Raw genomic sequence first — 129,819 nt, 5'->3', positions numbered from 1 at the left:
AGTCAGTCTCTGTTTTAGCAGTGGGGGCTTTTTCAATGATTCTTTATGCAGGTTACATCAATTTGAGACAAGTGCCAGTTTTCATGAGTGAGTCCATTAAACCGATTCATTAAGGAATGGAACACATGATAGTTTTCTTAACATTATTATTTTTTTGTTTTTTTTGTTTATTGAACTGTTGTATAAAACTGTCTATATAACACTGGCAACTGAGCTTCCTCTATGATTTCCAGCGGCTTGAGCTTGCTTGTGTGATATTGCATTACATAAATATAAAATAAATGTAAAATATTTTCATATATTTATATAGATTTAAAAAAAAATGTCTTGATATAATTTATAAAAGAATTAAATAAATAAAATGTGTCCATTTCTTGCATATGAATATGATATATTCATGTGGCTTTAGTTCATCAGATGGTAAATGAGCCAAATGCAAATGACCTAATAAACATCCTGCATTTAAAATGATCATGGAGCACATTTCTGTAAAACCATTTTAAAAAAAACAATCATACACCACACTCCATGACCTCACATAAATCATAGCCGATTACATTTCAGTAATTTTGAATTAATGCAATTATGCTTGTTATACTTTAAACAAAAAGCTAGTGAATGCATCTAATATTGTAAATTACCTCAGATTTATTATGCATGGAAGTGCACGAGGAGTCTAGTGTACGCCCAAAGATCTTGAATGTAGTGTGGATTGTGTTTTGTACACTGCACAGTATTTAGGTATTACAGTGCTCACCATCTTCAAAAGAAAATGCACAAAACACTGTCAGGCTGCATAAAAGGCCATGGACTCTCTAATACTGTATTATGAAAGTACTTTCATCTGCGGCACCTTCTGTTCATTCTTCCCCCCTTTTTGTTTTATTCACTTGGCTGCTTTCATATTGTTATGCATCAGAAAACAGATGAAGCATAAGTGTTAGACCACTGATGGTTTTTCTAATGTCGGAAGACCTTTTAGTGCTTTATTTTTAGTTTTCCTTTAAGTCATCTGTGCCCTCAGACGTACATTTATTAATTTTGCACTGAAATCAGCAGGATGTGGAAAATAATGTGCATAGTTTAATTTGTGTGTACAGTATTGGTCTAAATGGTGCAATTACACACTTTTAGTCTCTTATTCAGAATCCTAGACTTATACAATTATGTATTTGGTCAAGAAAACTACAGGAGTATAAGGGATAAAATAGTACACATTAACAAGATGAGAGATTATTGCAGAGCCCTTCTGCCAAGTACATGCTTGAGATTTGCCAAATCAGACAGTAATTAAGAGGGAATTACATCGCTATCAGCCAGGTGTTTCAGAACATATTCCTTGCATTCGTTCTCTATTAACACAAAAATGCAGTCTCAAAAATTTGCATTTGTCTAAAACAACTCTGAGTTTCATAAATGTACCATGAAACACCAATCAAATGTTTGTACATTTACATATTTGAAAATGCACTGTGAAGCACTCAACATAAATGTCTACACTGGTAAATGTTCTGCTACAGGTCAGTCTCCCAGACTCAGCACACTGAATAATTCAATCCAGAAGTGCTAAAAAGTAAAATAAAAAAGTAAAATAAATAATAAAAAATGGCAGCACACAGCATTAGTAGTTGTGTAAAAACAGAGCCACTGTCGCTGATTACTCATGGGCACCAAGCTATTAAATATTTACCTACAATATACTTATCTGGGATTAGATATAATATAATGTCTCTTGGTGCAAGGTAAGAACAAGATTTACAGTATGATAAAGGATGTTTCAGACTCTTTGTCCTGTCTGTCTGTCTGTCTGTCTGTCTGTCTGTCTGTCTGTCTTCTGTCTATCTGTCTGTCATCTGTCTGTCTGTCTGTCTGTCTGTCGTCTATCTATCTGTCTGTCTGTCGTCTGTCCATCTGTCTGTCTGTCGTCTGTCTATCTGTCTGTCTGTCTGTCGTCTGTCTGTCTGTCTGTCGGTCTCTCTGTCTGTCTGTCTGTCTCTCTGTCGTCTGTTGTCTGGCTATCTGTCTGTCTATCTGTCGTCTGTCTGTCTGTCGTCTGTCTGTCTGTCTCCTGTCGTCTGTCTATCTGTCTGTCTGTCTCTCGTTGTCTGTCTGTCTGTCGTCTGTCTGTTGTCTGTCTGTCTGTCGTCTGTCTGTCTGTCTCTCTGTCGTCTGTCTGTCGTCTGTTGTCTGTCTGTCTGTCGTCTGTCTGTCTGTCGTCTGTCTGTCTGTCTGTCTTTCGTCTGTTGTCTGTCTGTTGTCTGTCTGTCGTCTGTTGTCTGTCTGTCTGTCGTCCGTCTGTCTGTCGTCTGTCTGTCGTCTCTCTGTCTGTCTGTCTGTCGTCTCTCTGTCTGTCTGTCTGTCGTCTGTCTGTCGTCTGTCTATCTGTCTGTCTGTCTGTCTATCTATCTATATCTATCTATAAAAGGTTTGCTATAAAATCTCTTAAAAAAAAGGTTTAATGGGGTTCAATATAGAACACTGGGGTTCTTGACTCAATTTGGAACTCTTTATGCCAAAACAGTTCCATAGGAGAAATGTCTTAAATGACTGTATAATACTTTCATGTTCAAGTTTTTGCATTTTTTCCAGTGATAAAGTATGTTTATGAGACGCTTAATTCATAACATTTAATCAAAATAAAAAAATTAATTAAAACAAAATTGATTAAAACTAAATCCATAACATGATCCCGTGATGGGAACCACTAAAAGGTTCTGTATATGAAGCTCCTGACAGAACCCAAAAGGTTCTATAGAATCTTTTCTTCTAAGAGTGTAGAAAAGAGTAATACGAACATCCTTCTAAACATCTCTTTCAACGTTTCAGTAAAAGAAAGAAAACCATGGAGTTTTGAGATGATATGAGGGCGAGTAAATAATGGCACATTTGAAATCTCTTGTGTAATCAGCAAAGCTTCACAAGAAATGAGAAACAGACTCACCAGAATGGCACGTTTATGGATGAATATTCAAAGGGAGTGTGGGCTGAATATTGAGTGCGGGGAGAAATTGATTCAAAGCTAATTACAAGAAAACAGAGGAGGTCCTTGTGTGCTTTTTGTAGAGTCTGGCTAGTTTAAAAGATGAAAAGTAAATTGGCATCTGACAAAAGTGAGGAACAAGCCTCTCAACAGAGATGCTCACCAGCAAAAGGGTATCAATTATGGTCCATCTAAAGTGCTCTCGCTCCCTTCCCCTCTAAGTTTCCCATTTGCCACTATCCTGCATCATGCATCTGGAGCTTGTTCTACACATACTAATACCATGTTTTTCTGTTAGATTGCTAGTGTCAAAATTGTGATTATATAGCTGCCTGCATGAGTTTTATTTTAACTATAGTTTGAACTGCATAAGGAACAGATCTCCAAATCTGCTGAACTATGGACTTAAAGTATATTTTCACAACCCCTCCCCCACTCCCCTCCTGTTAGATTTAACAGAACTGAGTAAAAATTTGGATAATTGGATGAATAACCAGTAATTGCAGTACATTCATGTTCATTTCCACATGGATGGACATGCAATCAAATATGCATGGGCGCAGATTTCCCCTTAATCAGTGCAAGCTGAAACAACTGTTTGCTTGCTTGTCCATGCAGAAATAGAGGGGGAAAAAAGACTAAACCACTGCAATGAATGTTTATTCATTTTCTATTTCAAATCTGCTTAATATGACTCATCATATGAGAAAACAAGAGTAACCAAATGACTTGCTGACACTGAACATAATATACATCATAGGGAACTTCCTCCGCTCTCACATATAATTGTCCTTAAAGATGATGGTGCAAAATGTAAGTGTTTTTCTTGGGTTTCTTTTTTTCATTTTCTTATTATAAAGATGGAAACCATATTTATTTAATCAAATTTTTTTAATGTTCACTATTAAGTAAAATCAGTTGTTATTTTGTTATGTGTACATGGTAACAATAATAACATCATTACAAAGCCAGAGAAAATTACAGTTCCTTTATAACTATGCATATTTTGGGGTATTTTTGTTTAATCTCCAAAGAGTTTAAATGGGATTCAAAGTCATTATTTAAATTTAAGATAATCAGTTTAACAAGAGCTCATTTTTCTTGTCTATACGTAATCGTCCCAGTATAATAATGAACAGTACTATCAGTCGTCGCATTGCAAAGAATTATCTTTAGAATAAAACATTACATCAAATACATGTACATTTTCAAACACTGAAAGGTTCCTCAAAGAACAGCTAAAAAAATAACCAATAAAGAACCTTTATTTTTAAGAGTGTTGTATAGAAATAGTCTCTAAAATTACAACACAAACATATATTTATATTTTATTTTCAAAAGTTAGTTCAAAAGATAGGTTAGGAATTACCCTCCTGCCCATCATACAATAAGTGCACAGCAGTGTAAACACATTTAATTGAAGTGTTTCAGTCCATTCTCATGTCAGCTACATGTTACACTCTGCTAGACAAATTGCATTACTGTCTTTCTTTTTTGTTCCATCCACCAAATTCACTGTCCACTTGAGAGACAGAAGCGACTCTTTGCAAATCCCCATATGCAAATGAGGCCTTCAGTGTGCTTCTGAAGGCATTTAAACTTCCATTTCTGATCAGCCCCATTTTGTGTGCATGAAGCAGCTTTTGTCAGCATGTTCCTTTCCTGCTTCACAAGCTTAAGTCTTGATGAATCTCTTCTCATAGCAATTACACTGTCTCTGCTTGGCAGTCAGTCCCTCAGATTTAAGAAAAGGTCTCCATAATGGCTTCAGGTTAAGACCTGAGATCTGGGAAAAGCAATGAGTGCCCGAGGTCCAGTGGCTAACCCATTTATGCCGACTTATTATCCGTGGCGGCAGGAGGCAGCTCTAATGAGTAGCACACAAGTTACCTGAGAGAAGGAAAGGGTGACCAAAGGCAGGAGGCAATGCTTATCAATCAATCTTATTTGAATGAATCACTCGCAGAGCGGCAGAGGTGATGCATTAAAGCATGCAGTGCCAATGAGCTCTAACCGTGCTTTCTGGAAAATTTGTCACACATGACTATAAATTTCACTGGGTTAAAAATGCATTGTTAAGAAAGAAAACACAGGTAAGTAGGTAAGTGTATAGGCTAAGTCAAGTTTTAGCTAAATATCAATAGCCCTAAATAACACAAAAACCTTTATAAACATTTTAAACAATATAAACATTTATTTTAGTTCCTCTCAATCCACAACAAATCCTTTAACTTTTTCAGTACTCAGAACAGAACAGGAATGAAAAATGTAGGGCCTGTTGACACCAAGAATGATAACTATAAAGATAGCGTCCACACCACTGGATGTAACTTGGAACCAAGGGGGTAAATCTTTCAGAAAACACTGAAGCTTCCCCGGGGGCCGCCATTGATTAGCAGACCATCACCTGTAGTTAGCATTCCATTGACTCCCATTCATTTTGGCGTCACTTTGACTGCGAATAACTTTATATCTGAGGCGTTTAAAGACTTAATTTGTCCATTATTTATTTCTAAAGAAACACGAAAATGTATAAAAGGCTCCATTACCTTGTATCTTACGTTATGGCCCCATAGACGCCATAACGTAAATGGCGTCTATGGGGCGTTTTTTACAGTTTTTACCGTTAAATGGCGTTTTTTACCGTTTTTGTAAAAAAAATAGGCTAACGATTGCGTCATAACCACGCGACTCTCTGTCGCACAGCAGAGAAATTACCGTATGAACAGGAGGAGAAGCTCGCGCGCAATCAGGGGGACGTGGAGGCAAAATGACAAAATAATAAATCAGAATACTTAGCAAAAGTTTCTCCTGCTCCTAGCTCATGGACACCTCCTACTCACACTCTCCGTCTCTGCAAGTTTCGGAAGGGAATGATTCAGATTTCTCTTGGCACAGCTACTAGAAGATAGATGGGTTGCTCACGTCACATCTACGTCGTCAAGCTCAGTTTGACTCTGCGCAGTACGCTCGACCATCAGGAAGTGAGAGCTTCTAATTGACTTCACTTTTCTCTGTTGAATCCAGTGGGGTCGCTGTGTCCATTTCTTTTACTGTCTATGCTTGGAACGCGCAGCTTTGTATGATGTGTTGACGTAATTTCCACTGAAACAGGAAGCTAAGGCGGGACATATTGAATGTCTCCTCCTCCTCCTTTTCAAATAGCCAATAGCGTTTAGTTTACCTCACAGACAGCAAGTCGTACTTGACAGCACCATGGAACCGAATCCGAGCGCTGATGATACGTTGGATTTAAAAGTAGAGTATGAGGTGTGAATAAATTCTAGCCATTTCATTCTTAACCAACGTACAGTTGGAAAATGGAATAAAACTCGAGCGTTTGAGAACCGGAACACACATCTCCAGCCCATATTGCTCCGTGACGTGTCAACGGTCGCTTTGTCCAGGTGGTATTTATAGCATAGGGGGCGGAGCTTTAGATTCTTGAGAGCATTTAATTGGACAGAAGATGTGATGAGAAGCTGAAGTCCGCGGTGATGTCATAAAAACCTGATCCATTTTAGCGGAAGTGAGAGACTGTAAGTTTTGAATGATTATCTCCTAAATGCGAATTTTAGAACAGACCAGCTGATTTATAAGGCTAACATATTCATACTAAAAGCTAAAAAACTTACATTTTGATTTCAGGGGGCCTTTAAAGTCAGATGGATTCTGACTGGCTCAATGTTTTTATCGTTAATCAGCTGGGGAAAAAAATCTTTACTAAAGTGATTCCAATGATATTGTTCCTCTGTCATTATTGTTATAGTTGTGGTGTATTCAGGGGCGTAGTTTGTGGGGGGGTTGGGGGGGAGATAACCCCCCCAATATCTAAATCTATGCATTACAACCCCCCCAATATTTATACCATGATCACAATATCAGGAGGCATACCCAAACTTCAACCCCCCCAATGTTCAAACCAAATCTACGCCCTTGCGTGTATTCATTACAATCTTGAATTATTTTTAAAACTAAATCTTTATTTTTATCTTTACAGTTATCACGCTTGTTGTGAACAGGCCTTATAAGTATAAAGCAGACATAAATCAGATAATGATGGAGAATGTATGGCTATTATACCAGCTTTAACTGGAATTTTCATTTAAATGCTCAAATGGAGCTCAACAACCAGGCATTTATGACACAGCGGTTGTTAAGTAGTATTGAGAGCATTGATGGATACAAAGGTATTGTCCCCTCTTTTTGATCAAGAGCGGGGTAAAGTAAAATGAAATGAAAAAGGTCTGTATTTTTTCATTACTATGCAAATGCATGACTAAGTAGAGTTCAGTGACCTCCATCATTAGTGTTCAAGGTAGAGTTGCTACTGGATGGAGATCTCATTGTCATGCTGCACCAGAAAACAGTGTCTGGTTTACAAACACTGGTGACTCTGGATGAGGTAAGATGTAGACAGCGGGGGTAAATGCTTTAAAATTATTTTCCACAGAGAAAAGAAAGTCCTGAGTAGTATCTCTTCCATTGAAAATGACCAATGCAATATATGAGAAAACAACATTACACTTGAGACTAGGTGCTCTTCTTTTGAAATATTTCCTTTTCCAAAAATGAATAAATGCATGGACATGAAATATTGATTTGAGTTCAATTCATTTTATAAACATACCTGTATTTCATCTTACGGCTTCCGCTAATAAAAAGGATCCACTGCAACATACAAAACAACCAACCTAGCAAAAAGACGAATACTGCAAAAATATTATAGTGATATTGATACTGAAGTCCTCTTATTTTCACTAAAATCAATAAATGAGATGGGGGAATTTCAGGTTCAGTTGTTCACGATTAGGCCGAGAGGACTAACATACAGCTGCTTGTTTTGAAAAAGTAATAGCACACTTGTTTTTTTCTGTCTCCATTCTCAAACTGCTACTTTTTTCTGAAGCCTTTTTTAGCTTTTAAAAAAAATTCTTTTAAAGAAAGTTTTTGATATAAATTTGAATGCTCTAAAGAACTCTAAAATTCAATTGCTTGTAAGATTCTTTATGGTATTTCATATTTCTATATGGTAACCATCTTTTGTAAGTTTGAAAATTTAAGTTAATATTTAGTCTATGCTTGTAAATGTTATTCTTTTTGGCAAAAAAATCCCACTTTTTATGATCAAATTCCTATCTCACAATTTTTTTTGTTTAATATCTTATATTTCTCATCACAGTGTGGAAGTAAAATGGATTGTGAAAGACAATACCTGTTGACTTTAAAGTAGTATTATTTTAGTATAAATTATAGTATAAATTTAGACTTTAAATTTAGTGTTTATGTTTGTTATGTGTATATCTAGTATTTATTATCATATTTGGTATTTTGAACATCAATTTGTACATGTGTTCAGAGGAACATTGGGCCACATTCAGTTTTACCTCACTATAATAGTCAGTATGTCTTTCATGTGTCATGCTTCAAAACTTAGACAGGTGCAGAATATATAGAGTAAAACAGCTGCAAGTCATTTCCTCCCTGGAAACATCCATCATATCGAGACACTCTCAAGCTATCAGAAGCATACTGATTTCCCCCACTTAGATATATATCACACTGTTCCTCCACGCTCTCTGAGTTCAGTTTATAGTAAGCATTGAAAGATTTCCTACTTCTAAAAAATTCTAATTCAAATCATACCAAAACCAAAAATGTATATTATGATTATTTTTAGGCTTTGTGTCACTGTACTCATCTTAAAAATCACTGTTCAAAACTACCATTGTTGTTGCTTCCTAAAAAAATTATATACAACGGCATCGCCAAACAACAATAGCCAGAAGGGATTTTACTCCTTTCTTGTGATGATTTTTTTTTTAATGAAGTGGTGTTGAGTTTGGAAATGTATTGGTGAATGTTTTATGCTGCAAAGAGATGTTGACAACTGTTAACTAATCAGATGTCTTAATGAATGAAAATGTCCATATGAGTGAGTCATTGAATAATTCATTCAACCAATTCAGTCAACACTGATTCATTCAGGAATAAAATTTAACTGCCTTTACAAAAGAATCATTGAATAATTAATTTATCTGATTCTCTCAAAACAGATTGCTCAGAGTGATTCTTCTTTGACACTGTTGATGGCAAAAATAGATGGAAAATTACTGACCATATTGTGTAAAACATCATTTACTCACTACTAACTTCTTGTGTATTTAACTGTTGTACACAAACAATATCACATTTTAATATGATTTTTAAATATGCATTATACGGTTTGAAATCAGTGTGTGGCTACTGTATATTAATAGAATTTACAGTTAAAAGTTACCTAAAAATCTGTTTCTTTACAGAGATAAGCACACAAAAAGCAAAAAATGTTGTCCTCATACATCTGTAGCTCTCTCCGAAATATTATGTTTATTATGTATTTCTTTGACTGGCATTAAAATATCAAGGTGGAAATGATGATATTCTATCCAAAAAAAATAAAAAAATAAATGCCTATACATTTATATTATACATGTCAACATAAAGAAAAGACAGAAGTAAACACCACTCCTTGATGATTTAATTTCCTCTCCCGTCTATAAGCAAAGCTGTTGGTGTGAGCAATGGTATATTTTTCTCTTTTCATCTCCAAAGCCTCACTTATCTCACTTGGGAGGACTGAGGAAAAGGTGCACTACCCAAGTCTCTCACAGAGATAAGTGAGATGGAATACAACGACTGATATGCGAATAAATCAGATGCCTCATGAATATTTATAATGCTGCTTACCTGCTCAATTAATTTACAGATTTAAATGCCATGGAAACATTTTGAATCTCTAGCGGAGTGCATTTGGTTGATAAGGGATGAGTTGCAAAATTTGATTTTGCTTTCTTTCATAATCTAAGATTTGATTACAGCTCTGAAATGGTTTTGAAATTTGTTTATATATTGGACTGAGAATAAACAATACATCTGTGTTGGTTCTGCATTATAAACATCTGCACTTTATGATTTGTTTCCCTGCTATGAATAGATTTTAAACATTCGTAAGGTATATTTAGCTACAAATTTGCATTAGCCTAAAAGCATTTTATTGTTAAAACGTATTAAATATTTTCCTGCATCTCCCGACCCAAATATAACTTTGACGTGTCTATATGATTTCAAATAATCCAGAAAGGAAACAAAGTAAAGTAAAATAATTAAAATAGCAACAGTTTGCTCTTTAGGGTAAACAGCAGTTATTCTGTAAATGTAGGCATGAGCCAATGAAAGCACTTGTTTATTGGACAGATGGCAACATCAAATTGTGCTTATCTTACAACATTAGCATAACCGAAGGACTAAAAATATCATTATTGCTTCCAAGACATTAACATCATTTTTCACACGGATCATTAATAATGCAAACAAAAGATTGCAGAAGAATCTAATTTAGCTCATGGCGTGAGTTTCATTCAAGCCCTCTGCTGAAGTTTTCAGAATTCACCAAATGCACACATATTTATACACGAATCAAATGTCAAATAAGACCTGCCGTACACGGCTGTTGCAAATCCATATTTCTGTAATGTCAGCAGCATGGTAATTTGATTTAGTAAAACGTTTGCGGGGCATCATACAAGCAGCACCAGTATAACATAAAACACGAAGAGCAAATGCCTTTCTGGCTTCAAACCTATATAAAGAAATATATTAAAACAGCTAGCAGATTTTTCAATCTGATTGAAAGTACTTTCCCAACTGGTTTCCATGAGGATTGAAGCATGCCGGCAGCAAGATAAATCTACAAGTGGATTGTACTTGTAGTACACAGAGAGGGCACAGAGAATTTGAGAATGCCGCCAAGGAGAAAAAATCATTTCAAGAAAATTCATTTCACAAACTGGACAGCTTCAGTAGGCTCCCGAGATGACGCTTAAGAGACAACAGGCACGTAATGTAAATGCATCATATATGCAATTAATAGAAATGAAAATGCATGGCAGTTACATATAATGCAACAAAATATTGGGTCCCACTTTATATTAAGTGGCTTTAAGTACTATGCACTTACATTGAAATGTATAATTTGATACAATGGACATATTGTGTACATACATTGTACAGCTGTAATAAATTAATGTAATTACATTTGTAATTACACTGTTGATCCTTCCCGTACACCTTAATCCAGCCTTAAAGCTACCCATACCACCACACCTGTCCCTAGCCTTACCCGTATCACACCTCAATAGCAGCAAAAGTGTTTTACAATACAACATAAACACAATAAGTACACTGTACTTATTTTTCGATGTAAGTACATAGTACTTAATATAAAGTGGGACCAAATATTTTTGTTGATTTGCATTATAAGGCGACGTGGCAATGGTGAATGTTTTACTGCATATTAAGTATTTGCAACTGCCAGCAGTGCTTCATTTCTCTAACAAGACAGTGTTGTTGGGCAGAAGAGGGTCCAGGTAGGTTCAGCATGACACCCTGTGGCAACTCTGCACCAGTGCAGCTTGTGTTCACTAAAATATATTAAAATATAAATTAAAATGACTTTTATTCAACCATTCTCAATTATGCATTGAATAACTATAACTAATTATGTTATGTATATTCTTCCTCATGTTTTTGTTTGAAAAATGTGTCTAATAATTTCAGTAATAAGGTTTTTTAATACACAATGTAATATTAATTGAACATTGATTTAAGTTACAGCAATACACAGAGCCTACAGGAAAAATACACACACGTATAAGGAAAACTTCATTATGTAATATGGATTTTTTTGAAAGATGCCTCAGGATGGGCTTTGAGAAGCTGTTAACATCTCACAACCAGTGTTAAATATGTAATGATGTGCTTTATGGTTTATTTGGATCCACATCAATACATCAGAAGTCAAGGAACTCAATTCGGTATTAGTAAAACAAACAAGACAAAGGATTTGATGCTCATATATTATTTATTCCTTTTAAATATTTTCCTCTTATAATATACATTTCTATCTTAAATAATACAAATGCGCTGTGCTAGATCTATTATTTCAAAGAATGCCCAGTACTTCCATGCTGCACTGAAATATATATATTTGTATAGACACGCTCGCCCACATACACACAAACAGCCATTCATCAAAGGAGCAAAGAGCTTGGAATTCATGGTCAGTTTTGTATACAGAGGAATGAACGTAATCCTCTCCACCTCTCCTCATTTTGGTACACAATATGTTGTATTTGCCATCCAGAACATTCTGCTAGAGAAGTATACATTTCAAAAATACATAATTTTGACAAAAACAGCAACCATCAAGGAGTCTACTCAACCACACTGCCAACCAAAGCAAAAGCTCTGCTGAAATGTTCCACGAAACCGCTATGGCATTAACACGTCTAAACTGGCATATCTGACGCTGGGAGATAACATTAACTAAAAAAAAAAAAAAAAAAAACAGAACGGAAGATCAGGACGAGATTATTTCGCTTCTGCTTTTGTATAGTTTGGTGTATATATATATATATAAATATATATATATATATATATATATATACACAAAGGGCGTATAACTACTAAACGACAGAGGTCATATCTCAACTTCATCACAATGACATAATTACTTCCGATTGATTAACATTCACTTAGATCTCAATAATGTGAAAGGAATGGATTCAAAAATACCTCAACAAATCACATTTGAACTTAAAAAACCTAAGTCAAATAGTCTTTACATAAAAAACAAAACAAAACAACAAACATGTCTCCTCCTCCATCAGAGGTTGACCTTTTTGGGAGTCCCTGTGAGTACAATATCACTTTGTAACTTTTATGTAAAGTCCTCTTGATTTTTTAAAAAAAAGTCCAAAACAGGGAAGTGTAAAGGTCAGCATAGTGCGATCAGACAATCTTATCGATGCTTTTTAGCACAGATAAAAATGTGGTGAAAAACAAGCAGGCCAAAAACGCGAAGAGGCTTGAGGAAAAACAAAACCAATCAACCAGTGTTTCTTCACATAGCAGACTGTTAACTATTTAAAGGCACAAACAGACCATATAAAACAGCTTCCTCATTTCATAATTAGCGATCTTGTAACAAAACTACCATGTAGGACGAGAAGCAAAGGGCACATGTTGAAAGCAGGCCTGTGCACGCGAGATAAAGTTTGTCCATTCACATTTGTAACTGACAGTTTGCGAGTTCTCTCGTATCTTTGTACACGTACAACAAATACACAGTATTTTCCTGCATTGGAGATCAGTAGCAGGTGACATTTTGAACTGAGTCAGACTGCTGACTTGGTGAATGATACATTTTAGTGCAAACTAATGGAGTTGCGAAGGTGGATGTTAAGGAGTGGCGTGATAACCTTTGGTTTGCTGGGAAGGCAGAAAACGGGGAAACTCGGTGTAGGATATAAGGCAAGTCATGATGGGCGACGGGAGGACGAAAGCTCATTACACATTGGTCAGTCAAAAGAACGGTAAGTTAACCAAATGCATTCTGGAATATTTGGTCCGCCACAATAAATCTATGATCCCCCACACCCTGTTATGATGACTAAATGAATGATTGGCCAGTGCGTTGAGGATCAAACCGATTGGTGCCTCCTAAAACACGGAGCTTGTGTTCAATTTATCTAAAAATAAATATTTTGAACCTTCCATCTACAGATAATTAGTTCAATAAGGGTGCGTTTACTACCAAAAAGAGAATATTAGAGTTCTATTACATATTTCAAGGTCATTGTTAATGTACCTGCATTAATTTTTTGTTCTTTTTACACTCATTCAGCAAATATAAAAGATAACTGCAAAAATAAATACTCGAATTCATGGAGTGAAAAAATCACATTTTGGCGATCGGTACCTTTCAACTCAAGGTAAGTTGTGCTCAGAATGCCGTTATATAAAGTCACAAGGGATAATAGTTGAAACTTAGTTTTTTTTAAGGAGTGCTACGCCGAGAGCATTTATCCTAAAGGAAAAAAAGTGGGAAACAATAACAACTCCCTAAAGACTTGTGGCCGTCCAGTTGATAGGACTTTGATTGTGTCATAACGTTTTGGATTCTGGTTTCAGTGTATGGCTCCATCCAGACCTACTGCAGGTTTTTCAGCAGACGGCCGTAGCGGTAGTCGTAAACGTGGCGGCAGACGAACACCAGGTCAGGATCGATGTCGTTGGGCACGCAACGATGAGCTGGAATTACATAGTCGGAGGGAGGGACCAGGGGGCTACGTCTGGGTAAGCCCTCCTCATGACACTTCACCAAGGCACAAAATCTGAAACATTAAAGATCAGATTTGTACAAAGGATAGGAGGTGATGATACATTTGACACTTGGAATAAATAAATATGATCGCTTACCTACAGTACTGTGCTAATGTCAACACATAGCACTTATCCTCAATACATGCCACACTATTTTCATCCTGATGCCGAGACGCGAAAATCTCATTCTGGAAAAATTCACACAGCTTTAATATTTTATATTTAACTTAAGGGAATCCATGCTGTAAGTGTACTAAATAAATATTGCAACAAATACAATGTGAAATGAAAATGCAGATACATATTGAATCAAATACATGGAAGTTGGAAGATACAGGCATGTTAAAATATCATTCCTTTCATGAATTATAGTAGATATACAGTGTTCATAACATGTTTGAGAGTGCTGGGAGTCATTTGTTTGTCCAGTGTCCCTATTCCAGTGGTTTACTGAACACAGGAAACTTGTGCTGCCCACTTCCTATATGAAACTCATAATCAAAGGAAGTCAAATGTTGACATTGCAAGTCCCCGGAGGACCACATGGCTGTGCCATGAGCAATTCTAGACTCACCTCACAGTGCATGCTGGGAATGCGACCCCCCTGAGTGTGTTCTGGGCGGTAGTACCAAAACAAGCTCATCATCAGCTCCCCTAAAAGTAGGATTCAAGTATAGTGAGCTCTTCTGTGACTTTCATTGATGTATTAGAGAAAACAGCGTTTAGAGGAAGCCTTACCTGACTCAGGGTCTTCCCAGAAGGCGGAGACTTTGGCCACATAAGGCAAGGACTTCTTCCTGGGACCTGAGCGCAGTAGCACGGCGTCTCTGACCCTGATCACCTCTCCATCTCTCTGCACTCCTTCATAGCATCTGCGCAGGGATGTTGATTCCTCACCCTTCAATCAAATGAAAAATATAGAGTTCCACATTTTATCTCATTATACACTTTTGTATCACGTTAGACATGTACTACAAAAGCTACACATTTTAAAAACTCCAATAAGGGGTCAACTTGAAGCCAGCTGAATTATTTAAAGCTTTACTTGATATAGATTAATCATGTAGTGGGTGGGTTGTCTGAACGACTAGTCTGAAAATGCATTTCAGAAATTGCACTAATTTTAACTTGACACACTGTCTTTCAAATGCAACATGTGGGGAGCTATAAAAAAACAGCATGAATTACGAAGCAATTATAACAGATGTTAAAAGACATCTAAATGCATGACTGCAGAAGCGAAAGGAGATCAATTAAAAAAAGGACCCTTTAAATAGGTCAGCTAAAGCACAGCATGTTAACATGCTAATTGAGAGCACCACCGCTAAAAATATAAAAACTAATACATGGATTGGTAACACTTTAGTTTAGGATCCAATTCTCACTATTAACTAGTTGCTTATTACCATGCATATTACTAGGATATTGGCTGTTTATTAGTACCTATAAAGCACATGTTAATGCCGTATTCTGCATGACCATATTCTACATCCCTTAATCCACCTGACCCAATACCTAAACTTAACAACTACCTTTCTAACTTTTAATAAGCAGTAATTAGGAGTTTAGTGAGGCAAAAGTCGTAGTTAACAGTTAGTTAATAGTGAGAACTGGACCCTAAACTAAAGTGTGACCTATGGATTTAATGCTGAAATATATCTACACTACCATTGAAGTTTTGCGCTGTACATGGTAGGCCAATCACAACAGACTGAGCTGTCTGGCCAATCAGAGCAGAGTATATCGCGGAATGGAGGGATTTAGAGAGATTGATTCATTTGACGAGTCGTTTGAGAGTCATTGAAAATGTGATGATGTGCAAATGTATATTATGAGAAAATTAAACAGTTTTTTTTTTTTTACCTTTGATGCATGTAAACATGTTGTAGGAGACTCCACAACAACATTAGGAAACTTTAAAATAGCATAATAGGGGCCCTTTAACAAAAAACTTTCTACATCGAAATCTATATCGAAATTTTGCACAAATACTGATGAGGAAAAATATACAGTATCTACCATCATTACATAGTAGAGTCTTTCATGAAAAAAAATGACTTGTTTTTAGTACTCTATTTAGGGTAAAACTAGTATCCAAATTCTAACAGATCTTACGTAGTCCCTGCCCCTTTTCAGTCCCCCACCCCCTGTGCTCTTTGTGTTCTGTCTACCGGTTTATACTTCCACAGCATGAAGATAAGATCTTACAGATTTATGAATGAACCACTTGCTTTAAAATCTTCCCGGTCTACTGAGATTTGTTATGACATCCGCATTCAACATTACAATGGTCATGATAACTTTCGTTAACTCTACAATATGTAAATCTGCATGCTTGTTTCTGGCGCATAAGGTCTACAGAGCAGCCCAAAGACCAAGTTAAGGCGTGAGCGTGACTCTGCAGTGTGGAGAACTAAATAGTTCTTCTGCTGAATCCTGAAGTAATGTGTGTAAACATTTCATAAACTAATTTTCTTAAAGTTATTTATAAGTTCTTAAAAACACTAAAAAGGAGAAGAAAACAGCAGCATGAAAATACTTGTTTAAAAGCACCTCATTGGAATTTAATAATCATGACCTTTCCAATGAACGCAATACAATGTTTACTACAGACATTTTGCAACAGCTGTTCAAAAGAAATTTGCCTGGGGCATTATTTTGTAATTTACCAGGAAAAATAATAATAATAATATAATAAATGCAATATCTTTCAATGAATCGCTACTTTAAAGGATGAATAAATTATATTCTTACTTACCCTCATGTTGTTCCAAACCCATTCGACTTTGGTTTAACATCGGAACACAAATGAAGATCATTTTGATGAAATCAGAGTGTTTTCTGTTCCTCCTTCGACAGCTATGCAACTGACACTTTGATGCTTCAAAAAGTTCATAAAGAGATCGTAAAACTAATCCATATGAATCCATACTAATCCATATGAGCTGTTCAGTCCAAATTTTCTGAAGAGACACGATTGCTTTTTAAGATGAACAGATTGAATTTAGTCTTTTATTAACATATAAACATTGATCAGTGAACATAAACTCAATCGAACCTGCTTGATGCGTGAGAACAAACCTCTCGCTGAAGCGCACACGTACTGCGTAACACGAGAATGAACCTCATTGGTTCTTGCGGAAGCTCAAATGTGCTGCAAAACACGAGAATGAACCTCATTGGCTCTCACACATCAAGCAAACATGCTTGAGTTAACATTTACCATATCTGATGTGTGAGTTGATGAATGTGAATAAAAGCCTAAATTCAATCTGTTCATCATATAAAGTAATATCTCTTCAGAAAATTTTGGACTTGCACTAAATCATTCATTTGGACTTAGTTTTACGATCTCTTTATGAACTTTTTGAAGCGACAAAGTGGTAGTTGCTAGCTGTCAATGGAGGGACAGAAATAACTCAGATTTGATTAAAAAGATCTTAATTTGTGTTCCGAAGATGAACGAAAGTCGGTTTGGAACGACACAAGGCTGAGTAATTAATGAAAGAATTTTCATTTTTGGGTGAACTATCCCGTCTTGCTCCGGGCACCTCCTAAATGTCTTTTTAGGAAACTTTCAATACGCCAGTGTGTGTTGACACCATCCCCGGACAGGGTAACTTGAGTACATACCACGATGAATACTTCCTTTTCTGTTGCCACACCAACAGGCATCCAGCCGTTTGTTGCCCGGCGACGACTGATCTTAGGCTGCTTGGCAGAGCCGCTGCCATGGCCTGCTACCAGCTGGCCATCCTTAACATGGGGGCAAACAGGAGAGTCCTGCACCCCAGAACGAGAGCCACTGGGCGGCTTGGCCCTCTGAGGGCATTCCCGTCCCACTCTAATCTGCACCTGGGGTCGACTGGCATCGGGAAGAGGCGTCTGCAGGTGGGGCACTGACTGGGTGGATGGAGGCACACTGGAGATGGGGCAGATGGACAGAGGCAGGGCAGAAGGCATCGTGATGGATGAGCTGTGGTCATCCAGAGGGTAAGAGTAGTCTTCTACAGAGCGGAGAAAGCAAAAATCATTGGTTCATAAAATGCTCAACATGCATTTATGATCATAAACACCATATTGCATGTAATACAACACAACAGACTAATGCAGTCATAAATGAGTCAGTGTGCCAGATGCTGCGTGGTCAGATGCAAAGCTAAGAGCTGTAACCACAATTATATACAACCTTGAGGGGATTGGATTTTATGACAGGAACTACATATCAATTTAGAAATGTGGAAACAGTGAAGCACTTGATTATTAATTCATAATTGAACTCAAACAAAACAATGACGGTGCATTATCATTTCAATAACATCCAATTGCTGTGATCCAAGGGTGTCGTAAAGGTTGTGTGGGCAGTAAAAAATAAATAAATAAATAAAAAAATCAGAGTGGATGAGCCAATCTTGGGAAACCTGTCAATTGCCTATGTGGTTCCCATAGTGATGAGGAAATGTGAGGTGTGAGCAAGTACATGTGATGCATTCTTCTGGTAATGCATAAAGAGGACAAGAAATGTGCATTTTTAGGGTTCATCTTGACCCAAGAAATTAAATTATGTCATGATTTGTTCCAAAGCTGTACTGTATCCTGATTTTTATCCATGGAGCAAAAGGTGATTTTATTCTTCACATCTTGATCTTTCGTTTTCTCATACAAAGATAAGTTCACTGTGACCAGAGACTCAAGTTACAAAATATAGGCTAAAACAAAGATACAGTATGTTTCATATACTAATAATTCCTAATGATTTGGTTTTGTATTGAAAAGAACAACCAGAAATTAAAAGTGCATAGTTGGGAACTGTCAAATTAAAAGGAAAAAAACAATGAGTGCAATTTGAAATTTTATACTTCAAAAATTGACCTTTAAAAGTTTTAACAAAGAACACTTAAATTTACTTATTAAACATATTAAAAACATTGACATACTGATTAAACTAAACTTGTCCCTCACTCCTTTGCTGCCATGGTCTTAAACTATCTAATATTCTTTAAAATATTATTTTATAGAGTTATTTTCTAAATTAAATCATAAGTCTTCCATTTTTAAATTAAATTGGAAATCCTGTGAGACTGCTGAGTTTCATTTTCAGTCATTTAAATGCAGTTTAGTCTATCTGCATGGTCAAATCAGGGTTAGAGGTCAGAGAGTGAAGGCATGAAGACTTGTCTGAAATTAATTCTCTCTTCTCTCTTGATTTTCTGTTTTACTGGCCACTTCACCATTGCAATGAGAGAAGAGGAATGACTCTTTAATAGCTGATTAACAAGTTGGTGGTTTTAAACTGCAGCAGGGCAGACTCCTCTCATGCAAAAGATCAGGTCTATCAGTATTACCCTACTCATCCCCTGAGGTTTGACATCAATGAATAGTAAATGCAGACATTTTATTACAATCTAGACTCCAAATCTAATAGAACCAACAAGCGTAAATTGAACACCAAATCTGACCAAATCAAACAGCCAAGTGCACACAATGACATGCCGTTGGAGTGGTAATCACACTCAGTCTACACAAAAAAAAAAGATAACAATACTTAAGATAACCCAGTTCACAGCGCTTGGTCTCTGCGGATCGAGTCTGGGTAAGCGTGTAAGGAAAAACACAATCATTGTACATTCACTCAAGCATGAAAGTGTTGCGTTATTGGAGGAAAACTTCACTTCCCCCTGCAGTATACAGACAGTTTTAATAAATTTACACTCAGTTTTAGCTCGCACAGTATTGAACGGTTCAATACAGCACTTTGTGCATGTGAGATTTTTTGAAAGTGTGTAATTTTTTAAAGTGCAAAGCTTTACAATTTCCACATGCATTTAATAGCAAACCAAATATACCAACTTCAAATTAATACTAAAATGCCTCTGCTTTGCTTGTTTGTCTTGTCACGGTGAAAGTCATTCTGTACCTAAAGAGAAACCCACAGAGAGTCAGATTACTGTCTCATTAATGGAGATTACAGTGAGTGAAAAATTACATCGTATAACGGAGCCGTGTGGTTAAAAACCAACAAGGGAGCATCTCTGCGGAGGTCTCTGCCTGTACCGAGGTTCACATGCGTCTGCAAGACCACAGCTGCCACCTCACAATGAACAGACAGTTCAAGTCTCCTGCCAACAAAAATAACCAGCACCCCTTCCCCACCTGTGGCAATTACTCACATGCAAACCAACAGCGAACAGACTGCAGGGAACATGCAGCCACAATGACGTGGCTGGGGAAGGGAATTTCATTTCTTTTGTCTCCTATTCAAGCAGTTACTTTTTTCCCCGCAACCTTGACAGGGTTTCTCTTGACATCTTTTAATGTCACTGTATTTCTTGTGTACACCTTTAGATCAATCACTTTGAGACTGTGTGAGCTCATTCATAAAGATGTCTACTGCTGAGACTGGGTCAAGGCTGAGGATACAAACATGGCATAGAATGATGAATGTGGAAATCCTTCCATCCATTTAAGAGATACATTTTCTCTAAAAATCAGTCATTTGTTAATTTACATAATGATATTTTCTAAAACAAAAAAGAAGCCATCTCTCACATTATAGGGGAAAGTGAGGCAAGATGTGTCATTGTCACTCTTTTTATGTATACCTTATGGATTATACGGTACATAAGGCTTAATATAAGTCAAATTATATTTTCATTATCTTATTCATCCAGTCAATTTTCTCCTCCAAACAATGTGCAAATTAAAAGTATATATCCTATGTGTCTGTGTGTGTGTGTGTGTGTGTGTGTGTGTGTGTGTGTGTGTGTGTGTGTGTGTGTGTGTGTGTGTGTGTGTGAACTGTGAAATAACTTTTCTATTTTAATATATTTTAAAATCTAATTCATTCCTGTGATGGCAGTCCAGTCTTCAGAGTCACATAATGATGATTTGGTGCTAAAACATTTCTTATTATTAGAGATGGTCCCAATACGAAATTTCTCTGCTGATACTGATAGCCGATTATTCAGAATGATATTGATATTAATTATATTCCATGATATTCAACTGGTATTTATTTTCATATTTAATAATTACACAAATAAAAACTGAAATGTATGCAACTCTGTTGCACATACGTTTTTTTATAGATAACAAACGAACTGCTAGCGCTGATTGGGCGATTACATGAGACTTAATTCATTTCGGTTACATCATTTTTTTTTTGTGTGTGTTATAACTTGTATTAAAGTGGAAGAGATGACTCGTGCTCCACGCTGCTGCTTGAACGGAGGCGCTACAGCGGTTTGTCACGTCACATTTAAGAGTGCCTAAACTTTATTTATTGTTTGAATTTTGTGATAAAATGGACGGAATTTGAAAGCTGAGACTTAAAACAAAGCACAAAGCTCTTTGCAATTATTGGATGGGAGGTGCTACAAATAATGTTTGATGTAGGGAAAAAACGCAGATCTGGCAACCCTGGCTTGAACTACGGGTGATTCATAGGGTCAAATAGAGGCTGCTTTTTATTTTTTTTACTGTTAATGTATTGTCACATTAACTTGCCTGAAATTTAACAAAAGAGAGACTTTTTTCACACACAGTATGAGTTGCAGTCTGAACATGTTTTTCCACCCCCCTTTTGATTGGCAAGATAGAATTGGACTGGATCATCTTCTGTTTTTAAACAATTGGCTGATGGCCGATAGTAAAAATAATTGCTTTTATCGGCTGATACCAATTATTGGCCTATACATCGGTGCATCTCTACTCATTATTATCAATGTTGAAAACAGTTGTACTGCTTAATATTTTTTTGGAAACTGTTTTACAATTTACATTTTTCATTAATCTTAAAGTTCAAAAGAATAGTATTTATTTAAAATGGATAAATTTTTTTGTGACATAATTCTCTACTGTCATTTTTTATGATTCTCACGTACAGAGAATCATTCAGAAGCGCAAAAGTGTATTGTCAGCACTGTTGTGATTTATCAATAAAATAGCTTAGAAACTGAAATGTTCTAGCATATATTTCTTAGTAAAAAGAACACACAGTTGAACCATTATTCGAGAGACGCTGCCAGGTAGAATTCATTTATACGCAATTGCTCTCTCCCTAATGCATTCACATAAATGTTATATTTACTGTGCTACTTTATTTGTATCTGATTTAGAACAAGCAGAAATCTGTGAGGAGTATAACGACCCAAAGACAAATTAACTGATAATTAACTGATAAAAATAAGCTGTTATGTAGGAGCAATAGCCTTGTGGGCAGCGCTGTATCATATGCCATAGCTGTGCACAAGGCAACCCGCGTTCGAGTCTCAGCTCGAGGTTCAGGCTTATTCGTTCATTAATGACGTCATCAGCGACTAGTCAACGTCGACCCGACTTTAATCACAGAAATGTTGACTTTAAAAAACCTATCTGTTGCATTGTCTGTTTGACGCGCATTTGTGCATATTTGCTTTATGAAGTACTTAAACTTTAACAGCGTCTTGCAAGCTTGCAGTTCTTTACTAAATGCAGCCCAACTTAAACATAAAATGTGGCACAGTTTACCAACTCTCACTCTCTCTTCCATACTTCAATCACAAAAACAGCAGGCAATCTGTTTCAAGTTCAAATGCTCAAACATCCTTGTAAAGTTAAAGTGAGAGACATTTTTATCTTTCATTCCATTACCCATCCTACCTTTTTCCATTTTGTGCATGCAGCTGGAGCATCCTGCGTTGTACGAGCAGCCCCTGCTAGCGATGGGTTGCGTGGGTCTGTAGGCATAGCTGTTGAGCCTGCAGGCTTCTCCGTAGCAGGTGCCCACAGAGTTACAGTATGCCGGATGAGGGATCCCTGTGGTATGGGAAACTGAAGAGGGTAGCAATTTTGGTCTCTGGACCCCACTAGTACACATCGTCAGCTGGGGTACTGACGAGGGCGTGTGGCTTCCTGGATTTGAGCTTACGGGATGCGCCGGAGTCCCGTGATGGGCAATGTGGACATAGTACCCAGGATAACATGGATAGGAATGGGCACCGATGGGCATTGCTGGATGCGTCAGGGTGTGAGGAGAAGGAAGAAATCCCTTCAGAGAATGTTCATCGGTTTCCGGGAAGGTTTTCTGGCCGAGGAACAAGGCTAGTCTATGGCAGTACTCCACTGATCTCTCCTGGGAACAGCAGTAATATGATTTCACATCAGTCTCTGTTTTCTCTTCCTTCACAGGCTTCAGGGGAAAGCCGAGCATGGATCTGCACTGATATCCGGGGCTAATAAAGCCATGGCTTCCTGTGCTCCCGTCCCACAATGCTTCTGTGTGGAGGGCTTGCTTCTCACAAAGGCTGCAGCATTGCTGCGCTACTTTTAACTTGGACTGACAGGCCAAGTTGTGCTGCTGTTTACGCGATTTAGACTGTAGCTGTTTCCCTCGCACCCCTCCACTGCTCGGCTTGCCATCTGTTTTACCTCTGCGCTTCACTCCAGAGGACGTGCTGGTCAGCTTGAGCAGGGCGGCCGCATTTAAACCAGCCAGGCGCTTGGGAGCAGGACTGTTTAGAGTCTGGAGATCAATAGCGTCAGCTTCCGCCTTCGCTTTTTTGGGGTTTCGACATTGTTCGGTCTCTCCGATACATGTGCGTTTTCTGTTATCTTGGGCTTTTCTGGAACAATCATTATCTTTCGCTGTGTCTTTAGAAAGAGAAGTGTCTCCTTTTGTCTGTTGCTGCTTCTTTGAGAGTTTTGATGTCTTTTGGGGGTCCTCTCTGTCCAACAGCAGACTGTTAACGGCCTCTGCATTCAGAGAGGCCAGCCGTCTCTGGCGAGGTTCGGGGATGAATTCTGTGTATAAGGCAGATTTATCTGGTTTCACTTTGCTTTTTGGTTCAGGCGCTGACCGGCAAATCTTACAGGCTTTCTTGCGACACTTGCAGATTTTCGCCTTCCCCTGCATTTCCTTCACCTTGGCCTTCATGCTGTTCCTACAAGTTTCGCTCTCGTCCAAGCGCGTCAGTACGACACAGCAGTTAAGCGCGCTCACTTCACCCAATCCATGTCGTCCCCTGAGGGGGTACAGCTTCCGGTCTCTCTCGGTGGTCTTCCCTTTTATTTCCTTACCTTTTCTTCTTTGGGTAGAGCATGTTTTAGCCTTCTTTTCTGGCCAAGTTCTGTCCATAGTTGTCTTACAGCTCACCTGGTCCGCAGATTCACTCTTATATCCACATAAAGAGTTCCTCTGCCGTGCATGGGTCATCACACTCTGTCATGCAAAACCTATAAAAATAAATATACAGCATTTTTTAATTATTAATTTCAAAGCTGTAACTGCTATGATTAAATATATAATGTGTACAGGAACCATTAAGAATTTCATAACCTTTACTAATTAATATTAATGCAACCGAACCGACTATGTAAACTAAAGCTGAAAAATCAGCACAAATGTGGCCTTATGTGCCACCTTAATCAGGTTTCTGGTTTGGCAAGAGTTTAAAGAATTTTAATTGGTAAGGGACAAACATTGTTACTAAACTGAGCAGGTGCAATAAACAATTTTTAGCATATGTTGTTTTGGCCTTTTGTAACAAACATCTTTCTACATGAATTCACACAATGCATAAATAACATTCTTTTAATATTTTATTTTAGCAGGCTAGTAACACTTCTGATATTTTGACTTTGAGATTTTACATAATTACTTTAGCATATAATGGCGTCACAGGCTCAAGAACTGATTACATTCGACTCTAATAGACCTGACACACTGCCATAATTAGCCTATGTCCGTTATTTTAATGAATGAATGATGATGTAGTTGCTAAAACATACAGACAGACAGCAAAACATTATGACATTGTGTGTTATGATTGATGTGATAGTACCACAATGTCTGAAACCTAGGTCAGCTATTCCTATTTACATCATTTGAAGGGACATTTAAATTGCATCATTTAAAGGGACATTTATCCCAAAATGAACATTCTGTCATCATTCATTCACCCTTGTTTTGTTTCAAAAGTCATTTAGCTTTTTTTTCTTCAAATAACAAAAACATGTTTAAGATGCCCTTTTCCATGTAAGCTCAATGACTGGACCTTTCAATAGCTTTAAAACAACCTGATGGTGAGTAAATAATGACAGGATGTTCCTTTAAGAGATACAGAAACACCTGATCTGTAAAAATTGCATAGTCAGGGACAGGGTGCTTCTAATAGTATCTAAAGTGCCCATTAAACTGTTGCTCTCCGAATAAAAACTATTTGATTTGCAATTTTGTGGTACACAAGGTTGAATACTTGTAACCTCAAATGTCAGATATTAAATTAATGCAAGAAATATTTCTGATGACATTCTGGAGATTTAACATGTCCAACATGTTTCCCCGAGACCTATTGATTAACTGAAAGGCAAGTCAGGGGTCAAACACACAAAGAGACATATGACAGTAATTGGGCTCGATGTGAAACTTAACACTAACTGACACAAAACACTAACTGCTTTGACCTATTGACAAGTTCCTCTTTCTTTAAAAGGAACAGAAGTCCTTGAGGCTTTCCAGCTGACTCTGAAGTTAGACCAAGCTATTATTAGCCAAAGACATCTTTTAATTGTTTGATGCATCGCTTTAGTTTTAAACATGATTTTGAGTTTTATGTTCTGTATTATTAGTATCACTGTGCTCCACCATGAAAGACAGAAGAGCTTTGAAAAGTATGAATGCTACAGGCTTGCTTGGATTGTGTGAATAGATCCATTTATTCATGTGCTCAGTTATTAAGTTTGACAGCTGCTGTATTTGAATCTCCATCTGTCAAATAAAAGAGGTCATCATAAACATCAGTCATCCTCAGACGCATGCAGTGCTCTCCTTTACAATGCACAGAGAAACTTCAGCATCCACGAAAGAAACATTTTTGTGTTTCACATTTCCAAAACCCAACTGTAAAATATGGACACAAAAAGGCAACTGTAGCATTCTCTCATTTCAGCAACAATCCTCTTCACTCCCACTGCTCTACCATTTAAAATCATCCACCCATGTGCCAGATAAAGAGGGGAATCATTCTGTAATACTTCCAACCACAAAAGTGACTAAATATTTAAACAAACAGGTTATCCTAAAAGTAAAATAACCAAACATACACATTTACAGTAAAGATCAATAATTATCTTTATGATATTATTTATAATTACAGTTATTAAAATATTCATAAGGTTTATTAAGTTTTGTTGTTGTTGTTGTTAACACTGCAAAAATGCATTAAAAATATTTTTGGTGATGGATTATATATATATATATATATATATATATATATATATATATATATATATATATATATATATATATACACACACATATAAAACATACAATCTCTAATTTACCAACAATCAGCATTAACCCAGAAGAAAATCTATAGGTTGAAAGCATATTAGCCTACTGCTCTTCTCTTGCTTTATAAAGTCATTTAAAGATTACCGCAATTAAATCCTACAGTGTGTGTTCACAAATGTGAAAAGCTTTAAATACAATTTCTAAGTGCCACTAAAAACTAAATTAACAGTCTGTAATTCTGGGAATGTCACAAGTTATTGATCTGAAGGGAAGTGTGGCTCATAAAATAATAGACTAAGTGCTGGCCATGTCCAATTGAGTGACAAAACACAAACTCCAGTGGAAGGTAGCTGGAGGATGAATTGTTGGCACGATATTGTGGAAAATTAGAGGTTCCCTTTCTAGTTTAAGGAGGGGTGAAGGGAAATGGACTGCTGCCCATAATTTACCACCATTCCGGGTGTTTTTCTTTTTTTCGGGTTGAGGTATCAACCCGACTTTCTGGCAAATATCCGGATAGCCTGGCGTTTCGGGCGTAAAACGTAAACGTTAAATAGAAAATGTATCCAGTCTGCGCTTTGATAGGTGGGTTAATGCGGGTTAACGTGATATCTGACGTGTAGAGACGAAAGAAGTTGTTCTTTCCTTCGTGTGATTTGAAATTCACCCCTCACTCACTGTACACAAATAGATGTTATTCTTTTTTCCTCCTACACTGCAGATACAGAATGGAAAGGTGTGGATTGGGGGCAAAACTGAAAAAAAGAGGAAACAGAGTGAAATGTACAGCGCGATTAAAGTAATCCGGGATAAAGGCGGCAAGCGCGTGCTGGAGGTGTATGATGATGAGAGGAGCTCGCGCGGCTCATAGGGCGTATCACACACACATACATACACACACACACACACACTAAAAAACAGCGCTGTTCGCCTCACATCCTACGGTTTCTGCCACCGCATACCTCCCAACTGCGAAACCGAACCAGCACGGTCAACTCGAAACCGAGCAATTAATGTCAGTGCTGAAAATGACACTAAACGGCCAACCGTGAGAATCAAACGCCGAAGCGGGTAGCGCTCGGTAGGTCCCTGCCGAAATTTCCGAGCTTCGCGATGGTATCCAGAGCACGATAAAAGAACAGTTTTCGCAAGTCTAACTAAAAAGCGTCTCTCGAACCGAATTCATACAGCAATGATTACGAATCATGTCATATTTCAAGCTATTTCCCCACTAGAGGAGAGAGCGAGCGCGAGAGAAAAGCGCATAACCAAGATAAAACAGATTAGTAATCCTTCATTTACCTCGTCATCCACTCACTCCGCTGTATTCCCGATCAAATAATCACATTCCGCGAGCAACGAGGCTCCTGTTGTTGGGCTATTACAACAATATCGATGTTCAACAGTGAAATGAAACGAGGGGAGCACACACAGCTGACAAGACACGTTTAATCGGTGACCTACTTCCGAAGTAGCGTGCTGCTCGAGATAATATTCATGCGCTGCATTCGTGAGAGCCGCTGCTGCGCTGGGACGAGGTCTCGTTGGCATCACTCAGGTAGTTGAGTGATGAAAAATGCAAAAATGACAGGCATCGGCTGAGATTTAGACCCCATCACTCCGTAAAACTCACTGTTGGTCAGTGCTTGGTCTCACGCAGCGAGCAAGTCCCTTGGATCAACAGCTATTACATAATGGACAGCCTTGGACTATCTCATCATCAGCAATACTCAGAAACTAGATAATGGAATAATTGCCAAAGGGAAAAAAGTTTGCATGGGGTTATCAGAGCTGTCTAGGCACGACTTCTAGTTTTAAAAGATTATAGGCTAATTACTCACATGTGGTGACTAAATGCTTTTACTCCTACTTCCAGGAACAAGCTCTACTTCCATATTCAAATCTCATTCAAACTGGTTGGTTTTTGACCTTTTGACCATTACAGAATGTTTGTTAAGCTTAGGTCGTCGCCTCTTTAATGTGAGATGCATGTGAAAACAAGTACTCAGGCTAATATAAACAAATTACACTGTAAAAGACATCGCCTACAATCACTAATCCTATTTTATGGTTTAGAACACAATTTCAGCTGAATAATGATTTAGGGTCATTCCCTGTCAAATCAACCGGAGGTTGAACCATCGAGGGCCTTTAAAATGAAGATATTAAAAGGAAAGTTTGTTAAGAAGCAGAACAGAAGGATATTGAGATACCTTTAATTCTTCTTGAGTTACAGGCATTCAAATTTGAGGCAAAAAAACCCCACAAGTGCTTTTTCCAATTTTTTTACTGTCACTGTTGGCATATAACGCAACCAAGATTGCTAAAGTCAACAGATTTTCCTAATAGACCTACCAATCTCTATGAAAAAATAAAATAATGATGCTGCCATCTTTCTACAGTCATTTTTACCCCCCTGTAATTTGGCTCCAAATCTCAAATTTTGACCTCCCTCAAAACAGTGGATTACTCAGTAAATACATCCATGACATTTCATATTTTGGCTTTCATCACTATTTATGTCTGTCTTTCTACAGATGAACAAAATATTCCTTGATTTGACAAGGAATGCCCCTTAGTGTCCCAATATCCTACAGAGAAATGTTACTTAAACTCTCACACTCACTGATGTTTGTTTAAAGAATGCACCTAAATGCCTTTCATATGCATATGAGATTTATGGATTTCACTGTGAGAAAAAAAGTGTCGCTATGCATTTAGTTTGTATACTACACTTCCACATAATTACTAAAACAAGTTCACAAATAATGTTTTGTTATTAAACCAAGATATTATTGAATAGTGTGTTAGACATTAATACAAATCTAAATCCAAATCTCCAACATACACTCTAAGAAAAGTCCATGCACAGAACTTCCTTGTATTGTTTTTTCACAGGTGTTTTACCTGTATTTTAAATTACTGTATTAAACTGTTTTATGGTCAAAGGAAATGTCCGTAAACTTGATGAAAAAAGTACTGGTAATCTTCTGCCAAGACATTATCTGTTTTTCTAGAGATTTTTTTCTTATGGTGTACTTTTTCTTAGTTGTTCCTGTTTTACGAGTTCACACTTACATACAATTAGAGGGGGTAAAGTTTAATGCGTATTTGGAGTGCTGTCCGGGGGAGGGCTCCGAGCTTGAAGTTCGGCCCGAACCCAGAGTACCCAGAGTACTAGAAGTGTGGAGAAGGGTTGGTGGAGGGATGCTGAATGTATATATACCTCTTACCATTGATTGCTGAGTGCTCTCCACTTGTGTTAATTATCTGAACGTGCTCCTCCCGAACTTTGTTAATAAAACAAAATATAAAATGAATTCGCAAAAATGTACAAATAAATTGAGTCATGGTCTTAATGCCTTAAAGTCAATGTTTTGTGTATAAATGTTTTGAAACAAGTGTATAATATCTGGATGTGGTTGTTGCTAAAGAAATACTAATACAAAAGATTTGGTGTACATTTGCTTTCTCTTGAAAGTAGACAGTATCCAATCAGAGACTCAATAGAAGGATGAAGGAAAATGGGGCAGTTGAGTGTGAAGACCGCACTGTAAATTAATGGGGAAGTAGCTGAAGTTTTACAGCTTCAGTCTGAACAAAACACTATTTTTCTAAGATAACCAACACAGAAGGATGATATTTACACTAAGCTTTAAGTTACATAAACAACACTTAATGATTTACGCTTGAAAACTTCACAAAAGTGCTGACTGTAATGAATATGACGTCTGAAAGAAATGGTTGTAGATAAATATCCACTGAGTATTAAGAATACACGTGTATGAAGCTACATGCAAAGTTGATATGCTTTAGAGCTCTTTGAGCAATCCATAATGATAATCATGTATAGATACAATCTCTACAGGAGGACAAAAGCTTCAAGGTCCTACAAAGGCTAATCTGAGAGAAACGCTGCAAAAAAATACTCAAAAGCTTCATTTTGTACATATAAATTGATGCGTTTAATACTATTCAGAAATGTGTTTAATTTGGGGAAAATGAATGGAATTTGCATACTTAGACTAATAAGCTCAACAGATCAAATAGATAAGCACTATACAAATCTTCACAAAACTTGCTCGAGGCCAGATCTTAACACACACAATGAAACATTAACTAGGATCTTATGCTCAAAGATTCTTCCTCTGAGGCTGCAATGTCTCAGATATGATAGGGTTTCAAATAGAGATGTTAAATGAACGGTCCCTAAAATGTCTGGTTATCCTGTTGATTATGCAGTTTTAATCAGGGAGCTTTTAAAACACACTGCATGTGGCAGGATGGCAAACACAGCCGAAGCTATGGCATAAATCTTAGAAATAAAAAGTGGGAGGAAATATTAGACCCTTCTTAGACCAAGCCCATTAGTATCTTGAGTGGAAAAAGCTTTAGAAAGCGAAACAGTGATTTTCTGCTTTATGCTAAAAGCAATTGTCTGTGTCATATCAAATTTCTGTCCGTCATTTAAAACAGAAAACAACTGAACAGAGGTAACAATCAACACGCAAGCAAAGCTCATTTTACACTGACACAAGCTCATAGCATAAACCTCAAAGTAAAGATGTTTCTCCAGCAGATCAGGCTTCAGCTTGGCCTTCTAATGAACGTGATTATCCTACGCTACTTGAAAAGCGTTTTCATGTTGATTTAACGAGAGAGAAAAAACAATTTCAAATAGGCTATTTAACTCACATAATTCAGCCTCATTTAACAGACGCTCACTGCCTTTGTAGATCAGATGGTAAAGCAAAGGACTACGATTAAAGCTTGGTCGTCCATATGTCATTGATGCCAACAAGAGGAAATTACTCTTTTAAATTTCCCTATGAAGATCAATAAAGTTCTGCATATTAGTATAGAAATTGGTAAACAAAATTCAAGCACAAAAAAGTAAACTAAAACATTAGTTTGTTTTAGTATCCTTCTATATGCAGAGGTGTAAAGTTCTGAGTATTTTGGGGTTTTACTTGAGTACTATTGTACCTTTTGCCCCTGTAAATCCAAATGCATTCATTATTAACCCTGTTTTTCAAATTTACATGATAGGAGTTACACATCAGCTGTTATGAGAGATACAAAAATACTCGAAAGAACCTCTAAAAATGAAGCTCTATCAGCTCAGGTGGCCATGAGCACACTGGTACCATGGGTTCATTTGCACACTGGCATTTGAAAAGAGGATGAAAAGGCGTTAATGTTAACCCACTGCGTCATCACACCAAGAGTGCAGAGGCACAGTCTGATACTGACACTAACACATTGTCCAAGAGTTCACTGTCCACTGAGCGACCTTCTGCCAGTTTAGCTACTCAGAGTTTACTCCATTTCAGAGCACTAAAGTGAAGCTTTCGGAGAAATTGCTTCCTAAATTTGCCTCAGCTGCTCCTCTCTGTCAACTTCCACATTAATGCAAGATTTTTAAGCATTCATTCACAGAAGAAATTGAACTGTCATGAACTTCCAGATGTACATATACAGCAGCACTCATTCCAGGACAAAAGTGGCAGAAGACATTTATTTGCATGTTAGTGATTTTATGAAAGATTTATAGGCCTATTTGACTTTTTATGCATGCAGGCCTTACTAAATAAAAAAAACTTATTTTAAAAGACATGCACAATAAAGTGAAATCATTGGTATCCAGGTTATCTAGACATTGACAAAAAGCCAAAACCAGTTGTGCTTCTAACAGCAATTATTGTAGAGAAAAAGCCACTTTTAGATTAATTGATTAAACGAAACAAAATGACCATTATCACTGTTCATTACTGCAGATTTAAAAATTATATTTACTCAACAAACCAATAAAACAACGGAGCAACACACATGGGACAGAACACATAGGTTAAGTTTTGAAATACTTGAGCTTTTCCTTTTCTTTAATGCCATCTGTGCAACAGTTCTACAGTCGAAGAACTTGAAAGATATTCAAGACACACTGCCACATTTATCTTTTACAAATATCTTAATGATCTTGATAACATTACAGCTAGTGGTCTTTAATGACATCTGTGTATGAAAATCAAAGGCAAACTGAACAAAAGGAACATAAAGGGTTTCACAGGACGATGATCTGATGTAAAGTCCAATATTATCTAATAAAATATAATTCTAAAATCAATATATAATCACACTCAAATGAGAAAAGCTGAAGGGTTCTAATAAAAAGATGGCATCTAGCTCTCCAATTACCCCTCTACTGATGTGAAAAATATGCAAGCTTTAATATCAGTGGCTCTAAAAATGTGGCTCTCTAAATGAACAGCATGCATTGTATAAACCAGATTTGCTAATTTTCGGTCCCACTGACTCATGACAAAAAACAAAAACGTTGTAATTTTTACAGAAAAATAAACTGTAAAAAAAAACAAAAAAACATGTTAATAGGTTAACTGTAAGTTACCGTACCATATATTATGAAAAAAAACGTAAATTGGTTAACATTATATATAATTTTACTGTAAAATACTGTAAAATATATGGTGGACTTTTATTGTATTTTTCGATAGGTTCCGAGTGCCTGACAACTGTGAGGGGGGTGAATTTTTTTCTAACTCGTTAGTTTAGATCATATTTAGATATAAAATGTATGACAAATAAGGGCGCGATTGACAGCTTGATTGACAGCTGACAACGAGCATAGGCTGCGCCGAGTGGAATTCCTGAAATTTGACGTCTCGGCCATGATCTGACACAACAAATCATACCTGTAAGTTATCCTTTCTGAACATTTGTATTGAAATATGGCGCCGCCCATACCCCCCATAAACGGCCTCAAAACCGTTCTTCAGAAGTCTATGGGTGACGTCACAGACGCTTTGTCCATATTTTTTACAGTCTATGGTTACACCTTGATGGCATTTTGTTGATCCTGTGCACTATTTCTGTTTGAGTATTGGCCATGTTTTATGGACAGGCAACTTACGATGATTCCTAATGTGGTTTTCTATTGTACCACCTGTATTATTATGGTTGTACATATTAAGGTAAAAGACAAATTTTGATAATCAAGTATATTCGTATATTAACATTATATAATGAAATGTGGTTAGAATTGGTACCAATATGCCATTCCGCAATGGTGATTTCTGCAACCACAGCTGCTGTTTTTTTTTTAACTGTATGTTTAACAGGATTTTTTTTTTACACTTTTTTTTTTTTGCACTTCTTAAAATCTAGTGAGATATTACATATCTCAAAAAATGATTGTTATCATTAAATCAATTTACTTAGCTAAAATGAACAATGTTTAGTTTCCACTACATAAGATATTACTCTTAAAGGGGTCATACATGCACTTTTACAAGTTGATTGTACTGAAATGTTGGTTGGCAGTGCCTGTACACAACCATCATAAAATGATAAAAATCCATCCAGTGTTTTTTTTTTTATCTTCTTATATGTTTTCCCTTCTCTCAAATCAAGCCGTTCGACCGTGTGACGTCACATGGTCGGACGCCCCTCCCACGATTATTGATTGACAGCAGCGTTTCAACACAGACCCGTCAATCATAGTCCGCGCGTCATTGTTGATACGCTGGAGCACTGTCTATGAGCAGAATGGCGTCTAAGCGATTGTGGTGTTCTGTTCTTGGGTGTAATTAGGAACACAGCAGTCATTTTGATGTTCTTAAATCTGAACCGCTGAAGACGCAGTGGCTGAGTTTTGTTTTCGAAGGGAATATTCCCCACGATCAACATCAATGCTTTCATGTTTGCGTGAATCATTTCACACACCAGACTGCTTTACAAACGAGGGTCAATATAAAGCTGGTTTTGCTAAGAAGCTGCTCCTGAAAAATTTTCTTCGGTACCAACTATTCGTGTTCCTCCTGCACCTCCAGAAGAAGAAGTGAGTGTAACGTTTTATTAACCTTTATATTAATCTTTATATTAATCTTTGCAAATCGCTTGCACGCTTCACGATGAATGCGTCTAAGGTTTACACTCAGGGTACATTACGGCATGTTTTCTATGTACGACGTTCTCAATATAATTCATAATCCCACGTTTATAATGAACAACGCGTTATGGTTATTGTGTTAGGGTGTACGCACAGAACAGAGGGGTGGGGGTGAGCAAAGCTCATTATCATTTAAAGACACATGCACTTAAACGGCGTGCTGAAAACAGAGCTGTTTTTGACCAGGTAAAATGAGTGTTTTCTCACAATACTAATGAGAATTTTTAATTAAAGTATATTACAAACTTTTCATTTATACCCTAAAGAATCATATTAGCTTGTACAAAAATGGCATTATATGACCCCTTTAAGATCACAGTTATTGTTAAAGTCGGCATGAAACGAAAGTTACGATAGTCTTTTCTTCCCTATTGTGATGTACTGTATATCCAAGTGAAACAGTATCTCGAACAAGAAAACATTTAGAGTGGGACTTGATTTTTTTCCATGGGGAATTGATTGGATGGTTGTGGTTTGCTATTGCTGTGATGTCATATGAGTGACAGGTTGTCCCACCCTTACGCCAGTAAACACGTCATCAGAGAAGAGATGTCGTTGCAAGAGGGAGGGGGAGTTATTTTGATCAAAGATTATGAGGGAACTTGATAAAAAAAAAGATAAAAAAAAGAAAAGGTGTGCACAGACAAATAATTTATAATCAATATTGCAATATTCCATAAAAAATTTGATGTCAATTTTGATTTCATGGTGACTTTAAGGGAAACCCATTTCTCTACACGTTTCATGTTTTCAAGTGTAACAACGTGGTTTTGCTTAGCTATACACTATTGCCATGAAAAGAGCATAAAAGATCTTTCAATAAATCTTAAGAAACCATAAAGAGACTTTGGATGTACACAGCATGTTAATTTGTTTGCTCGTGTAAGTTCAGACTCTCAGATGACAGTTTGTTGCCACTGAACTGACAGAACACAGGAAGTCAAAGTCTTGTTAGTTGTTAAAGTGTCTGTCTTCAAAAGCATGAAAGACACAGGGCAAAGTGCCCAGGAAAGCGCAAGGGATGGTTTTTTTTTTCCTTCTCAGAATACACTCCTATGACAAATCTTGTTAAAATTACAGTGAAGAATCAACACCGTTAGATGCTTTCTGAGAGAGAGAAAAAAAAATTAACAATAGTTTGACTGGATTTCCAGCTGTGTAACAACCAGCACAAACAACAATAGAGGCTCAATCTTGTGTTCTCGCACGCTGGGTGTTGCCATCTGTGATTTTGGAGACCATGTGCTCTACAAGCTTCAGGGGAAGCCTGAGGTCTGGCTTGGAAGATTTTAGCATGGCTCATGAACAGGCTTTATCATCCTTTTAACATAAACATTTTAGCAGTGATAATAGACCAGAGCTTCAACCCCTTCACGTCTACCACAGCTGCAAACCCTCAAACAGCTGAATCTGGTTTCAGTGGCCACTTTTACCCCCAGTTCTCTCCTCGAACAGACCAGTAAATTTCACAGCTGTGGCTCTGGCACAGGACCAGGTCGTGTCTGATGGGTTTAAGATTAGCCACATGAAACGACTCTTCCCCGTCAAGCATATGTGAGCTGGAAATCTATGGGACACATGTCCTGAAGGTAATGAAGAACATTCCACAGTGTCTTCATTCAAATAGAAATACTGTAATCAAAGTACTTTTGATGCAGTCTGAAGAATGTCTTGCCTTTGGGGATTTCATCATGGGATGAGAAGAAGGGACATTTGAGCCTTTGTAAGTCTGTAACTGACATAACTGCAATCTCACCCTAAATTATCCAAATAAATACGATACATTTGTTTCATATAGTGTCACTAGTGAGATACTGCGTCTCTATAGGTTTCCATGAACAGCGTTCAGTACATTGCCCTCAAGGGAAAACAACAATTAGTCATCAATGATTAGTCAGCTGACATTTTGTACACATTTTAGTACTGTTCAAAGAACTGTTTGTAAATTAACTCTTAAATTTGCACGAGGAGGAAGATGATTCAAACATTTGAAACAAAGCATGAAGAGTTGGTTTATCTGGTCTGATTAGATTTTTTTTCAGTGGAAAAATAAACTTTCCAATCAGTTAAACAGGTTTAACAGTTTTTGGAAACGGAAGGAAGACTATCAACAAGTCTTGACTTTCTCATGGTCAAACTGTGCAACATTCAAGATACATTGTAGGTAGTGATGCACTGATACTAATTCTGGCTGATATGATTGGGCAATAATTATCTAATGTTATGGCGAGAACTAATAAATGGACCAGTTCAGCAGTTGTTTTTCTAAATAGATTTTTTTAAACTACAATTTAAAGGGGTCGTGACAAGGATTTTGTTTTTTATTGTTTTAATGTTCCTTGAGGTTCACTTATAATGTTAATAAAGTTTTTTTTGTGCAAAAAACATGCTAAGAGTCTATGATTGGATCATTATTGCAGTGATTATTATATTTGTAGCATGTTATATGTTTGGCAAGAGTTCTTCTAACCCTAATTGATGGAGTGTGTAACTTTTAATTTCTTAAAAAATTTACAAAGACGTATCAGTCATATTCCAGGATGACAATGTCCAGATTCATCAGGCTCAGATTGTGTAAGAATGGTTGGGAGGAGCATGAAAAATTATTTTGACACATGCACTATAAAGCACAATTTACTTTTACATGGTGTTTGAACATTAATGTGTGTCGGCAGTGTGTATACACAACCACCCTACAATGGTAGAATCTTTTTTTTAAATCCCCATAAATCATAAGCAGTGTCTCAAAATAAGCCGTTTGCAGTTTCTATGCAATATGACATCGCATTGTACAAGCCACGCCCACGACTGCTGACAGACTTAGCATAGACCAGCCCTGAGTGAGCTGTACACAGTCCACCATGTGAATCTCCTCATCAGAACATTTGCATTCAAGAAATGTATTCTTATTAAAGCCATTAAAGTTATTTAATCAAGAGCAGTGATTGATTAGCCCCTTTCGCACCAGGAAGTTCTAACTAGCCACCAGGGTGGTTCCCCGAAAACTAATGTTGCCCTAGGGCCATTTTCCTGGTTGCATTCGCACCGCCAGAAGGAACTCTGAAGTGACGTAAGCCAAGCTTGTTGTTGTGACTTATTTTTACGGTGCTGAGAAAACCAGAGCCTGAGCACACAGCACTCACATTCTCCCTCTCCTTCATTAGTTTACGATCTGTTTAACAGTCCTGTCTAATACGTTATTAGATCTGTTATACAAAGAAAGTAGACAGTATATGAAAAAGTATTAGCGTTTGCCGTGAGGTTGATGTCCAATGTCGATAGCTGAGCAGAAATACATAATCATGTTTCGTTTGGTCCCCTCAAAGTTGGGTTGGATTTTCTCTTTAGCGTAAAGGTTGAGAGGTCCATCTATCACTGTTTTCCATGTTCGTAGAGTTAGATAGTGGAGTAAATATAGGCTGTAAACTGTGTGTGTACACAGCTTTTTTTAAATGGCAGGGGCTGGTGTTTAGCGTGCGTTCGGCCAATCAGCATACACTTACGTCACTGATAGTTCCTATAGTGCTGGTTTAGACCCTACTCTGAAGTAGGGGCTAATTTACTTTTTTTAAAGGTTTTTTACATAACCTTGTGTGTATTTGACAGTTTAAGCACAATAAGACGTGAAAGATAACTTAATTTATTTCTCATGGGATGCCCCATCTGACATCCAGCTCTCGGAGTGTTTGCTTCGGAAGTGTGTGCTCAGAAAACCATAAATCAGAAGTTTAGACTGATATGACTTTAAAACGCATGCAGATAATAAACTTTCATGATGATGAAGAACTGCAACGTCACATGAGCGTGACAGCCATAGAGATGATAATCAAAACCAAAAAGTTAACATTTTTCGGCAGAGTATCCGAGGCACGAGCGGGCAGGGAACAGCAGCTCATTTGCATTTAAAGATACATGCACGAAAACAGCATGTTTTTCCCTTCCACTCAAAAATGGACATTTACAACATGGTATAATAAATGATCTGTGGGGTATTCTGAGCTGAAATTTCACAGACACATTCTGGGGACATCTGAGACTTATATTACATCTTATAAAAAGGGGCATAATAGGTCCCCTTTATATTCATTTGAAAGTCTTTGGGATGTGCTGAAGTAGACTTTACAGTAGACTCTTGCAATACAAGATCTTGACCTAAACTTGATGCACCTCTTGATGGAAATAAATGTTGTGATGTTTCGTGATGTACTGAAAGTTCTAATCACACCGGTGTGATCGTATGCTTCTAAGGGTTAAATAAACGCTTTGTTTATAATGAGGAAGGCGCTTTAATATGAAACTTGCAGGATGTTTAAATGGTACAAAGACCTCTTATATGTCAAAAGATCAACGCAAGTTTGATTTCTCATGTCATGATGACCCCTTTAAGATCAACCATTTTAAATGCTACATTTACAATTTACACTTCACAACATTATAACAGTGTTATTAAATGTTATACATAACATTTAGCAGTGTTATTAAATTATTCGTTTTTTAATAAAGTTTAGCTTTAGGTGAGCATTAAATGACGGCAAAGGTAATCTAAATGTAAAAATAGGGGAAATGTGCCTGTACAATCATACAATATCTAAATTATAATAATTACATTTCTAATATCATTTAATAACTGATATGGCACCATAGAGTGCATCCCTAATAGATGGACAATGGAACTTGCTTCTACACATATGCCAAAGAAAATGGACCTGTGTATCACACGAATTTGGAGGCTTGGTTCTAATTCTGTATGTGACTTTGTCCCCGAGTCCCACTAGAAGATGTTTATATTACCAGCAGCAAAATGATTTTATTAAATCAATAAAGGCTATTTCTTTATATCTTGTTTGTATCAGCAAAATAATCAATGCTTTAAAGATAAACTAGTGTACACTCTGTATCTCCACTTGTAAAGCATATCAATACAGTGAAGCCGTTGTGTAATCATTACAACTTTGTCTTTTTAAATCCAATTCTCCATGTCAAATTTTTAGATTTGATGTGCAACGAGATGAGATGAGGCGGCCCTGTTATTCTCCATGTTGTACAAATTTGGTAAAAGGGGTTATGGACCATTAATCTAAAAGTCAATTTGCTGCACATAGGCTGCCGTCTGTAATGGGATATCACTGATGATCTGTTCAGTGAAAAATCCTAATCATGCATACGTATATTTGATGGATTTCTTTTTCCCAAGAGGTGATAATTCATGTTAAGCATGAGTCGAATTGATTCAGTGAGAGACTGATCTGTACTAAGTGCACTTGACACTGAAAATAGGATGAGTGAAAAAGGAAACTATCAAAATTGTTTGACATTTAATCATGATATATCTGTACCTATCAGTACTGTCGATGTTTGATACATATATTTAGATTTGATTTAGATTAATTTAATGCCTACAAATGAATCTTTAAATCACTAATAATTTCACATACTGTCAAACGTAATCTTTAGCAAACTAACATGAATATCCATTGTTCCATACTGTACATTATAATGTTTTGATGCCTAAATTCACTCGTAGAATTTAAAGGCACAATATGTACGATTTTTGGATTACTATATCTAAGAACCACAAGAACAATGTTATATATTTTTTGACTTGTGTACTTACATTATCCCAAATATTTCCAAGAATGTTTAAATACAGAGAAATAAGCAATTTTAACCAGGAGACAGACCATGTCCGTGCGTCGCCTATCAATGACATCATACCTGCGTTACCCTCGATTTCCAGGTTTTATTTTTTGGAAACCATGGAAACGCCAAAGACGCTTTAATATATTATGTGTATGGATACTGTTTGGATACATTAATTGACAGAAAACGAATCATTCTTATGTAGCTCAACACAGTTAGTTTTATTGTTAAATCTCTTTTTTTTTTTTTTTTTTTTTACAACGAGTACAATGTTTTACCATGCCTAATATCGATCTAGCTCACTGCAGTGTGCAACAAGTGTCTCATAGTAGCCGCATAGTAGCATTGTAACATAACTTTCAACACACTGAAATGTATCTAATATGATAAAACAACGCTGCGTTACTCCACATACCCATGACCGGAAGAAGCATAAGCGGCCGTATGCGGCATTATAAAAGCTTGTCTTTCATTAGCAATCGCGCCTGCGCCTCGTTCCACTCCAGCGGCTTTCTGCCCCAGCCTGCTTCACACTACAATAATGTCAATAAAACTCTAATACATTAGCTCATCCATGAATATGATTTCTGCCCGAGTCCCGTCGGATTCTTTTCCACCGGCTGTAGAGGTGAAGACAACAACTCCTATGATCCCGCGAAATCAAGGCATCATCAAGCTATGCCTTTGTTTTGAATAAGCGACCCCTACCAGCGAAAATTACATATTGTGCCTTTAAAATGATTGATCTATAATTCAATCTACTGTATTGAATTTTATTATCTGCCATTTATCAGTATAATCATTAGCCAGAATTTCAATATCAGTGCATCCCTAATAATTATTTATTAAATGACCAAAGTAAACATTACATTTTATATAAATTTTCCATATGTATAAAACTGACCTGTAACCACCGAAAAAAAAGGTGTATGATTTACTTTGAAAAAAGTCAAAAAGAATTTCGCTCAGAAATTGCTAAAGATTGAAAGACTGTAATGGTAAAACTTACTCCAATAATCTGTTTTATTTACAACTATGAAAAATCAAGTTCCCAACACATTAAAATACTCTAAAAATGCTAGCACTAAAACACCTGCAGTTATTTCAACTTTTTGAGGATTTTAAGGCCTCTCATTGCTATATACCAATCCTAATATTTACAAGTAAGGTGTACACTACATACACCCTGAACCCCTAAACAGGGAATAAAACTCTTTTCAATTTTTTATCCATACTGCTTTTTCTTTCCCTTAAGTTTCAGCTTCAAGCTTTCAACTAAGTAATACCATAATTACTGTCACTTTATATTCAGCAGACCCGAGCGCTACTTATATCCTCTTCTGATAATAGCATTTAGACCATAGGTTATATTTTACCTTGTCGGTTTAGTCAAAACATTTCACCTTTAGCTGACTGTTTTGGAGCACATTGCCTTGTTGTAAGTGTATTTTCAACTTACAGAACATTTTTACTTTTTATGAAGGTATTTAGGTCAAACAAAACCAATGAAACGTAAAAACAAAACAATCATCACAGAATAATTTTGCACTTAAAAAGGGCAGCCTAAAGGAATGTGAATTAAGCCACATTGAACAGCAGACTACATAACCCAACATCATTCAAAAATCCTATAATTGGATCATAAAATAGGACAACAGAACATACACTTGCTCATCAAACATAGCAAGGAGGTTCTGGATAATAATGGCATAAAACTGGAAAGCAAGCTGACCATGCCAACTAACTAACTGAAAAAAAAAGAGAGAGAAATATATTACAAAGAAAAAAGCTTCATCAGTTTCAGTCGTGACCTAAAATGTATTTTCCATACCAGCTTGTTTGTCATGCCTTTTGTGTGTTAACATAAATTAAACCTGTGGTTCATATTCAATGTGTTAGTGACAGCATATCAAAATAAAATACCAAAATTGACAATAATTCCTTTTCAAACGATTGCATATAAAGTCTGGGTGTTATGTACGTAACTTAATTTGAAAAAGCTAATGACAATTGACATGTCAAATTAAATTTTAGGTAAACATTTTTTCAATAAATAAGCATAACCAAAGTGTCTTACAATTCTCTTTTGATGAAAACAAAAATGTAGATAGCACTTGAAAGACAGCAAACTACAATGTCATCTCTGGTCAGGTAAGTAAACAGCAGTATCTCTCTTTATCGACAGAAACAAAAGTTTCAACTAGTATTGTTGTCACATCCCAGCACAGCAATATGGTGACACGATCATACAATAATGTCATGGAAGATAAATATTCCATTAAAGCAGATTTTACATGCACCATTATCTTGTAGTAGGCTACACTTAAAATGTTATTCAAATAAGTAAATTTTTATATAAATCAATCACTCAAAACATCAGAGGGTTAGTTCACCCAAATAATTGTATTCTGTCATTAATTACTCACCCTCGTGTCGTACCAAACCCGTAAGACTTTCATTCATCTTCGGAACACAAATTAAGATCTTTTTGATGAAATCTGAGAGATTTCTGTTCCTCCTTTGACAGCTACGCAACTGACACTTTGACGCTTTAAAAAGTTCATAAAGAGACCGTAAAAAAAATCCATATGAATTGAGTGGTTTAGTCCAAATTTTCTGAAGAGACATGATTGCTTTATATGATGAACAGATTTAATTTAGGCTTTTATTCACATATAAACATTGATCAGCGAACATTAACAGAAGCTCAACTCAGAAGAACAAACCTCTTGCTGAAGCTCAAATATGCTGCATAACACGAGAATGAACCTCACTGGTTCTTGCGGAAGCTCAAACGTGCTGCGTAACACGAGAATGAACCTCACTGGTTCTTGCGGAAGCTCAAACGTGCTGCGTAACACGAGAATGAACCTCACTGGTTCTTGCGGAAGCTCAAACGTGCTGCGTAACACGAGAATGAACCTCACTGGTTCTTGCGGAAGCTCAAACGTGCTGCGTAACACGAGAATGAACCTCACTGGTTCTTGCGGAAGCTCAAACATGCTGCGTAACACGAGAATGAACCTCACTGGTTCTTGCGGAAGCTCAAACGTGCTGCGTAACACGAGAATGAACCTCACTGGTTCTTGCGGAAGCTCAAACGTGCTGCGTAACACGAGAATGAACCTCACTGGTTCTTGCGGAAGCTCAAACGTGCTGCGTAACACGAGAATGAACCTCACTGGTTCTTGCGGAAGCTCAAACGTGCTGCGTAACACGAGAATGAACCTCACTGGTTCTTGCGGAAGCTCAAACGTGCTGCGTAACACGAGAATGAACCTCACTGGTTCTTGCGGAAGCTCAAACGTGCTGCGTAACACGAGAATGAACCTCACTGGTTCTTGCGGAAGCTCAAACGTGCTGCGTAACACGAGAATGAACCTCACTGGTTCTTGCGGAAGCTCAAACGTGCTGCGTAACATGAGAATGAACATCACTGATTCTTGCACTGCAAGCAATTGATTGAGCTTCTGTTTACCATACCTGATGTGTGCGTTGATGAATGTTTATATGTGACTAAAAGCATAAATGTAATCTGTTCGTCACATAAAGCGATCGTGTCTCTTCAGAAAATGTGGACTAAATCGCTCGACTAGTTTTACGATCTCTTTATGAACTTTTTGAAGCGTCAAATTGGTAGTTGTGTAGCTGTCAATGGAGAGTAGGCTACAGAAAGCTCTTAGATTTCATCAAAAAGATCTTCATTTGTGTTCCGAAGAAGAACTAAAGTCTTAAGGGTTTGGAACAACATCAGGGTGAGTAATTAATGATAGAATTTTCATTTTTGGGTGAACTAACCCTTTAAATGTGCTATTCTTCATCCCTAATACAACAAATGTAGCCTGTTCATAATCATAATATACAAGTAACTAAAACTCTACTTGTATAAAGTCTAAATTCGTGTAAATATAAAAAGGCCAAATTGCTTTTTGGTGGGAGACATTCAAAAATGAATTTGCCTAATTAAGGCCTTTAAAGAATCAATAAAATGCAGTAGCCTACAAGAAGCAAATGAGTCAATGGACAAGTTTCAATGTCAGTCAGTACAATAACAAAATGTTCTAAACTTATTATTATTATTTTATCGGGCCATTGACTTTTATACTCGAATAAAAGTCAAGACAATGACAACAGAGCAAAAATGTCAGTTTCAAGTTGATGTTCCAGTGTTTTCGACAGGGAACAACCATAGGGAACAGCCAGTGCAAAGACTAACCCGTGATTACGTTACTAACAAACAAAAGATTAGACAAACAACTCATCACCTACACCATAGTCTTTGCCTTTACTCACTGCGAGCGACAATCTAGGACGCTCCCTTTATAATCTAGCAAGCGCGAGAGTTTTCGGACAAATTATTTGATTATATTGAGAGCATTCTAGTTTTGACGCGTCGCGTAGGAATGTTATGTAGATGGACATGTAACATGCCTGTCATTATGAATAACGAAACTAAATGATGGATTAGACTTCTCTCCACAAAGCACTCTTAATTACTTCAGAGTGACGGGCTTATAAGAAATTGAATATAGGAGGACAGCACGCCAAAAAAATGATCGACTTGTGCCTACAAACTTCCCATATTCTTACAAACGTAGAGATTATCTTACCTTTAGTGCTGTCGTGGATTTAAATGACATACTTTATTGGTTACACACGGCTGGTCCGCTTTTGTTTCTCTCTTGGTCTTGTTCTCTTGAATACATGGGAAGCTCATAGTACTGTCATCCTGAGGAGAACACCTGGAATAGAGCAGACTCATGCAGAACTGACACAAACACTTTTGCCATGGAGTTTACGTAACACCACCATCCGCTGTTAATGGCCGTGTCCCAAACCATAGTTATCTGCCTGCCTAGACTCCATTTTTAGGCATCACAGTCAACTGAACTGACACACAACACGCCTCTGAGTCTCTAAACATGCTGCACGCACCTATAATGCTCAAAAATAGTGGGTGAGGAATGCGCCTATGTCCATTATGCTGTATAGGTAGGCAGCTCACTAGGTTTTGTGACACAGCCAGTGTGTTGACGTATGGCATGCTGGGACAACATGGAGTTTCTTAAAGGGCTATTGGCACATGTGAAACCCAAGTAAATGTGAAGTGAAATCTGCAAGTAAATGATGCTACTTTTCTGAGACCATTTTAAAAGTGACTTTATAATCATTTTAGTAGATTCATGAAGTCAGTTCCCCTCAAGTTGTAGTTTATCACATTGACTACAACACATGGACTATTTTACATCTGTCAGAATAGCTACTTTACTTTCAAACAACAATTCCAGTATTGACATTTTTGTAACTGCTTTTTGATATAAAGGAACCAACTTGTTTCTTTAAGCAATCGAGGAATGTTGTCACAAAATATCAATGCATGTTCAATGAACTGCATCTACAAAACTTCACAACTAATCTATGATCTGATGATCATTTAATTAACTCTAACAATCAAGTATACAGCTTATTAACTTTACACTGAAGTGGGCAATATACTGAATAGATTATATGAAAAAATATATATTTAGTTCAAAGAAAATAAATCATTCTATTTGCAATTAAGAGTCATTGTTCAGTAATTTTCCACAACACCTGCTCAAAGAATCAACCAGATGGTTAACATATAGGCTATTTAAATATTACTATTTGTGTAAATGTTCTTAATTCTTTTCCATTTCAACCATTAAAGAAATGTACTGATAGTAGAAATAGTGAACAGCTCTATGAGTCACCTTTTCCCATTTCAAGTAGAAAATAACACTGCAAATTACATTGTTGTTTTTGTTAACTAAAACTATTAAAAATGGTTTACGTTACATGAAATAAAATAAAATATTAATTTTTGATGAACAAACAACATGATTGAAAATGTTTCCTTGGCAACTAACTGAAATAAAATAAAACTAAATTAAAGCCAAACAAAAACTACTAAAACTGAAACTAAAATTAAAAAGAAAAATATCAAAAAGCTTAAAATATTAATAAATGATATAAATCCTACTAAAATAACTCTGGTAAATTAAGACGGTTATAAAAAATAACAATAAAATCTGAAATAACACCACAAATACAAAGAGTATGCAATGCTTTTTATACAACAGAAATTCAAAAGATATAGATGGAAAGAGGATTATGTTTATTCTAAACAATCATTATACAACCAGTAAGTTTACTTCAAAAACATCAAGTGATTATTCAGTAAGGCAGAATTCTGAAAACCCAAAGGTTTGATGGGTCGGTACAATAAAAAAGTGCAACTTCTTTTGAATCTCAAGATGATACAAATGAAGTGGGAAATGCAAAATGAAAATACAAAAAGAATGGGAAAAAAATGTTTGAATTACACCAACTTCAATAAATATACTCTATAAAGAAATCTTTATTGTATTCACATAAGAAAACTATGATATGCAAACCAGCTTACACAGACTGACCAAAAAACAAGTCTATTACATGTACCATGTGCTACAGAAACACCCGAGTCACATGACAAAGTCTACTGCGACCAAATAATTGTTTTGGTGGTTTACCTCAAGTGTTTTTTGCCTTGCAGTTAACTGTGCAACTAGTTAGTTAAGATGAATTCATAGTCTGTCCTTACAAAATGACTTGGAGTCTGAGAGGTACATCTCTTCCTACTGCTTGTGTTCTTGTATGCGAGACCTCTTGATGTATTGTTACAGAACATCATATAAACAGCTTTAGACATCCAAAAGTCATATGGTAGTTTTGTAACACTGCTCTTGAAACCGATTAGCAAGTACGCTTCACATGAATGGAAGTGTTAAAATGATGATGCCAGATGACTGTTTTGTGTTAAATAAAAGCAACACGGTTCATGTACAGTAGGATCAGATTGAACATGCTCTTATTTGAACATGGCATTGAAGGCTCTGCCAATGATCATCCTTCTGACCTCACTGGTACCAGCTCCAATCTCATAAAGTTTCGCATCTCTTAAGAAGCGGCCCATTGGGTAGTCATTAATGTAACCGTTTCCACCTGTGAACAGATGCAAAAGTGAGTCAACTAGGACTCGAGTCATAAGACCTAGGCTTACTGAATTAGCAGGATTTCATTCACTGACGTTGGGTGCGTCTCAATCAGCTCCTTATGTCGTGAATCAGTATATATCGTGTACATGAATTCGGCCCTGGTAAGGACAGTAAGCACCCTGGAACACTACACATTGGGAAAGTGATGACTTTTTCCAGAGACACTAAAACTTCCACATTGTACAACATCACTACAGCAGAACTGATATCTTTCTGACATTATGTTTTAAAGCAACACTAAGGAATTTTTTTTACCTTAAAATAATGTTTCCAAAATCGTTTCAGTGGTTCATCAAGTCGTAACAGGGTGAACGGCACTTCTGGATTCGCTTTGCAGCCCTATATCTGCTATAACCACACTATGCAAGTTTGCCAAACCGGGTCGCGTTTCTGTAACGCTACAAATTTGACTTGCTTTACGTCAAGCGTTACAATAGCCATTATTTAGTTTTTCTTCGTTTCTGATGTCGCAATACATCATACTTTCATGAAATCATGCAACATACTCTACCATGTCTGTGGACATCGTTCATTCCAAAGCTGGTACTAGATAAACAGCGAGCGTGCGTGCGACAGTAGGGCTGCGGTCAGCGAAATGATTTACGACAGCGGTAATGGACAATTCCGCTTCCAACCTGTAGGGCGACCGAAGAGGAAAGGTTCCTTAGTGTTGCTTTAATGTCATTTATAGTGTTATAATTTTTACTTTGCTTGTTACATATCCGTGCAACATTTTGGTTGTAAATAAATAATAAATGTTAGCCAGATTATGTGTGTTACCGGTCTAGCGACGCGTTCATGTCGTAATATAATTAAATAATGGTTTGTTTTATAAAAACATCTATAGCGTGTCATTATGTGTAGTGAGCTGGCTCACATGATTTATGTTTTGCAATTCAGAACTTCCGTTACGGGAACATAGTGAGCATCAATGCTCCCTGGTTTTCACAGTGGATTGTGGGACGTTTTAAGGAGCGAATGTGTCAGTGCACTGGTAGGATTTTTCCCGACTCCTTGATCAGTGCCCAGATTACTGAACTAGGGAGCTAATTTAAGACGCACCCAAAATCCTGAATTGATAAAAAAAATGTATCTCAGAGCTGTTGACATATCAACAGGACTAGTCTAAGATTGGCTGTCCAAATTGTTGGATAAACAATTATACTGTCCCCTATACATTCAATCAACACATGATTGCTTAAAGATGCAGTAAGTGATTTATGAGAAATGCAATCCAAAATCCAAAACAAGCACGCCCTTCCCCAAAAGGATCTCGCCCCTACTTTTATAGCCCCGCCCCCAAATTCAACACATGCACCTCCCCCTAATGAGTACGCCCTTACTGCTGATTGTCTATAAGTGTGTTGTGGTGCTCGGTCCGATCCACTTTCAACAGTGTTTCTCAGAAATCGCTTACTGCACCTTTAATGATCAAAATGTATACGCAAACCAAATTTGCCTATACATTCAAGGAACAATTAATCTACGGCAACAGGTACAAGTTTGACTTGTTTGCCGTTTATCCACCCAGTAATTGTTAAGAATGAAGACAGAAGGGTTTGGCCCTGATATGAAGGTACATTGAGAGCTTTTCTCTGTTTTTTTTTTTTGCTGTGCTAACTACTAGGCACTCACCAAGGCATTGAATTCCATCCAAGGCAACCTGAGTCGCATTCTCAGCACAATAAAGGATTACCCCAGCACAGTCCTACAATAACATCACAAATCAATACTGCTACTACACACTCTGGAAAGACTGTATGCATCATTTCAAGGCTGATATGTAACATTACAAAATAAAGCAGTCAAATAACAAAAACTGTATAAAGAGCTCTTACCTTAGCACTGAAATGGCCTTTGTCACAAGCACGGGCAACGTTGTATAAATACTGTCGACATGAACTAAGCCGTGTGTACATATCAGCCATTTTTCCTTGCATTAGCTAGTTAATGGGAAGAAATTGTTCATTTTATTGCCAAAGGAACATAGTTGTTTAATATCTTTTCATAACTTTACATGCATACATTCAAAAGTTTGGGATTGCATTTATTTAAAACGCAAACCTTTAGTTACAATGGGGCGGAGCTCTTCTACACTGACTTTCTATGAAGTTCAAAGCAGTAAATGGATGCTGGTTTTTAGAAGGCAGCTGTCTGACTCTGAGATGACGAACAGGAACATGGTTTGTGTAACATTATAAACACAATATTAGCTGTTTGATAACGTAGTCAAGCCAAAGTCTAATCATATCAATTACCGCTATGTGTCTGACGTAGTAGAAAGCAATAAATAAAATGCATTACCATTCTGAAACATTGACTTGTAGATGAGCCTGTATAATTTGCTCTTCCTCTTCTGAATTAGTTTTCAAATGTATTCAGTATTTATGTAACAGGTTGAATGCACATATAGTGCCACACTTCTAAAGCATGAGAAACCTCAAAATAATTACACGTGTGTGTGTTTATACTGTATATATTACACCAATCAGGCATAACATTATGACCACCTTCCTAATATAGAGTTGGTCCCCCTTTTGCTGTCAAAACAGCCCTGACCCGTCGAGGCATGGACTCCACTAGACCCCTGAAGGTGTGCTGTGGTATCTAGCACCAAGATGTTAGCAGCAGATCCTTTAAGTCCTGTAAGTTATGAGGTTGGGCCTCCATGGATCAGACTTGTTTGTTCAGCACATCCCACAGATGCTCGACTGGATTGAGATCTGGGGAATTTGGAGGCCAAGTCAACACCTCAAACTCGTTGTTGTGTTCATCACACTGCCTCCGCCTTCTTCCCATAGTGCATCCTGGTGCCATGTGTTCCCCAGGTAAGAGACGCACACGCACCCGGCCATCCACATGGTGTAAAAGAAAACGTGATTCATCACACCAGGCCACCTTCTTCCATTGCTCCGTTGTCCGGTTCTGATGCTCACGTGCCTCACCTGACCACACGGACCAGCCTTCGCTCCCCACGTGCATCAATGAGCCTTGGCCGCCTATGACCCTGTCGCCGATTCACCATTGTTCCTTCCTTGGACCACTTTTGATAGATACTGACCACTGCAGACTGGGAACACCCCATAAGAGCTGCAGTTTTGGAGATGCTCTGACCCAGTCGTCTATGATCACAATTTGGCCCTAGTCAAACTTTTTTAAAAACTTGCACTTTGAAACCTATTTCAAAGTTTGCATTCTAAGGCCACCGAAACGCCGTTGTCATGTAAATGAATGGCCGTAGCGCATAAAAAGTTTTCTGTTTTCAGTTAAAAACGGTGTTGTGTAAACGGCGCCTAAATTAAATGAATAGCTAATGATTTTTACAACAGAAATGAATCAATGCTGAACTTACTTAAAAGGAACAATGACTTTCTTCTAGAGCTGCTGTACAACCAAAACAATCTTTGTTGCATTAATTTCCTGTTATCACTATAAAGCTGCCTTGAAACAATCTGTAGAAGATGACTTGGCTAGACACAAATCCTTGCATAGTGAAAAGCATACCTGGAAGTGGCCAATTTTCTGTCCAAAGGCTTCACGAATATGAAGATAAGGAATTGCATGGTCAAGCACAGCTTGCATGATGCTGAGGGAATGTATAAAAATGACAAAAATAACTATTCGACACTCTTTGTCAGTTTACATTTCTAAGCATGCTACTGGAAATAAACAGTAACAATTACCCAACAGGTCCAGAAGCCAGGACAAGTCTCTCTAGGTCCAACCCACTCATCATAACATACACTCCTTTATTTAACGGGCCCAATATGTTTTCCTCTGAAACCACAAAAGAACATTCAAATGTTGTTCACATTCAGACTCACTAATATGCATAATAATAAACTCCTGTACATTTACACACCAGGGACCTTGCAGTCTTCAAAAATGAGTTCACAGGTGTTAGATCCTCTCATTCCCAGTTTATCCAGCTTCTGCGCTGTGCTAAATCCTGCCATGCCCTTCAAGAACACAAGCACAATGCCTATGATATGATCACATTTGAAGTTGTATCCTTATGGAACAACAGATTAAAAATGAAACATTCAATCAAAATAGTTCATCTTCTCTAACCTTCTCTATGATGAAAGCGGTGATGCCACGGGCTTCTGCCTCTGGGTTTGTCTTAGCATACACAATCAGAACATCTGCATCTGGTCCGTTCGTAATCCAGAACTTATTACCGTTCAACACGTAGTGATCCCCTTAAAGATGACAGATCAAAAGGAAAAGAAGACAGCCAAACATGTGTTGTCACATTCTCGGGGCAAGATGCATCTTTTTTTCATTAGATAGCCATTCAAAAGCAGTTATGTATTATGATTAAATTATTTTTGCAAGCAACATAAATCACTTATTCATCATTAAATTATAGTAGATGTTTTGCCAGTCACAAATTTCTTTAAAAGGCCCTTCTCAAAGCATGCAATGGTATAAATAAGCATAACTAACATAAAATACAAACACTAATAAAAATAATGCACAATATATTGATAACATTTTAATATACTGATATTTTAAATTAATGTTATTGGAGATACTGGAAATCAACCAATATCAGTCAATATTGTTGTGTTGAGGCCGAGAGCCGTGAGAGAATAGCGCGAGGCCGGTAGCGTGACTGAAACTGAGTGTCACCTGTGCCGGTCTCGTATCTCTCATGGAGGAGCTTCGGAAGCATAAAAGGAAGAGCGACGACACAGTGAAGGATGAGAGCAGACCAGGCCTGGACATTTATGTTATGTTTTGGTTATGTGTGTGCAGCAGTCGTCCTTGAGGCTGCTTTTGCTTTCGTTTTGTGTTTATTTTTAAAGGAGAAGTTCGCTGATATGCTCACCCAAAAATCGCTGCAAAAGATGCTTTCCAACAGGTTTTATCGTAGTTTTTGTCCAACTCCATTGACTTGTATTGGATGAAAAACTACGATAAAACCTGTTGGAAAGCATCTTTTGCAGCGATTTTTGTGTGAGCATATCAGTGAACATCCCTGACCACTCGGTGAGTTTCACGTCTTTGTAAACGAAAGTTTAATGCGTTTTAGGAAGGATTATTCCAGTGCACCTATGCAACCATTGTGGAGGTGGGGGGGTGCTACCACAGAAACCGAAAATTCTCGGGCCAGCAGCATTTGTCCAAATTTCAATCTTAACCATTGTATTTCCTCAGAAACGATCTGAAAACAGGGCTTTAAGTGTAAAATACCGAACTTGTCCTTTAATTCAAGTTGTTGAACGTTTGTGAGTTCCTGCCTTCTTCCCTTATCAACATAACTCGTTAAAAGTGTATATTTATGTTAGTTAAAAATAGTAATAATTTAATAACACTGTTAAATGTAATCTTTTGCAAATCCAAAATGTGTTCCTCATAGTGTACATTATAATATTGTGAATCCTAAAATGATTGATTTTAGTGTTTATTTTTAATTGATTTAGACAGAATAGTATTTTACTATCCATTTATTGGTTATTGTCCATAACATGAAAATAATTATAGGCTTATCGGAATAATTTGAATATTGGTGCATTCATAATAAAAATATATATTCCTTATACAAGCATAAATAAGTAAATACAAAAGTTTTGGGTCGGTGAAAGTTTTATGCTCACCAACGCTGCAATTATTTGATCAAAAATACAGTAAAAACAGTAATACTGTGAAATATTATTACAATTTAAAATATAATGTTCACTATTTTAAAGTATTTTAATCTATTTTAAAATGTAATTTGCGGATTTTTTATTTCAGGAATCTTGATGATGACTAGAAAATTCAAAAGAGCATTTATTTGGAATAGAAATCTTCTGTAAAATTATAAATGTTTTTACTGTCACTTCTGATCAATTAAATGCATTATTGCAGAATAAAAGTTACTTATTTGACCCAAAACTTTTGAATGGTAGTGTATATGAAAGGACAATATATCACACAAACCAGTTTACAAATGCGTCTAATGCATGCATCTAACCAGTTATGACATGTCCATGGCATTGATGTAACAGTGCTTTTTATAGCAGCAGACAGTGGTGACTAACAGAGCAGCACATAGAGTGATAACAGAAGGCCAGTCACCTTGTTTTTTCGCCTTCAGTTTCATGGACACCACATCGGAGCCAGCGTTGGGCTCACTCATGGCCAAGGCACCCACATGCTCCCCCGTCATCAACTGAAGCACAGACATTGTGAGAAATCCCAACACTAAAATCCATAGATTACCTAAATGCACTACTTAATTAGCCTGCATTTACCTAATGCATTATGTCATGGGGCTGTTTTAGAAAGCTAGCTTAGAAATGTAAAAGACACATTAATATAAATGTTTTGTTTTGACTCACACCTTGGGCATGTACTTCTCTTTCTGTTTCTGGTTTGCATGACGAACCATCTGATTTACGCACAAATTGGAGTGCGCTCCATAGCTGAGAGCAATAGCTGCTGAAACACGGGAGATCTCCTCCATAACAATCACATGTTCAAGGAAGCCCAATCCCGTTCCACCATACTCCACTGCACACAATCAAAACCATTGAATCATATCAGACTATGCTCAATACTGTCTCAGCAACAGTTTTCTCATTAACAATATTTTTTGAAGACAGACTGTAAATTGTCCGACCTGGAGCAGTAACTCCGAGCAGTCCAAGATCACCCATCTCTTTCCAAAACTCCTAGTTTATAAAAGATCATATTTGTTCTGATTCATTACTCTGGATTATTACACAGAGACTCCTGAGATACTTGTCATGTACAGGAACTCACCCTCATGCGGGGAAACTCGTTTTTCTTGTCAATCTCATCAGCGTGTGGAGCGAGCTTCTCCTGGCAGAATCTCTGGATTGTCTGTCTGAGCTGGTGTTTAAAAGAAACATGTGTGATAAACGCAAGGGGGTCTGTCCACAAACAACATGAGCTGCCAAAAACCTCAACAAAACAATTCCAATGCACACATTTCAAGGTGCTTTAAAGACTATCAAGGCATTATAGAGACCAACAAATACCAACTATAGAGACCCTGCCTCAAAAAAAGAAAGAAAAATTTTAACAGCAGAAAAACAAAACAAATATAAGATCAAATGTATACATTTATTTTTGTAAGTAATCCTGTCCAACAGATCCCCCATGCCTTTAGGAATCAAGTTATTTTTAATAACAATGAACAAAAAACAGTTAATACTAATAAATTAAAGACATAAATTAATGATGTAAAAAAACATTATAATAATAATAATCTATATATATATATATATATATATATATAACACTATATGTATATAGCACTATAATAAAATTAAATACAATTATTTAAAGATTTTTTTTAACCCTCTGCTGGGGGTTTTGAAAAAAGGTTTTGCCACTTTCTGTGTGAACACACACACAAAAATTATGTAGGTCACTTTTTTTTTTTTAAATACTTAAAGATAAATATAGATAAATATAATTTAGTACCATAAAATCCCCTAAAAATACAAAATATATAAAAAAAAAATGTTTATCTAACTAAAATATAGTACAATAATTTAATTGAAATAAAAAATAAATTGGTCATTTTTTACCTACACGCGAACAGTACCAGAGGGTTAAATGTATTTTCTTCCCATTTACTCCTGTGATGTCATTACTCTCAGTGTCACATGATCCTTCAGAAATCATTCTATTATGCTGATTTGGTGCTCAGGAAAAATGTCTTGTTATTATCAATGTTGAAAAAAGTTGCACTGATTAGTATTTTGAAGGATTCTTCGATGAACAGAAAGTTAAAAAGAACAGCATTTATTTAAAACAGAAACTATTGTCACATTATAAATGTCTGTACTGCATATTCCACAAATATGCAGTACAGACATTTATAATGTGAAAATGCAGTGTAAATACAATTCTATTTCATATGCATTTAACCTGAAAACCATATAAACATAAAATGTATCTGGATCATGAATTTATATTAGACTAAGAGGGACATTTGTCATTTCCTCACAATGCAATTGCACAAACAATATGCAATTGCAACAGATTTTTGTAAGTGGCGTTATGTCCACCAGTTCAAGTGGGCTGCTGTGAAACTAACGAAGGTCATCTGAAAAGATCCTGTCCAATCAAAACGCGCAGACCGTTCACACCCACGAGCACGATCATTTGACACAGACTGACGTAACGTTATTATGAAAACCGTAAAAACTATCCGTTTAAATCTTATACATTTTAATTTCAATGTTGAATCTGTAGTTCATGGTTGTTTTTTTCTTCCAATGTCAGGTCAGAAACACGACAACTGTGTGGATGATGCTCTAATTGAAGTTGAATATAATTGCGATATAATGATAAATGCCTGGCGAATTAACGAATACAATCTCTTATAAATTCCTAGAATTGTGTCAAAGGTCATCATGTGAGCTAGCACGGCAAACTGACTCATTCCTACAAAAAATCCAACAAGACGTAAACAAGAAACAGTGACATTTCACGAGCTTTGGCTCTCGGTTAGGTAGCGGGGGGTGTGTGTGGGATACCTGGATCTGCTCCTCGGTCAGACCGTTCACAACGTCGTCCACTGGAACAGCTCCAACGCAACCGCGTCGCGAAACACTAACATTTGCCACTCTATGACAAAGACGCAATGCTCTTCTGACTGCAAACATTTTGTAGTGACTGCAGGATGTAGACAGAACAAAAAGGGAAAACGATAAACTGCACTTGGACAGGTGAAAAGCGCAGGAGAGCAATCCTAAACTTCCCTGAAATGCACTGGAACTGGAAGGAATTGCGTTCTCCTTCTGTTCTGTTGTGTAAAGTGACCTCTACCTGCCACTAGAGCTTTACTGCCTCCTACAGCGATGAAGTACAAACTACAGCCCAACTCTATGACAACCACCTCAAAACACTGTAGAAAAACAACACAAAGGTGCTACTACAGTAAAACCTGTGCATTGATTAACAGTAAGTTACCTACAGTAAAAAACGACTACAAATTTTATTTTAAAAAATACAAGTGATTTTATTTTAAAAATGTTTTATAGAAGCAAAAAAGCATGAATTACCTTCTAATTTGCGGAGAGAGATTTTTTTTTTTTTTTTTTTTTTACAAATCAATAGGCTATGTATAGCCTACTTATTATATAGGATACAATATTTTTGATTATTATGTTTTCAGAAGTAAAAAGTAGGCATGCATTAGAATGTAATATGAAAGAGCCATTTCCAGAATTTTGTGAATCATCACATTTGTCTGGATTTTATTTTAAAAATTTAATTGATTTTATTTTTTATTTTCTGTTATCAGTTATGTACATTGGAATGTTTTATGTTATTTAGTTCATGTTTATTTCATTATTTTAGTGTCAAATGTGTTTTGTGTTATGACACCATAATTAAAAGTCAATTTTAATTTTAAGTCATTATGTGACAGTAACTACAAGATTTAATAGCCCCAATAGGTTTGCATTATAATATAATACATCGACATACAGTTAGGCATTTTTAAAATATACAGTCATCCAAATGCTAGTTTCACCTGTAAAGTTTTGACAACCACAAACCTTTTTTATGTATGAACAGGAAAAAAATATATAGTAATATATTTATATTATAGTAATATGCTATTAATATTATAGGCCTATTATAATAGGCTATTAATCTTTAAAGACTTTAAAGTATTTATCTGTTTTGACATTTGCATACCTTACATTTTTTATTATAATTTAACATAAATCTGAGAAATAATCAAAATCATTTGTATTGGGGAAAACAATGCTTTATAATATTGTTAGATATCTGAACATAGTTGCATGTGATAGATTTGACTGATACATTACAATAAACAGTAGTATGGAATGCTACAATGAATGAGGAAATGAGCTATAAACCAAAAGCCGAACAAATTAAAAGTCAGGAAGAGCGCTGAAACGTCTCAAATGCGGAAGATGTGTGTTCACAGAGCTCGAGCGCTGTTAACAGGGTCTCCGTGGCTGTGAATGCACGTTCACACACTCCCACAAAGCCAAACAAAGTTATCCGGATGGAGATCGTTTGTTACATAACTTACTGGAAATAAAGTAGCTTATCTGGACTGAACCGACTGAAAATTTACCGCGGCGATACGCAAGATTTATTTTTTGAGGCCCCCATTCACTAGCAGCGTGTGGCCCCTCGGACAGAGGGGGGTTAACCTGAACCCTCCTGTCACCTTGATGCCCAAGCAGAGGCGGAGGTCGCTGAGAGAGGCGGTGTTCTCCCGTTCGTCTCCTGTTTGCGACGGATCAGGGAGAGGAGGAGGAGGAGGACGCGCACGAAACTTTTCATCCACAGAGATTTGTGATGATCAAACACAGATGGCGGAACAGTACAGTGGGCAAGCAGGGTTTCTCTGCGACGGTAAGCCGGGGAGAGGGTGCCTGGTGCCGCAGGTGACCATCACGTCTGATGGGGACTCACGGGAGATCACCGAGGAGGATCTGGAGGAGGAGGTGAACGGACGGTTGCGCCGCAAACTCTCCAACTCCTCTATCTCTTCCAACGGATCCTCAACGGCGTTCGACGAATCGGAGGATGACATCCTCAGCGACAACGAGACCAAAAGCAAAGGCATCGTGACTCTGGAACATTTGGGGGACTCGTTAGACTCAGGAGAGGTAGGTTATAGCCCTAGTGATTTACGTGCGGAGGCACTAACAAAAATAAAGTTTCTTTATTGGCATCTAGCCTATGGTTCCATAAAGAACCTTTAACACACATGGAAACTTTCCATTGCACAAGAGGTTCTTTGTAGTGGAAAAAAGGTTTTTATTAAGATTTTTTTTTTTTTTTTTTTTAAGAACTGATCACTGAAATGTTCTTCAGGAGTGTAGAGTGTAGCAATGTTATTTGACAGTAGGTTTAATAGTTGTCACACTTTTTACTCTTGTGAATATTTATCAGAATAATGTATTTTTTAATAGAAATGGAGTTTTTGCCACAGTAAGCTACATTTCCACTATTATTGCCCAGGGGGGAAATACAGTTCTTTAGACAGATGCTGTTGATCTTTTGTGACAGCCTTATGTTATCAGATTACAAGGGGCAAGCTTTCACACTCAAATCTGATAAATAAAGAACACAAGATAATGAATGCAACAAACCAATAACAAAAATGTAAGCATTGTCTTGGCAAACTATTATTGTAATTATATATATATATATATATATATATATATATATATATATATATATATATATATATATATATATATATATATACAGTATACACACACACACACATATATATATGGTAATTATATGTATTTTTAATTTAAAAATATTTTTTCAAACTAAAACTAGGACTTTGAGCTAACTGAAATAGGAGTTTGAAACCCACAAAACCGCTTCTAGGGCAACACACATTTGTGGTGATTGTTGGTGATTATTATATAAGATAAATAGAAATAACCTTAAGTTTTTATTGTGATTCATTTGTTATATGGTAAATATAGACTTTTAGAAAGACTCGGGGTGAATACAATTTTGGACTTTATTTTTATACATCTCTTCTCAAACTAAATAAAAGAAGACTACTCAAAGAATGTCATGAGAACATGAGACTATTAGTAATGAGGAACTGTTGTGTTGTTAAGTAATGAAATCCTTTTTTATCTGTTCTTGAGTTGCCAATGAGGGATTCGATACCTGTTATCTTCATCTAACTGGCATTAGAATACTTTTGATTGAAATCTGCATATTTCCACCATTAACACAATGCGTGTTCGATCTTTAGCTGTAGAGCTCATGCTGGTTCATCATTGTGGTATGTTTGTGTGGGTGTCTGTTTGTCTGTACTTGCTTCTGATTGTGAAATCATGTCTGTTCAGCATGTTCAAAAGTACTGTATATGTGACACAACGCATGACATTCGCGGCTATGTGGATCTGTATCAGGTGGCTCTTGAATGTTCTTTCTGATGAAATATTTGCAAAAATATAATAGAAAAATCCATCATCCATCCACAGCAGACTGATATGTTTCTCCCTCATTGTTTACGAAGTAGGCTGTTCAGCGTTTTAATTGGAATTGTTTAGTTTTTGTTTGCATTGAGCGCCGTCAATGTAGATTGAGTTGAGCAAATATCACAGGTGTGCAGCTTTAATAACCTGGCAGCACTTCGAGCGTTAAAATGACAAGCTCAACAGGCTTAACCGCTCTGTGCCAAGGCCCTTTTTTTCATATGCCTACTCACATGTTGTTAATTTCTGTAACAGTGGGTGAATTCAAAGTGATGACCTTTGCAAATTGTTAAGAAAATATTCCTGTTACTGGATGGGACAAGCAATGTAGATGATTTCTAAATACTAATTTGAAAATAATAATAATAATTTGTTACATTTATATAGTGCTTTTCTCGGCACTTACAGCGCTTTACATGGAAGGGGGAATCTCCTCAACCACCACCATTGTGCAGCATCCAACTGGATGATGAAAAAAGTACATAAATTAGCCCATATTATTTCTGTTACTCGGCTAACAACTACACTGAAAAAAACAATAAGTAAAATGTACTTGATTTTCTTTGGCAAGTTTTTGCACGCATATTTTTAAAGTAAATTTCACATGGAATTAAGTAAACTCTACTTAACTAAGTTAAGTGAAAGTAACAAAGAAAATAAGTAATTTTAACTTGGCTACTATAAAAAAGTTTCCTTTGCAATACATTTCACTCAAACAATATAACATTGAATTAAACCACACTTTTATGCTTTACTTAGAAACATCTAAGTAATTAATACAAGAGATATGGTGTAATACACCATATCTACTTATCAGAAATTACGCAACATGTAAACGCAGAGACCTCAGTACTTAGTAGACAATACACAATGACGCCGGTAACATTTGATGGATCGTTTTTGTGTTTGAATGTGTCATTTTGAGTAGAAAATGAACTCCAAATGTCACAAAATGGCAAGTTACTAATCCTAACAACAAAAGCAAAGATAAAACAGTGTAAATACAGTTCATTAATTATAACAATTTATAACGTTGATATTTACACTTTAATTTCTACATGCTTGAATTGAGTACTAACATAGAATGTACTTAGTTTTTTTTTATTCTTGCCTGAACTAACTTTTTCATGTAGAAATTACATTGTTTTTTTCTGTAGTATTTACTACACCACAAAATAATTTTTATCAGTGCCAACCAAAGATTATGGCTTCAATTCCCAAAAGAACATCCTAATAAAAAGGACTTTGAACTGGTTTCAGATAGAAGCATCTCCCAAAATATGAGAGAATCACAAATAAAAATGTACAAATAATACATTTAACTTAGATAAATAAATCTAAGCGATCATCTCCTAACGTTTTGTTTCTCACTTCTGCCATGTCTGGGATTATTTTGAATGGATGTGTTATGTATTGTGGTCCTCAGGTTCATTTAATACCATAGAAGGCCTTCGCTGCCATTGCACGTTAAACACTTTGCCTCTATCTGGACATCATGTCTGCATAGTATCTACTCTTTCCTTTTCAGAAAGTTAGACATCTTGCACTGAATGAACTGACTGAATGTTGATGCTCAAGCTCAATGACACATGCAGAGCCACTGTAAAAAGCCTATGTTTGCACAGACCTGTTCCTGACTCTAATATTCTGAGAAGGAAAGCACATGCAGTGTCACAAAGTGGCAAACGCTTCATTTTTATCAGCCTGTATCAAAACAAACTCATTGCCGCTTGACATTTAGGCAGAAGCCACAATGTCACAAACAAGTTTCCATCCGCAGTCTGATATAGAGCAACTTTAGGTCAGTTTTATAAACTCTTGAATACTCACAATGGAAATTAGATATTTTCTGCAGTAACTATATGTAATTTCTGTAGTTAAGAAGCACATTTTAACAGTGGAAGAACAGTTGTGAAAATTGTCTATATGTCTAACTAGCAAACAAAAGATATTAAAGATACACTCAGATTTTAGTGTAATATTTTCACTTTGATTTGTATATAATTTCAAGACAGTCATAAATGCCTTATTAATATCAAATTGTCAGTTGCTTGTAAAAGGAAAATAGAGTGTTGACTGTTTTATGTTATTCAGTATGTCAAATGTTTACTAAAGGTAAAGCTTTTTATGTTTTTGTAAAAACATGTCACACTTTTATACATCATGATTGGTAGTTGTTTGAGAGTTGGCACCATAATGTTTGAATTGTCTGCATGACGGTCCCGTTCAATATTTAGTTATGGTGTGTTACAAATGTGTGTATGCACAGTTCCACAAAGTGCAGGTCATTGCCTTTGGTTTATGGCTTTTCTCTGTATTTATACAGGGCCGTACGCAGACTTTAAATATGATGTACTGTCTGGATCTTGTCCAACCTTCAAAAGCAGTTTTATGTACTACGTCCAATTAAAAGGCTCAATAATTGCTGCATTGTAAAGAAGGTTTTCAGATCAGCTCTTGTGCCTGAGGGACAATTTAACATGTTGGCAAACTTGAATCATCTGCTTCTGCTTCCACGGCAGAGGTAGAAAGTAAGAAACGTTTTTCTTTCCTTGTCAAGTGGAAGAACAAACACTTCACTTCACTACACCCTTACTATTTCAACACCTGCAGTAAATAATCGCCTAAGGAATTTTTTATTTTTTTTATTTTTATTTTTTACAGTTTGGGGGAAAAATGTCTGTGTATTTGTGACAAAATAAAATAAATTATGAAAGGGCATTACTGCCATACAAATGTTAGACACAGTAACTAGACCAACACACAAAGTGCACCTGTAACCCACATTATTTTATTTTTAAATATATTTACAAAGGGACACAAAAATACTGAGAAAATGACAGTGATTGGTGATTATCTCAGGAAGGTACAGTACCTGATAATTCATGCTGATATATATATATTAGAAATAGTAACGTGTTATGAAATTAAAATTCACCCTATGGGTTTTCTAAACATTTATTTATTTATCAATAGTAACATAAATCAATCTTCCAGTGAAGAAAAAACTCTTATTTCCACTATTTTCATACCTCCACCATTACACTATGACTTAAAATCAATGAAATGAAAATTGACCCCACTTTGCTCTGCTGGAATAACATGCAATGGAGAATTCACAATAAGACCAGCAACATTATTTAAAGGAACACTCCACCGTTTTTTGAAATAGGGCTTATTCACCTTCTTTCCTACATTTAGATAGGTGGGCAAATGCATTTTTTGTCTCAGTGCATGCATTGTTTTAGTTTGACAGGGTTGGCGCTAGCTTAGCTTAGCATAATGAATGGAATCCTTTGTTGCCAGCTAGCATGTCCTGAGTAAAAGTGATATAAAAAATTAAAAAACCCCACCTAATTACTTCTTGTGGCCTGCGTATTCACAACAAGTACAAATAGCGATGCAGATTAACACTAGGCGATTTCCTATGCAGATTTTGACTTGGGACTATATTAGGGGGAAGCACAGGCTACTTGGGCGCACAGATATCACGCCCAAGTAGCAGTGCTTTGCCTGTGCTTCCCCCTAATATAGTCCTTAATATATAAGTCAATATCTGCCTAGGAAATCGCCTAGTGTTAATCTGCATCGCTATTTGTACTTGTTGTGAATACGCAGGCCACAAGAAGTAATTAGGTAGGGTTTTTTTTTTTTATATCACTTTTACTCAGGACATGCTAGCTGGCAACAAAGGATTCCATTCATTATGCTAAGCTAAGCTCACGCCGACCCTGTCAAACTAAAACAATGCATGCACTGAGACAAAAATGCATTTGCCCACCTATCTAAATGTGGGAAAGAAGGTGAATAAGCCCTATTTCAAAAAACGGTGGAGTGTTCCTTTAAGGAAGGACACGGATAAAATTGGATCAAATGGATAAAACGATCTCCCATCCTACATTTTTCCTCACTAAATATCCTGGTTCACTCAGAAGTATGTCGCATTATAGAAGTAATATGCATTGTGAACGCATTTCACGTTGACATTTGCATTGCACTGTCTTAGCTACCTTTGCCTTTGCTTCATTTAATGTTACTCCTCAAATGAACAGAAATGGTTTACGGGATGCTCATTTGAAATGGGCAGCAAAACAAATGTCTATGTTATGGGCTGCAGTGCTGGATTACTGAGCTTCACAGCTCCAAATGAGACCATGTGTGTGTGAGTCAGTCTTACACACTTAAGGAACATTGTGCAGTGTTTAAAAAAACACTGTCAGTTGGTTTCAGTCACTGGTCACTCTTCTTTTTTGGAATCCAATCTCAGATTTATTGTTGGGTGGCCAAGGGTTGAGCTTTATATAAATTCAGCAGAGGGTTTGAAATATTTAATGCACTTCTATCATAGTCATGGATGATTATGTTTTAATGTGTTCCAGCAAAGCAATGCCTGGTGGAAGCTGAAGACTATTGTCCATTGCCCTTTGGTGGCCACACAACGAAGACGCCTGTCCTGGGTTCAGTTAGCAGGCCATAAAGGTATGCCCAAAAAATGCTGCACATTTTTGTCTGATGTAAATTCATGTTTCAGTTCCAGATCTACACAGTTTGCTCAGTTTCCGGGTTAAATGCATATGGAACAGCATTGTACCTTACTACCTTATGCTTGGGACTATCAATTTACTAACAGTAATTTAATTATTTATTACTTTTTACTTACATGTTATCAAAACCAAGTCAGATTTGAATATGCTTTTTAGTATATTATTGTAATTATCTGACTTCATGTGTAAAAAGCATATTTTGTGTAGCTTTGCTTTTTGTAGCATTTAACTTCTTTCTTATTTATTTCTGGACAATAAGATATTCTCATAGTCAAATTTATTTGCAGACAGATTGTCTTTGTGAAAACACCACTGATTTTAGCTCATGTTTTCTGGCTGTTTTTTTGTAAACAGGGCTTTTATGGGGAAGTACAGTCATTTGATACCATATTTAGGGAAGTGGTTATGAGCAGTGTGATGACGCTTGACTCTCATGTCAAAGAATACACATTTTACGTATAATCTTACTTTCATTTACACACCTTAAGCTGCAGATATCAAAATAAAATAAACACATGCGACATTAACATTTTTTAACGCTATGAATGTGTGCACACTCATCATGTAACGAAAGCACATATTCTGAATAAGATCTGGTAGACTGGCTGAGCGGCTCAGTGTTGATTATATGTGCTCCAGTGACTCCAGTCTTCCTTTGTGTTTGTTTTTCTGCCCAGGCAGCTTTAAAGCAGGGGATGAGGGCTCCATACTGAAGAAGTTCTCAGAGAATGAGAAGCTGTGTTTTGAGAGGCTGAAAGAGGATGCTTTACATTCCTTCGTGCCCAGCTATTATGGAGTGGTTGAGAGAGACGGAGAGCTCTTTCTCAAAATGAAAGACCTGTTGGCCAACTTTGATTTGCCGAACGTCATGGACTGCAAGATGGGAGTGAGGTACAGTGATTAGATAACAGATGCTGTTTTTTTTTTGTTTTAGTTTTTTTACACACTCAGATAATTATTGTAAAATTGTTAAAAAAAGAAGCCAAATTAAAGGGTTAGTTCACCCAAATATGAAAATTCTGTCATTAATTACTCACCCTCATGTCATTCCAAATCCGTAAGACCTTCGGTCATCTTTGTAACGTAAATTAAGAGATTTTTGATGAAATCTGAGAGCTTTCTGACCCCCACTTAGACTGCAACGTAATCACCACTTTCAATGCCCAGAAAGGTAGTAAAGACATCGTTAAAATAGTCCATGTGACTACAGTGGTTCAACCTTAATTTTATGAAGCGACGAGAATAATTGTGCGCAAATACAAAACAAAAATAACAACTTTATTCAACAATTTCTTCTCTTCCGTGTCAGTCTCTGTCAGTTAATATATATATATATATGAAGAGCTCTTTTCCAAAACGCGATAAACGCCATTTAAAAAAAAAAATTTGTTTGTCGTGTCATTTTGCTGTGTACTGAACCTATTCACTGGTCCATCAACGTTTCATGCCAAATCGCTATCTTTCCTTGTTTAAAATGTACTGCAAGATGCAGTTTCTTTCCAAACCGCGATAAGCGCCGAACCTATTTTTAGCCTAAACGTGATATATCCTCTGGACTAATCAGAATTCTCTCTCTCTCTCTCTCGCTCTCTCACCCTCAAATCACTTGCGCGTATCGCGGCAGACGCTCAATTCGCCTCATTCGCGCGTCCGCACCGCGCTAAACGTCTCATTCGCGCCGCAGGACCTCCAGATGCGCGTAAGCGCGTCTTTACATTGACGTAACATGAAAATCACTTGCGCCAGACGCTCTATTCGCGTTTGGTGTGAACGCCACTCACTCACATACACAAGGTCATGTCGTGATTTGTTCTATGCAAAGTGGACTATGGTTCGACTTTTTACGGGTTCGACACTTTACTGAATGCCGATGTATTTTTATTTTATTTTATTTTTAAGACAAACCATAATTTTGGGGAAAAAGTTGATGGATTTATAGCGTTTTGGAAAAAAATGGATGGATTTATATAAAAAAAAAAAAAAAAACTTTGAATTTATCATCAACAATTTTGTTGTTTGATTTAATAATCATTGTTCAACATGTTCAGACTGAGCCAAAAAAACATTTTAAAAGGATAAATTGAATATTCACAAAATGTGTGGGTCTAGGTAAAAAAAAAATATTTTCCTGAAAACTATTTAAATGGATTTATAGCGTTTTGGAAAAGAGCTCCTCATTTATATATATATATATATATATATATATATATTTTTTTTTTTTTTTGCTGTGATGGCAAAGCTACATTTTCTGCAGCCATTACTCCAGTCTTCATTGTTACATAATCCTTCAGAAATAATTTTGTCATGCTGATTTGGTGCTCATGAAACATTTTGTATTATCAATGTTGTCTAATTTTTTTCTAATGTTTTTTTTTTTGATAAACAGAAAGAATCTTTTGAATCATTTGAAATAGAAAGAGTAGTGCAAATATTTTAATTTATACTATTAATTATATTGCTATATAATGTTATGTTATAATTCAATATTAAATAACATACAATATTACAAATATAACACAGCAAATATTACTTACTTTGCTAATGTTTAATTCTCTCCTTTTCATAGTCATGCTAACATATTGTGCATGATGAGTTTACTCTGTCTGCTAAAACACCTGTTCTGGTTGTTGGCCTGCATCCTGTCAGGGCAATGGGTGGGGCTCATGAAGAGAGAGGCCCTCTCACCACGCACAATAATAACCACTTCCTGTGCACATGCAGTCAAAACTTACATGCATGCTTAGCAAGGCAGACAGGGCGTCCCTGAGGGCTTCCTTCTCACATGCATTTCACGCACAGTTTTTACACACTGAGAGACATTTTGTGCAAGGAGTCCCTTGGTGACTTCCTCTTCTCACACAGGAAGTCAAGTAAAGTTCAAGCTTGCAATAAAAACAAAATGCACATGCACAAAATAAAATAAAATAAATAAAATAAAATAAAAAATGCTCATGACTGAATCAACATTTCAGCCATGATTAATAGACATTTCCATCAGGTTCCACCATTTCCAGTACATTTTCAGGCAGTTAAATATCCAATTCTAACTTTCTTTCTTTCAGGACATATCTAGAGGAGGAGCTGGTGCGGGCAAGGGTGAAGCCAAAGCTGCGTGAGGACCTGTATAATAAGATGATGGAGGTGGACAGTGAGGCTCCAACAGCGGAGGAGAAGCAGCAGCAGGCAGTAACCAAACCACGCTACATGCAGTGGAGAGAAAGTCTCAGCTCTACTAACACTCTGGGCTTCCGCATTGAGGGTATCAAGGTAGTCAAAGTGCCTTCAAATCACAGCAAATTTGAGTTCAGAATTTGAGTTCAGTTGAAAACCAAGACATTGAAACTTGTGTCAGGCTAGATTGTTATTTTAAAGGGATAGTTCACTTTGAAATTAATTTTTGGTATGTTTTAGCTTACCTCAAGGGCATCCAAGATGTAGGTGTCTTTTTTTCCGCAGTAGTTTCAATTTTTCTATTTTTAGGTCAAACCGTTCTTGTCTGTCAGTCATATAATGCAGGTCGATGGTCACTGTCTCAAAACACAAGCACAGAGTCCAAATTAAAACAATTCCCCGTCGTCCAAATTAAACAATTCCCCATCGTAAGTACACATTGATGGCCTAAGACACGAAACGAGCGGTTTGTGTGAGAAAACGAACAGTATTTATATCGTTTTTACCTCTTATACGCAGCCATGTCGAAGTGATCTGATCTGACGTGTACGCAGACTGGTGCATAGATATATACACTAGATGTCGCCTTAAAGACATTCGTTCCAATGAACTGCCGTAGACAAGGCGACATCTAGTGTGTATATCTATGCACCAGTCTGCGCACACGTCAGATAAGATCACTCGGACATGGCTGTGTATAAGTGGTAAAAACGATATAAATACTGTTCGTTTTCTCACACAAACCGCTCGTTTCGTGTCTTAGGCCATCAATGTGTACTTACGATGGGGAATTGTTTAATTTGGACGACGGGGAATTGTTTTAATTTGGACTCTGTGCATGCTCTTTGAGATAATGACCATAGACCTGCATTATATGACTGACAGACAAGAACGGTTTGACCTAAAAATATCAAAATTGAAACTACTGCGGAAAAAAAGACACCTACATATTGGATGCCCTTGAGGTAAGCTAAAACATACCAAAAATTAATTTCAAAGTGAACTATCCCTTTAAATAAATTCATAAAAAAATAAATAAATTACTGTAGCCTATATTTGTAACGGATCCACTGAAGTTGGAGTTCTGAACCCAATTTCAGTTTATTCCAAAAGTGTACAAAAATAAAACGATGACTTAAAAAAATGAACATAACTTAAACATGAACTTCACTTGGTATGGTGTGGCGTGGACGTGAAACTCAGGACAGCAGGTTACAGCATAACACTTGAAGAAGCACCTGGAAAATCACATGACATGGAAAACATAACGACATGAAATATAAAGCAAAAAAACATGAAAACAAGAGCCCAACCAAACACCAGCCTTACATATTTCATGTCTCTAGACACCCAAACCACAAGAACATTTAAAAAAAAAAATTATTCCCAGAGGATGGTGGAGCGGAGGCGTACAAGGGGGAGGGAAGGCGGGCCAGGACCATGAAGTGGTCTGTTACGAGGCATAATTCATGGCTTGATTTATGGCTTAAGTCCTGCAACAATGAAATACCATGACTGTAGAGCATGGGCAGGCCTGGATCGTGGAGCAGAAACAGGAGGCCATGGTGGATCAGAAACATGAACATCATTCATGACTATGACATAGCCGGCATGTACTGACTCCTCGGATGTGACACAGTTTGCATGGACGACCTCATTGAATGTGACATGAATCATGGACAGTTCATCAATAGCCTCCGTTGACATGATTAAAGCAAATATGGTTCATGAATGGTCTCTGTGACCGTGATTTGAGACAGACATGGTTCCTGAATGGTCTCTCTGGTTGTAATTTGGGGCAAGGAAAGTTCATGGACTTGGTCAATGGTTGTGACTCGATCCATAAACCTTTTATGGATGTCTCCTTGACTGTGACATGGTTCTCGGAAGGTTCAGTATGGTCTATGACAGCTGCTGCATTCTCTGTAGGTGTTGTAGTCCCCACCTCGAGAGGATCTATAGCTGTAGCTGCCCCTTCTGAAGAGGTGTATGTGGCCCACACACAGAATAGCAGTGGCTATCACTAGAAGTAGTGTCAACCATGACGTGACTTGACTCTGCCGTGGAAGCCATTTCATGAAGAGGCTCTGAATTGGCATTCATGACATGACTTGACTCTAACATGACGGTCTTGACATAAGACTCTGGTTTGGTGGTCATGATCATGAGGTGATTTTGACGTGGAAGACATAACGTAACATGGCTTTGGCATGATGGAAACTTCGGTACTAAGGGGATGTCTCATCCGCAATCCCCACGGTAAACGAGGATCTGCTTAGTAACAAAGCATGAGCAATGAATTGGATCAGAGAAAAATAAATCTTTCCACCTGGTAACTTGGAACATGCGGGCCCTTTCAAACCTGCACCGAAAATGTCTTTAAGCGCCACCTCACTGAAATCCATCAAATTTCAGATATTGTCCTCAATCTGCTGATTTGTAAAAACTCTTTATCTGACTTTGTTGTTTTTACATTCAATACAATACATTATTTTCTTATTTCAGAGAGGAGAAACCTGCAAAACAGACTTTAAAAAGACCCGGTCAAAGGAAGACGTCATTCAGGTCTTTAAGGATTTCGTCGAGGGCAATAAAAACATAATTGTGCGTGAGTTCTTGAGTACTGGATCAACCTGTTCTGACATAATGCACACACACCTACATTTCCGTGGAACAATGCTCTTAGTACTTTGTATCCAGGATATACATGTCTGATGTAAAAAGGCCAGTTATTGTTTACTCTCAGTGATGCTCCAACAAGACAGTTCAAACAGAATCATAAAAAGCTCATCTGTTCAGTTTGGGCTCTACATGTCACGTCAAAAGAAGGGTAAGGTGCATTAAAGGGATAGTTCACCCAAAGATTTGCTCACCCTCAGGCCATCCAAGATGTAGGTGAATTTTACAGTAAAGAAGATTTTTAGCTGAACTCGTGGTCCTTGATGATTTGTATTGGTCATTATGTGACAGGACGCTTTCGCTTCAGACTGTGATGAATGCACTCAGGACGCTGTGGATTACAGGTAATAATGTTCAGTTTCTTGCACAGACCGATCGTTTCGCTTAATAAGACCTCACTGTATCATCAGGAGCCACAGGTATTAATTTTATTTTGCCTGTATTTGTTTTTTTGACTCTCAAAGTGACAGTCGTCACAGACTTGCATTATATGATTTCAGCTAACCACAGTTTCAGCTAAAAATCTTCTTTACTGTTCAACAAAAAAAAAAAAAAAAAAAAAAATCACCTACATTTTGAATGGCCTGAGGGTGAGTAAATTAACAGCAAATTTTAATTTGGGTTAACTGTCCTTTTAAAGGAACAAGGGAAGTTGGTGATAATGTCATTTAAATGTATTAAGTGTTTTACACTAGAACTAGAACTGTGTTAGAACTAGCAGATATAGCTGGAAGGTTTAAAACAATTATGTTTAAATAATATTTTATAATAGCACAGGAAGATATTATGTCTCAACAGAAAACAAATTAACTGCACTTACAAGGTGTCCTTGTGTAATTGGAGCCTCTCTCCAGTGAATACTGAAAAAAAAAAATCACTTCTAGGATAATTCCAGTTGAATTATTGATTATTGATGTGCTCTTCTCCTTCACTTTCTTAATAGAACTCCTATATTACAAGGCTTGAAGATATTAAACAGGCACTGAAAGCCTCCGAGTTCTTCAAGAAACATGAGGTAAAATACAATTTTTTTTTTGTTCTGTAATGTTGAGGTTTACCTAATTTTTTTTAAGTTGTGCGATGTAAATATTTACTGATTAATGTAAAAAAAAAAAAAAAATTGTTATTTTTAATAGTTTATTTAAGCACTATATGTACACTTCCGACTAATATCTAATTCATTCATTAACATGAGATTTTTGGAGAAATTTTCTAATTAATATTTAACTATAAATGTCCAAGAATATATATGATTATTTTATTTATTATGCACCATATTTTTATTTAACGTTGTACTATATTGTACTGCAATATTGTATACACTACAAAAGTTTGGGGTTAGTAAGATGGCTACCACAAAAAAAAAAATCAAATAAATCTAGCTTTATTTTTATCAGTATAAGAGACTTCTTTCAAAAATGTTAAAAAAAAAATCTTACTGACCCCAAACTTTTAAATGGTAGTGTAAATCTCTTTTTTACATATGATTTGGCCCTCCTCAACAATTACTCAAACAATTACAAAATAATTACTAAAATGTACATGCATCCTCATAATGCGATTAGAATGAGATTTTGGCAATATTTTGATTAAAACTTTACCTTGTGTAAATGCAATACTTCAATCAAACTAATGCGATTAAGCTCATAATCATAGTTAGTAGCCATACTTGTATTAAACTTTCCTGTAGCTCAAACAGTAGAGCGTTGGCATTTGCAACACCAAGGTCATGGGTTTGATTCCCAGGGAAAGCAAGAATTGATAAGAATGTAAATGTGCACCTTGAAATGCAATGTAAGTTGCTTTGGATAAAAGCGTCTGCCAAATGCATCAATGTAAATGTAAACTTTGTGGCGTATGACGAGTTTAACTGCGATAAACAGGCATGCAAACACTTTAATTGCATTATTACAAAGTGCACGTGTGCTCGGACGTACACGGATGACGTGTGTCGTTCTCAACACTCTGACATTTTTCTGACGTTTTTCCCCCCACTCCAAATCGCTGAATTCTGTCAACACAACTGCGCAACCTCTGCTCCTTATCTTAATCCACAAACGCTAGCAGCGTATGTAACCCCAGTTATTACGATGTTCATCACGACACCGAACAATATCCAATACGTCCATAGAAATGTGTTTTGCGTTTGACATAAATGGATTAAAACAGTGGCCAGTAACACACCTACTGTATGTGAGTTCATCATTTGTTCTGTGCTTTGAGGTATGTGAAGAATGGCAGTAAAAATAACCACACTTATAACCAATAATCAGAATAATGAAAATTTCTTGTAAACGGGAGTGAAGAGTTTTGCTTGTGTCATGTAAACATCTTACTATGATCAAGTCCTTACTTTGATTATTGTAAAAAAAAAAATTAAAAAAAAATCGATTTATTGGTGCACATGTAAATATAGTCAATGTTGGATGTCTTTCAGGTCATTGGCAGTTCGCTTCTCTTCATTCATGATCACAAAGAGAGAGCTGAGGTCTGGCTCATTGATTTTGGTAAAACCACCCCTCTCCCAGAGGAACAGAACCTGGATCACTACAGACCCTGGGAGGAAGGCAACCGAGAAGACGGATACTTATGGGGCCTTGACAACCTGCAGCAAACCCTTTCCTTATTAGCCAGGGAATGACCTTCTTACTGGGAACTTTTCACTTACTGTCCGAGTGACAGCTACGGCATGCTGATAGACACTTATAAACCTTCTGCAGTGCATTATGGGGAGACTACCAGTGAGCAAGTCCATTACTTTACAGTATTAAGCTGTAAAAAGCATTTCGCCATGATCATGGTTTAAAAAACCCAATTGTTTGTTGTCATTGCGCATCACACAATTACTCTTCCCCAATGTAAAAAAAAAAAAAAAAAAAAAAGAGTTCAAAACAAATAACATTTTAATTACAAATGTAGTTTGTAAAAAAAGAAAGAAGAAAAAAAAATCACATGAACAGATACAATATATATTTGTCTACAAAACTAACTTCGAACACTTAAGCATAAACCTTTCAATCATACGGGACAAATTCAGTACATTTTTTGCTGGTAGTTTGCATGCTGGAATCTATCAAAATCAATCATTTCTTCACACATCATATAAGGTTAGCTGTTAGCAACATTGTTCCATGTCTAGGCCCAACAAACACTAGTCAAACAATTGACGTTGCACAACTGACTGTTTTCTTAAAGTACCATCAAGCTAACATGTACAGTAGAACAGATTAGTGGAACGCAATAGTTTACAGATACGTGGAACGCATACAGTGATACAATGTGAATAATGCACAACACTAGTGCATTTATAGTACAATATGATGATATTAATCGCTTTGACTTCAGTGATCAATCAAGGGTGGTGTAATAGATTATTTGGATGATTGCATGGATATATAGTATTGGTTTTATGTATAAGGACCTGGGTTGTGATTTTCTATACCTGCACACCACTGAAAGTGTTTCATTATCAGACAAACTTAACGTTGTGACACTATTTTTTTTTAGGGGGGCAGGTGAGTTTCATTACAGTGTTCCCTGTGCAGTATGTTTATGACAAATAAAACATCTGCTCAAAAATCATTCTGTATTTCCGAAATTCATTTAAGTATGGTCCTTCATATCAGGATTATAGACAAAAACAATTTATTTAAAGTTTGCTATTATGCAGCAACATCCATATTTGAAAATAAAATAAAATAATAATACAGGTAGTACATGTACGTTAAAATTCACTTCATATGATGGTACATTTCTAATCTGGCTAGTTAGAAATGAGCCACTGCAAAGACAAATGCAGAAGATTGGCAGTGATAACCTCAACATAATCCAACAAAAATAATAATAATAATAAAAATACACCAATAAAACTGAGATTAAATATTACAGCTACATAATATAAGGGTTAGTTTAGTGTGAAATGAATATTAATTCAAGAATACAGCACTCATTTTCCTGTCTAATGTATAACTTTTTCTACCCTTCTATCCCATTATAATCCTACTAAAGAATAAGAACTTTAAGATCCTTAAATTGCAGTCAAATTATGAAACTTTTAAATGGTTAAATAAGACAAAAATAAATGTAAGATTGTGCTAATACACTTTAGTCTCATCTCTTTGCATAAGGATCCTCTCAGCAGTCCCTGACAAAAAAAAATAAAAAAAGGTACACACAAACAAATAAATCTTTTCACATTAAAACATTAATCACCTACAAACTACAATATTTAATAAAACATTTGAGAATAATTAGGAATAAGACCTAAGAATAATCCCAAAAATCAAACTTCTCATGCATCACATTATGCACACTGAGGTGTTATGTGGTTTGTGATTGTGTTTGTTGTCATTTGTCTGCATGTATACAAAGTCACAGTTAACTCAGGCTAGCTTAACATCTAGTATAAGGACATTTGGAAATAAAAAGCACTTCTATTACTTATTATTTTTGAGGGAAAAGTACTAAGAAAATAGATTGCAAAAGTGGTTGTCTTTTAACAGCTTCCTTGAGTGCATTGACATGGAAATCAATACAATCACCACAGCAATCGCCCCCGCGTCACATGCCTCATTTACTTCTAACACATTCAGGTGCAACACCTTTGTAAAAATCTCAGTTATCTCAGTGTTTCACACACAAAACACACCCTCAATAAAAAGGCAACATACTGTTTGCAAACGTGTTGGTTTTTCAAAACTAACAGCAGACACAAAAAAAATCTAGTCTAAATAATGGTCCATAATGCTACTTTCCAGTCAAAAAACCCTGTAAAGTCCACCTGATCTGAGATTAAAGATAAAGGTCTGTCAGCATTTCTTTATTACTAATGCAACACATGGTCACATTTTTAAAGTATACCTCTGAGTTACTGGTGATAGTCCTTAAAAAGTTTTAATGGGACAGCTCACCCCAAAAGATTACAATTATTATTCACCTTCATGTCATTCCAAATGCGTATGACTGACTTACGAACACCAAAAAAGATGCCCTTATTTAATTGACCCTTTTAACATTTCAGAGGCTCTCAGAAGCAAACTTCGCCATAGTTGGGTACATTTCAAAAGTGGCGAGGCAATATGATTTTTGCATTCTCATTTGCTTCAATAACAAAATAATTTTAGTCAATAGAGAGAAAGATGACAAATTTACCGTATTAGTACAGTAGTATGTCCAAATAGTATTCGAAAAACAGTAGGCGAAAAGTCTGAAGTGATATACTGAAGTGCGCATACACTATAAAAAATTATATGATCAATAAGTTATGATAACATATGTTTTTACATTGCTTTAACTCATCAAAATAAGTTAAGCAATTTTCTATTTTTTTTAAGTTCTACAAGTTTCAACTAATTTTTAAGTCAGTTTAATGTAATTTAAGTTGAAATTACTTAAACATCCAAATTGATTGTACTTAATTTAAGACAGCAACTTTTTTCCCAATTTATAACACTTTACTATCACATGAGACCAGAGGGTTTGTGAATAGAAGTGAAGCGACGCAACTAACGCTGGTAGGTCACATGACAGTAACAACATGGCGGATGTAGTATGTCATAATTTCATTCATACCACCCATATTCATACTACTATATATAGAGCAATTTTTTTTAGCAGTCGCAAAGTAAATTCAAATTCAAACATAGTACCTATTCAGACAGGCCACGATTCCAGACGCAGCCTGAGATATCTTAAGATATCCTGAAATATTGAAGAGAAAAAAGTCATACAAGTTTAGAACAACTAGAAGGTGAGTAAATAATGACAGAATTTTCATTTTTGGGTGAACTATACCTTTAAGACAAAGCTCTTTTTTTGTTTATTTTAAAGTTTTAAAATCATTCAAACAATTTATTTTAACGAACCAATTTAATTTTACTAGACTGTGTGACTGATCGTTATGTGGCATAAAGTATTCTGTTTGTGTGAGGTCTGAACATGCTTTGGTTCTTCCTATATTACACAACTAAAACCAGCTAAAAATGTGAATTCATCTAGGACATCTAAACCTCCATATATATGCATTGCTAATTATGACTAATCAGTTAATTTCACGTGAACATCATGTGTTTTCACAGTTTTGACAGAAGATGAGAATCCAGTGTAAAAGGGCTGCTATTAGCCAAGTGGAAGTTTCCATAGAAACCATCAGCCATTTGTAGGAGAGCCACCTCTTAATGACAAATTGGTTACGACTCCTCATGTCCTTAGTGTTTTTGGCACCACGCTACAATAATGTAGTCTTGCGCACAAACATTTATCTACTGGCAGTAACTAAAGGCTGGAATACACTACACAAATTTCGCTTTTTAGCATCGGTTTACTGTCTGGACAAGTCAACGCTAGTAGCCAAAATCCAGAGCCAGTCTGCAGATTTGAGATGACATATTTCACAGAAAAATCTGTGTATAATGTGTATAATGGATACTGACTATATTTAGCTTCAGACTATTGCTGCGTCCCAATTCGGATACTATCCGTCCTAAATACAATTCAAAATTAGAATTAGTGTGTCCCAAATCGTAGTATGTTGAAATAAGTATTCCAAAGATACCTGGATGAATTTCCAGATCTGTGCACACTCAGATCAGGCTAATATTGACCACAAACCATAGAGTGCAACTGTGTGGTTCCAGAAGTAAAAACTCCATTCATTTTCCCCATAGGGAAATTGATTTTAAATGACAACTTATAAGCCTTTAAAGACAGCCTTACTGTGAGCTACAGTAAGAAGTTGTAAATCGATAGCATTTGCTTCTGTTGAAGCCGTCAGCCACCATTATTTTAACTTGGTTTTAAAATAATCGTGTTTAATAGCGGAATTTGTGGTGAAAACTACATTACCCATAATGCTGTACAGAAAATTCGGTTACACTATTTTACGTGAACTTACAGTTTGCTTAGAATGTAGTTACCCAAGAAAGTACTGGTAATATAATGTAACTGGGTTAAGGTTAGGTTTAGGAGAAGGTTCAGGGTTAGTACCTAGTTGTAACCTAGTTATTGTAATTTGCGATAATAAGAACATGGTATGTGGAACAGGACTGTAAAATAAAAGCGCTACAGAAAATCCCACCAATCAGAGAATCAAAACAAGCAAAAAAACGCCAAAAGATCTATTTAGATTTCCCTATACTCAAAATATTTAAATATTTTGATATATATGCATATTTTCTATAAACTTTATATATATATAATGAGGCTGTGGTTCTTTCCCTTACTAAAGCCGTTAAGTACACAGTCTTGTACCTTTGCATTTTTGCCCGATTTTCAATTACGTTTTTGCTTCAAATCAAAGTTTGTAATGTTATGATTCACCTCGTAGCTGGTAGACTTGGTTCATGGCTTATAACACTTTCCAAAGACTTTTTTGAAATCCCTATGGGAGAAATAAATGGTAAAAATACTTCCGGAACCAACGCCGCTGAAAGAGCGGGCGAGCGCTGTTTTATTAAATTCATTATTTATTGAATTATTTCATTTTGAGTAAATTGGTTACAAACATGGCAGATGTGCAAGACCTACGGTTAAGGGGCTTGAGTGATTAATAATCAGTATCTAACCTGACAACAAAAATATATATTCAGTGTTATCCACATTATATTTAATCTGCAGCAACAGTGTAACATTTTATAAAGATATGTTTGGTCATTAATTTTTAAACGCATCATGCAAACACATAAGGAGAGTTCTCCTCATGAAATACCCATGACTGCAGATCAATAGGATCGGTAGGACATTAAATTGAATGTGGAGGATTTTACCTGTGACAAGGTGATTGACAGGGCAGGGTTTAAACTGTGACAGGATGCACGTACCTAAGCGACAGAGCGGTTCGTTAAAGACACAACGAATTGTAGCTGCCATGCCATGTTGCAATTACAGTAATTTCGAGATGACAACACATGATGTTCTACTTGAAGCTGTTCATGTCCTCGGACTGGGAATAATGTGTTTGTTTTAATGCAATCAATGCCTAAATGAATCTGCAGAGGTCATGTGGTACAAGCAGAAGCTCTCAGAAAATTCCCAGCATACAAGTTGTAATTACCAGCTCTACAAGGACATGAATGCTCTTTACAATTTGATATCTCAATTACGGTAATTACGACATGGTGTGAACACATCTTATGTCCCAAAGCTAGCTTACTATTCTGCTACACACTCAAATGCATGTACTTTTTCTTTCAGTGGTAAATACAGTAAATACTTTAGTTTATGTAGGTGAATTGGGTTGCAGCATTTAATTCTATCCAGTTTGAGGATATCAAACACGTTTTATATTTTGAGCTCATTGTTTTTAGGACATTGTGGTCATGCGTTTCCTAGCAAGCAGGAGCATGTTTCTGTATGAGTTCGTTGTGTTCGGAATGACTTGAAAGTCTGGTCCTCAAGGTGCGGCCACATAGTTGGCGAAATCCACTCATTACGACAGGAATCCAAGCAACGGCGAATTTTGCGTTCGGCTGAAAGATTTCCCCACGCAGATTTGACAACATATTCAAGCTGATCACACAGATTTGCTGCTTAGACCAAAAGAAAAATGCTTGGTTTGAAAGAGACTTCTATACGAGCGGTGATTCATACATCGCTTACACTGTGTATTCCAGTGCAGTGTATTCCAGCCTTAACCTGCCTCTAGCTAATCCACTACCATTATCACATTAAAATGCAAAAAAGAAAAGAAAAAAAAGGTGTTTTCTCAGTTGAATTGTTCTTCAGTGCTAAACCGCGGTGACACTGAGGTCTTCAGACAAGGAAAAGCCAGAATCCCTGTCTCTCGTTGGCTTTTCAGACTGGGAATAACTCCTTACATCCTCGTGTCCGTAGCTAGCATGGCGCTTCACCTGAGGTTTGTGGGTAGGGGTCGTGGCCAGGCCAGGGGCAGCAAGTGAAGACGTTGCTCCAGAGCTGGTGCTGGGTTCCACAGATTTGGGCACAACTACAGGCAAACTCTCAGTCTCGTAGCTCTGCTCATCATACGCATAGTTTACATTGCCACATGGGAAGCTCTGGAGTTTCGCCAAGTCCATAACAGCAGTGAGCGAGCCACCCGTAGCCCCTGTTGGACCCTTCCGAGAGGGAGGCCCTGTGGGACTGGATGTGGTCTGGGAGGATACGGCAGATGGAGGTGGAGACGTTGAGACATTTGCGTTAACCACTACTCCGGGGTCCGTGCGCTCTGAGGTAGAGGACGGGGCAGACGTGGATGTGGGGTTGCAAGACAGAGGCATGGACTGGGTATGGCACAGGGCCGTCTTCCCTCTTCCAAAGCTCTCCAGGACCCAAGAACCGTAGGTGGGGTTCCAAAGGTTTTTAGTCTTGTTCTTTAGCTTCTGGCTGCCTGACGACGAACTGCTCCTGGAGCATGGCTGGTGATCTGGGACTTGAAGCCACTGTCCTGGACAGACTCCAGAAGCAGGAACAGGCTCAGCCCAACACGGCTCCAATGTTTCTCGGTACGTGCCCACCTCCTGTGCAAAATGGAGCGGTCTTTGTAGCTGCAAACAGGGTTTGAGAGCCTGTGGGGCTGCACCGGTGATGCCCGGTCGAGGGGAAGCATCCTGACACATAGAGTGGGCCACTAGAAGAGGGGTCATACTGCCTGATCCTTCAGGATGGATCACAGTGCCGCCTTCTTCGACAGCAGGACCGTACTCCACTGGAAGAGGGGTGTTAATGACATCAGGGTCCTGACGAATCAAAGGATGTGTGCCAGAAAAGTCAAAAAGGGTCAACACTATTAATTTTATTAAGTCAGGGGTTTTCATTTATTAATATAATAGTCATGGTTATTTTTTTTCTCTCGACATCTCAAGTTTCTAAGATTAAGAAATACAATTACAAATCTGCATGTAGTTTTGTGGAAAAAAAAATATTTCTACTGTAAGTGTTTTATTACAGTTTCTTCTTTCCACTGGTTGTAAGAAGTGTTGTTAGTTAACTAAAACTTTGACAAATAATTTTCATTCATTGAAACAGAGCTGAAATAAAATAAAATCTAAATATCTGATGAAAATGTAAACTCAAAAAACTTAAATGAAAATTTGAAATGTTGATAACTAAAAAAAGTATTATTTTTGTAAAAAACAAAATAAATAAATAGGCAAAAAATATTAAGCTAAATAGAAATATAACAAAAAACCAGAATAAAAACAACAACTAAAACATAACAAAATTACTAAAACTAAAATAAAAATAAATAAATAAAAGCTAATATAAATTAATTACAAAATGTCAATAAATACTATAATAGTATATAAATAATACTAAAATAACACTCACTGGTTATAAGGCAATTTATATTTAAAATGTATAATGATATCATTATAAAGGCAATTTTCTTTGTAAAACTGCTTAGAAATGATATTTCCTGTAAAAAGATTCAACACACATTTTTTTAAAAACAATTTAAAAGGATATTTAATTTCGAAACGTGCTTGTAATAACATGCTTAATAATTTTTTAAACAGTGTAAATGATTCCTTATACACAATATATAGGCTAGCTTTCTTTATATTTGACAGAAATCCAGATCTGTTCAATTCCAACTCTGTTTTACCTGTGTACAGTAGTTGATCCTCTCTAAAATAGTAGTAAAGTTTGGTCGATGTTCTGGGCAGTGTTGCCAACACTGCGTCATGATCCGGTAACTAAAAGAGAACAAAATCCCAAACCAAATCCTGTTTTATTAAAACAGATTAGGCACATTTCACTAACGCTTTACAGCTTCTAACAGTACATTTTTCAATTACGCTTATTTAAAAGATACACTATGTAACTTCTTTTTGTTAAAAATTGACAAAATTTATAAAATAAGACATCATAAATCCATCTTCCAAACCACTAGACGAGTGTCAAAAGTCACATAGTGTACCTTTCAGGTAAGGGCTGAGATCCATTTTCAATTTGAGTAACAAATCTGCTATTGTCACTTACACAGGTCCTGGGCAGCTCTTAGGAGGATCCATACGACCTCCACCTGTTACAAATTCCAGTACTTCCTGATTGGTCTTGCAGGGATAAGGCATGTATCCAAGAGAGAAAATCTCCCACAGTAGTACCCCGAAAGACCTACAGATGGAGACAAATTGTATGTAATTATTAATGACTACAATTTCTGGCATCTGGTCTCTGCAGATGATATAAAAAAAAATCGTTGTTTGTATTTAAATAGGCAAATGCTCAAGAGTCTATTGGATCATTGCAGTGATTATAATGTTTGTAGCATTTTATATGTTTGGCAACAGTTCTTCTAACCCTAATTGATGGAGCGTGTAGCTTTTGATTTCTTAAACAACCATGTAGAAGACACATCATTGCTTAAATTGTTGAAAGAATGGTTGGGAGGGAGCATGAAGAATAATTTTCACACATGAATTGGCACCTCTGAGTCCAGACCTTAAATTCATTGAAAGTCTTTGGGATGTGCTGTAGGAGACTTTACAGGGTGCTTGACTCTTGCATTGCCAATACAAGATCTTGACCAAAAATAGATGCACCTCTTGATGGAATTAAATGTTGTGATGTTATTTTTGGTCAAGATCTTGTATTGACAATGCAAGAGTAAAGCACTCTGTAAAGCACACACACACAAATTATTACAGTTAATAAATTAGAGTGATTAAGAGGGAGTAATAATTTAATAAATATTATACATACACAGTGTGTATTTCTATGTTTTACCTGAATCTTGGACATAACAGTCCAAAGCACTAATCAATTAAGTAAAAAAAATTAAATATTTAAACCATTGCTGACAAAATATGTTTTTTTTCAGTAAACTAGTATTACCAGGTATCAGTCTTGCATGTAAAAATGCCTTCTAGGAAGGCTTCAGGTGGCATCCACTTCACTGGCAACATGGCACGGCCACCCTTCCTATAGTAACTCGCCCTGCAATGCAAAAATACTCAATCAATGCCTGTGTTCATTATTATACTTAACAGGTACTAAACCACACACAATTTTTTTTAAATAAATAAATAAATAAATAAATAAATGAATGAATGAATGAATGAATGAATGAGATAGTGAAAGCACCTGTAAATATCTCGAGCCATCCCAAAATCTCCTATTTTAGCCACTCTCTCTTGACCAGGACAGGTCAAAAGACAGTTTCGTGCTGCAATGTCCCTGAAACACACAACAGACATACATGCTTGACTTATTATATGCGTGCGAGACATCAAGGTCAAGGGCTGCAGCGAGTTAATGACGTCTACAATCCACTGAAGAGCGATTTCCACTTATTCTGACAATGAAGGCTACTTGAGGGCAAAGTTTACTCAGGTTTGGCAGTGAGAAATCACCTGTGGATGAAGTGGTTCTCTTCTAGGTAACGGCAGCCAAGTGCAATGTCTCTGGCCATCTGAAGAAGATCCAGCATACTTAGAGAAGATGGCTGGTTCTGTAGGAAGACAAGACGCTAATCTTTCTGAACAAACAATATATATACACATACATATATACACACATACACTACACTTACATTTCTTAATAATAAATGGCACATGGTTTAATATGGTTCCATTTCTAATGCAAAGTATGTTCCACACATGTGGCAAACCCACATCATAAAAGCGAAATGTGTGCTAACTGATAAACAGAGGATAGAATAATGTCTATACAAACAAACACTCACAGTTCTGGGTCGGTTTAGTCTCAAGAAGCTCTTCATGTCTCCTCCTGTCATGAGCTCCAGCAGTATGAAGCGAGGCAGGATCTGCAGACTGACTCCGATACAGCGCACAATGTTCTGATGGCTGAACTTACTGCAGACACAAAGGATGAAGAGATAAACTCAAATGGACTATTGAATGGAAGAACGGGTCAGCTTGTCAAGATAGTGCCAGAGTTACATAATAAGGTCATTTCAAATTATGTGAAATTACATGTCTAATTTATATTGGTTCACATTGGTTTAGAAATAATATTTAAGCACCTTGAAGACTATTAATATTATTATTATTATTATAAAGCACCTTGAAATAAAGGGTAACATATGTGTGAGTCAAAGCCAAATGAAAATCAAAATATCCTCTGGAAGATCTAGCCCATGCAATGGAAGTATGAAGGATATGATAATTAACTACAACACAGTTTGCTCAGAAAACTATGAATCACTTAAAAACATCTGTTGCCTGACTAAAGATGATGCCATATGCTCAAAAACAAACAACAAATGTGAACCTGATAATCGTAACAAATGAAAAAAGAAAAAAAAAAGAGAAAAGATTTCATAACCTAAAGCGAGTTTGACTGAGAGCAGATGATTGAAATGACAATGCCATTTTCTGTCTGTCACACACATGTGCGGTCATTGCAATGCTGTGTGTGTGTGTGTGTGTGTGTGTGTGTGTGTGTGTGTGTGTGTGTGTGTGTGTGTGTTACAGCCAAGCATACCTCATAATCAAAGCTTCCATTAGGAAATCCATCTCATCCTGCTCAGAACAGATTTCTGGAAGAGTCTATAAGAGGGATGGAGAGAGAGAAAACACAGAATCAATTAAGAGAAACCAGAAACTGCTTTCAAAGGCAAAGGTAGATCTGGGAAAACTCACCTTTATCGCAACCTGCATGGCTGTGTTTTCTCCATTCATACCCAAAACCTGTCCTTCATACACTTCCCCAAAGGCACCGTGTCCCAACGCCCTATAGTCAAAGACCCCAGACAGATACGTATTACTCACATGTGTAAATATGGAATTAATTTCCAGTACTTTCACATGTCATCACAGAATATTAAAGGAATATTCCAGGTTGAATATGATCGTTACATACTGCAGACCTCCAGTGTAAATGCAGAACTGTCAGCACAATTTGTTTGTTTTATGTATGTCAGTCAACATTTATTTTTTGCTGTTATACATGCCAGATATGCTGTCAACAGAACTCAACTTGTATTAACCCAGAATATTATTTTAACTAATAAATGGACCAGCGCAACCTGTGGCAAGCTGCATAAACAGCCACTATGTTAAGACTAAACTAAGATGTTTCTTACTAACTAGTCTGACCAACTAAAAGTTAGCCAAGGCGGGTTCAAATTAGACCAATCTACGTTTTTATTTAACTGACTTAGACTGCTAAAACTAGTCTTACAAGTTAGTCATCTACATTTTTTCTTTAAGACTGTTCATAACTTTTTTATGTCACCGACCGGGTTATATTTTAAAAAATTCACAAATTCTGAATGGAATTTGTGTAATTTTGTAGCATGGATGCAAATGTGATAAAACATGTTAAACAGAGTTGAGAGCATTACAAGGCCGCAGTGGATGTATAGGACTTTCAATTCAAATTCTGCAGAAATCACAGAATTTATACGTAATTCTGCACATGCAGATTGTGTGTGACTTATGGCTTGCATCGGAATTGAAGCAGCAATTTTCCGGATACCAACCATGAGCTTTAATCACCTTAACCTTGATAACATTAGTTAATGCATTAAGTATCATAAACTAAAAATAATACTTTTACGGCATTAATGTCACTTTTACAGCATTTATGAATAGTTTAATGCTAACTTCCACATGTAACATTATATATTTTACTTGATTTATCTAAATTAATATAAACATATATTATATTATAATTATATTATAACATGAACCTAGAATAATAAATGCTGAAAAATATGTATTTTAAAATATATTAAAATAAAAAAACAGTTCTTTAAATTTGTAATAATGTTCCACAATATTATTGTTTTTACATCAGATAAATGCAGCCTTGGTGAGCATAAGAGACTTCTTGCAAAAACATTTAAAAACTCTTACAGACCCCACACATTTGAATGGTTCTGTACATCTACACAGTATAGATACCTGAGAAGGGTGATGTTCTTGCGTGGCACCTCCTTAAGCTCGCTCAGTGAGGCCGCCTTGCCAGCAAAGCAGTAGTTAGGGTTGTAGTCAGTCATTATGGTGGACGAGCGAATTTTGCTAAGCTTGTACTCTGGGCTCTGCAGACGAATTCTGACAGCATGCAGGTGGTTCTTCTTACGATAATATACTGCAAAGAGAAAAACACAACAGGAATCAGCAAAAAGGGAACATGCTTTTAAGGTGTTTTCTTTAGGAGTAAATCCACCTGCTTAATTTGCATAATTATTGGTCTCAGAGTACGATGCGGATAAGATGATGATGCATCCTAAAAGTGTCTTTCAATAGGCTTTCAGCATGATGGTAATTTTCTCAGAGATACAGCCATGTGCACTTATGTCTCCCCATTGAATTCTATCAAGATGACAAAATTGTGCATTTTAAAGCCCCTCAGGTGAGGGCTGAAGCTCTGGGCCTGTCTGTCAGCAAGCGATCGGGCAGGGTGGACTCACCCTCAGTGGAGGCTGCCCATGTCCCCGATGCAGGTTGGTAGTCTGCTGGGGAGGGCGCTGCGTGGAGGTGAGAGGTCCCCTTTTGCCGTCGGGCTGCTGGCGCAGTGGCGCGAAGCGAAGCCGGCAGGAAGTTGACCAGGTATTAGGGGTGCGAGAGGGGAAGCCCGAGCAAAGACTACCAACCTGCATGGGGGAGATCTCAGGGGAAGACACACAATTAGCATCCAGTGGAGCTCTGCTAACTAAGGACCCAGAGACCGTGCTCTGCTGTTAATATTTGACTTTTGAGGTGGTTTTGTGTGCATGCCGAAAATGAATGTCCAGAATATACAAAATAACCATTTTATCGAAAAACATGCATCAGATGTAATTTTAGAGGTCTGTTTCACTTCTCTTTAATGATTTGTGTAATGATAAGTCTTTATTTATCTTACAAATACATATAAAACGTGTGATGGCACAGCATTGTACAGTTAGTGCACAAGTCAAACAGACAATATATGTTTTTTTAAATCAAACATAAGGAGCATACTTGATATTAAGCATAGTTATTAAAAAAATAAAGCATTTATAATGATGAGTCCATTATATATATATAAAGTTAGAGCATTGTGACAGACTGTTGGTTTAAGGCATAAATCAATCAAGGGTTTGGGAAATTGAGTTCACTGGGATTCTAGATGAAAATTACAGTAAATAGTGATTTCTAGGAATGCATTTTTATTTATTTATTGACATTAAGGTGATGGTAAAAGCAGGTCATTTCTTCCTATTCAAACAAATACTGTTTCTATGCCAAGTTTCTGCACATTATAATGTTTCAATGCCGGGTTTTCATTTAAGCATATACAATTTTAAATTGCAATGTTAGAAAAATAAATAAAAAATACTTATATATAATATCAGCTATCATTTATGTTCTCATACTGGTTTTCATATCTATTTAAAGCCAATAAAATATTCTGAGTGATTATGTGTAATAAATGAATTATCAATATAATCATCAAGATCTATTGGTGAATCCCAACTTCCCAAGTCATTGCTTTTTACTTTTGATATAAATGCTTCTAGAAGGACTTTGACCATTTTTTGTTTCCCTTTACGAGAAGTAAATTCAAAAGGTCAGTATGTTGGACTGCCACCAGCACAATGGAAGTATTACAAATTGTAACCAATATTTCCATTAAAGAAAAAAAATCATGATATCCTCATTAATTCCAGAAGATGCTCACATTTATAGGGACAGTGCATTATGACACCCTCAATATTCCCTCACTGTCCTGTACTGGAAAATAAACCTTTTTTTAAGCATAAAATGTTGTTGAAAGTACAAAACACACAAGTTAAATAGCAGCAATTGTAATTAAGATACTGGTCAGCACGTATTTACAAAAAAGCCCATCTGTGAGACTACAGTTAGTTTTGACAATAATTTGGCTTAATTGTTTATTTACATTTAATATCAGAGTCCATGCTTTAAGGTTAATAGCAGTCCCTGTCTTAGTTCCCTACTCATTCCTTTAAGGGGTACTGTGCAACACTACATAATGTAGTTAGTTAGATCAAAAACAAGCAAGCAATTTGTAAAGAAATAAAATAAAAAAATAAAAATAAAAAAACGACAACTCTGTTCAAAAGCCAAGATAACACAACCTGTGTGAAATTAACTAAACAGCAAAAGCAACGGACAGAATGATGAGAAATAAGTAAATATATGTGAATATTGCCACAGGTCTAACTGGTAGTTTGATTTTTTAGCATGGCTTAAAGCTTCTGCAATACACAATGTATGTGATCGTTTTTAAAAAAGGGTGTGAAGATTCACGTCATTCATATTATCCTGTGTACACTAGGCTTCAAAAGTTTGGAGTCAGTAAGATTTTGTAATATTTTTGAAAGGAGACTCTTATGCTCACAAAGGCTACATTATTGAATACAGTAAAAACAGTAATATATATATATATATATATATATATATATATATATATATATATATATATATATATATATATATATATATTGTGTTTTATTTGCAATTTATTCCTGTGATGGTAAAGCTGAGTTTTGAGCATCATTACTCTAGTCATAAGTGTGACATGATCCTTCAGAATTCATTCTAATATACTGATTTACTGAAAACAGTTGTACCATTTAATATTTTTGTGAAAACTGTGATACATTTTTTTCAGGTTTCATTAATGAATAGAAAGTTTAATTACATTACAAATGTCTTTACTGATAATTTTGATCAATTTAATGCGTCCTTGCTGAATATAAGTATTCATTCTGAAATAATTTTATTGATGCCAAACTTATGAACATAAGTTCATCGTGTGTCATTTCCCACTATATTACTTGCGCCCTTTCCCACAGTATTAAAAGTGGTGTATGAAATTTGGCCACATAATTGTCCGTAATGTTTGTTTTTTAATCATGTCACAGTTTTGTTCATGTCACATTTTTAAGCTGTTAAAACTCTTTTCTTTTAGGATTTTGAATGATGAAACACTAATGCCCAGTGGCTCCAACAATTTAAATAATTTTTTGTACTTGCAAAATAATTATAGGGTATGAAGAAAAAAAGTCACTAACTTTGTTTATAATTTCTGCTGCCTTTCCTGTTGTTATTATTGCTTCTACAAAATCTAAAAGCACCGATGTTGCACTTGCCTGAATGTTCTCTTCTGGGAAATGCAATTTTATTCTAAATCTGTCCTGCAATGCCACTAGGACTTAGACAAAGCATGTCAAAGACGATGGAATGTTGACGGCACAGAGTTGACGCAGAACTGGAAGAATCTCTTACTGAGCATGAGGCTGGCACATGTGAGAACGACACCCGTAACTACTGTGGACGCGATCACCGCCAGGATAAATATCAGGGATGGGGGTCCGTCTGCCAGGGAGCCCAATGGAACAACTGGAGGATGACATCATGAGGGACGAATTAGAAATATTTCAAAACAACTGCATATATAAACATGCTTTTGAGAGCGAATAGACACAGGCTGTTTAGGTACCTATGCAGGTGACGTTGTCTGATGCAAGAACCTCGTCGCTGTCACACAGGCAGAGGATGAGTCTGGTCTCTTCATCACGCTTACAGCTCTGGGTCTGACAGTGGCTACAATTCTGATACACCTCGATCTCAGCTTCCCCATGACTCTCCATGGCTAGAAAACATGAAAACACATCAATACTGCACAGTAGCTGTGCAAAACCTCAGTGCTTCTGTCTAGGGAGTCTTTTTATCTGTATATAACTGCTTTGAGCTAAATAAAAATGATGTGGTGAAACAAGCAAGATAACTATTAAAGTAATATGTTACCCTGGACCACAAAACCAGTCACATGGGTAATTTTTTTAAATTGAGATTTATACATCACATGAAAGCTGAATAAGCTTTCCATTGATGTATAGTTTGTTAGGATAGGACAATATTTGGCCGAGATACAACTATATGAAAATCTGGAATCTGAGGGTGCAAAAAATATCGTCTTTAAAGTTGTCCATTTAGGTTTACGATTGTGCTGCATTCACTCACAAAAATAAATGTTTTATATTTAAGGTAGGACATTTTCTAAAAATCTTCATGGAATATAATCTTTACTTAATATCCTAATGATTTTTGGCATAAAAGAAAAATCGATAATTTTGACCCATGCAATGTATTGTTGGCTATTACCACAAATATACCCCTCCTACTTGACTGGTTTTGTGATCCAGGGTCACAAATTAGTTTAAAGCCCCCATGAAGTAATATATATACACAGTATATATATATTTGGTTTAGTGTATTTGCTATGATACTATGTATATGTTAATGTACTTATATATTCTATAAGGTTGACAAAAACATTTGGCAGACATTTAAAATGTAATATAAATTGTAATATAAAATATTATTTGCCATAGTCTAATTAAAATACAGTTGTACGTAATAAAATATTTGGTAATACTTTATAATAGAATGAACAAAAAAGATCACATTATAAACTAATAATTAGTGAATTAACTAGCAACTAGTTGCCTTTTTGAAATTTTTGAAAGTGCCCCTATTATGCTTTTTCAGATATTGCATTTAATGTAGTGTGCAATATAGCTGTTTGTGAATGTAAAAGGTCTGCAAAGTTTCAAAGATCAAAGTGCATAAACAGAGTTATTTTCTCCCAAAAGAAAGAATCGATTGTGAACTGCCTGAAACGAGCTATCAGTAATTCCATCTTACTTCCTGCTTGAACCTATGTTTGTAACAAATATGCATAATGCAAGCCTATGGTCTTCATTAGCTGCCCCCGAACAAAGATGTCATCAGCTGAATTTGATTTCACCCTTTACAACATGTTCATGAATCAACGTCTTTGTTGATCCTGGAACAAACCAATCAGATCTGAGGGACAAGCTTACAGTTTATGTCAAGTTAATGCTTACAACAAAGGTTAGGTGTTTCCACATCAGTGTTATTATTATTATTTCACTCTGATTTTATGGATATGTTGTATAGAAAATGTAAGTGCTTTGTGACCTTGGATGCATGTAAATCTGTTGTGGGAGACCTCGCAACCCAAATTAGGAACCTTCAAAAAACGCATAATGGGGGCGGTTTAATATATTTGTATTTACTAATATTTTAAGCATTTTATATTGTTTGTTAATGACTTAAATTAAAGTTATCATGAAGTATTGACAAAAATCTGTGCTTGGCCTCACAAGCAATAGTCAGTCTAAAATCTATCCCTTTACTCCAAACACACTCACAGTAATAAACAGTGGCGCCAACTTTAATAAGTCACATAAGGTCTTCTATTATCTACCACGAGTTTCATTTTCTCAATTTCACATTTATTACTGAATCAGTGTGTGTGTGTGTGTGTGGGGGGGGCGGGGGGGCCTTGTTAACCCTACATTATGGGGAAAATGTCCCCACAAAGATGGCAATATCTGAAATCTTTGTGGACATTTTTTGGACTCCATGAGGAAAACAGCTTATGAATCATACTAAGTGATGTTTTACTAGAGTTAGTAGTGTGTACACAAATGTAGTTCTCAAAATCTGCTAGATCCTGTGACTGTTTCTAGACTTTTGTAATAAAACGCCACATTTTATTAAAAACTGAAGGTATGTAAACTTTTGAAAAGGGACTTTTTTTATTACCATTTTTTAAGACGCTATCATTTTTTATTTAAGATGTTATCTTGCTCTTAAAACTGCTAAATGTCTTACAGATGTAAGGGGTATGTAAACTTAATAGCACAACTGTACACCATTATAGACAGTCTATAGATTAAGGCCTGACCTGCCAGCGGTTGTAGAAATATCTTTCCCATGGGGTGAACAAAAGAGACACCATCTTGTCCATCTGCTGTGATGACATCAAGAAGGGGAGCATCACCACCTAGGCAAAAGTGACAAAGATAAATATTCATTCATTACATCAGCTAATCCACTTCCTCAAAAAAAAAAAAAACGTTTGGATTTGATTGGTTGCGAATGCACGTGGCATTTTACAATTGCTGTACAATAATCTTCTTTTTAAAAGAAACATCTGCCTCACAAACCAAGTAATTTAGTGATAACTCACAACAGATCTTTGTTTTATAGTATATTTCAGAAGACAAAAAAGCCTCAATAATGATTCTGTAACTTTATAGAACATCTGAACTACAGTAGGATCTAAACATTTTCTACATTTTCTATGAGATACTGCTTTTGCATACAGCGTGTAATATAAGGGTCAGAGTTTAAAGTAAGTAAATAAAATACTATAATACAATATCAAGCAATGTGTATCATATATGTATAATACAATGTTATCATTTTTAAAATGACACACTACCATTCACACTTGGGTTCGGTACGATTTTTTTAGGACAATTTTATTTGGCAAGGATGCATTAAACTGGTCAAAAGTGACATAACAGGCTTGAAGCACATCATTTTGTGTTTGTATGGTTGTGATTGTGACATATGTGCAAGTGTTTTTAATCTAACATTTACCTCTGTATCCTCCACCACCCCCTCCAGCGGTGCAAGCGCCCCCTCCTCCCCCAAATCCCCCAAATGTAGCCCATTTTAGCACTGACAGAGCCTCAGGACAGGATGAGCCTCCTTGACCACCTTCAACAAGAGCTTTCCCTCCCCAAGGGAGAGAGGATGAGTCACTCCATCCACCTCCTCCACCTGAATACACACACACACACACACACACACACACAATATTGAACTGCTTTTTTTATTCAGTACTAAGCATGTTAATTAAAAGATGTTCCACAGACAAGTTTGCAAATAGTGTTATTCTTTGTCTGCTCTCCTACTTTTTGTGCAAATTTGTCTATGAAGTGAGAGCCAAGAACTGCTTTCACATGACAATTCTGCATTAAAAAAGCCTCTTCCAGATGTCAATCCCACAAAACATCCGTCATAATTTATAGGATTGTCAAAAGATAATGTGATCCTGGTGGCTAAACTGAAACAGCATCATCATATTGTTGAGAAAAAACTGGTTGGTAGCTAATGGAATTAAAGAGTCAATAAAACATTCACAAATTAGCTGGAAATTGCTGGAATAATACTTTCCCTTCATCCAAATCTAAACCGCAGAGTAATTGTTAGCATTCAAAGAAAGCAATTTTAATATTAAATCACAGTAAACAAGCAGTGACTGAGAGAAGACCCTCACCCTAATGCTGAACATATGGACAAAAATATTGGGACACATCTCTCAATTATTGAATTCATGTGTTTTGAGCAGACCCTATTTCCACAGGTGTAAAAAGTCAAGAACCTAGTCATGCAGTCTGCATTTACAAACATTTGTGCTCAGTTAATTCAAGCGTGGTACTGTGACAGGATGCCACCTTGGCAATAAGTCAGTTAATGAAATTTCATCCCTGCTAGATACGGTCCACGGTCAACAGTAAGTGGTATTATTGGAAAGTGGAAGCATTTAGGAACAGCAGCAACACAAAGGTGGAAGACCAGGTCTGCTAATTCCATAGCTGAAGAGTTCCAAACCTCCACTGGCATTAATATCAGCACAAAAAAAATGACAGGAGCTTCAAGGAATGGGTGCAGTGCAGCAGTTGCATGCAAGCCTCACATTGCCAAGTACAATGCCAAGCATCAGATGGAGTGATGTAAAGAACACCGCCATTAAACTCTGAAGCAGTGGAAACATGTTCTGTGGAGTGACAATCATGCTTCTCTCTTTGGCAGTCTGATGGGTGAGTCTGGTTTTGGCAGATGCCAAATTTAATGGGTTTGTTGTGGAAGAACTTGATTGGCCCACACAAAGCCCTTACCTCAACCCTATCTAACACTTTGAAGTGGAACGGCGATTGCGATCCAGGCCTTCTCGTCCAACATTAGTGTCTGACCTCACAAATGCTCTACTGGATGAATGGGCAAAAATCCCCATAGAAACACCCAACAATCTTGTGGAAAGCCTTCCCAGAAGAGTGGAAGCTGTTATAGAGGGTATGCATTGACGTCACTTTCCCGCCAGAACAACATTTCCCGCCTTTTCCGTTTTTTAAAAACATTAAAAATCTTACAGATCTAAAACTTTTGATCAGTAGTGTATATGTGCCTGATTTCGAAGCCGGGAAATACATAAAGCAAATTTGCCTGTGAACGCTTTATATAAATACAATATAGTTAGGTCTAAATCTGGGTGATCACTTATATCAATGTTATATATATCATCATATCATCTAGCCCTGAAACTTGTAGAGTTTTTTTCAGTGTTTCAGTGTTTCATCCAATAATGCAGAATATGGTTCTAGGGTGGGGGGAGGCCTTGACTTTTGTTTTTTTCCTTTTTATGTTTCTTTGTACATTTTTTCTTTTGTATGTCTGGAAAACGTTTAAAAATTCAATAAAGATATTTGTGGAAAAAAATTATAATGCAGAATATACGATGGTAAATATTTAATTGATGAGTTGTCAATACAATATATAACAATACAATATTTAGGGTATGATTTGATCCCGAATTCAGCATATTGACACAAAATGATAACTGCAAATCCACCTTTCGCTCCCTGGAGCCCAGTTGTTTCTGTGAATTGTACAGTCAATCGCAAAAGCTCTTTCCCATTTTGGATGTGTTTTGTGTGCTTTTCGCTGCATTTACGCTAAAAACCAATGCTGGCGCTCAGTCTTTTTGTCACTCAGTGGGCGTAACCGCAATCACTCCGGCCGACGGTGACGTCACACGCATAACCTCTAGTCTATACCAACACTATCTCACGACGAATTCGTAAAAATGTGACTGATTCATATAAATTCGTACGACCTCACTCGTACGATTTGTCTAAACCCCAGTGACGGTTAAGTTTAGGGGCGGGGTCAGGGCTAGGTCATTCGTACGAATTCATATGAGTTAGGCAACTCATAAAATATGTATGATTTAGCAAAAATATTACAAATTCGTACGAGTGAGGTCGTATGAATTTGTACGAATTAGCCACCTCGTAAAATTCGACCGAATTTCCGTGAGATCGGGTTGTCTATACTGTAGCTGCATAGGGGGACCAACTCCATATTAATGTCTACACTATGTATTTAAAATGCAATGTCATAACAGTCCCTGTTGGTGTAATGGTCGGGTGTCCCAATACATTTGTCCATATATAAATATATAATAGCAGAATGAGGTAATTTCCAAAATATTTTTTTCATTCAAGAAATACTGCAGTGAGCTGTGCTGTAAAGATACTGTACCTGCTGCTCCAGATCTGCCATTGACACCAGAGGCGGAGGTGTCATTCTCATATTGTTCCAGGAAAATCTGGTCCAGGCTGCTTTCAGGGTCCTCCAGGTAGGCCTTTCCTCCCCCTCCTGCTGCAATCAGTAAAGGCACTAGTTCCCCGTTCTCCATCTGCCCCCGGGCATTCCAAAAACAACATCAGAGTTACTTTTCATCCAAGTAAAAAAGAAAGCCAGACAGACCCTCATTTACATCTGTGTTTCAATTCAGATGACTCCAAATTATTTCAGGATGTCTCAAATATGCTTGTCTAGACAGGCACTATCAGACGACGACTGCTGTCCACATGGCTCCCCTTAAGGGTACTCACAAAGCTGTGATTGATGTTTTTAAAGATGTGTTTGAGACAAGAAAATTGAAAGAAAAGAAAGATCTTACCCGATATATGTATGTGGCTCCCCCACCACCACCACCGCCCCCCGCCCACTTCAAGGCCGAACCATCACTGTCAAAACCATCTTCAATCACAGAAGACTCGCCCAGACAGATTTTATGGGTCAGGGGGTTCCTCTGTACATACATGAAGACAACACTGAAATCTACAGTAGACAGAGCTATACATAAATGCTTTGTAAATAACCAAGTTTCACTCACCCCTGGACAGGCATCTTCTCCTTGGTGACCAATTAGGATATAGAGGATGTCCCCTTTCTCCAGTGGGAAGATAGCTGAGATGATGACACCATGTGAGCGCTTGTTATGGTTCTTTGCTCCTTTGCCTCCTGCGGCTCCATAGGCTGAAATCCTGGAGAATGAGGATGTTTCCTTAGAATTCCCAAAGCACTGAACTAACAGAGGACACACCTGCTATATCGAATTACTAATACCCATAAAGAGAAGCAGAAAGTAATTTAAAACAAACCTTAAAAAGAGTAACATTTGAAAACAGATGAACTATGGTCTAATTATACTGTATGTATATGGGAATGAATATTATATATATATATATTGTATATGTATTAGGGCTGCATGATATTGGAAAAAAAATTACATTGGAATATTTCATTTTTCTGCGATATATTATATGTATATTGCGATATAAAAACAATTTCACCAGATGAATGGCTCTATTTGAAAAGAATGAATCATTCTCCAGTAATTGGGATTTATCCCTCGCAAGGGGATCCTCATTCTTGAGGGTCCTTGGCATCACAACATTTGAAAATATACTATTAATATACCAGTAGTATTAAGCTATTAAATCATAAGTGGGCCCAAAATCATCACCATTATCCCTGTGAATATAAACACTATCATTTTAATAACATTCAACTTAAGCTGAGCTAATCCTGAAATGTAAAAGCAAAGACTTTCATTCCCTCACACCACTAAGGTAGATAAAACTTCCTGTCTGGAGGCAAATATAATATTTTGTTATTAAAACCAGTCAGTGCTTAGGGCACCAAAACAAAAGGATACAATATAAAATAATTCAGTTTACGAATGAGGGATAGTCGGGGCTGGATCTCTAAATTTCAGTCTGGCACCCTGAATGCAATAGTATCACAACATAGTGTCGTCCAAGTTCATCTGATAGTTATCTGCTATATTTTCCTGTCTCCTGCATCTCCTCTCCTGCATGCCCTTCTTTCGCAGACAGTTTTGGAGTTGTTTTTAATGAGCTCCCATGACTAGCCTCTATAATCACTGTAAATCAGTTCAAAGGCTTGACTACACAGGGGCCAGATTAAGTGGAGTACAGGAAGAGATTTATCTGTGCCTACAGCCAGTGAGTCATGTCTCTCTCTGACTTTACAAAAATAAGTGAATGAGACAGAGGGGAAAAAATAGATGAAGACAGGAAGATAGTAAGGAACTGTTCACACCTGGTATTAACATCTGCTTAAATTAATCTACTTGCATTCGATTGGATTTTGAGGGGAGAATCTCTTTTTCAAGACCACATAGATCATGTGGACTTGTAACGTTAGACTTTGATCAAACAGCTTCTCCAGAAAGACCATGCATGTAGTACCTGCACAGTAGCTGTTTTTGAACCCAAGATTGACTCTAAACCACAATGATTTCCAGCTTCTAAACTTACTTGTACATGTTGGTAGCTGGGACCTTCCACATCTGAACCCCTTTGAGAAGGCCCTCCTTCCCCACCACCACGCTGACGTTGGTGTTACGGTAAGCGCTGTCACATTGTGCTTGAGTGGGGCCTAGCGGTCCGCTTGCTCCACAGGAAGTAAACCACCATGTTATAAGGGATGCCTCTGAAAATAAAAGACACTGCTTTCTTTTTTCATGCTTTTGAAAATAAATTACTTTTAATCAGCAAGGGGGTATTAAATGGATCAAAAGTGACAGTAAAGACATTTAAAATGTTACAAAAGATTTCTAATTCAAATAAATGCAGTTATTTTGAATATTCTGTTCAACAAAGAATCCTGAAAAACGAAATCTATAAAATATTAAGCAGCACAATGGTTTTCAACATTGATGATAATAATAAATGTTTCTTGAGCACCAAATCAGCATATTATAATGATTTTTAAAGGATCTTGTGACACTGAAGACTGGAGTAATGATGCTGAATATTTAGCTTTGCCATCATAGGAATAAATTACATTTTAACATTTCTTATAATAGAAAACTGTACCTGATGCCGAGGGTTCTGGTAGAGGGCTGAAGGAGTCTAAATTATGCAATAGTCCTTGTCCAAGAAGCAGTTCGTTTAGTTCTTTTAAACCAGAGGAGAACGAAGAACAAAGAGAGGAAGAAAAATGAAAGTGTGAGACGTTAGAATCAATTCTTGTGAAATCTTTTATTATTTTATTAATGTTTTGCCATTTTTATTTTTTGTTGACAAGACCAGCGATGTATTGGTGTCACGAACGGTGGCTGAAGTAAACGCATGAAGAATGGAGTACAACCAACTAACAGTCTTTAATAATAATTCCAAAGGTTAACATGCAGGAGAATTACAGAGTAATATCAACAACTATGTAAACTGAAACGAGACTGGACAATGGAACACAGGAAACTGAGAGCCTAAATATACTGAAATTAAATGAAACAGAACAAGTGTTAACTAATTAAGAACAGAACACAGAGAAAATTAAGCCAAAACAGGCTAGTGACAACTGGTTGCTGGTTTCCAAAATAGTCACCATCTTTACTAGCTTATCCAGCAAGACTTCCTTGGTCAACCATCTCCACTTGGACAATAATGCTTATTGTTGAACAGCATGGCTATGCTAGTCTATCAGTAAGACAGACACTAAACCAGCACAAGCAGGAATGTCCATGCTGGTCCAGGCTGGTTTGGTCCAGGAATGGACATTCCTGCTCGCCCAAATGATATAGTGTGGGGATTAGAGGGGATCTGAAAATATCAGAAGCCAGATTCATATGTTTATTACCTACAAGAGCACCACAGCATGTGTAGCAACAACTAAGCCACAGCGCTTGCATTTTACTATTTATATGATTAGTCTTTCTCCTATATTACAGAATAACTAAAAATAAAATCAATAAAAAGAGTATACTGTACAAGTAAAAAAGATAATTCTAGATCTCCAAAGTCCATGTCCATGGCTTTAATTGGGTTAGTTATGATGGAGAATGAAGGTGATGACTGAACACAGACCGTGACAGTGACAACATGACAAAGAACAGGAAGAGGAGGACTAAATAGAAAGCTAAAGAGGATATTTAATGAGCAGATGGCTCAGGAATTTCTCCAAATCACAGATTATGGGAAACAACGTTAACAAGGATAGTAAATCTTGAATTTCACATGTCTTAAACGTAAATTAACAGGCCCATCAATTCCTGCGGTCAACCGTGGCACCGCAACAATCCTGATTCTGAGGATTTATAAAGTACTCAGAAAAGCAGAAAGTCTTTTGTTGTCATTTTTACAACATTTGCAGATTGCGGAATACGAAAGCAAATAGGGAGGTCGTCTTATCGATTCTCCCATCCTTCAAAACCAATCAAGCAGAATCTACATCAACCGCGTTATGAGAACCATCTCCCACTGCGAACTGGAGACAGCGGTTAGACATTATGTGAGCACATCGCCTCTTAAATTCTCCATCTGTCTTACTAACTAAATTTTTGAACACGCCTTATATTTTAATGGTTGGACACAATTATGAGTTTAATACTGTAGTGTGGTCAATAAACTTGTGCGCTATGGATGGGCATATGGGCCATTATTCTGCAAGAAATGAGTGTCTGTGTGCGCATACTGTACATGTGTGAAGCAGAAAGTTTACCTGTGTCAAAACATGCTGCACTTAATGAAATGTCATCGAGCGCAATGTCAGCCTGAGATCCAGAAGTCCAGAAAGTCTGCACTTTAAGATGGAAGCTGTGCACAAACAAATGACAAATATTTTAGAATAAGAGCAATGGGCCAAATCAGTGTTGTTAATGTAAATAGTCTACATTAAAATTAAACAAAATAACTGTAGTTTACACTGAGTAAAGCTCAACTCCTAATTTACATCACTCTAAGCAGGGCAAGACTTCCTTTGGGTAACATGCCTCCTCCTAATTTGACTTTGTATCTAAGGCAGCACCAAATTTCTTCTCTGGTTAAAAGCTCATTCATTTTAACATTTTTATCAGAACAACATTGATAAAATCAGAACAGTTTGGAGGTTAACGGAGTTAATTTTTGTCATGACATAATAGTGATGTGTGACTTTATATTATGTTGGACATTTATTAACTGAGTTAATGCAGGATTTGTAGGGCCCACAAGTAAAGGCCAAAGTATACTTCACTTTTTACGCGTGGGTCAGCATTCCGTGCGCGTGGCGCGAATTTCATCTTCAGAAGTGCCACCTTGTGGATAAACTAATTACTGCAACAAAAAAAATTAAATGCGCTTCTGGACCTGAGCGTAAAATGTGCATTTGTTTCCGCCATGTTAGCGGACAGATCGGATTTTTTTTTACCAATTTTTTTTTTTACATTGAGAAATAACAAATTTACGTACAAAATAGGCATTGAACAAACAATATTAACAATTTACAATTCTCAAATGGCAGACATAGTTGCAAAATACAAAAAGTAACAGCAATGAAGTCTCAAATCAAATATACAATCATAGCGGACAGATTGTATATTCCCGTCAAGGCAAGTCGCACGTCATTGAAAAGGTGACGGTGGCGAATGACGTCAACTCAGGTGGACACCAATTGCAATCACATGACTCTTTTCAATGGTGCAATGGAGGACGAAGGCTCAACCCAATGTTTTGCTGACCTCTGAATGTGGTGCAGAAAGCAAAAGATTGAATTATCATTTCATCTGCGTCCATTGCAAATCGCGCCATTTTCACTTCCTTTTCGGCCTAAGGTTTTCCATGTCAGTACGTCTAGTTAGGGATGTTTAGACAAGTGTATAGTGTAGATATCAGATACGAGTCACTCTAAAAGAAGATGTAAGCTAGTCGTAAAAAAAAAAAAAAAAAAAGCCTGGATATAGTCAACAAATCGGAATTGGGCATCAAGACCTGCAGTGTACATGTAGCCTTTGGCAGGGATTCTGTTCATTGATTTGTGAGGGATTCCCAACATTTTTTGTCAGCTTTGAACCAAATATTTAATTGAAGTACCACCTTAAATTAAGTTGATATTTTAATGCCATTTCTTTGACGCCAGTTTATGGCCACATGATATGCAGGTACACCACCTAAATTTTATAAGGCACAACAAATTTAATATTTTTTAGGTTTTATCAACTCACAAACTCCCTTCAGTTCCCTCACTAATGCCCAGGGGTTCGCAAATCACAGTCAAAATGCATATTTAAATAGAATACTTGATCTTAAAATCTTGACAGATCTAAAGAGTTTTAAAATTAAAGTTTAGATGAATGATTCTGTTAATCATTTGACAGTCCCTGGGTGTTTTCTTTTCTTTTACCCCAGAACAGTGACAAGATGGACCCTGTTTACCTATTCATCTATTCATCTCACCTATTTAAGATCTTTGTAATCGGCAGAATGATCTTTTGCCAAGCGTCCTTCCAGTGTCCGGTTCTGTTCCACATAAGCGTAGGTGCTGAGATTCCCTTCTCCTCCACTGACAGGAGCACCGTTCCATTGAAGTCCCCATACAGGTACAGAGAGAACTGAAACTGCACAGAAAACTTCAGTAGTTGAGCATCTGCTACAAGACCAGATGTCTCAGAATAATATCTTATTCATGGAACATCAAATGTAAAATTGAAACTTTGGCTCAATGTAAGATTACTCTGTGTAAGCTATTTGTAGATATTCTGTACAGATGTGTCCCTGTTTTCATGGACAATTAACTTGAAATCTGACAAAAAAGCAAGGTCTCAAAAAAGCAAAAAAGTCTCAGAAACCAAATATTGTGGCACAGTAAAAACCATTTTATGTGGATAGTCAAACAAACTAGTACCATTAAAAAATTTGGGGTCAGTAAGATTTAAATTTTTTAAATAATATTTTTATTCAGCAAGGAAGCATTCAATTGATGTGACAGAAAAAGTGACAGAAAATACATTTATAAATGTTACAAAAGATTTCAAATTCAAATAAATGCTGTTCTTTTAAAGTTTCTATTCATCAAAGAATCTTGAAAAATTGTATCATGGTTTCCACAAAAGCACAACAAGAAAGGTGTCTTCAAATCATCATATCTGAATGAATTCTGAAGGACCATGTGACACTGAAGACTGGAGTAATGGCTGCTGAAAATGATAAATTAAGTACATTTTCAAATATATTCAAATAGGAAAAAAGTTATTTTAAATTGTAATAACATTTCACAATTACCATTTTCACTTGATCAAATAAATGCAGCCTTGGTGAGCAAAACAGACCTTTTTTAAAAATCGTATGACCCCAAACTTTTGAAAGGTGGTGTAGGTATAAATCATTAGAACATAAGGCAAGTCTTGTCTCAATTGTGAATTTGAGATCATTGATATAAAATCATGAATATTTATTAGTTGTAGTTCACTCACACAGCATTAATATTCCTCACAAACCTTTGACTGTCAGCTTGAACTTACCTGACAGTCCTGATTGGTTATAGTTGAAGGGAGAGCTGGGCTTTGAACCAACGCCTCACTTTCATCACCATCACCTCTGACCTTTAAGAAAAGGAAGTGCCCTGAGGCGAGAAAGGATCAGTACTCTATTGAGTGTTCAGATATGGTGTGCTACAGCTTGCAAAACAAAAGCTTAAAACCTCTCCAGAATGGACTTTTAAACACAGTGCTGACAATCTTATAGAAAGGTAGAGTTTCTCACGCAAACGTTTTTCTTAAAGGGTGCATTTCAGTTTAACAAGTTGGAATACAACTACCCAGCCATAAACTGGACTTGGACACCTGTACTGTGGATTTGAGATCATCATTCTTGCATCATTCTACAGATACATCACATAAGCTACAGAACTATTCTCCTATAGCCTGTAAATCATTACGACTCCTCTTAAATATATCATGTTAAAATCACAGATGCCATTAACTCATCATGAAAATAGTTCTCCTTTAAACATTTTGGATTCTCATGCCATGGAAAATCCCATTGGTGATATTCATAACTAAAAGGATTGTCTTGCTTAGGATGAATGTGAACAGACATTTAAAATATGGTCTTTCTATACACATGGGTCTCCTATGTTCCTGTCTCAAAGCTGTTGTATTAAAGTAGAGAGAACAGTTTTGCCAAAAAAAAGGTCATTTCGCAAACATGGAAACCAAAGCATCTAAAGTCACATTTTGTTCAACTACATCACCTCATGACTCTCTTAATTGGATTGGAAGTGTAAGCTATTTAAACATTTTGATGTGAACCATCCATAACATATCTTACTTAGTTACTGTTGGGGTCCTGACTAGCAACATTATCAAGTATCCCCAAGCGATTGGGGATACCTCATAATGGATAGCATGAGTCATTCAATAATTGGTGGCAAAATTCAGACATTTCTTTTTAAATATTTTTTTAAGGGAACAGGTACATTTAAAAGATGATTCCTGTATATTTAAATAGTATTTCTCATTACGTTTCTGTATTTTATAGTTCATTATGCAGACAATCTTCAGGTCGATTTACACATTTTATTTTAAATTTCTAAAAAATTATTATTATTATTATTATTATTTTAATATTACTGACCCAAAACATTTTGCATACTGGCAAATTATTTGTTTATATAATTGTGTTAAATGTTAAAATACTTCCACATTTGAGAATGGATGTTGTTTCACATTTACCTTGAGTGTTTTGCAGAGTTGTGCCCAGTAGATCTGCATCTTCAGTCAGCTGTTGTCCACTAACTAGTCTCCAAGAGGACTGTGTATAAGCCACTGACCATCCACAGGAGCCCATCTCAAATGAACAGTATGAACCCAAAGGTAAAGAGTCTGCAAAGACAAAGGAAATTATGAAACATCTAACAAATTCGTAAAATACAGCTGATCGTGTCTGCAAACATTAGAGCTTTAAAACAACAGAGCTTTCAAAGCTCATCAAACGTGTGCTTCCATTTATTCCTCTGCTTCCATTTATCCCTTAGGTCCACTAAAATGTAGTTATCAGGATCACTAAATCAACAAAGCTGGTGAAGTTTTTTTTCTTCCAGTTTGTTCAATGTAGTTTTAAGTCCAAGTATATAGGCCTGAATTTCAGCAATCAGACACAGTACTGAAAGTATTCAAGTATTACATAATTCCAACATCTTTACTACTTTTACTGGGTCAAAAATTGACAGTTGTATTAGATTAATTTATAAAAGCAGACCGTGTCTCAATTAGCTTTACACTTTAAATATTTCACACCTAAAATGACAGCTGATATGACAGGACTCCAACTAATGTGTGCTAATAGGGTCTCCGAGTACTTGGCTAGGACAGATTTAACTAACTGACAGATTCATTATCCAAAGGACACGTTTTGTAATGTCATGGATGTAATTAATAAGCTTAAACGTAGTGGGAGTTGCTTTGATCATTTTCCTTAGGATGTTGTCAAAATTATGAAACCCTTCACAGAATATCAAACGTTTCCACCAGCCGCGGCTCATCTGTAAGGGCAGGTGGGGCAGAAATATTCATCCAAAACATAGACTATATAAACTATATATCAATAATAAATTGTAAATGTGTTCAGCATTCTGTAACAAATATTTTAAAAATATTCTAGATAATTTTAAGTAGTAAAGTGAGCAGGGTACATCATTTAGCGTATGGCTTCGGTTGGCATGTATAATGACACTCAGGGCCCTATCATACACCCGGTGCAATGCAGCGCCAAGCGCGACGCAAGTGTTTTTTGTAAGTTTCAGCCTAACGCAGTTATCATTTTCACGTCCTGCGTCACGTTGTTTAAATAGCAAATGCATTTGCACCCATTTGTGCGCCCATGGGCATGCTGGTCTAAAAACGAGGTGTGTTCAGGCACATTGTTGGCGCGTTGCTATTGAGGCAACTGAAACCTGGTCTAAAGTCAATTTTTGTTTTGTTATTTAAAGAGCGCGTTATTAATGTGCGCCTATAGGCGGGTCCACAATGCGTGTAGACAATGCTTATTGCGTGCTTTAACCCTTGCAACTGGCTTTTAAAGGGAATGGGAAATTGCACTCTGATTTTTTTTTTTTTTTTTTGCACATTATGCCCAAAACACACCCATTACTCATTAAGAGAATAATGAGCCGGGCACGCCGAAGCGTTAAACTAGCAAAAGTGGATTTGGACATGCCCTAAGTGCACTTGCGCCGTGCGCTATAGACCATGAGCTTAGATCAGGGATGTCCAATCCTGCTCCTGGAGGGCCACTGTCCTGCAGAGTTTAGCTCCAACCCTAATTAAACAGACCTGAACCAGATAATCAAGGTCTTTCTAGGCATTCTAGAAACTTCCAGGTAGGTGTGTTGAGGCAGGCTAGAGCTAAACTCTGCAGGACAGTGGCCCTCCAGGACTGAGTTTGGACACCCCTGGCTTAGATCCTTAAAATAGGGCCCTAAGTGCGGCAGCCTTGCCCAGCTCTACAGCGCCCCACAATTTTCTTATGTACATCTGTGGTGAAAAATGGAACTGCTCAAATTGAGAGCCATTGGGGCAGATTTCAGACTGCCCCACTTATTTTCACGTTACTTTACGTAAACCTGGCTCCAGACCAAGACTAGAGACTGTTCTTCGTATCAAATTAATGAAAGTTTAAACGTGCTAAGGTGAATAGCCTTTATATAGTTTTGTTGTGTTTGTTTTATGTTTCTTCTGAGAATAGAAATTAGTTTATTTTTCTCACTGGAATTCCTCCACAACATTCTAAAACAACATTTGGAGGACAATAAATACTAATAAGATAGCATTCTGTGCGTGTGTCGTGTGTAGCTTTTCAATCAACATGAGAGTGTAAAATAAGTGTTTTTTTGAATTTTTTATATATTTTAAAATATAATTTATTTCTGTGATGGCAAATCTGAATTTTCAGCAGTCATTACTCCAGTCTTCAGAGTCACATGATCCTTCAGAAATCATTCTAATGTTAATTTGATGCTCAAGAAACATTTCTTATTATCATCAATGTTGAAAATAGTTGTGCTGCTTAATATTTAAAACAATATATAGCAATATGAATGATGAAAATTGCTAAACAAACAAATTGAACTGAACTGTAAGCTATTAATTAAAAGCTTTATTTCAGTAAATTGCAGTTTCAATTATTCAGCATCACATGGGTGTTTCTTGCTTTTTCTTGCTAATGGAGTAGGTAATCAAACTAATAGTGTTCTTTTGTTAACTCTAGAATAATTAACAGAATGATTATGCAATGTGTGTAGCAGATAAATCTTAATTTTTTAATAGACTCTGTACATTTAGATTACTTTTAAGAGTCTTTGCTCTCACCTTTTTATCTTTGTGGATTATAAGTGCTGTGTGCCAAATATTACAATACATCTACAAGTTCTTTGTACACAGACAATTATAAATCATCTAAGCATAGTATAAATGTTAATGAAGATTAAATAAATCAATAAATATGCAAATATTTTTCCAAGAGGGAAGCACACACGAATGCATTTCAGGTCCATTGTGTACTTCTTTACTCAGTGGAAAACTTTGACAGAGCAGGTTTGCTAATCCAACGCCTCCAGGGAAAGGATTAGAAATGTATCATGGCCGTAAGATTTAATACAGCTGAGTGACACGAAGCCAGCCAGTTACTCAACGGCACCCTCTTATATCGCCCTGTCACACTGCTGTTCATACTTTTGAGCACTCTCAACGAAATGCAGATTGGCAAGAATGATCTCACAAATCTTACAAGGATTTATGGCTTAAATGCCACCTTTCAAAGAAATGTTTCGATTATCATAAATTAAATTAATGGACTGGTGGGATGCAGCCAGTTCTCTACATTTGAAATCACACACACACACAAAAAAAAAAATGAAATATGGTCTTTTTAAAAGACTTAAGAGCTCTGCACAAACTAAATGGTCTGATGTGAGTAACAGAAAATGCATAAAACTGTGAAAGAGGCTCAAATTTTGAGTGTCGTGTTCACAATTACTGACAGCCTGATACGCATCTTCATATAAAATATTTAAAATCTTTCATTTTACTCACTGCATATTAAGCCCTCATCTTCTCCTTGTGGACAGTCAGTATGAAAATCACACACTCTTCGTTTCTCAATGCAGCCTCCAGAAGGACAATGAAGTGATGAGTATTTTTCACAATCTGAACCCAAATTCAAATAATCATCTCCTGTAGAAAAACACAGAAAACCATCATTATTTTGTTCAACAGTGCCACATAAGGATAGAACAACAATAACCATTGCAGTCATTTGAATACTTAAATATTCAAAATTGAATAATTTAAAAAACGCTATGGGCACATTAAACAGTTTCCATATCATAGTGATAAAGTAGAAATGCTCTACAGACGGCCTACGTGCAAGTAAAATGTGCAGTAACTCTAACACATGTTTGAGTTGAATAATATTAGAGAACAATTAATGAGCTGTTACCCATCATGTCACAGTTCTTCAGCTCCAGCGAATCAAATGCCAGAAATCCGACTTCATGGCTGCTACAGGAAGAGTACTGCACTGTCACCTGGAAGGGCTCATCTAACTGACCAATCACAGCCTCCAGCACCTCCCACCGTGGCCTGGGCCACAAAAAAGGAAATGCTTATTTTCACAATCATTACATTTTAGATAAACGAGTTCCCACGAATTAAGAATTGGTTCTCTCGTATTAGTAAATTGTGGCCAAGTTGAACTAATTCATTCCCTAACTTTGATTCAACTAAAACAAGGTAACTAAAATATTTAGTTAATCAAGGGCATGTATTATTATATCATGCGCACGGTTTACTAAAAACGAGGGAACGAATTAGTAAAATGTGCTGATTTATTAATAAGTCGTGGGAACTAATTGTTAATTCGTGGCCACAATATACATATTTTTTACCCCGCGTGTCATGTGCGGGGCTCCAGAGAAATGATCTGCACATCTGCTGAAAAAATAAAGCTTGTTATTGCAGATTAACCTTGATTTTAAGCTCTGTAATTTTCAGAGGTCAGAATCAACTATATATTTTATAGAAAAGCGAGGCTATGTTTGGAAGCATAGAATATACAATAGTGTACTAGCATTGTATTTTAGTTTATTGATTCCATAGCACCATATTCAAGGTCAGAATATTGTGCAAACTTTTCCAGAGAATTAGAATACTCAAGAAAAGAAAAAAGAAAAACATTCTTAAGGGTCATTCACAGAGAATGCGTTTTTGCGGTTAAACATAGCCAGTTGACTATGGAAAAAAAATATTTATAAAAAAAGTTAACTTGAGCGCCGTGTTTTTAGAATGCCGTGTCATGCACGAGACGCTGCACAAGATATGTCCAACTAGCCTAGCGCATGTTTACATAGATAAACTATGGAAAAGCAGCGCACTGACATGTAGAAACGCATTCTGTGTGAACGGCCCCTTAAAACGTTAACTGAATGTGAATGTTACCTTAATGTGAATGTTAGGAAAATGTTCTAAGAACAGTGTTAGAGATACAGCAGATGACGTAACATCTAAGAATAAATTTTCAACACTGAGACAACCACGTCTAATATTCTGAAGTGATAAGAGTTTAATTTTGACAGTTTTACATATTTGTTTCATTCTTAACATTGCCGCTTACAGAAAATGAACCTCAGATCAACACAAAGTATTGAGCTAAAGAACTACAAGAGAAAAGCTGGCATTGTGGAACTCCTATTACATGTCAAAAATTCATACATGAGTTTCACAGCTGCATGTGAGAGTGCTTCACTAAATGTACAGGAGCTTAAGTACACAGTGGAGAGCTAATGCATTGTGTACCAAACATGAATCTCTGAGTTGGATGGGATTATTAGGTATATGACTGATTTGTATAATACACCACATTCCATGGCGTAACCTCTATTAGGCTCAGATCCATATAGCCAAACGCAGAAAGTAAAAGTATATTAGCTACGTCATGAACGTATTAGCTCGTGCCAAATTGCATTGCATCACCATCTATTCCTAGCTTTCTGTCGGAACCAATCATGCCAAAAGAAACATCAGGTCCTAGTTTTAGAAACAAAATGCTTTCATCCATCTTGTTCGTGATGTGCCCAGCATAAGAAAATCAATACCAACTACATCTCCATAACAAAAAGTCTTTTGGTTAGCATTTGTTTCTTATGGGTACAGAATGCTGCTTTATACTATTCTTTGTGTAAGTAAAGCGCATATGTCATTGCTTTTTAATTTATTTACAGATGTGGCTCTGCAAAATGTCAGTTCTCATTGTATGATCTGTCAATCATATATCCATCACGACATCACCATGACATTTAGATATTGTTGTATCACACACACACACACACACACACACACACACACACACACACACACACACACACACACACACACACACACACACACACACACACACACACACACACACACAGGATCAGAGTTTTTGTTTTGAAAGAAATTAATATTCAGAAAGGATGCATATGCATTGAATTGATGTGACAGAAAATACATTTATAATGTTACAAAAGAATTCTGTTTTAAATAAGTTCTGTACTAAACTTCTTGGGAAAAAAATGCATCCCAGTTTCCACAAAAATACACACCAGGACAGCACAACTGTTTTAAACATTGATAATAAGAAACGTTCCTTAAGCAGCAAGTCAGCATATTAAAATGATTTCTGAAGGATCATGGGACAGGCTAGAGTAATGATGCTGAAAGTTCAGCTTTGCCTTAAGGAATAAATTACATCTTAAAATATATTAAAATAGAAAAATGAAGCTGACTGTATCTCACCTGCCAGTTCCTTGTTCCTTGATTGTAAGGGCTATTGGTTTGATGACAGAGTTGTCAGTGTGCTTCACAAAGGCAGATACGTTTCCTGTGAATGGTTCTGGTTGGAAACGAGCGAGACGAAGATGACATAGTGGCCCATTGCTGAGCACTACAGGACTGGTCATGTGGAAACTACATCTGCCAGCAGCAAAATGAGTTGAGGTGGGCTTTAGTAACAGAAAATGACCTGTTGAAAGACAGGAAACTCTTACTAAACTGCCAATGATTATACAGAGAATTGATTAATTAAAATGTAAAAATGTAGCTGTAAACGTTTTATGCAAAATATATGCCTTCATTCAGAGCTCCTGCATGGGGTCCGCCAGTCATTGTTTGTTCTGAATTGAGTGTTAAAATATAATGAATGGAAGTTATCATTGATACCTTCAGATTTCCCAGTGGAATAATCTTTGATTGGTTGAACGCCCCATTTGTTGGATCTGTGTTGCTGTGGTGATGTAACATACCAGTCCCCTCCAGTGCTGTGATTGGATAACGTCCAAGAACATGGAGATTCAAAATCACAGAAGGAAACTGCGGAAGGATGAAGTAACACTATCAGAGGGTAAAAGGGACGCCACAACTCACACTTCGGTGGCAAAATAATGACTTAAACAAATTCAGGATCAGCTGCAATAAAAATACTAATCAAAATAGAGAAAAGATTAATATGTCTGGGTATGTGGAACTGAAGTTAGAATAACATATATATCAGCAACACACAGGCAGATCTGGCCAAATGTCGAGTAATAAACACAGAATAAGACTATTGTCTGGCGCTGCTGTGTTGAACACTGACACAAAGGCACAGGAAACTAGAGTCCAAAGAGGGTTAATTTTAATCCACAAACTAAGATCCAAGTAGTCACAGGGGAAATGCAATAACACAACAACTTAACACAATGAAATGTGATTATCTTCGACAAACACCAGACAATGAGAGTACTGAAACTACAGGATTAAAAAGAGCTAGAAAACAAGGGTAATCAAATGAGGAACACCTGCATAACTGAGTACTAAATCAATGAGTAACTATAGCAACAGAACATGAAGGGAACTGAACAAACAGAACCAATTAACTAAGAAGCAATGACAACAAACTAGAACAGAAGGTGGGACCCCGCGCCAAAAAACAAAGGAAAGGTGTCCAACCAGGGAAAGGGCAGGTGTCCTGTAGTTGTGGCAGGTGATAGACAGGCGACCAGGGTGATACAGGTAGACTAGTGAGTCTCCAGGATGGCACCAACAATTCAGGAAACCAGGGAGGTTCTGGTAGTTCAGGGAGCTTGGGAGGAACAGATAATACAGGGAGCCAGGGAGGTTCTGGTAGTTCAGGGAGCTTGGGAGGAACAGATAATACAGAGAGCCAAGGAGGTTCTAGTAGTTCAGGGAGCTTGGGAGGAACAGATAATACAGGGAGCCAGGGAGGTTCTGGTAGTTCAGGGAGCTTTGGAGGAACCGATAATACAGGGGTGGTCCCTGTGGTTGTGATGAGGGGACATGGAACGGCTTTTGTGGCAGTGATGAAGGGGTTAGGAAGTTAGAACACTGGAGATCAGAACGGCCTCAGTGGCCCTGAGGGGATAGCCATCCTACCCCGTCCCGCCTAAATTTTCTTGGCGGAAAATACGGGCATGTGTGCTGCCCAAACACACATAATAGCAACTGCCGTCAATACCAGAGCAGATGTTATATTTGACTAAGTGATTGCTGGATCCAACTGTGCTGCGAACACAGAGCTGGGCTCTGAAGCTTGAGTGGGCTCCTGGCTGAGCTCTGGGGGGTGAGCGGGCTCCTGACCAGAATACTGGAGGGATGTGTGTGTGGCCCAGACACACATATAGCTGCAACATACATGGAAAGGACCACCTCTTAGATCACGCCAGGGCAGACAGGACGACACTCACTGGAACGGGCTCGGGAATTTCACTCACTGGAACGGGCCCAGGGATTCTACCCTCTGGAATGGTTTCTGGAATTTCATTAACTGGAATGGACCTGGGAAGTTCACTCTCTAAAGCGGATTCGGGAGAAGAAACAATAAGGTCCGTGGAGGGCTCGGGGACAGGCATGGAGTGAGCAGGAGTGCTCAAAAGTTTTTGGGATGGGATTGGATGACAAAATGTATTGTCCTCATATATTTCCTCAATAACAAAATCTGAACCATTAAACCAGAGGACATAGTTAATATAATCAACCAAGGAAGTACCACATTTACCGGAAGGAAGAAACTGAGAAAGAATCCTCCCGAAAACAGGCCTTGAGCATATGAGCGCTCCAGCTCACCAGATGGTAACATTGTAGGAATTTCTCTACATACTGCTCCAGAGGCTGACTGTTTTGACGGAGTGTGAAAAGATGATCCAAATAGTCACAGGGGAAATGCAATAACACAACAACTTAACTCATTGAAATGCATCTATCTGCAACTATCTTTGACTATCTTCAACTAACACCAGACAATGAGAGAACTGAAACTGCAGGAATAAATAGAGCTGGCAAACAAGGGTAATCAAATGAGAAACACCTGAACTGAGAACTAAAACAATGAGTAACCATAGCAACAGATAATGACAACAAACTAGAACAAATGAGGAAAACTAAATCAAACAGAATACAAACATGAATAAAACAAACTCAGAATATGACAACTATATGGGAACACAAAACATTTTAACACAGCAATTGCGAAGTGATGCAAATCCTACATATAATTAATGTGCAGGGATTTTTTATTTATTTAGCTACATTGTGCTCTTATACAGTATTTAGATAAATATTAGTAATATTAGTAATATTAAATAAATAAAATTATACAGAAAGTTTGTCCTGATTTCCTATTAACTTTCTGTAAAATTTAGACTAAAATATAGACCGCATTTTCAGCAGTCCTCCAGAAATCAATATAAAATGCTGATTTGTAAATATATATATATATATATATATATATATATATATATATATATTTAATACCTAAATACCTACCCAATACCTAAAGTCATAGTTAATAGTGAGAATTGGACACTAAACTAAAGCGTAACTACAGACACACAAAGTATATACACAGAATCCCCTACAGCTACCCTTTCAAATATTATCTGTCAGTAATTAAAAGGGTTAAGAAAAAGTGGCCTTGGTTGTAAACAGATTAGGGAAGAAATAGCTGGAATGCCCTCAAGAAAAATGAAATTACACTGTTTTTTACTCCCTGTTCCTTTAAAATACATCCAAAAATGCAAAACTTTATAATAAAATTAAAGAATTAAGGCAAGGGTATGTCAGTTTGGACCAGAGAAGGAATATCTTGAGGGCTTTCGGTTTGTCATTAGGCATTCCAGTGGAAAGACACAGACAAGTTGTCTTTGGAATCATGTAAGGCTATTGATGAAGAAAGACCACAAAGAAACCACAAAGCCGCTCTGACATTCGACTGAAACATCTCATTGAGAAATGCCCTGAGCGGGTGGAATACTTAACCAGATCAATGTTTCTTCTAAGTTGAATGTGGTGACTGCAATGACAAACTCCATTTAGGAACATTTAGTGAAACAAAAAGGAAGAAAACAACTGCAAAACAACTGGTGAAGGAAAAGGGAGCAAATAAATAATCAGCTTTACGTTCAGTGTGTTCAACTGGACTGTAGTCGAGAGGATTTGGATGCACTGGATCTTCTACTGCTCTTTCCAAAAGAGCACAACTGCTCCTGACAACTGAGGAAAGACAAGAAGAAAAAAGGTCAAACATAATATCAGAGAAAGTCCTTGTTTTGCCAAAGTTATGCATAGTTCTTGTCTTTTATCAATGAAGCATTTATTCAAAACAGCTGGGCATGGTGCTGAGCGTTTTACCAGTCAGCAAACACTTATTTTATCAGCTAACATTTATTCATCATCACCCACGACTATACTTATGTAAAAAAAATTATTAAAACATAAAATTACAGATTTAGCAATACCCATTAATATTAATTAAATAAATGATATACCATTTCTTGTTTACCATAGGACTTTGTTGAAACAAGTTTGCCTTTCTAAAACAACAGTGCTGTTTCAAAAACCTTTCTATGATGGGCAGCATTTTCTTTTAAGCATTTTAGCACAAGCCGTTTATTTTATTTTATAATCTAGACACTAAGTGAGGTTGCCAGAACAAAGTTGGAGAAATAAAGGAAAAAACCCATTATTAAAACAAAAGCATTTGATGAAAGTTCATAATCATGGCAATAGCTCATTATAGTGTGCCAAAATCAGCTCAGTAATGAATATGCTTTGCCAGTTATGACCCACACTTGGGGTCTTACACAATCGCTGATGTACACTGTTCATGTCCTGGACTTAAACCACATCTGTTTGACGGGGCTTAAAATGACCCTCTCCTTCCAATAAAATATTCCCTTGATTTCAATGGTGTCAACTGTTTTGAGTTAACAGGAAAAGCTTCTGACAGAATGCTAATGAAGATGGGAAGGCATGAAGCAGGATTTAGAACAAACATATCAGTAACTAAGGTTCAGATAAAAATTATTATGTTGAGGTTCGCAAAACAAACGCTGTACAACAATCAGTTTGTCATAACCTTTTAAAAGCCATTACAGAAATATCCGTGAATCTTTTGAATGCAGGGTGATTCATATGACACATAAACATGTTGTTAGCAAACCCTGAGAAATGTAAATGCTGTAAACATACTTTTTGGGGCATATGAAAGAAATATTTCTAAAACCAATAAAATGGCAAATGATTCCTTCAAAAATAAATTCCTTGACCAATCACTGGTCATGGTATATATTCTGCACAAGAGCAAAACACTGTACAAAAAAGTACCATGCCAAATCAAACGCATGACGTTGTAATAAATGACATGATTGATACAATGGTTTTCTTTTCATCTAATTGATTCAAGTATGGAAATAAACTGCCTGGGAAGATTTTTAAAATAAACCAACAAGGCAAATTTTATCAACAAAGGAGACTGAGACCACATCTATGTAAAGACTGAATTGGTTAAAAGGTCAAGACTGACAAAAGCTCAATCACAACAATATAGCCAATGGGGAAATTGTCATGTGACAAAATCATGTGATTTACTGGCTAAATATACAAACAGACTGCAGCTGGCAAGATGGATCATTAAAATGGGCAAGTTAGTGAAATTTCAAGCCTCATATATTAAACCACAAACTAACATCCTATTTCCAGTAAATGACTGGCATCAAAGATCTTGCACAATAAAGGGTCTGTATTAACCAGATGCACACCATCATATAAATAAGTTAAAATATGTATAAATATGTACATCAAATATGTTTAAAGAAAGTAAGCACAGGCTGTTTAAAGTCTAAATCCAAAAGTCTCCTAAAACTTAAAACTCATATTATTTATTATATTATAATTAGTCTATAAAGATTAGATTAGTTAGGCTGTGTAAGTGCAGATGTTTCTATTAGTACTGCAAAAAAAATAATAAAAAATAACATTTTGTTCTAGGCTGCTACAATGAGCACATCCAATAAAGAAATATTGCTGGATTTGCACATTTCTGCCCTCTTAGTGACACTGATTCTTTGAAAGACATTCTAGTGTTTAATTCAAGCACAACTGTACACAACTATTTACTCCAGTCCAGTGAATATCAAAATGGTTTTTTTTTGGTCAATTTCTGTATAGACACTATGGGCCCTATTTTAACGATCTGAAACGCAAGTGTCAAAGCGCAAAGCGCAAGTAACTTTGTGGGCGGGTCTCGGCGCTGTTGCTATTTTCCCGGCGGGATAAATGCCTCTTGCGCCAGGCGCAAATCTAAAATGGGTTGGTCTGAAGTAGCTTCATTATTCATAGGTGTGGTTTGGGCGTAATGTGAAATAAACCAATCAGAGCGTCATCTCACATTCCCTTTAAGAGCAGAGGCGCTTTTTCCATAGCGCATGGCTATTGTAACGGCGGATTTGCCAGACGCGCGCCAGGAGCGGTTCACAGCCAAGGAGAGCAACGCTCTCGTCACGGCCGTAAAAGAGAGAAGTTACATTGAAATGGAGAAACCCACCCAAATTAACTTCGGTTAAACACGCGTATGATAATTTGGGTAAATGTGTAAGCTAGATGTATGCTTTTATAATAAATTATCTATCTATCCATCTATCTATCTATCTATCTATCTATCTATCTATCTATCTATCTATCTATCTATCTATCGTAATAATGTATGATTTGCAAAAATGAAAACTGCTGCTTCTGTGTAGATTAGAGAATCAAAGTGCGCGTTGTGCACAGGCTACATTGATTATGGCCAAGCATGCGCCCTTAAAATAGCATATGAATAACATGCGCAACGCGCCACTGACTTTAAACTATTTTTTCCTGGTTAGTGGCGCAATTGTTTTCTAAACCTGCAAAATAGCATGAAGGAACGTTTGCGCCGGAACACGCCTCCTCTTTTCGCTGAACCGCCTCCGCGAGCGCAAGTGTATTTCCTAACTTACCGACGTGCTTCTGTGGAGGGAAAAGTCCGCTTTGCGCGGGTGCAAAATAGGAATGATACATGCGTCGGTGTACAAAGTCACTTGCGCTGGGTGCAAGATAGGGCCCTATTAGTCTTGACTACAAAAAAAAAGGACTGAACATTTCGACCATTGCCTGGGCCTAGTTTACTGAACATCGATAGGAGGGAATGCTGTTAGACTACAAGTACATACAAGTTTTCACAATAGAACACTATTATAGGCATTTCACCAATATTTCATACCCCAATATATAAAATTCACCAATTTTATAAGATAGCATACACCACAAAAATATAAAATCAGTGTATAGGTGATTTTGTTATGTTCCTTAGGATAGACAGAAATATGATTCTGGAAGTTTGAGTTTTTAGCCAGACTAAGATAGCCTACAACATGGACCAGACTTATGCTGATGCTTGGGCTACATTGATAATCAAAAGTCTGGCTCTGTAAGATGAAGTTCCATGCAGTTAGCAGATTTATTTAAATATGAAATAATTAATATCTACACATGAGGAGCCAATAAGCCATATGAACCATGTTGATTTCGAAGTGATGGTTAAAACTAAGAAATCTTGTGCCATTATATGGAAATCCACAGACTAAATAATCTCTCAAGTGCACTTCTATACGGTATAATGGCACTAGATTTCTTAGTTGTAACCTCAAGTTAACCCGCTTTCATCTGGGGGGTCCATCCTTCAGCAAACTTATTTGCACTTTTTTTGCTCTGCCAAGAGAGCACTCTCTGTTCGATTTGCATGTGTGACAGTCCTCTGATTTGTATCCAATTGGTGAAGCATGGCATCTGGCCTACCTGTTCCGCCCAATTTAGGGCCAAATAGGAACATGTGACAGCTGGGCTTCGTTAAGCGCACACTCTCAGAGAAGAGCTGTCACTCCTCACCGACATGATACACAGCACAGCGTGCTCAGCTGACTCATCTGCTGAAAGAGTGCCCAAGTTCATCCGAGCTTCATCCTTCTCTTTCTTTCTGTGAGAGGATAATGTCAAATCTTAAAGGGTTAGTTCACCCCAAAATGAAAATTCTGTCAGTAATTACGTAGTCACGTAGTGTAACAGCGCAGCGCTTCTGGGTTGTACGTCAGAAAGTAGGCTCACTATTGGCCAACGCTGGTCATGTGTGTGATGCTGGCCAATAATGAGCCTACGTTCTGAGCATACAACCCAGAAGCGCTGCGCTGTTGCACTACGTGAACGCACTCAGAGGCCCACACAGAAGAAAATGAATAGTTGAATAAAGTCGTTATTTTTTGGGGTTTTGCACACAAAAAGTATTCTTGTTGCTTGATAAACTTAAGGTTGAGCCACTGTAGTCACTTGGACTATTTCAACGAGGTCTTTACTAACTTTTCTGGGATGGCAGATATCGATTACCTACTGTAGCAGCCTATGAAGGAGTGAGTCAGCTCACAGTCTTACGGGGTTGGAACAACATCAGGGTGAGTAATTACTGACAGAGTTCTCATTTTTGGGTGAACTAACCCTTTAATACTCTCCATTTGAGCTGAGGCACATTGGCAATCCTCACAACTAGGCCTGGTTTCACAGACAGGGCTCAGATTAAGCCAGGATTAGGCCTTAGTTTAATTAGGACATCTAAGTCTTAACATTACTGGTGTGCATCTTGAGACTAAACAATGTTTTTGTTTTTGTCATTGTCATTATTTTAAGATATGTCAGTGCAAGGTGCTTTTAGTTAAAACAGCTCAAACATGCATTTTAGTCTGGGACTAGGCTTAAGCCTTGTCTGTGAAACCGGAGGCTAATGTCTGATGCTGTGAAGGAGCTGAGACGTTCAATGGGTTTAAAGGGGTCATGAAATGCATTTTCAGATCTTAAAATTGTTTCTGGTGATTAGCTTACGAAGATTTTTTGCACTCTCATTTTCACACTCAAGGGGCATTACCTCTTCCAGAAGCGCAAGTAAATTTGTGACTGTTGTGGCTGGTGAACTTCTTTGCACCATATCCACACACAACATGTGTGATGTGTGTTTTAATGCTCAAGATGACCAGCACTTTAATAGCGTTATATATGTTTGAGCCCAAGGCAGAAGAAAATGAGCCAATGAACCATGCATAACGATTGCAACAATCTGTTTTAGTGTGGTAATTGCTCGCCCTTGCTAAATCTCTTAGCCTGTCTGTATACAGTTCTAAAACTATATATATTTAAAGTCCCCCTGTGGTGAAAATCAAGCTTTTAATGTTGTTTGTATGTCTATGTGGCGTTTTTAATATGCTTTAAGAGAAGTCAACACCACTGTTGATGTAGAGTATTTTCTCTTCAAACTGCAGTGAACCAAAGAGTCTCAAAAACATGATTTGAAATCACTGGCGTTTCTGTCACAAACTACTTTGTAACCAAAAGTTGTCGCCAGCGAGTGGATCTCTGAGCTGGTGTGATTAAGTGGAGGCGGGGCTTATTTACATATTCATAGAACCGCATATACTAAATGAGGCAAGGATGTAGAGTTACATTTAAACTATTTTAAGGCATGAAAAAAAAAAATCAAGGAAAAAACTTTTAAATATGTAATTTTGGTAATCAAAGATGAGTTTTAAGTGATAAAATTATTATTTAGAAAAACCGGCAGCAAACTGAGAATAATTTTTTTTTAAAGTAAAATTGTGAAACAATTTTTTGTTCAATTGCTCAGACATGTTTGTAGCAAATTAGCTCAAGGAAAATATGATTCATTAATTATAACTAGTTATAATTGGTTATAAATAGTTGGATTAATAGAATTATATCAGTTAATAGAATTAACTTAATGTAGCAGAATTATTATTACAATCAATTAACCTGTTTGTCCAACAAACACTGAGTGTTAATTGTTTATTACAGAAATTATCATTTCCGGGGTATGGGAAATAACTTTCTTACTGTACAGTACTACTCAGTACGAGCATGTTGCCAAAATCTGCATGATTATGGACTCCAGTTATGAGCAAAACAACCAAAGACTGTCAATGGAGGGAAAGAAATCGCTCAGATTTTATAAAAAAAAATCTTCATTTGTGTTCCGAAGATGAACAGAAGTCGTATGGGTTTGGAACGACATGATGGTGAAAAAATGTATTTGTCATTTTTGGGTGAACTAACCCTTTAAACTGAAGAGTTTGATTTGAGGTATGAAACTTGCAGTGTTTTTATTGTAAAGTAACCACTGTTGTTATCTTAGCGACATGCTAACATCAGATTAATTTAAATGAATTGAGTCGCCGTGAATGCTGTCTATGTTGAGCATTTCAAACCTTCACTTAGGTTTTGTAAATCAGTTTGTGTCATCCTTAATAAAACTGAGGTATTTCTATGCAATTCCTTTAGCATTTGAACACCATTGCTGAATATTATGTTTAACAGCTGTAAAGAGATAAAAAAAAACAGCTTACAGTACTTTTCTGTGCATTCCTACCAAGACTATGACTGCAATTAGGAAGCTCATAAACAAAAACCCTGCAGAAGAGACATATGTAAGTTATTAATGAAAGTTTTCACGGGTCACTCATTTACAGCTATAGCAACAACCGCCTGTCTCTGTGTTCACAAGCCACTAATGCAACACAAAACCAGGCTATCAGCACAAAAAACTCTTTTTTTTTTTTTTTCATAAATGTAGCTTAATTGTAGCACTTATGAAGATCACAGAGCATAATTTTGGGTTTGTCTGGAACTTTAAGACAGTGAGGGTGTTGAGTAATGCCATTTAGATGAGTAGAAGAGATACAAATTGAACTATAATGGAATTATTTTGCATTATTTGACACACTAAGAACCATCTGATCGATTTTAGATTTAAAACTCAAAGTCCGATTGATGCTGGTATTTACAGTTGAACAAAAAGTTCCATTGCTTGATGTACCACAATATCTGTGTGATTATACACAGAGCTAAAATGTTTGAATGCCAAATGTGACTGAATGGAACAGGTAATCCGAGCTGGTGTGATTGAGTGGAGGTGGGAACTAATTTGCATATTCAATTCAATTCCTTCTTTTTTTTTTTTTTTTTTTTTTTTTACATTGTAGTACTGAATGAATTCTCTAAGCTCAAACATTCAAATCTGTTACAAAATATAGTAAATAAATAATAAAGATTTTTACATTTATACAAAAAATATATATAATATGGAAAAGTTTATTTAAAAGGTCCCAAAGTGGCTTCCTCTTAAGTGGGATAAATTTAGGCATTCTTTTGTATAGAAATAACATTATTTATTGATTGAATCTGAAATCGATCCTTACTAATTTAATGCATTTTTATTTAGTTTTTCAAAATAATTTAGTTCAAGCCACACTGTCATGGGATCCAGCTCAGCTTGGACTAAAATCAATCAGAAGATTAAAAAAACAGCGGGTCTAAACACATGAGAGCAGTTGTGTCCCTTCACTTTGGAGAGAGTCTGTTTTCATTCAGGCTTTTGTCTTGTAGCCAGATCATTGCAGAACAAACTCCTTACCATATATGAGGGAAGATCCATCAAAGTTAAACACTTCAAACTTTATTCTGACTGCATCAATTGTTTGTTTTTGCAAGGCGTTAATATTAGATGGTGTGTTATTAAGGCCTTGTCCACACTAATACAGTTTAGTTTGAAAACACGTCTTTATCTTTCTGTTTTATCCTTGCGTCCACACTGCGACGGTGTCTTTGTCCTGCGAAAACAGAGCTTTTTCAAAACGCTCTCCCAAGGGGATCAATTTGAAAACTGCGTTTTTGCGTTGTAGTGTGGACTGTAAAAACGGGAGGTATTCGAAAACAATGACACATGTTTAGTCATGTGACGCATACTGTCCCGGCAGATGTTTATAGCAGTATTGTATAAGTGCTATTCACTTTCACACTGTTGCTTAAGAAATGTTACTCTCTCTCCTCATTTCACAGTCTTGCAATTCTTTTGTCCTGTGGCAAAACATGAGGGCAGTTGAGTTTTAGACCATACATAATATAATGGTGATTGAGTGCGAGCTGGACGGACGATGGTGAGATATTTTGGTAAATAAAATGATCTTTTAAAAAGAATAGCGTGAGAACTTTCTGTTCCATCTGTATCATCTCAGTGAGCTTTTATGAAGTTTTACGCATGCGCAGTAAGGTGAATTTAGCTTTTTCTGACGTTTCAGTGTGGATGAGAAATTTCTGGAAAACGCATGTAAACGGAGAGTGTTTTGAAAAAAAAGTTTTTTTCTAAATGTATATCTGGATTAATGTAGACGTAGCCTAACATGATAGCAATTGATGTTTTGATCACTGGAAGTAAGACTGACAATTGTGATTTCAAGCATGAGTTATACATTCTTCCCCCCCCAAAAAAAAAATGTTTTCACGGTTTCCACACAAATTTTAAGCAGCACAACTAAGCAACTGAGTTTCTTGAGCACCAAATCAGCATGTTAGAAAGATTCCTGAAGGATCGTGTGACACTAAAGACTGGAGTAAGGATGCTGAAAAATCAGCTTTGCTATCACAGGAATAAATGACACTTAAAAAATATTAAAATAGAAAACTTGTATAGTAATATTTCAATTTAAATGCAGACTTGGTGAGCAGAGACTTGCAAAAACAATTAAAAATTTTAAACATCAGGTCTAAATAACTGAATATTATTTCCTTTTTTATTATTATTGGTTCATTCACAACTAAATGATCTAGGCTGCTGTTTTGGACCATATTTTGACATTAATATTTTTAGAAAACATAAAAAATCTACTCTGAAATGTTTTTATTTATTTGTCATTTTTATGTTCAATTAAATGATACAGGTTGTGACATTCGTGTGACTTCTGACATCCTCTGACAATTTAGTATAACTGCAGTCCTTTCACAACTCTTCGAAAAGATTGACGTTAATTACTTTTGGAATCCTTATCAGATAAAATATCGCTTGACACAGAATGTTCCTCATAACCATTCAATAATTAACCAGATCATATCTGAGCTGCTGATAACAAGCTACACTGCCAGATGTCAAAAACATACAGTGATTCATCAACTAATCGTATAAGGTTACCATGTCTGGGTCAAGCCAAACAAAGGGATTTACTGTTCTTTGTGGAGGGAAGGATGTATTTGACACGTTTGAACAGGACAGGAGTGATGCAACAACAACCACATTTCAGTTCTGCTCTTAGGGAGCCATAGGTCTCTAAAACCAACTTAATATTGACTCACTGAATGTCACAAACTAAATGTCAAACACATGACAAAGTCAAAACAGTCGCCAGACAGCATCAGAGGGAAGAGTTGTCTAAAAACACAAGCCCATCTGGTCTGCCGCTCCACAGGACACAACAGCTTTGAAATCAAAGTGGTTCATTATTATGTAGTAGGTGTGATAGACATTAAGAGGGAACAAAATAATCACCCTCATGAAATTAAATGAAAACAGTCCTCATGAGACTGTTTAGTCGCATTTTGTGTGAATGTTACAAGTACTATCTGACACTTTCCACAGACACTGGTGACCCATGACCTTTTTAGAGGCATAAATCCCATGTTGTTTTACAGTGAGCACTATTCGATATGTTTAAACTATTATTAAAGTTACTATTAAGACTACCCTGTGGTGAAAATCCTGTTTTTAATGTTGTTTATATGTCTTTGTATGCATAAATTCATCAGTCAACACCATTGCTGAGTATTTCCTCCTTAAAACTGCAGTGTACCAAAGACAGTCTCAAAAACGCAGTTTGAAACCGCCCCTAACTCCTACAGTCACAAATATGTGGCCAATCCCATCAGCGTGCGGGGCAGGGCTTTTCCTATCATTTTTTCTAAGGATGCTGATTTTTAGAAGGCAGTTTTCTGACGAATGGGAAAATGCTTGTGTAACATTAGCAACACATTATAAGCTGTTTGATAATTTAGTCAAGCCAAAGGCTAATAATATCAATTACCGTTATGTGTCGACTTTTATTCAAATTCTAAATTAATATATATATAGCCTAGAAAGCGCACAAAGGGTGCAGATTTACAATATGCACTGTTATAAATTGTATGTGTTCTCAGAGCTATAAACAGCTTTAAATAGACACAAATACGCATTGGAGCGTTTACCGAATCTTTTTCGTCAATATAATATACCCTCAAGCACCCCCATATGGGCCTGTCTGTATAATTCGCTCTTCCTCTTCTTCTTCTGAATCAGTTTCAAGTATACAGTGCTGCTCAGAATTATTTAACCCCTTGGTAAATATGATAAAAGATGGCTGTAAAAAATAAATCTGTATTTTTTATCCTTTTGATATTTTTTATATAAAAAAAATGTTTGACTATTTTTAAAATAAAATATTAACGATGCAGATTTATTTTTTTACAGCAATCTTTGATCATATTTACCAAGGGGGCAAATAATTCTGACCAGCACTGTATATGGCTGAATTAAACCAATATTTCCACTTGCCACTGTGTAGCATTTAATACAGTTGACTGAATGGAACAGGTATTCCGAGCATGTGTGATTGAATGGAGGCGGGGACAAATTTGCATGTTCAATTCCATTGTTAAAAATGTTGTAACACTGTTGTACTGAATGAATTCGCTAAGCTCAAACATTCAACCCTGTTACAAATTATATCAAAATTAACAAAGATTTTAAAATGTATACAAAACATAAAATATGGAAAAGTTTATCAACTACCAAGGGTCTCAAAATAGCTACCTACTAAATGAGATAAATTTAGGCATTCTTTCATAAATTGTAGTCTATTGTTGTTTTTATTGCTAGAAAATAACAAAAACACAAATGAGTGTTTTTAACAGTATATTTAATTTTTTATAACAGTCAGAGTTGAAAAAAGCTGACTAAAAATGCAAGAAATACATTATACGTTGTATTAATATAAAAATGAATAGAAAATAAAACATAAAAATATATAATACATTATATTTTATACATAGTTAGTGTAACCTCTAGATGTTTTCTATAAGTCCTCTTGAGATTTTCTGAAGGTTATGCAAGAAAGAAAAAACTATTTGTATTATTTGCCACTATTTTCATCTATCTATCCAAACGGTCAAAATATGAACAGACAATCAACACAACTTGGACATGAGCCAAAGATGATTTTGATCTTTGACAGCTTATAATAACTGTGACTGTGAACCATTAGATTTTATCAGTGTATGTAGGCCGAGTAAATGCTCTGCTTGCAAGTGACGTTGCAGTGATGCACATTACAACACACTTATTGTGCTTCTTTAATGTTTGATGCTAACAGCAAACACTTTGATCTGTGTTTAGAGATTCAGACCTGTAATTATCAATCAATCAATCAATCAGCTTTATTTCTATAGCACATTTTACAAACACAAAGTTTCCAAAGTGCTGCACAAAAGACTCAGAACATACAAAACAATTAATATAAAATTATTAAAACAAAATAAGAACATCAGGGTCATACCACAGAGAATACCACAAAGGACCACACCACTCACGCGGAGTTAAACGCCAAAGAATAAAAATTAGTCTTTAGACGAGCCTTAAAACACTCAACTGTAGGGGCAGTTCGGATATGGAGGGGCAGAGCGTTCCAGAGTTTAGGTCCAACCACAGAAAAGGCCCTGTCCCCCCGAGTTTTAAGTCTTGACTTGGGGACCGCAAGCTGGAGCTGGCCCTCTGACCTCAGTGTCCGCGCTGGCTTATAAATTTGGATTAGGTCCGAGATATATTTTGGGGCCAGTCCATTCACAGCTTTAAAAACAAACAATAAAATCTTAAAATCAATCCTAAAACGAACAGGAAGCCAGTGCAATGAGGCAAGAATTGGAGATATATGAGCGCGCTTTTTGGTTCCTGTTAAAAGACGTGATAATTACTGGATGATCATGCAACTACCTTGGCAAAGGAAGTCCATTTCACCAAACACACTTTCTAAAGTCATGCTGAGCACCACTTATATGCACAAGCACCCACTTCACATTGACAATCTAAAATCCTATATAAGTCAAAGTCGACCTATTGTCATTTCAGTAATTGAAGGTGTAAGGAAGAATGAAATACAGTTTCCTCGGAAACCGTGCTCAAGACATTAAAGGCTATATGTATGCTGGAGCATTTCACAAATGATACTGTCACCATGATGTCACCTTAGGCTATATTGTCACTGTTATGGTTTTTGTTTGTCAGCAGAGTCTCATATGTCAAATAGCAAACAGCAAAAAGTAATGATGAAATTGCTCATTCAAAATGTGAGAAACTGATGTGATAAACTTGACAAGGCTGAGCTTGTCTTCTTCATTAGCACAAATTCAGGGAGATCTCGAACACAGGAAAGAAACATCACAAATGAGATCTCTTTAACATCTCGGCTGAGCATCCTAAACAGCAATGACAAATGGAGAGTCTCCTGCTTCTCAGATCTTGCTCCTGAGAAAAAGGACCTATTAATCTCAGTTTTTTTCTTCTAGAGATCTCAACAGTGTCTCATTCAATGCTCAGATTTGTCAAGTCTGCAATCAAAAGCCAGACACTCAATCTCATACATTTTTATAGCTCAATATTCTCACTCCTGTCAACAACTGTCTCATTTGTGTCTGTTTTTATTTTCTTATAATGAATTTTATGAGAAACACAAGACAAAATTGTTATCTAAATAAGACCTAAATAACATTTAAAATTACATTATTTCCTTTAGCCACTGCTTTTATCCAATAAATGAGGAACATAACAGCAATTTGTCACAGAGCCAACAATAATAGTACACAATGCCAGGTTTATAGAGTGCTGCAGGGATGACGTATTTCTGTAGGACAAATCCTGTAAACGAGTTAGCATTTTAGCACATTTCAGTCAATGGGTTTTTCAATGGATTTAAATGGCTGGGATAAGATATTTTTAATATCTATTTTTACATTTTATTCTACAACATAAAATACATCAGTAATACCACCCTCCGATTAAAAAAAAAAAAAAAAAATCTTTTACTTGACTTGAAAAAGGCAGATGCTAACGAGTTATATGGCACTACAGAGGTTATCGGTGACATTAAACAGGTAAACTTAATAGTTCTCATAATTGTGTGTTTAATTGTGTTTAACTCAAACTTTCTGGGGGAAAAAAAACAAAGCCTGAAAGAGTTGTCAGAAGCTTAATGGTGGTATTGTTGAAGTCATGCAACCGTGGTGTAATTTATTTATAGCCTACGTTTAACTTTTTACTTCTAGAAATTATTTAGGCTTCAAAATTCATAAATGTTGTATTCATTGATGAACAAAATGTGCAAGAATCTTAAAATTTTGTTGATCACATATGGCCTATTTGATCTAATAGTCCAAAAGCCAATGGAAAAATCCTATTGTATTTTTGTCGAAGGAATCAGGGTGATGCTATAGCAAATTTTTCTAAAATGACCAACTCACCAACACGGTTTCCCTGGTGCTATAACGTCGTGCCTAATTACATAAAAACTACGTCATACACCCCTACTCCACCAAATACTCCATGTATAATTCTCACTTTTGCATGTTTTTAATCTCAGGAAATTCTCATACATCTCACTAGTTCTCTTTCAATGCCTCGTGTGTTTAATTGTGTTTAACTCAAACTTTCTGGAGGAAAAAACAAAGACTGAAAGAGTTATCTTCTCTGGTTTCTCCAATGGTTTCCCTGAACAGTGAGGGACTGATTCAACATGTTATTTCTGGCCTCCTTTGTTAAAGGATGTGATTCATTCTATGACTTTAGCAATCAGCTGCATCTAGTCAAATAGGTGGCCAACTGTCCCCTATAGTATAGCAACAGTTTGCCCTTATAAAAAACACTTTTATACTGTATACCTTAATTAAAGTGCTGGTAAAACACCTTGCCTTCTAGGTCAACATGTAATGTGAGGGGTGGAGTCCAGCATTCTACTAGTCCCAGCTTGAGACGGCAGGCCAACAGACCGACCGCAGTCCTCTCACTGACTGCCTAATGCATATTTCATATTGCTTGATCTGGCAAGCTGTAATGTGATTGGCTAGTTTTATGATAGCTTTGGCTTTAACCAGTCTGCCTCCCTTTATTTTTGCTTATCAAATAATCATACTGGATGGACATTTTGATTATAAAGTCATTCTTTTTTTAATGTTCATAAAAAAGCATATACATTTTAGTAAGTAGTTGTTAGTATTCTGGGTCCTTTCTGAGTGAATCAGAAGTTATTTAATTTGGCTTGGACAGAAACATAAATGGATGGAAACTGAAAACAGAATAGCGAAAACCACTAGAGAAAAAGAAGGAGAATGTTAAAAGCTAGAGGCATATTGTACGTGACTTGAGTTACTTGAAAATGGGTTTCAGTTTTTCCTCATCTGTGCATTCAATCTTGCTAAAAGCTCAGCACAACAAAGGACGGCAGAATTAACTGATAGTCTGTGTGCGTGCCAAAAATATATTAATAAAGAAACAAAAATAAATGCATTAATAAATATGTTAGACAGATAATGTAGGCTATATACAGTATTGAAAGCTAAATTGCTGAACACTACAGAGAAATGGCGTACTATCCAAACATGAACCAAAACTGCTTATGTGAACCACTCTTCCCAGATTGCTAATTAGAGGTGAAATCTGTTTGCTATTACATAAAAAAAGGACCTCACAAACTCATTACATTAATCATAAATTCTCTTGCCATACTCCTGCCTGAGGCACAATAAACATGAGCTGATAATCTGTGATGCTGATGAGGACATTTTGACTGAGCAGGACAGATGAGGTTCTAATGAGCATTATTAGATTAAATATCACACCCATAGACAGATTATATGCAAAACCCTCTTGAATTGGAATAATTTTTTTGTGAATCGTGTCCTCCAAACTAACTCAATATTTGTTTTTGCTTCATTGGCTGAATACGTAAACACAATAAAAACACACTGACATACATTCAGACAAGAGTCAACTGCAGTTAATAATGAATGTAGATTTTGAACTGCGTTCTCTTAATTTTTTTTTATTTAATTTTTTTTTAATAAACGTACGATTGGGAAAGTTGTTGTGTTTTAAATGTTGACCACAATTTTTTTAAATTTTTTTGTATTGGCCACAATAATATTTTTCTTTCCTTTGATCCTTTTCATTAGATATTTTATGAATTGTTCCACTGTTTAAATGCCTATAAAGGCTTATTAATGACAGGTTATATTGTGACAACTTCTTATCCCATAAAAGTTCAAAGCAACAGTGCAGCAATAGAATTTGTCTTTAACTCAACAAAAACAGCTGAATCTCCTCATCATTTCTTCCCTGGAGGACTCTAAATCTTAGGGTACTTTATTTAATTACTATGACACCACAAATTTGGCCAGCATATTCTGAGAAGTCAAAAGGTTTTATGGCTCGGAATAAATTAACTTAATTTCAAAGTGTAGCTGAACTGCGGCATTTAGAAAGAACATATCATGCCGTCCTTCAAAATCATTGTGTGGAAATGAAAAATCCAATTGTGTTTGCCACTTGATTAGCGGTTTCATGATTCTGTGTCCCCTGCGATCAAGTGGATTTCATTTAAAACCATCAAATTCTACATGCATTTCTATCTATCGAAGCGTCTGGACATGTTTAACATCGCCAGAAACCTGCAGGTCAAATTTAAATAGCAAAACACTCACCTGTAAAGATGAAAAAAGCTAGTTTTAAGAAAGTTTGTCGAGTAAAATAATCCATGGTTCCTTAAAAAGGATCCTGGAGATAAAGTAGGCTACTGTTAGCCTAATCTCCGCTCAATTGTATTCCTGGCGCGGGAAAAAGCTCAAAAATAACAGATAAAGCGCCTTTCCGAAACTATCCAATTCAGTCTCGCGGCTCCTGCTTCTCGTGCCTTAAGCTGCTGTGATTCATTATGATGCTGATGCTGCTGCTGTAGCCTCTCTCTCTCTCTCTCTCTCTCTCTCTCTCTCTCTCTTTCTCTCTCTCTCTCTCCTGCTACTAATGCCTAATGCTGGTTAGTCACGGTAGGTCAGTCTCATATGCTCCCTTGGCGCAACTATTTTTTTTTTTTTTAACACAAACACATTTGTTTTACAAGTTATGTTTTCCATATTAAGAAATTAATTAACTGGGATTTAATTACAGTGTATGAAATTATGTACATTCACCTGCAGTAGGCTATAGGCTAGGCCTACATATCAGTATTCTAGAAAACATAGGTAGGTCGCCCTCTCATGAGCCCCGCCATGTTGACGTCACATGACAAGCTGCGTCATGTAATTGGCAGTTAGATCTTAGTTAGACTACTTCTACTAATAATACTAAGAAGATAAACATTACTAAAAACTTCAGGTAGCCTGCCCCCCTTTTATTTATTGGATTAGTCATCCATTTATGTGGATATGTGTGTAGATACATTTAAAATTTGAATTTATATAATGTTAAAATTACTACATTTATTTAGTCCAACATATCACTAGCCTAAATAAATAGGGTTTCACTGCTCGGAAACAGTTTAGATTATAAATCCACGTAGCACTGCAGCAATGCATCTCTGAATAAATGTATTAATCCATCTGATCATCCTTTCTCAAATGAAACAAATAACCAAAAAAAAAAAAAATAGCCTATGTATTAACTGGCTATGATGTTTTTTCAGAACATCACAGCAAGTGCTGTTGCAAGAATGGGGGGTTATTGTGTTTGCAGTCATGTGATGCAGCATGTGATTGACATGAGTTTCTAATATAGAGTTTAGATTCGCCTGTCATTTCTCAGAATAATGATGGGACGTCTAGCATTTAACCTTATTTCAGCAAATAGTTCACTTCCTGTTACAGACGTTCTGCTGCACATAGCTGACTTATCAAAGGCATATCAAAGGCATTGACTAGGTCCCTTAAACCTCATAAACTGTGTTTCTATATTTCTCCGTGGGACACACAAATAGAAAATAAATATAATTTTAATTATAATAAATGTTGAGATAAAATGTAATAGTAATAAAAATAGGTTTTGTGTTAACGCAAATATTATTTTGTGATATACCACTAAGAAAAAATTAACGTAAAAGCATTAATAATGTTTTTATTGTATTTAAGTGTCATTTACAAAATGTCCTGTAATCTATTGCTTAATTTTTATTGCTTAATAATTTTTCATATACAGTAAGGGAACTTGCCCAATAACAAAGGAACAGGTTTTTACTGTAGCATTTTTACAGTCTCTTATACTGTTCAAATTACAATAATTTTTGCTGTGCAATGTCACTTTAGCACAGTGTCATACCGTACTGTTTTATTATTGTTATATTACTGTTTAATTTCTAGTTTACTCAGAATTAAACTTTGTTCCCCCACATTTATAATACACAGAGAGAATTGAAAATGTAATGTCTGTCAGCAGTCCAGTCCAGCCCATGTCTACTGGTCTCTTTTAAAGTTTGATTGCTCTTAATTAAAACTGCATGATTTGTCACACAACAGATCATTTAACGTCAGATACAGTTTTATTTGAGTTTTATTGAATTAAACTTTGTAAAGCTTCAGCTATTCTTAGAAACCTCATTCGCTTATCTCTGTCCTCTGTTCTTAAATGGAAAACTAAAGAGAATTGGTATAATTTCAAGAAAGGAGAGAAATGAAAAACAGAAAGAGAGTGAACCCAAACATAATAACATAGTCATTAAATTAGATCACATCATGCTGTAGCTCAAACAATAGGGCATTATGCTAGCAATGCCAATGCATGGGTTCGATTCCCAGGGAATGCATAAACTGAAAAGATTTGTAACTGGTTGTTGTGGATAAAAGCGTCTACTGAGTTTATATTTATATATAATTGATATTTATAAATAATTGTATTATTTAAACAAATAATCAATATATAATTGCTATAATTTGCCATGTCTAACTCAAAAATATAATATATTATATAAATATGTCATATATATATAATGATTTGAGTTTGAGCAAGCATTCATGTGGAATTGGAATACTTATAATTGGGAAAAAAAGCGAAATTATGTAGCTTTCAGCAATATGCAAACCATTAAAACGCAGTGCCTCTTTCAGCACATTAAACCGCTCACTTACGACACCAGTAGTGTGCTTCAGATATATCCTTTGTGTGGAGTATAATATGCTGAAAGCACTCAATCACTTGACCCTCTCCAAGCCATTTAGCTGCCTGTTATTTACTGCTCAAGGAAAGCAGTAAAGAGCCCGACCAAAAAAACAAACAAAAAAAAAACCTTTCAAGCTTGTCTTTAACCCGATGTTTGTTATGTACAACCGCTCCAAAAGTATCTTCTAGGATTTTGTAATGCTGTATTTTACATATTTTGACCATAAGCTCAATAAGCAAGACTTGTCTTGGAGTATAGGCGAGTTTCCCTTTCAGTGTTATTTTTTTTACAGAATGCCACTCAATTTTTCTTAACA

General features: G+C 36.5%; 4 protein-coding genes and 1 long non-coding RNA gene across 8 annotated transcripts; 1 reads left to right on the top strand and 4 right to left on the bottom strand.

The window, feature by feature from the left end:
* Positions 1 to 11,863: 11,863 nt before the first annotated feature.
* Positions 11,864 to 46,251, bottom strand: bahd1 (bromo adjacent homology domain containing 1). 3 transcript variants are annotated; one of them, XM_082142911.1, is made up of 7 exons: positions 44,673 to 46,251; positions 22,826 to 24,397; positions 17,819 to 18,192; positions 14,924 to 15,083; positions 14,760 to 14,839; positions 14,282 to 14,373; positions 11,864 to 14,196 (listed from the first exon to the last, which is right to left on the bottom strand). In XM_082142911.1, the coding sequence occupies exons 2-7, from the start codon at positions 24,375 to 24,377 to the stop codon at positions 14,013 to 14,015; spliced, it is 2,442 nt and encodes an 813-aa protein (XP_081999037.1). In that variant the 5' UTR covers positions 24,378 to 24,397; positions 44,673 to 46,251; the 3' UTR covers positions 11,864 to 14,012. The 3 variants fall into 3 exon arrangements, with proteins under 3 accessions (XP_081999037.1, XP_081999039.1, XP_081999038.1); XM_082142913.1 differs by lacking the exon at positions 44,673 to 46,251 and adding an exon at positions 27,921 to 29,603; XM_082142912.1 differs by lacking the exon at positions 44,673 to 46,251 and adding an exon at positions 27,759 to 27,912.
* Positions 46,252 to 46,396: 145 nt separating this feature from the next.
* Positions 46,397 to 55,900, bottom strand: ivd (isovaleryl-CoA dehydrogenase). The gene is made up of 12 exons (XM_082142917.1): positions 55,619 to 55,900; positions 53,871 to 53,960; positions 53,728 to 53,779; positions 53,449 to 53,618; positions 53,184 to 53,277; positions 51,189 to 51,319; positions 50,980 to 51,076; positions 50,801 to 50,894; positions 50,622 to 50,703; positions 48,956 to 49,060; positions 48,753 to 48,825; positions 46,397 to 47,064 (listed from the first exon to the last, which is right to left on the bottom strand). Exons 1-12 carry the CDS (start codon positions 55,745 to 55,747, stop codon positions 46,931 to 46,933), a joined length of 1,251 nt encoding a protein of 416 aa, XP_081999043.1. The 5' UTR covers positions 55,748 to 55,900; the 3' UTR covers positions 46,397 to 46,930.
* A 1,104-nt stretch (positions 55,901 to 57,004) lies between these two features.
* On the top strand, positions 57,005 to 73,056 carry itpka (inositol-trisphosphate 3-kinase A). Its single transcript, XM_082142916.1, has 7 exons — positions 57,005 to 57,736; positions 63,460 to 63,559; positions 64,302 to 64,515; positions 66,687 to 66,891; positions 69,301 to 69,399; positions 70,418 to 70,489; positions 71,912 to 73,056. The coding sequence occupies exons 1-7, from the start codon at positions 57,296 to 57,298 to the stop codon at positions 72,113 to 72,115; spliced, it is 1,335 nt and encodes a 444-aa protein (XP_081999042.1). The 5' UTR covers positions 57,005 to 57,295; the 3' UTR covers positions 72,116 to 73,056.
* Positions 70,842 to 71,905, bottom strand: LOC309479072. Its single transcript, XR_014199152.1, has 2 exons — positions 71,370 to 71,905; positions 70,842 to 71,276 (listed from the first exon to the last, which is right to left on the bottom strand). It is a non-coding gene; the product is annotated as an uncharacterized lncRNA (long non-coding RNA).
* On the bottom strand, positions 72,360 to 127,303 carry ltk (leukocyte receptor tyrosine kinase). Of its 2 annotated transcripts, XM_082142909.1 has the most exons (29): positions 127,060 to 127,303; positions 111,556 to 111,648; positions 108,322 to 108,471; positions 107,899 to 108,124; positions 105,563 to 105,705; positions 105,157 to 105,297; positions 101,800 to 101,949; positions 100,588 to 100,688; positions 99,524 to 99,684; positions 97,812 to 97,906; positions 96,188 to 96,268; positions 95,627 to 95,801; positions 94,177 to 94,327; positions 93,961 to 94,092; positions 93,537 to 93,693; positions 90,810 to 90,992; positions 90,109 to 90,207; positions 87,832 to 87,984; positions 87,618 to 87,731; positions 84,303 to 84,489; positions 83,037 to 83,127; positions 82,879 to 82,943; positions 82,118 to 82,247; positions 81,786 to 81,883; positions 81,517 to 81,609; positions 81,268 to 81,369; positions 80,413 to 80,547; positions 80,036 to 80,126; positions 72,360 to 79,166 (listed from the first exon to the last, which is right to left on the bottom strand). In XM_082142909.1, the coding sequence occupies exons 1-29, from the start codon at positions 127,112 to 127,114 to the stop codon at positions 78,198 to 78,200; spliced, it is 4,521 nt and encodes a 1,506-aa protein (XP_081999035.1). In that variant the 5' UTR covers positions 127,115 to 127,303; the 3' UTR covers positions 72,360 to 78,197. The 2 variants fall into 2 exon arrangements, with proteins under 2 accessions (XP_081999035.1, XP_081999036.1); XM_082142910.1 differs by lacking the exons at positions 105,563 to 105,705; positions 107,899 to 108,124; positions 108,322 to 108,471; positions 111,556 to 111,648; positions 127,060 to 127,303 and having other exon boundaries at positions 100,588 to 100,668; positions 105,157 to 105,293.
* Between the last annotated feature and the right edge of the window lie 2,516 nt (positions 127,304 to 129,819).

Source organism: Leuciscus leuciscus (assembly GCF_965113295.1).
Source record: "Leuciscus leuciscus genome assembly, chromosome: 17".
NCBI lineage: Eukaryota > Metazoa > Chordata > Actinopteri > Cypriniformes > Leuciscidae > Leuciscus > Leuciscus leuciscus.
The sequence above is the reverse complement of the archived record's forward strand: the minus strand, read 5'-3'. Positions and strand labels throughout refer to the sequence as shown.

What these genes read in the sequence shown, in the direction of transcription:
- bahd1 (XM_082142911.1), bottom strand. Translation starts at nt 24,377, where the DNA reads ATGACCCATGCACGGCAGAGGAACTCTTTATGTGGATATAAGAGTGAA. An exon ending in CATGCACAAAATGGAAAAAG is followed by an intron (nt 18,193 to 22,825) that starts GTAGGATGGGTA and finishes TCCGCTCTGTAG; the next exon opens with AAGACTACTCTTACCCTCTG. An exon ending in TTCCCAGCATGCACTGTGAG is followed by an intron (nt 14,374 to 14,759) that starts GTGAGTCTAGAA and finishes GAATTTTTCCAG; the next exon opens with AATGAGATTTTCGCGTCTCG.
- ivd (XM_082142917.1), bottom strand. Translation starts at nt 55,747, where the DNA reads ATGTTTGCAGTCAGAAGAGCATTGCGTCTTTGTCATAGAGTGGCAAAT. An exon ending in ACGAGTTTCCCCGCATGAGG is followed by an intron (nt 53,780 to 53,870) that starts GTGAGTTCCTGT and finishes TTTATAAACTAG; the next exon opens with GAGTTTTGGAAAGAGATGGG. An exon ending in TGAAGACTGCAAGGTCCCTG is followed by an intron (nt 50,895 to 50,979) that starts GTGTGTAAATGT and finishes TTGTGGTTTCAG; the next exon opens with AGGAAAACATATTGGGCCCG.
- itpka (XM_082142916.1), top strand. Translation starts at nt 57,296, where the DNA reads ATGCCCAAGCAGAGGCGGAGGTCGCTGAGAGAGGCGGTGTTCTCCCGT. An exon ending in TCAGTTAGCAGGCCATAAAG is followed by an intron (nt 63,560 to 64,301) that starts GTATGCCCAAAA and finishes TTTTCTGCCCAG; the next exon opens with GCAGCTTTAAAGCAGGGGAT. An exon ending in AGGGCAATAAAAACATAATT is followed by an intron (nt 69,400 to 70,417) that starts GTGCGTGAGTTC and finishes CTTTCTTAATAG; the next exon opens with AACTCCTATATTACAAGGCT.
- ltk (XM_082142909.1), bottom strand. Translation starts at nt 127,114, where the DNA reads ATGGATTATTTTACTCGACAAACTTTCTTAAAACTAGCTTTTTTCATC. An exon ending in CCAGCTACCAACATGTACAA is followed by an intron (nt 94,328 to 95,626) that starts GTAAGTTTAGAA and finishes CTCATTCTCCAG; the next exon opens with GATTTCAGCCTATGGAGCCG. An exon ending in GAGAACCACTTCATCCACAG is followed by an intron (nt 81,610 to 81,785) that starts GTGATTTCTCAC and finishes TGTGTGTTTCAG; the next exon opens with GGACATTGCAGCACGAAACT.